Source organism: Schistocerca nitens, chromosome 1 (genome assembly GCF_023898315.1).
Source record: "Schistocerca nitens isolate TAMUIC-IGC-003100 chromosome 1, iqSchNite1.1, whole genome shotgun sequence".
In the NCBI taxonomy this organism is placed as follows: Eukaryota; Metazoa; Arthropoda; class Insecta; order Orthoptera; family Acrididae; genus Schistocerca; species Schistocerca nitens.
Genome location: NC_064614.1, coordinates 758,342,551 through 758,468,566, shown reverse-complemented (window position 1 = coordinate 758,468,566; position 126,016 = coordinate 758,342,551). Strand labels below are relative to the sequence as shown.

At 40.8% G+C, this 126,016-nt stretch overlaps 1 protein-coding gene across 3 annotated transcripts; it reads right to left on the bottom strand.

Annotated features, from left to right (window-relative positions):
* Positions 1–14,824: 14,824 nt before the first annotated feature.
* LOC126260924 (serine--tRNA ligase, cytoplasmic) lies at positions 14,825–80,911 on the bottom strand. Of its 3 annotated transcripts, none has more exons than XM_049958419.1 (12): positions 80,637–80,910; positions 80,246–80,316; positions 67,644–67,913; positions 57,718–57,960; positions 54,183–54,323; positions 52,385–52,540; positions 41,839–42,036; positions 24,391–24,580; positions 24,030–24,127; positions 18,068–18,197; positions 16,123–16,202; positions 14,825–15,025 (listed from the first exon to the last, which is right to left on the bottom strand). In XM_049958419.1, the coding sequence occupies exons 1-11, from the start codon at positions 80,770–80,772 to the stop codon at positions 16,141–16,143; spliced, it is 1,695 nt and encodes a 564-aa protein (XP_049814376.1). In that variant the 5' UTR covers positions 80,773–80,910; the 3' UTR covers positions 14,825–15,025; positions 16,123–16,140. The 3 variants fall into 3 exon arrangements, with proteins under 3 accessions (XP_049814376.1, XP_049814393.1, XP_049814385.1); XM_049958428.1 differs by lacking the exon at positions 14,825–15,025 and adding an exon at positions 15,044–15,869 and having other exon boundaries at positions 80,637–80,911; XM_049958436.1 differs by lacking the exon at positions 67,644–67,913 and having other exon boundaries at positions 80,637–80,908.
* Positions 80,912–126,016: the final 45,105 nt, after the last annotated feature.

Here is a 126,016-nt window from a genome sequence, read left to right as displayed (position 1 = left end):
CTAACAACAACTTACTATATCCAATCTCAAAGGTAACTAATGCTCATGTTTGTTACAGCATGTATTTAAAGCAATTCTGATTTGCATCCTCAGAGTGGTGCTACTAGCGCCACACTCATGCAACTGGCATGAAATCTGATAGAAACATACCTACCTACTTTCATTTATGTTGCACAATTCCTCCTTAGTGTTGGGATTTTTTTTTTCCTCATCACATATATATTTATATGCCATGTACATTTGAAAAATATGTAGCCTATTTCCTTCCAAACATTCATTAGAGTATCATAGAAAAATCTAAAGTAAATTGGTCAAGGACTTTTTGAGAGTTTTGCTGATAACCTTAAACAACATCGCGTCTGTATATAAGGTGGTCAGAAACAGTCTGAAAAACTTGTAAGGGTATTGCATGGGAGGTTGTGCTGAGAAATAATTCTTTTTCTTCTTCTACTCTGAGTCTCTTCAACAAATGTCCTCCATTCTGCCCTCTCCAGCAGTTTTGCACCATCCTGTAACTCTGAAAGATTTTATATCTTCTTCCACATCATCTTCCCACCACTTTCACGGACTTCCTCTGTATCTTCTTCCAGCTGACCTCCATTCAAAAATCATTTTAATTGTTCATCCACTATCCATCCTAAGGACACCTCCAAGCCAGGCTATTCTCCTCCTTTGTATTGTTCTTAAAATGACAGCACCTTGTATGAGATACTACAGCTCAGTGTTTGTTCTTGATCTCCAGAAACCATCGTCATCCTGAACTTCCCCATAGCTTCTAGATAGAACCCTGAGTTCAAATATTCTGAGCTGCCACTTACCAGCACTCATTAGTGGTCAGTGTTTCACATCCGTAGGTTGCAAATGGCCTGATCATGATGTTATAAATTTGAAGTTTCAGTTGTCTGTTTAATAACCTAGAAGCCAAAAATTTCTTAAAAATGTGGAAGCATCTATTACCACTTACTTTAGGATGAGCTGTTTTATTTCAGTTGACATGGAACTTGTCCTATTAATACTGCATTCCAGAAATCAAACTTCTGCACATGTTCAAAATTGAAAGCAGCTGCTGATAGTTTATCCAACTTATTATTTTCCTTCTTGTATTTATTCTTCATGTATTTAGTCTTCTTTTCATTAAGATAAAGACAGTGTGGCCTCTATCAACTCACAAGTTGTTCTCTCTAGTGAAACTATTCTTCTACAAATAATTGCCACATTATGAGCATATGCTCATACCTGGGCTGACTTTGTGCCACTGTAACCAGATATTTGAAGCATTTGAATAGCTGCTTCAAGTGTGAGATTAAAAAGCGTTCTAGAAAGGGCATCCCTTTGTCTGACTTCTTTACGACTGTTAAAACACTTACTCAGTTCTCCATCCACTCACTCTGCAGCCTTGGAACCAGCCATTGTTGCTTGGATAAGTGAAATATACTTAGATGGTACACCAAGCAGTAGCAAATCATTTAGCATTTCTGCCCCATCAAGACTATGAAAGGTCTGCATAGAGGTTATGAAGCTCAACATTTTACTTATATGCGTTGTCATGTATTTGTCTCAACACAAATATCTGATCTCTTCTTGACCTATTAGGCTGAACTCCTCTCCGATAATCTCCCAGAATCTCTTCTGGATATGGAATTAGCCTGTCATAAATAATACTAGAGAGAATCGTTTAGGTTACACTAAGCTGGGTAATTTCTCAGTAATTTGAACAAAACTTCTCATCTCCTTTTTTATGGACTGGTAAGATTACCCCTGAGGTCCACTCTTCTGGAATTCTTTCCTGACTCCACATCAACTTGATAAGTTTATGGATTTGCTTATGGAAGCCAATTGCCCCACTTTTCAACAGTTTTGCTGTTATTCCATCAGTTCCTTCTGTGCCTCCTCTAATGTGGGTTCTTCTAACTCTGGGTCTGCAGTGTAATAGAGTGGCTGCACCCTCGTGGTAAGATTGCCCTCCAGAATAACCTCGAAGTATTCTCTCCATCTGTCCAGACCATGTTTTTACCTGTGAGAATTGTCCCTCTTTGACGTTACATGCTGTTATTTTCAGTCTGTATTCTGGAGTTCCTTCTTTAACTTTCTTATAAAACTTTCTGCTCTCATTCCTTCAATCATGTTCTTCCATCTTCTCTACCTTTCTCCTTATGGCTTCCCCTTTTTTTTCCTACTACACAACTTTGCTGCCTCTATACTCTTTTCATTACATAATGCCGATTTGATATAGTATTTCGCAATAAGCATTTCAGTTTCGGTTCTCTTTTCGTTTCCACTGCCTGTCTGCATTCTTCATCGTACTAGTGATCGTTTCTAAGTCTTCTTGTTTACCTGAGTATTTCAAGTGCTGTTGACAATAGCATTTTTAATAGAGTTCCATTCTTTGCTGCATGGTTTTCACCACCTTTTGTTTGCTCTTTTCAATCTGTTCTGACTCTTGAATGGTAGAACTATCTTCCAGTTGTTCTATATGCCATTTCCTTACTCTGGTACAATTTCCTTTGGCAGCCACAGCAAGTTTCTGCCTCATTTTGGCTCCTATTAGATAATGGCCAAAGCCTGAATTAGCTCCTTGGAAAGTGCACACATTTTCCATATCAGATGCCTACCTATTCGATACCAGTATATGGTCTGTTTGGTTTGCTTCATTTGTTCCTGGTAGTTTCTATGTCTCTTTGTAGATTTTTTTTTCTTTTTTGGGAAACAGGGACTTACTGCCTTTAATCTGTTTTCAGAAGCAAATTTGGCAACCCTCATGCCATTATTACTAGTGTCATCGTGCCAACTTTCCTTACCAAACACTCTTCTGAAAGCCTTTCCTTGCCGAGTTTGGCATTACAGTCAACAAGGACTATTTTGGAGTCATATCCATGTGTTCTATCACAAACCTCCTGTAGCTGACCATAGAAATCATCTGCCATGTCCTCATCTGAGGCTTCTGCTCATATATGTTCATGAAGGACACATTGTGAAATTGCCTTTGATATACAGAGTACATATTCTTACATTATTGGGAATGAAAGTAATGACAGATCTATGCATATCTTTGGAGACTATAAACCCAATTCCGTGCTTCCCTTGTCTTTTATCTTTTCCTGAGTAATACAGGGAGAATTTATGCTTGTGAATCTCACCCCTTCCGTTCCACTTGATTTCCTGAAGTGCACCAACTCCCATTCTATAGCTTAGCATATCTTCCACAATAGTATTCATAGCTCCTATCTGCAGCAGTACTCGCACGTTCCACATTTCAAATTTAAGCATCAACATACCTGTATTGCTGTTCCTTGGACAATTAATCTTCGTAAGAGCAGTTTGGTATTTCTTATTAAATCAATGATAGGTTTTTTACGAGGGATGTGTGTCGAGCCTATGCTCAACCCCCAACATGAAGGACAAGGCTTTCATTTCAGGGTTAGCTCCCCTGGAAGGGTTTACAACCTAGTCTGTAGAACCCTGCCCTACCCTATGGTGCAGGACACGCTTAATCTGGCTCTTTCGCTGGGGCCTATCAGCTTGGGTGACCCTGTCAGCAGCTACACTACCACCGGTGTACCCCCAGCTTCTTCAGAGTTCAGAAGCCTCCCCACTTAGCACATAAGGTGCCTTTGAACAGGTGGTACCTCTGGGGAAGGTGATAATAACTGCTAAGAGAAAAATTCAATACGTTGCACCGTTTCTGCGTTATTTAGCCAATCAGGTCACTGTGCACCCAAATTCAAGCAATTGGACATGCTAAAATATGGTAATGCATACACATCTGTTGATCGGTGAGTTACCATTTGTTGAAATGCTCATTACAAGTTAAAATATGCCTTTTTCAGAGGCAACAAACTTAAGTTAAGTGAGGAAATGCTATATTTGTTCAGTTTGAGAAAACCAAATGGAGTACACTTTTGGCAACAGCACCTCTGGAAGGCCACTTGGATTTGTGTGTGTGATGACTTGATTGGCTAACTTCACAGCTAAATAACTCAGAAACGGGGCAACATGTCAATTTTTTTCTTAGCAATTATTTCTCAGCACAACCTCCCCAGCAACACCAGTACAAGCTTTTCATACTGTTTCAACCCACTCTGTATAGTAATATACGAGGGCTATTCAGAAAGTAGGGAACGTATCTATCTGACGGTGCTAGGCGCATGCTGCTCATGTATATTTTGGTATGTGTGTGCTTGGCACCCAAGTCGGCATCCATCCGTGACAGCGGGAATATCTCTGCATGTCTAGTTTTTTCGATATTAAAATTTGAAATGTGCGCTGCAATCGAAAATCTCGCCAGTTGCGAGGTGTGGTCTGTGATATGGTTTTTGTTGGCAAAAAATCTAAAACCTATAGAAATTTATTGTGAACTGTGCGAAGTGCATGGAAACAACGTAATGAGTGAATGTTCTGTCAGGAAATGGTGCATTCGGTTTAAGAATGGTCGAACCAACATTCATGATGAAGAGAAGAGTGGGCACCTGAGCATTGTGACTGACAATCTTGTCACTGCAGTTGACAAAATGATTCGTAAAAACAGTTGCTTCACAATAACGGAGCTTTCGCTTTCTTTTCCACAAGTTTTACGGACTTTGTTGTTGAAATTGTCACTCAGTAGCTAGGCAACCACAAATTTTGTGCACAATGGGCGCCCAAAATGCTTACAGAGCACCATAAAGAACAGCGAATGGGGACAACATTGACATTTCTGGAGGCCTACCACAAACATGGTGATTCATTACTGGATTGAATCATAACTGGTGACAATATTTGGGTGAAATATGTCAACTGCGAGACAAAATTACAGTCCATGGAGTGGGGGCACACAAGGTTACCCCCAAAAACCAAGGAAATGTTTGCAAACCAGGTCAGCAAGGAAGTTGATGGCAACACTGTTTTGGGACAGGTAAGGTTTGCTTCTTATTGATTTTTTCGAACATGAAGCAACCATAAATTCTGCCCGGTACTGTCAAACTTTGCACAGCCTTAGAAGAGAAGTTTAAAACAAACGCCAAGGAAAGCTGACATCCAAAGTTTTGTTTTTGCACGACAATGCCTGACTTCACATGGCAAACAGCACTAAAGAAAGAACTCCTTAATTAATACAAATGGGAAATTTTCCCTCATCTGCCCTACAGCACCGATCTTGCACCATGCGACTTCCACTTGTTTCCCAAGATGAACAACTGGCTTGCAACGCAGCACTTTGACGACGACGCGGAACTCCAGGCGGACGTGACTCACTGGCTGAAGTCTCACGCAGCAGAATTTTACGACAAAGGTATTTCAAAGATTGTCCACCACTATGGTAAGTGCCTCAATGTGTTTGGTGACTATGTGGAAAAGTATGTCAGTCACTCTTTCAGATGTATATAACAAAATGTATTTCTTGTACTTAGTTTTTTTAATGCCAAAACATTCCCTACTTTCTGAATAGGGCTCATAGATTATAGCGCATATTCCTGCACAAACACTCTTACAACTGACTATGGCTTGAGGAACATTTTTAGGTTGATGTCTTAGACATCAAATTCACCTGATCTGACTGCACCTGGATGCCAGCTCCGCATTCTCGATTTATGAGAAATATGTAAACAGGTAATGTCAAATACCTCTGCAAACCTGGAAGAATTCACTTACCATGATGTTCCATCGACAACCCTAATTTTCCATTTAAAGTGCACTGTAAATTGTAACAGTAGTAGGCTCATACACCTAGTTGGATTTTTTCCATACATATGGATATATTGTCATTGATTGTGAATGTACACTATGTGATCAAAAGTATGCGGACGCCCTCAAAAACATATGTTTTTCATAGTAAGTGCATTGTGCTGCCACCTACCACCAAGTACTCCGTATCAGTGACCTCAGTAGTCATTAAGACATTGTGAGAGAGCGGAATGGGGTGCTGCGTGGAACTCACGGACTTCAAACGTGGGGGCTGCTCACTAAATTCCGAAATCCAATCTTCACCGAAGATGTAGAGCATATATTATTACCACCAACTTTCAAATCGCGTAATGATCATCATTCAAAGATAAGGGAAATAAGAGCTCATACTGAGGCTTTCAGACAGTCGTTTTTCCCTCGCATGATCCGCAAGTGGAACAGAGGGGGGGAAATATGACTTTGGTGCGAATTGTGCCTTCCGCCACAGACCGCTTGGTGGCTAGCGGAGTATATATGTAGATGCAGATGTAGGTGATTGGGTGTCATATGTATGTACGCGAGATTTCCACACTCCTAAACATCCCTGCGTCCACTGTTTCTGTTGTGATAATGAAGTGGAAATGTGAAGGGACACGTACAGCACAAAAGCTTACAGGTCGACCTCGTCTGTTGACTGACAAGAGACCGCCGACAGTTGAAGAGAGTCGTAATATGAAATAGGCAGACATCTATCCAGACCATCACACAAGAATTCCAAACTGCATCAGGATCCACTGCAAGTACTATGACAGTTAGGCGGGAGGTGAGGAAACTTGGATTTCATGGAAGAGCAGCTGCTCTTTAGCCACACATCATGCCAGTAAATGCCAAACGATGCCTCGCTTGGTGTAAGGAGCATAACCATTGGACGACTGAACAGTGAAAAAACATTGTATGGAATGATGAATCACGGTACACAATGTGGTGATCCGATGGCAGGGTGTGGGTATAGCGAATGCCCGGTGAACGTCATCTGCCAGTGTGTGTAGTGCCAATAGTAAAATTCGGAGGCAGTGATGTTACGATGTGGTCATGTTTTTCATGGAGGGGGCTTGCACCCCTTGCTGTTGTTCAGGGCAGTATCACAGCACAGGCCTACACTGATGTTTTAAGCACCTTCTCGCTTCCCACTGTTGAAGAGCAATTCGGGGATGGCGACTGATCATTCAACACGATCGAGCACCTGTTCGTAATGCACGACCTGTGGTGAAGTGGTTGCACGACAATAACATACCTGTAATGGACTGGCCTGCACAGAGTCCTGACCTGAATCCTATACAACACCTTTGGTATGTTTAGAAATGCCAACTTTGTGCCAGGCCTCACCGACCGATATCAATACCTCTCTTCAGTGCAGCACTCCATGAAGGATGGACCGCTATTCCCCAATAAACCTTCCAGCACCTGATTGAATGTATGCCTGCGAGAGTGGAAGCTGTCATCGAGGCTAAGGGTGGGCCAACACCATATTGAATTCCAGCATTACCGATAGAGGGCGCCATGAACTTCTGTCATTTTCAGCCAGGTGTCAGGATGCTTTTGATCACATAGTGTAGCTCATAACTGTAATCATTCTTATGATGATACCTCAGAATCATATTTAGAAAGAACACGAAGCACATTTGGTATTGGTGGTAAACCAACCTTAATACTGCAGTGTGCGAGTGATCTTATATGTAGTTACATTGTAAGTTCTCTGCCACATAACTCAGTGTGTGTTGTGAGGAAAACGCCAGTCGATTGTACAGTGCTTAAAGAAGTTTCTCCTGCAGACCAGTGCAGTAGTGCTCAGATGATTTTACTTTAAAACCACTGTAGAACTTATTCGTCTGCATGCTCAGTCTCCTGGCAATATTAAGTCTGCATTATAGTGTAAGTTGTAAAAGCAGACCTTTGCTATCATAAGCATTTGAGGCCTTGGTCAGCAAGACTTGCCAGGCAAACGTTCTTGTTGAATGAAATGACACTTCACAGTGGTATCTAGGAAGAACTGTACATTATGGAACATGAAGCAAACTTCGCATTGGTGATAAATTGTTGCAGCCAACACATCTAGAACCTTGTACTGCCGAGTGTGAGCATTTTTATATGGAGTTACTTAGCATGTTCCCTACCACATAGCTCTCTCTATGTCGCACAAAAAGCATCAGGTGGTCATGCAGCACTTAAAGTGTGTGTCCTCCAGACCAATACACTACTGCTTTCTTGATTTTACTTAAAATATAGGGACTCAAGGACTGTTTGATGATGTTAAAACTTCAACAATACGCTTGCATTGTGAATGAGAGATCGGGGTGAGCTATTGTCACGTTCTGTTCTCTTCGTAATGTTAGTACAATACGAGCAGCATACTGTTATGTTCAAGTCCGCAGCTCGTGGTCGTGTGGTAGCGTTCTCGCTTCCTGCGCCCGGGTTCGATTCCCGGCGGGGTCAGGGATTTTCTCTGCCTCGTGATGACTGGGTGTTGTGTGATGTCCTTGGGTTAGTTAGGTTTAAGTAGTTCTAAGTTCTAGGGGACTGATGACCATAGATGTTAAGTCCCATAGTGCTCAGAGCCATTTGAACCATTTTTTTGTTATGTTCAAACCTGAATCGCTGCTGCCCTGCAAATGTCTATTTTCGTCAAGGAATTTGCTTCCTTTGCACTGATCAGTGAAGTGACATTAAACTTGAGCTGTTATGAATGACAAGATGACAGCTTACCATAGGCATTGGTTAAAACCAAAAGCACAATCTAAGAACATGTATGTTGTGTACCGTATCATTCTAGAAGCTTCTGGATAATTGAGAAGTATATCACCAGGTAGATATGTAAACATAAGGTGTTGCTCAATATTTGAAATAGCATGAAATATATCAAACCTTTATGACTATGATCGTAAAAACCTTTCACAGATACAGTTGAATCTTTCTTTGACTTTGTAAGACCTACAGGAGAAGCGGATGGAATGGTTCTCGGAAAATGACAGATACTGTAAAGAAAAATGAAATAGAAGACGCTAGAACAATCACTTCTAGACGTTGGTTTGGAGTGACAACAGATGTTGAATCAAAATCAGAGACACCTTGAAGGATCATAACAGTTATGTGTAGCTCATACGAAAGTGTAACGGTATAGACCAGGTATGACACAAAAATTCCCTTTTTTAAATGCAAAGTTCATTGAGTTCAAGACAATCTTCACTGATTTCAACATAAAACTGATGTGAAAATTCGATGACTTGCTGTATGCACGATACTGAATATATCCAACTTTGCTGGATAATAGAATTATCACTCGTTGCTGACCAGTTATGATCACGAAACCCTTCTGCAAACTGACTGGCAAAGTGCACTCAGTCATGATAAGGTATCTGGGTGGTAACTTTGGCACCTACCTAGCTACACAGACCATCCGCCTTTGGAAGTGAGCAGTCTGAGCAGTGCCAACTGGTGGGAGCTGTCCGTGTACTACTCAACCATGATATTATATTGCACTTGGACTCCAATGACTTATTTGAAATATGTTGTGATGTTACAGTAAACAAGTACAGTTGTGATTAAAGTAAATGCGTCGTGCTGTGAATGCTTTCAGGACACTTGTGCCTATACTGTCAAGTGGTTCTGCATGTCCACATGAAAAATGATGATAGAAACTCATTATAAGCCAACTGAAGTGCCCTCACTACCAGGTGCAATAATATTGTAATCAAAAGTGTTTACTAATGGGTCTACTGCCTATCAGCTGCTAGATGGGTCTCTGCTGTGTAGCTGGTGATAGTGGTATTAATCTACTGACTGTGGGTGCTTGAATATTGTCCATAGCATTATTGATAACGTTTGTGTTGAAATACTATGCACATGATAATTTTAACCCATTACTGTTGTAAATTATGTTTTTTTATTTCATTATATATTTTTTCGATGTTTAATTGAGAGTTATGATCTGAACTGTAAGTAAATAAAAATGTGTGTTTTTTTTTAAATGTGTTTGATATATGCCTGATGTATATATAAGTTCACATTTTGGATGGCTCTGTCATAGCTGACTATGGCCAAACCAGGTTACTGTTTCATTTTTTTTCCCTGCCCCCAGTATCCATCCATCCAACCAGCCATTTGTCAAACCCACACACAATTTTTCTTTTAGATGGAATTTACAAACCTGGATCCATAAAAAGATGCAATCCATGTACCATAAAATTTAGAATTCAAGAATAACTTGAAACTGTTAGACGAGGGTGCATTCATTAATGATGCAGATTATGTGTCTAGCATGAGCGGCCACATCAGCAGAAATAACAATGACAGTGCATGCAACGCCGTCAAAGTAAGTCAATTCAACCCCTGTACCACATGTTATGGGGATGGTACCATATCTTCCAACATGTTTTATGGAGGAAAGCATACCGCAAGAAGAAAATGGATTTATTTTCACAACTCACTTAGAAGTGCCGTACCTAACAGCTGGAATGACAAGCAAAAGATTAAATTCATTGCAGAATTTGTGCAGGGAGACTGCTTTATGGGTGATCAATGCATAGGAAAACCATCTAAATTTATGGTGAGTTCAAGAAGGTATTTTCGGCCAAAAAAAGAAGTATTCAATCCTGCTACATTCAAAGTAAACAAGGAAACCAGAGCGATTATTTTGAAGAATGCATGAACAAGACGAAATATTGGAATAAGGTCCGCCTCCATAGCGTAGCGGTAGCATTACCGCTTACAACGCAGGGGACCCGGGTTCAATTCCCGGCAGGGGACTGGGTGTTGTGTGTCCATCATCACTTTCATCATCATTGACGTGCAAGTCGCCGAAGTGGCGTTAACTAAAGAGGACTTGCAATATGGCGGCCGAACTCCTCCGAATGGGGCCTCCCGGCCAACAATGCCTTATGATCATTTCATTTCACGGGAATAAGGAAGTGGCTCCCACTGATGTCTTAAAAATATTAAAGTTAAAACTACCCCCTAACATCAGGGAAAAATTAGTGACCACACATGATCACAGTGTAGACAAGTTCTTGTCTGCAATCTGTATGATTGATTTGCTGGGAAGAAGATTGGCACAACACCGAAAACAAGTCATGCATCAAATGGTAACAATTGCAGGCACATAACGATAATTGCAATGCACGAAGCTCAAGAAGACAAAACAATGGGAGCTGGGAAAAATCCTTCCACCGCTCTCAAAAACCAGCCACAAAGGAGTAGGCCCTTCATCATCCAGTACCACCCCGCACTGGAACAACTGAACCATATCATTCGCCAGGGATTTGATTACCTATCATTATGTCCTGAAATGAGGGACATCATACCTGAGATACTTCTCACCCCTCCTGAAGTCCTCGTCCATCCCTATGCCACTCCCTATCCCAACCCCTTGCCACAACGATCATATCCCTGTGGAAGATCCAGGTACAAAACTGTCCAATCCAACCACCCAGAACTTCTTATTCCAGTCCTGTCATAGGTTTATCCTACCACATCAGGGGCCGGGCCACCTGCGAAAGCAGCCATATCATTTACCAGCTCTGCTGCAATGATTGCATAGCTTTTTATATTGGTACGATTACCAACCAGCTGCCCATCAGCATGAACAGCCATCGCCTACCTGTGCCAAGACAAAGTAGATTACCCTGTGGCACAACATGCCGCTGAATATAACACACTTGATTTCAATGGCTGCTTCACTATCTGGGCTATCTGGATCCTTCCTCCCACCACCAGGCTTTTCTGAACTGTGCAAATGGGAGTTATCCTTACAACACATTCTCTGCTCCCGTAATCACCCCGACCTCAATATACGGTAACCCATTGTCCCCATACCCCCCCACCTAACAGTTTCCAACCCCTCTGTCGTATCATCTCCTCCACAATCTCATCTCCCACCCTGTTTAGTTGCAGCCATCTACCAAAGCATCCGCCTGTCTTTCCCGCTCCTCTCCTTTTTTACCCAACTCCCTGCCCCACAACCTCCTGACACTGCGCCTATTGGCAGTCTAGTCCCTGCACACTCCACAGGACAGCATTCATTCATCCCTCTCCCCACCCATACACTACTATCCCTTCCCCTTCCCCACCCCCTTCAGATTGCTGCTTGCATCCCACATGATGTTGCATTATGGCCCTAGATGCTGGAGTTGGAGGTCATGCGTGCGTGAGATATGGTTGTGTGTGTGTGTGTGTGTGTGTGTGTGTGTGTGTGTGTGTGTTGGCAGCAGTGGGAATCAAACCCAGGCCAACTAATCACTACTCAGTGCAGCTAACCACTTGCCCACTGAGCTACTACTGCAATCATCCCTTAAAAAACTCCACACGCCCTACACTTTCGCTATACATAACATACAGTTTCAAAGAAAAATGCTGATCTGGTGCTGTGAGCAATGTAACACTCTTATTGCCGAAAGGGATGACGTCACATCAGAGCACGTGCAGCTGAAAACAGACAACTGCATCCCTTCTCTGAATTGATCATAGCGTACTGACAGTTATTACAACACTCGACACTGGTTTCTATTTACCTCAGAAAGAGTGCTACAAAAGCATACCAGCAAGCATTTGAAGAGAAATGGAAATGGTGCAGTTTTAATGCATATTTACAGTGTGCTGCAGCACATTAGCACATGATAACTGGCCACCACTGTAAATATACATATCTAATTTTATATTTTTTTGAAGAATAGTGGGAGAGTTATTTTTGTATGACTTGTTTTTTGATAACTTAAATCTCTTGCAGCTGCTTCCAAGTGTATTTATACAGATTCACAGCATTCCTTGTGTCACAGCAGTGGAGTATTGCTTCACATTAAACAACTGGAAAGCTTAAAATTCTAGATGGCTCAAATACAAAATTGCGAACTTCAGTGATCAGCAGCACTCAGATCAGCAACATATAATCACTGACAATTCAGAGTGTGCTGTTTGACAATGAAACATGCAACACACCTTTCTATAATTGTCACTGATTTGAGGTTAATTTTTTGAAACTTTGAACTTCAGAAAAATAAGCTCTCTTTATGCTTTGAAGAGCACTTACTGATACAGACTAAACTATCCAGTTGGTTAGTGCTCTTAACATATTATAAGGAAGTACATAAACTATTTGAACATTTCATCAAGGTTGTGAGAAATGGGTTTCACATGTCACTCCCAAATCAAAACAATAATCAGAAGAACAGCAGCAACAAGATTGTCTCTGTTCAAAGTGAAAGGCAGACATTCAATGCAACACAGTGGTTACTGTGTAGTTTTACATGAACACTACTGTGTTATCATTACCCCAGTACTACTGACTTATGAGGGGCATTCAACAAGTAATGCAATATATCTTTTTTTTGTCAGTCAATTTCAGTTGAAGAAATTTGGAATCTATTGTGGGACATTGTGGAATATTCTCACTTCAGTGCCTGTAGTTTCATGAAGTTCTAATAGGTGGCAACACTACAGGAGCAGGAACAGCGCCTGTAACAGATGTGCTTTCCTAGCAGTGAGCTGTCACTGTGTTTCACTGGCAGAATACCATAGCAATGCAGATTTTTGTGGTGTCACCGCCAGACACCACACTTGCTAGGTGGTAGCTTTAAATCGGCCGCGGTCCATTAGTACATGTCGGACCCGCGTGTCGCCACTGTCAGTGATCACAGACCGAGCGCCACCACACGGCAGGTCTCGAGAGATTTACGAGCACTCGCCCCAGTTGTACGGACGACTTCGGTAGCGATGCACACTGACGAAGCCTTGCTCATTTGCAGAGCAGATAGTTAGAATAGCCTTCAGCTGAGTCAATGGCTACGACCTAGCAAGGCGCCATTAGCCTTACATAGCAATTGATACTTATCGTATAAAGCATGTCTCATCAAGAACGATGTATACAACAAGGATGGATTAAAGTTAAGTATTCCAGAAGCTACGTACTTTTCTTTATAGCATTCATTACGTATCCTGTTTCAGACCTCACGCCATCCTTCGTGTGTTTATAGCGTGCATTGCGGTCCCCTAAAATCACACTGTGTCGGCACTTCTGTCGACACATCAATTTTAACAGGCACTTGCAAAATATCTGCAGAGATCTGGTAGTGGACAAAAGCATAGTGAATCATTGGGCAAGGCGTCTGTCATCATCGCAACAATAATGCATAAACCTGTCGATCACACACCTACTGGCTGGTCACACACAGCTGTGACTCCTGCAGCTTGTTCACTGCCACAAAAATGCAAATGAACTCCCCTTCTTCCTTGATGATTCAAGGACCCACACAAGTCAGCACACCTGAGAGGAGCTCACAAAACTTCATTTGACTGTTCTTCCTCATCCACCCTACAGCCCAGATCTTGCACCTTTAGATTTCCATCTGTTTGGCCCAATGAAGAATGCATTCCAACGGACAGAGTATGTGGATTACAGAGAGGTTATTGATGCACCAAGATGTTGGCTCTGACGTCGACCAGTAGAGTGGTACCATGATGGCATACAGGCCCTCCTAGTAAGATAGCATTGCATTAAACAGAGAATATGCTGAAAAACAGGTTTTTGTAGACGAAAAGTGGTATATTGGAATCCTGAACAAAACCAAAGAAATGTGTTGTATTACTTATTGAGCACCCCTCATATTTCCTTTAGATGAAGTACGCCAACTTAAATCTTTTGTTATGAGCAGCTTTTCCCCCTTTTCATTCAGGTCTCCAAGATCTAATATTGTACACTTTTGCCACACATTTGTTTCTCATAGTCAGATCATGTGAACTGTTCTGTTTAAGTTAATGCCTTCACCTTGATTTCTTCCACAGCTTCACTTTCCACATTTAACTACCTTCATTTTTCTTAAAGTTTGTTGTTCAAATTTAATTTCTACTGGACATAATCAATTTTGCCATCATTTCTTCTTCCTACATCATTATTGGCATGTCATATGTTCATATCCCATAACAGATTTAACATAAACTGAATAGATGCTAGGGGTCAATTTTTTCCTGTAGTCACACCAGATCAAGTCTCCACCATAAATTCTAGAGTTTTTTTTCAAGCTCGCCTCACATGTCACACACTTCACCCATCTAAGCAACCAATTTTACTGTACATGAACTACTGGTCTGCCCCATTCTCAAATACCACAGTAAAGGAAACATCCATACTTTGGTGAGAGATTTTTTTAAAAATCATTTCAATTTATTTTCATCATACAAATCAGTCATCATGGGAGTTATGATAAAATATGACAGTCTCTTTATTGATGGCAAATTGTACTAGATCAGCTATGCAATAGAATGATGTGCTTTCCAGATCACCGGTGTTGCACTGAGATGAGAAGCTGATAATCTTTTTTCCAGTTCACACCAACTTTATATTCTGAAAATGAAAAAGTTCAGATACCTCATACAGCATTCATACAAAATTATTTTGTCTATAAGGTAAGCTCTGCAACAGCACTAACAAGGAGACTGAAAAGTTCCTGGCTTCGACATCTTCCACTTGGAATTGAAAAAGGAATTTGGCACCATACAGAAGTTTAATATCTTGTCATATTATGTAACTGAAATATCACACTTTTCTTATTTTTACAACTATTTTTAATTTAAGGAAGAATGTGAAATGGTCAGCGCTCAAAGTTTCACATCTGTAGAGTTACGGGGCATCATCAAGTATATGACGGACAAGTATACGGAGGGCATTCGCACTATGATGCCACAAACATTATGGGAGAACTGTCCATTTTATATCACTGTCATAACCTGGACATTCCACTACTTTAGTTGAATTCCGTAGATTTAGCTATAAAGGATGCTGTCCATATTCTGAGACTTGGGGAGCAGGGTATATCTGCCAAAAAGGTAGCTGAGATACTGGACATTTCCCAGGAAGGAAGTGATTCAATTATTAAAAATGTCCTAGACATGAGGAAGCTCGCAGTGATGTGGGTCCTGAAATGTTTGAACAGCAGGCAAAATGAGGCATAAATCGAGGCAACCAAAGCTGTTATGGCCCATTTTTATGCTATAAAGGATTTTGTAGCTAGATTAGTGGCCGAGGATGGAAACTGGCTCCACACTCATGATCCCTGCACTGAGGAACCATGAAACAAACAGCATCACACAGTTCCTATGACCACGGAAGTTCCTCGCCCAGAAATTGCCCGGATTTTAGTGTCCATTTTCTGGGGCAGAGACAGTATACCGTTGGTGGAACAGAAGAGCTGAAACAATGATCAAACAAGTGCATCAATCTGAGGGGGGGTTAGGGGTACATTGAATAAATGCGTACATTCAAAATTCTGACTATTCTTCTTCTACAAAGCTAGGAACTTTTCAGTTCTCCCTCATTTATGAAAATATTAAGTTACAATAACAGCACATGTTACAAAAGTGCAAGATAGATTCAGGAGAACATTAAACAACTCTAAAACAAAATATTTTTATGCTTGAAGACGAATCACGAAAACATTTTACCTAAACTGCTCAACCATGCTAGGATTCCTTCGCGGGAACTGCTGGCGCCTTTTTCACGAATGGAATCAGTTCTTGATATTCTGAAAAGTAACAATTGTTGGAACTCATGATATGAATTAAAAGAAATTATGACACAAATTTATGTACCTAAAGGACCTCAAATTAATTGTCTGCTTACAGATAAACAGTTTACACTGAAAATTAAATATGATCCTGCAGAATAATCATAATCAAATACATGCATAAACCTGATTGTTTATGAAATACAAACATTTATTAACTATAAAGCAAACACGTAAGATCATCATGCCATAGAATTTCAAACTACATTTTCTTCAAATAAAATATTACCATTACTGATCACACATGAATATTAAGTGGATATAATGGAAGAACTTTTAGGCATTCATGAAACAGAGACAGAAATTTCAGTGGCATAATAGTAACAATAAATGTCTTTCTTCACTGACATGCCCCTCAAGTTTATCTGTTGTATTACATACACTCATGCGAACGCAGCTCTCACACACATGACCAATGCCTCTGGTTGCCAAGGCCAGACTGTGAACAGCTGTACATGATGAGAAGCAGTCTGGATGGTGGGGGTAAGTGGGAGGCTGGGGCAGGGTGGAAGAGGGATAACAGGGTAGGAGTGGGACATTAATGAGCTGCTTGTGGGAGCATACAATAACAAAGTGGAGAGAGGGTAGAGCAGCTGGGTGCAGCCAGGAGCTTAGACAGAGGGCAGGGGGATGTGGATGGAGGGGTGGAGGGTGGGGTGGGGAAGGGGAGGGGGGGGAGCGAAAAAGGAGAGAAGTAAGGAGACTATGGGCGTGCTGGTGGAATAGAGGGATGTATATTGCTGGAGTGGGAACAGGGAAGGGGATAGGTGGGTGATGGACAATGACTAATGAAGGTTGAGGCCAAGAGGGTTACAGGAACGTAAGATATATTTATTAAAGGGAAAGTTTCCACCTTCACAGTTCCAAAAAGCTGGTGTTGGTAGGAAGGATCCATATGGCACAGGCTGTGAAGCAATCATTAAATGAAGAACATAGTGTTGGGCAGCATGCTCAGCAACTGGGTGATCCAGCTGTTTCCAGGCTACAGTTTGTCGGTGACCATTCATGAAGAGAGAAAGCTTCTTGGTTATCATGACTATGTAGAACATAGCACAATGGTTGCAGCTTAGCTTGTAGATCACAAGACTGGTTTTCACAAGCAGCTCTGTCTTTGATAGGACAGGTGGTGCTTTTAACTGGACTGGAATATGTGGTGGTGGTGATTGTGGTAAGATGTATGAGACAGGTCTTGCATCAAAGTTTATTACTGGGATATGAGCCATGAGGCAAAGGGCTGGGAGCTGAGGTTGTATAGGGATGGACGAGGATATCATGTAGGTTCCGTGGGCAGCAGAATACCACTTTGGGAGGGGTATAGTAGGTAAGATATTCCTCATTTCATGGCACACCAAGAGGCAGTCGAAACCCTGATGGAGAACGTGATTCAGTTTCTCCAGTCCTGGGTGAGAACAATGCCCTCATGACTAAGTACCAATCAGAACTAGTACAACAGCGCTATTCTGCCACCCACCGAACCTACACAATATCCCCGTCCATCCTAAAATGGTACATCCTATGCATCTAGCTCTAACTAACATTCCATGTTCAAAGTCTGTCAAATCCTGTCATGCGGCCATAATCGCGTCGGAAACCTGTTCACATGCACCACCTGAGTCCAAATGACAGCTCCACAAATGCACTGTCTTATATACTTTGTGTACATGATACTACCATCATTTGTACATGAGCATATGGTCATACCATTACTTTTGTCACTTCACCTTATTGAGCGTGGTCAGATATAACAGTTGTGGAATCTTTACATATAACACATACCGCAGGAAACATCACATTCAAATGAGCAGCAACTGCAAAACAATTACCTGGAGGCATGTAAGGCTTCAGTGCAGCAGGAACTTTAATGCCATCATCTGTCTGGTGGACTTCCAACAAGGCACAAATGACTCTAGTAGTAGCACACATTGTTGCATTAAGCATGTGTACAAATGGAATCTGCAAAAAGTATGCCAAATGATCAAGTGAAATAGCAATGACAGCGAATCTGACTACATTACAGGGATTTCAAGTAGTATTACACCAACACTTGCGAGCTTAGTCTCAAACAAACCACAGACAAGTGATGGTAAAAATATGACTGGTGTTCATTTAGTAAGTGACCATCATAATTGTGATTTACAGACCGTGGAAATTTTCCTGACATCATTTCAGTATGCACCATATATGTGATAGTGATAAGCTACACAAAGTGCAAGATTCTGCAGCATTATTTATAAGGTGGACTGAGGAGACAGTGGGCAATTTGTAAAAGTTATTATCTCCAGTGTAAGAAACGTTTAAGAATACTTCTGTCACTTTGGAAGCTGGAAAAATGTGATCAATAATAATAATAATAATAATAATAATAATAATAATAATAATAATAATAATCACTGCTACATCGACGCTGTGTTTAATAGCCTGCTAAGGTTACTGCAGTTCACAAACCTTTCTGACTAACAAATATTAGCTCAAATCTGAAGTCACAATAACTGGCACATATGGATGAAAATATAAACAAAATGTAAACCCACGACCTGTGCATGTAAAAGTTTCCTTTGCTTCAATTAAATATGAACATTGTGAGATATAAATCTGGTTTAGTTCAAAAATACTAATGCAGTTACCATATTCACCAGAATACTACACTATGTGATTACTATTTGTTCTCTTCACAAACATATGTAAGACTGATGTTCAGAGCCCTCACTGGGATGAATTATGTGCTGGGTGACCAACCAGGGTGTATACGTAGATAAGGAAAAAAAATTCTGAATTTTTCCCGGTTATAAGTACATTTCCCCCCGGGTGAAAATACACTTTTTCCGTGTTAAGTGACAGTATACTTTCCTCGGAACTTTAGAAGTTATCAGTCCTTTGAATGGCTATGGTTTTATACACCAGCTTAGAATGTCTAGGCACTTTAGAAAATGAAACTCAGGGGGGAAACAAACACATTTTGGAAAGATCTTTGATGTGCAGCAACATGTACGCTGCATATTTTCAAATGCAAATCCCACCAAACACCACATATTACTTTCTGAAGCACTGAAACCGAGATTGCAAATGTGTGTTTGTAAGCCAGGCACAGCGCATGTCATGTGATCTCACCAGCCGATGACAGCGGACATTCAGAGCATAGGGTACATGATGATGTAAGCCAACAGCAACATCACTGTCAAGTAGCGTGAACACACAAATAGAAAATTTAATGTTTTAAATTAATATACATAGTGTTGCTATAAGAAAAGCAAAATCTTCACATATAATATTGGTCTCGAAGATCTGTGGGGATGTAGAACCACTAGCTCACCCCCCAATGATATCACTACCATACCGCAGCGAGAACATCTGTATCTTTGCCAGATCAGTTCCCTGTAGTATGCACTCTATGCTACACGCATTGTGTATATGCTGCGAAAATAAAAGTATTCATAGTAAGTGTTGGGAGTGCAAGTGATTATTTATCGTCGTAATTACCAAGCCCGCTCTCCACTACCTATAGAATAATAACCTGCCAGAGAAGCTAAGCATTCACATATAATGTTGATCTTTTCTGCACTTGTTACACTTTAAGATACGTCAAACAAATTTGTCAGTAAAATATTTACTAATGAGCTAAATGTCTGATCTTCTGGGCTTGAAATTCTTCTAAATGACTCATCCTTGAAGAGTTGATTTTTAATTGAGAGTCAAACGATCTGTGATTTAAGAAATTCATCGCACATTCTTGCACATGGTTCATCTTGCACAAAAGGAAATTTACTTTGAAAGTAAAGCCTAGTTTATACAACAACACTAGGTTGCAGGCAACTGCGCTACCAGTCACTGCGCACACGAATCACGCGTTTGCCCAACTAGGTGAAACTACACACTCTCGGCTTGTTCCAACTTTGGTGACACTAGTTGCAAGAGTTTGAGATTGGGTGTGTTCATGTTTCTCACATGTTTTATTACATTATGTCATGAAAGAAACAAGACATCAGAGGATACTCCAAGAGCATCAGAATTTCGTGAACCATAATAAAATGCATAATTTGGCTTATAGTGCACCTTCGCTTGTCCGATTACCAATGAAGTAGGAACCAACCTGATATTAAGCTTTTCAGTGTGGTTTTTGGAATGTAAATTTTCTTGGAGTACCAGTACTGTATTATCTCATGTTTGGTTCTTTATTATGGCATAATGCCATATGTGCTAGAAGATGAAAACATGCACTTGAAATGCAGCGAACAGCTAAAACTAGCCAATAGTGTGGAATTAAACACTTCGTTTCAAATAAATTGACTGTCTCAGCGGAAAAGATTAATAAAAGCCAAATTTCTATAGCAAACCGACAAAAATAACTTCATTGTTCTGCAAGGTGATTAATGCTTAACAATCAGGAAGGTGGTAATAAAATGAGATCTGAAACTAATAACATTTTAGCCCTCAGTAATTATGTGAATGTATTTTAATTCACTTGATAGCTCGCTGTCACAGAAATCCGTTTTGTTTTCAGTTGATGTAAGAGCAGTGAACAAAGAGGAAACACCAGAATCACTAAACGTAAACAAGGGACATGTGGACACCTCCCCACTACAACTCAGACTGCTCTGCGCGTCTGCCCAATATCTACAATACTTTCAACCCCCCCCCCCCCCCAAGCGTTTGAGATGAATGCCAAACTTTTTTCAAAAAATGTTCATTTTGTAGTGTACACCTTTCCGAACAGTCTTAAACATAAAACATATGTTCGAGGAAATGTAAGACATGTTATTTGGTCTTAAGTGTGCCGAAGTGCAGTGCCACGCCTCTTCACACAGCGTTCTTCTATCGCACATCATTGTATTTCGTTCCGTGGAATTCAAACGTGTATATTTTGTAATCGATACCATCAAACTGTGTTCACAACAGTGGCAATTAAAATGTCCTGTGGTGCCTCTCCTACCCCCACTTGGTCAGTCTGACATCCTGCCCCTCTTAAAGAAAAACTTTTAGTTAATACTGGATGGGATTATTTGTTACCAGGAGAACGAGAAATCTTCAGAAAATTTGCACTCTTTATTAGCTAATAACTTGTTGTTTTGTGTGACATAACATTAAGTATAGGCTACACAAAACAATAAAGAGACAAGTAAGACAGTACACATTTCTTCAATTCTTACATCCTAGCATTTTTTTCTCTCTACTCTTGCTATAGCTTTACATGGCTTGCTTTCCTTTCTGTGAAAGAATCTATTAGCTCATCAAAGTTTGTCAAACATTTTGCTACATGAAGAACCGAAATATTGTAGTATAATAGTGAAAAAGCTGTTAATACAAATAGTAGCCAAGACTGATATGATTTCTTGATCTGATTACATCTATTTTGTCACGGTCTGCTAGATGAAACGAAATAGGCCTGTCTAATATTGCAGCAGTTGTAACACACATAAAATAAATGAGACTGTTTTGGCACAAAGTACGTGGTCGAGCTATTTAGACACACTCTTACGTCCTCCTATTTCGTGCACAATGGCCAGTATTACAATCAGACAGACAGCGTAGCAATGGGTAGCCCGTTGGCTCCAGCTGTTGCAAACCTCTTCATGGAGAATTTTGAGGATATTGCCATAGATACTGCACGATCGAAGCCGAAGTGTTTCTTTTGATACGTTGACGACACGTTCGTCATTTGGCCACACGGACGCGAGAAACGAGACGAGTTTTTGGAACACCTCAATGGCATCAACAGTAATATTCAGTTGACCATGGAGGTGGAAAAAGATAATGAACTGAACTTCCTTGATGTCCTTGTCCACCATAAGGGTGCCTTGGCCACAGCGTCTACAGAAAACCCACCCACACAGACCTGTACCTGCACGTCACCAGCCATCATCATCCAGCACAGAAGCGCACATTATTACAAACATTGGTTCATCGTGAAAGAGTAATATCAGACGACGATAACCTGCTCCATGAACTGAGCCACCTATGCAAGGTTTTCAGGAATAACGGCAACAGCGCCCATCAAGTGAAAGAAGTGATTTCTGGGAAATATCAGAATAAGACCACCGATGAAGAGCAGGAAAAGAAATGAGAGATGCAGCTTATCGTACTCCAGACCATAAGGTCTGGGGTTGCACTAGTGTGTCTTGGACAAATGCACTCTACAAGACAGCATTCACCAGGTCTACGTCGTACACGCAAACGACCATCACTTGCGAGCATGGAGAGAGTGCTTTCACCGCTGAAGACCATAGCGCCTCATTCCATCTTCCAACTGATCCTCTGATGGCACCAGTCGAGTTGTGCATGTCAATGCTGTGGCATGGTGAGAGTGGAAGATGGGCTAGAGGTGTGCGTGCCTGTAATCCCACTACTAATAACCTATTCACAACAGTTCGCGTTGACTCATCTGGACTCACAAGCCCTCTTATCTGTGCTGTGGTAGTTGTGATACCCTTACAATATGACAATCCTGGTGGGCGTTAATCTTGCGTGGACATTAAGAACATTAAGACAAGGTGTGAGAATGTCCACGTGACCATTGATACCAGAATCATTGTACATCTGACGCAGCACGTTCGTCTTATGTGGCAATTCTCTGAAAGGATCATCCCGTCACTTGAAAGGCCACTACTTTACCCTTTTAAACTTACTCAGTTGACTGTACAAAGCATGAGTGCGTCTGTGTGGCACGATTGCCTGCTTGCTTCACACGCTTGCACCACACTAAGGCTTCTGGCTGTGAGCATTCCCTGTTAAAGGGTAGACATAGATGGTGCTCTAGTTATTATGCCACAACACTATCTGTTGGTGGACGGCACTGAAATCATCATCAGTACCTCTACTATCCCTCAGGAGGCATATACATCATAGGATCAACATCAATGTTATCTTTCCAGGTGTACGAACTTCCTCTGCCCTCAGCATGGCATGCAGAGAGCACATCTGTAGCAGTGAAAGGGATAGTAAAATTTCAAATACCAAATAGGGTTCACTTTGATTTACATGGCTAACAGTAAGTCAGTTCCAGAGCACTGCATTCATATGAATGGAAAACGAATATTTTGATCTTATATTAAGAATATAAGAAAACTGTACCAAATAAAGGATTAAAGAGTAGTTTCAAGTACAAAATAATAGCAAAGGGCATCAGTTATCTTCGTTGATCAATATTTTCACTTATATGATACTAGGAAGATTCATACAAAGAAATGTAGGCATTCAATTGTGTGAAATGACATTTACTGATAATGCCAGAAAATATGAAAAGATTGGCAAACTACCCAATAACAATGAGATTCAATTCCCTGCTCTACCAAAGACAGAAAGAAAAGAAACCACTAAGAGAGTATACTTCCAAATACCGTGAAAGTTTGATTGAAAATAGCAGAAAATGATTATGCAGCATCCATATATTTGTGTTCATTTTAAATTTTTTTAAGTAAGTCGAACATGAGCACTAGATTACAACAATGAAAACCACGATAAAAGAATGGCAAGAACTTACCGAAGGCAAAATTGCAGTAGTAAGCTGCTGAGAGGCGCTACAATGAATGCCAACAGCTCTATGTACAAAACTTATCAGAAACAAGATACTGAAAAAATGAGACGTGTAATTGAAGGAATAAGAAACAATGAGATCTGAGCACTCCAGCAAGCACAGAGACAAGGCACAATGGATAAACAACCTTAAAATTGTTTTAAAATTTATGGGTGCAGAAAAAAGTTTAGCTCATGTTTGGTCTGCAGTACTCTAATATGAAACAGTTACAAATAGTCAGGAACAGTTTATTTAAAGCATCACAAATGGAAACTTACAGCAGTGTTCATCTTTTTTGTTTTACCATATCGAACAAGCAACCTTCTTGCCTGGTAATCAAGGCAATTGCTGCATGAGACAAGTTCACGGAAGGCACCTGGGACAAGATGAGGAAATTTATTACATATATTTCCACAACAATTGCGTTTTTTAAATATAATACTGACAATGAACATGTGAGGATATGTAAATAATTTATTTCTAATTGTAGATGGTAAGCAACTTTCAAAATGAGTTGAAGACACAATTCATATTAACTATCTATCTAAATAAGTGATTTATTGATCCATGGTAATAGTAAATAAGAACATATTCATTATCAGGTTGCTGCTCATTTTGATACATTGAGAAATATCTCACCAGAACCAGGGAACCAAGCTTCAATATCCCATTTCTTGGCAGCTGCATGGTTCAAAGCACCAGACACGATATTTACTACTCTATATGGAATTTCGAGTTTTTTGCAGAACTCCTCAGCATTTCCTAACATTTCTTCCATCATTTCCCATGATTTATTGTCGTAAGGAGAAGTGAGGCAAAATTGCTCTACCTGTAAAAATAAGCTCATATAATACAGTGAAATATTAATTTAATTTCAGATAATCACTAACAATAACTGGTAACTGCATTATTCATCATTACAAAAAAAAACTTCGGTTTCAATTAAGCTGCTAATACAATACATACATGCGTATAAAATCAACAGATTTCTATTTGAAAAGGAATACGCTGCAGTTCGTTAAAAAATACAAGTCAATGACTGATCAGATTTATCACTGTGAACCTCAATATGTTGATTTTCAGTGCTTACAAGGGAACCTCCCCATCGCACCCCCCTCAGATTTAGTTATAATTTGCCACAGTGGATAGGCCTTGAAGAACTGAACACAGATCAATTGAGAAAACAGGAAGAAGTTGTATGGAACTATGAAAAAATAAGCAAAATATACAAACTGAGTAGTCCATGCGCAAGATAGGCAACATCAAGCATAGTGTCAGCTCGGGAGCGCCGTGGTCCCGTGGTTAGCGTGCGCAGCTGAAGAACAAGAGGTCCTTGGTTCGAGCCTTCCCTCAAGTGAAAAGTTTAATTTTTATTTTCATACAATTATCAAAGTTCAGGCACTCACACATAATCAACTTCGCTCTCCAAAATTCCAGGACATGTTCAGATTTGCTTGGACATATGCAGCATTTGACAGTCTACATAAGGAAAAATTTGAAAATGTTAAAAACATATGTTTTGACAGAGCACAGGGAAAACTGTGCGACTGCGAAACTGTTGCATTCATTTGTTGCTGTTTATGTGACAAACTCTTATGTTTTCATTACTTTTTTGGGAGTGATTATCACATCCACAAGAAAAGCTAAATTGAGCAAGGTAGAAGAATCTTTTTACCCATTCACCAAGTGTACAAGTTAGGTGGGTCGACAACATATTCCTGTCATGTGACGGACATGCCGTCACCTGTGTCGTATAGAATATATCAGACGTGTTTTCCTGTTGAGGAATCGGTTGACCTATGACCTTGCAATGAAATGTTTTCGGTTCCCGTTGGAGAGGCATGTCCTTTCGTCTACTAATCGCACGGTTTTGCGGTGAGGTCGCAAAACACAGACCCTAAACTTACAGTGAACAGAGACGTCAATGAACGAACAGGCAGATCATAACTTTGCGAAAATAAAGAAAGAAAATTTTTCACTCGAGGGAAGACTTGAACCAAGGACCTCTTGTTCTTCAGCTGCTCACACTAACCACGGGACCATGGCGCTACCGAGCTGACACTATGCTTTATGTTGCCTATCTTGCGCATGGACTACTCAGTTTGTATATTTTGCCTATTTTTTTCATAGTTCCACACAACTTCTTCCTGTTTTCTCGATTGATCTGTGTTCAGTTTTTCAAGGCCTATCCACTGTGCCAGCTTATAACTAATTCTGAGGGGGGTGCGATGGGGAGGTTCCCTTGTTAGTGACAGACACACAATGACCACATGTCACACATACTGACCATTGTTACTGTACCACTACACACCTAAGGTAACACCCATTTTGTTGCCTTATAATCTAATCTACTATTTAACTTAGTTGTAAATAAATGCTTAAAAAATTGTACAGTTAGAAAAAAATCATTTTAATATTTTCTTTATGAGTGACATACAGTGTACTACTTCATCACAAAGGGGTTATAACAGAGGATTATTTATGCACACTTGTATTTGATTAATGTGCTACCTGCATTATACATCTCATTCTTTTTTAAGTTTCTTATTTTATTGTATGGAATATTTGCTACGTTAATATAAAATTGGTGACAAAAGAGTAAAAACATGATTCCATATACTGTGTGTATTTGTATAAATTTCTGTTGTGATTGTATGTAATGTATGTCGCAAAAAGATCTGTGTATTTTACACAATATTATGGTCCAGTTAGACACATTAATAATATCTGTAAGATTTTGCAACAGCAGAAGATGAACTTGTTAAAACAAGAGACTGTGGGTAGCCATGCAGGTGTGTGAATGTGTCAGTCGAATGGTATGCTCTAATTCTGGGAACGTTAATATGGATGAGAGGGAATATGAAGTCAAGACTTAATATGAGCTGGGAACTATTTTGGATGACGTGGAAGAGGAGAACTGACACGTGTTTTTCTGAACAGGGTTGATTTTGGAGGGCCATTCACAAGTTTTGTTTGCAACGAAAGATTGAATAAATGTGCACGTTTCATAACAATAAACTTGAAGTGGATAGGTACACTGTATCCAGATATACAAGTTTCACCTAACATTCAAACCTAAAAATCCCATTCTGACATTTCTATGCCTACAAAAGCCTCAAATATATTGAAAGAGGACTAAGTATCATCTTTACAGCAATGATCTTCAAAAATGATATTTTCAAATAATTAACTTAAAATCTAGCAAAAGGGTGTATGTATTTGTTGTCAACAGCCGTCTTCGGCTGTCCATCACAAGACACAGGTACTATGCAGCATTAGCGAGCAGTCACCCATCACAGACACAATATGATGGTACGTCTTTGCAGTTCCATCACTTTTCTGGAACCAGCAGTCTCAACAAGCAATAACATGAGTGCTATGCATTTTATCAGATTTAAACTTGACACTTTAACAGCTAGTCACCGTCTTTTGATTGTAGAATTAATCAAAATATCCTCAAACAATGGAAGCTCCAGGTAGCAGTATCAACAATGTAGGAAAAGATAGATTGCTAGTTACTGTAAAAAAGACATGTCAAATTGCAGGAATGGTATGTGTGTGTGTGTGTGTGTGTGTGTGTGTGTGTGTGTGTGTGCGCGCGCGCACGCGCGCATTTTACTGACAACTGACAAAGGCTGTGGCCAAAAGCTTTATGTGAGTGTCTTTTAACTGTGTCTGCCAGCAACTTGAAACGTCTTCTTTATGGTCAGTAGCAATCTGTCTTTTCCTACATTGATAAAGTATCGTCGTTCAGATAAAAGAGGAATCTTTATTTTTGAAGCCGAACATAGCAAATTACTTTAGCTTCACTATATCATGTCATACAACTGCAATTCGCACATTGCTTTACAGTTTGAATACTTCACATTTTTTTGGATTAGAGTTTCCTTAAATTCTTTCTTGCAGGACATCCTATGATACCACACTACCCTGTGCGTGGGTGGCAACTCTGAAATCTTCAATACAAATCCCATTCTTGATTGCAGATTACGATTCTATGGCAAAATCTACATATATTTTGTCTGAAGCATTTTCTTCATTTCACCACAGATCACTCTGTAATTGGAGGAATAGAAATGGGTACACAATAATAATTTACAACACACTACTCAAAGGCTCTTGAATATCCAAAGGCTTGTCGAGACTCCACCTCCATGCTGCGAGGGAGGACAGGCTAGTATTTCACAACTTCGAATTGGAAACCCCATTCACAATGTTGTATTCTTCCAATATACAGAACAGAGAATTACTCGACGTGCCACTATGGCTGTGGCTCGGAGCAAACTACTCTGCTTTTACAATCAGAGTAAGTGTTCAAACTTAGTACTGCCAACTTCACCACACTTTGTGATCTGCTTTTCAAATGACCGTACACAGGACGCGAGCATATCTGCAGGAATGTCAACACAAGTGTTTCTTATGTGGTCTACCATGTCTTCACAGCCTGCTGCCACTTGCTAGCAAACCTTGTCTTTTAAATATCCCCACAAAAAGAAATCCGGCAACGTCAAATCTGGAGACGTAGCAGGTCAGTGAACAGGGACACCTCTGCTGATCCACAGACCAATGTAAACACAGTCTAATACCTCTCGCACTTCAATTGCATGATGTGCTGGGCAACATGATGTATGTTGTCAAACATATAGGGTAACATCCTACAGCAGTACTGGTAGTTTCTGTACCAAAAATGTTTGGTATTCGAGTCCATTCAACATGCCGGTGATAAAATATCGACCAATGAATTTGTTCCCCATGAAGCCACACCATATGTTAACCGACCACAGACATTGATAGTCAACTTGCCTTAATCAGTGGGGATTGTCTATACTCCAGTAATGCATGTTATGCTTGTTACTGCTACCATGGTTTGTGAATGAAGACTCATCGAGAAATTGTACCTCGGCAAGGAACGTGGGGGTCATTAGCATTTGTTGATGAGCACAATCACAAAATACTATCTGGTTGTGTAAATCGGCGCCATGAAGTTCTTGATGCAGTGACATGTGGTATGGATGATACTTAGGACGATGCAGTATTGTGACAATACTACCTCTGGACACACCGGAATTGTGGTGTAAGCCGAGCGCTTGTATGTTGATTGTGATGCACTGCCACTAGTACAGTTATTTCATTAGCTTCTCCTGTAACATGTTTGCTTTGTTTCCTTTTGACAGTCTGTAAGCTGCCATCAGCCACAAAGGCACTGTAAAGACCTTTAAAAGAAAGAACGAGAGTGAGTTTTCCCCGGAAAACGCTCGGCATACAAAGCAACATCAGCCTCAACATTTCTCCTACATTCTCCGTAAGTCAGGATCATTTCAATTCTTTCTTCTGTGGTTGCAACATTCATCGTCCACTTACACGTCTGTTCTCCAAATGATAGGTAGGTATGCAGGCAATAAAAACTGCACAAGTATTGTAATGTTTAGAGCTGCTATCTGTTCTATGACTGTATGATATGGGAGCTCTGGTTACAGTAGACTGCCTGTTATGATACACTGTAGTCTGCTATATGGCCATGGTTGCACGTCAAGTAGTCCCCTGTTTGGAGAAATACGTTTCAGATAGGGTTCCAACTAGAGTTATGAAATACTGGCCTGTTCTACCCTCACAGCATGGAGGTGGGGTCTCATGTGCGATTGGATATTGAAGGGACACTGAGTAGCATGTTGTAAATTACAGTTGTGTACCCATTCCTATTCCTCTGATTACAATGCCATCTTTGGTGCCCAAGCTCCTTCATTCATTTCCAGTATTCTTTTCTCTTTTGGGTCCACATCTTCCTTGTCTTCCGTTTCTTCTTCCCCTCAAAACCTATGGGTATCAGTAGTTTCTTCCTTAAGTTTTATAACACTCCCAGATATCTCTAGGAGAAATTTCCAATTCTTGTAGATCTCACTGTGAATGATACTCCTTTGGTTTTCTTACCTTGAAAGTAGGTTACTATCCTTGTGGTTGTGGTATCTTCTGTATTCACTGTTGTTTTTATGGGACCATTTTTCTTTAAATCTCTCTTTGGCCTCAAGTTCCTCCACTAGAGCTTTTTTGTTCACTGTAAGAGTCTGTGTTGCATATAGGGCCTCCAATCCAGTAAGGGCGCAATAGTGCCTAATTTTGCATTTAAAGATGTCAGTCTAATTATTATCGATGCCTTTAACTGGTTGGTAGGCCATTCCCATTTTGTTAATGCATGAAAAAATCTCCAACAGGTTAGTCTCTATCCACTCACCTATGTATTTAAACTTTTCTATTTGTTTCTTTTTTCTTAGTCCAACCTCCAGTTCTCTTGGCACTGATTTTGTGTTTGTGCTTTCTCAAAGGAGATTTGGAGCCCAGCCTTCACTGCCTGCATTTACAGTTAGCCAAGCTGTTTTGCTGCCATATATATTGAGTCTGAAAAGACCATGTGCAAAGGTTAGACAGTTAATGGTAAGATTCATATACCTGTAGCCTAGCCTTACCCCATTTTCTACCCGTGAATTGCTCATTCCTTCCTGAAACTGACGAATTTCTCCACGAATTCCCTGTTCCCAAGTTTCAGATATGAAAAGATGGACTTCAGACTCATAGTCTGCACAGCATGTGATTGCCCCTTCCTAAAACCTCCTCAGTAGTCCCTCAATTGTATATGGATTTGTTATTCTGCCCTATTCTGTAGAGATTTTGAGAGAATCTTGTAAGAAATTAGCAGGAGAGAGATGTCACAGTAGTTGTTCACATTTGCTCTGCCCCTTTCCTAGGAAATGGATGCATTACGGCAGAAATCCATCCACTTGGAAGTCTTTGACTGTCCCATATGTCTTGAATAATTGCAACACGATTATTGACTGACATCGCCCCTGCATACTTCCACAGTTCACCAATTATCAGACCTTCACCCAAAGTTCTGCTGTTCTTCACTGCTTAGATGATCTTCCTGATTTCTTCCTTTATCAATGGAGACAAATTTAAGTGGATGTTTGGATTGTTTTCACAAACAAATGCACTCTCTGGAACCTCACAGTTGATTAGACGTTCAAAATAACTTGCTAGAATCTGGCAATAATAACTTTGTCACTGTTGCAATCTTCAAACTGTAGGCTCGGAGGTTCGAGTTTGTTGAAACTGTGCTTGAAGCTTTTATTGATGTTCCATGTGTTATTTTCCTGTCAGTCTTGCTCAATCAGTATCAGTTGATTCTTATCAAATACACACTTCACCTTGTATATCATTTTTGATGCAGATTTCCCATGTTTAGAAACATGAGCATTTTTCTGGACTTTCCATTTCTACCATGCAACTTGTCTCAGCTGACTGCTACATCACACCCATTATCCCACCAACTAATCTTTCTTAATTTCGTGAATAGGGCAGTCTCCTTAATTGCTCTAACTGGAGCCTTTATAGTTGCTCCCAATTTTCCAGATTTAAAATTTCCATGGGCAAATTCTTGGTTCCTCTGTAGCTTGTCCCTGTTAAACTTACTTTTTCTGGGAGTGACTTCTGTGGTATTTCTTATAATTAGTTTTACTTTGATCTTTGAAAGGTAGTGATCTAAGGATAGCCTGGCATTTCTCATAACTTTTACATTCTGGATCTCTTTTGCTCCTTCTGCACGATGTCAACATGATCAATTTGGATTCACAAAGATAGCAGTTTGGAGATGTCCTGGTCTTCTGTTTTCTGGGGAGCTGTTTGAAAGCAACTGACTTTAGAACCAGACTGAACAGTCTGCATAACTTCACTAGCCTCTCTCGAATGTGACTGGTTCACCTGTGAACTGGATAGCTGGCAATAATATTTTGACATTTTCTTTAATCGTCAGCTGGGCATTAAATTACTCAAGCAGAAGGATAATGTGTTTGTCAACTACCTTTCAGATGTTATCTTTTAGCACCTCCCAGAATGAGTCTGTTCCTTCCTGGTCCTTTTTATTTGCCTGATTGGCGCATTTATGTTCACCATTGTGCTAACTCTATCTGCACACCAAAATGGAAGTAATCAAACAAAAATCTTCCACTGACAACAAATCCATTGCCTAAGTGTGGAATAATTTTTACTTTACTAGTTTTGGCTTTAAAGACTCTATAATGTTGTGACTTGAAGCAAAGTTCATCCATGAATCTTGTTCCCCAAACTGCTGTGATCCAGTTTGTCAGTCATAAGAGTTTGTTTTGAATGTAGCAAAAAAGTTAAAGTATTTGTGCCTGATCTTTCTCAGTCTCCGATACTTTCAAGCATGTCGGTGCATATTCCCAACAATCCAAAAACCTGCTTGTGTCATTCAAGGGGGTGGTAGTAGCTACTGCAAAACTGCCCTCCATGTTTGAAAAAGCTGAATAACTGCAGGTGGAGACTGGTGACGTTTCACACAGACCAAGATGCTGCAAAGATTGTAAGCCTTGGCAAAAGCCTGATGTTTGGCTTTGGCTGGTGTGTTAAGTCTGCGAGGGTTCTTTTATTTCACTCAAGTCCACCAGCAAGCCATTGGGGACTTTTCTAGTATTACCTCTCACCTTGCTATGCCAGTTAGTAGGTTATTGTCATTATTAATTTTCATGTTTTGTGAACTGAGAGAAAGGGGAGGGAGGGAGGGAGGGAGGGAGGGAGGGAGGGAGGGAGGGAGGGAGGGAGGGGTAGGGGGAGAGGGAGGAGTAGGGAGGAGTAGGGAGGGAGAGATTTCCAGTGTAACAAGAGGCCAGAAATTACATCTCATGCGATAATAATGTGGCCCGCAGAGTCCTATGGAGAAAGTTGAACAAACACATGTGCATTTTCCACAGCTAGAGGTTAATTGTTACCACCACTGTCTTAATCTCATTGACATGTAGATTATATTCCTGGAACTGTGATTTCCATACCGTAGACAGTTCAGTCACCAAAACTTTTCTTAATGATCTTCGTTATACACTGAAGTGTCAAATGCCTGGTATGGGCATGCATATTCAAATACAGACATATGTAAACAGGCGGAATATGGCACTGTGGTTGGCAATGCCTATATACGAAGACAAGTATCTGGCGCAGATGTTAGATTGGTTACTGCAGCTACAATGGCACGTTATCAAGATTTAAGTGAGTTTGAATGTGTGTTATAGTTGGCGCACAAGCGATTGGACACAGCATCTGAGGTAGTGATGAAGTGGGGATTTTCTCGTATGACAATTTCACAAGTGTACCGTGAATATCAGGAAACCAGTAAAACATCAAATCTCCGACATCACAGCGGCTAGAAAAAGATCCTGCAAGAATGGGACCAACAATGACTGAAGAGAATCATTCAACGTGACAGAAGTGCAACCCTTCCGCAAATTGCAGCGGACTTTAATGCTGGGCCATCAACAATTGTCAGCATGCAAACCATTCAATGAAACATCATCAATATGGGCTTTCAGAGCCAAAGGTCCCCTCGCGTACCCTTGACAACTGCATGACACAATGTTTTACACGATCAAGAGCCCGTTTCGTCTGGTGACCGTGTCGAGAAGAAGGCGCGCCAACATCCAGCTTCTGCAACAGCGACAGCTTCAAACCTTCAATCAGCCAACAAGGAAGACTGGAAGCACGTAGTTTTAGAACTGTATGGCAGACCTCAGCTTTTCAAACTTTTAAAATTGTTGCATCACAAAATTACAGCTACTTAGCATGAACCTTTGTTGCTCATTGCCCCAATTGCATTGCCAAGCAGGGTCCCTTCCTTTTCCGAAATGAGCCCGAGTGTCGTTGAAATTCAAACGCCAGCATCATTCGATTTCACTGCTTTAATTTCAAAGTTCAGTTAAGGTATTCATAGCTGGCTACAATATTTAGATTGCACAAGCACAAATTAAGAGTGTGAGTTTTGTTACCGTATTTTAGTTACCTGTGACTGCAGCTCAGCTTGGTACGTACTAAATTTTACTATTGTTAATTGTTCAGAATCATTTAATTCAACTTCAAAGTTAAATCTCTTATTTCTAAATTGCGTAGATTCAAGCAGCTTTTGAAATGATTGTTGAGGTAGTCCAAGACTAACTGTATTTTACTGAATTGCAATGTGCTTCAGAAAGAAAGCTCACTATTAACATCAGTCACTAAATTAGCTTTTGATTTTCCGGTTTTATTAATTCTTTTGCTAAATTAAGTCAGAGTGTAGCGAAATTTATTACTTTTGACAAACTTTCAGTTTTCACACTACACGTGTCAACCTTCAGTTGCCACGCTTCTAGTGCTAATTATATGTGTAATAACCTTTCTTTTTCAGTTACTGTAGTAATTGTCCTTAGGACTGGCGACCGTAATTTCCCCCAAATCTCAAATATCTAATTAGCGCTAGTTAATTGTTAATGTAACGGCCGCACATTTACTTTCTTTATTAACTTTACCCCTTTTCAAAATTAATTTCCACCAGTTTCATTTGCAATTTTCCTTTCATTTAGATGTAACCCTTTCCTCCCTCTTTACCAACAAATTAACTTCGGTGACGACTGCTTTTCCCAAATTTCATTAGGTACACGCGGTTTAATTTTTCACTGTCATTAAGGTCGATAAGTGATGGGGAGGTTACACGTGGCGACCTGGTGACAGGACAATCTTCGGATTTGAGGTTGTTCTGGACACGAATTTTGCATTGTGCAAATCTCGTAACAAAGTACTGGTTACGAAATGGTTGATATGTCAGCGAGAATATTAGTGTGAGGAATCTTAATTAGATTTGAGATTTGGCATGTATATTGAAAATTATTAAAATGAGTGAAGGCAACAATTAACAAAATTTGGTAGACTTGGATACGGAGCAATCGGTCGAACCGTGGGAAACGCGCACCGCGGTACCCATTGTTCAAAGGCAGGCGGCTAGCATGAAAGACCTGACTGCCGAAACGCAACAAAGAGCAGAAATGGAATTCCAAACTTGAGAAAATGTTTCGGAATCGGAAGTGAAAATCAAATCTGAATCCCTTGATGACGAATACGGGGGGACAATTAAAGAGGAAGCCGCTACGGAAGTAAAACCGGTAGTTTCCAGGAATTTAACTGATTTATTGAATGTTTTGATTAACGAAATCAAGAGTCAATCGGCAGAAATTAAAGCTCTGTCTGCCAAGCAAGAAGATCAGGCTGCCAAGCAAGAAGCTCAGGCTGCCAAGCAAGAAGCTCAGTTTGAAAAAATTGAACGGAAGCTAGATAATCAGAACAAAGCTATTAACGTTGTTAACAACAATGTTGGAGTTGTTAACACAAAAGTTGATAAAATCAAAGAAGATATTGTTGTAATTAATACCGAAATCGGTAATCTTAAACAGAAAATGATAGGCGTTCAGGCGGAAATTGCGAGCATAAATACTCGTTTTTATTCCGAAGTTAGCAGAATCGATAAAAGTGTAGGAGAAGCAGTTGCTCCGATCATCGAGAATAAGGTGACGGAACAAATTCAATTAGTGAAAAAAAGAGGATCAAAAGAAGATGGAAACTTTAGAGGCTTTAGTATCCGAAGTAGATACCAAAGCGACGAAGCAGGCTAATACCTGCGAAGAAAAAAAAAGGGAAGTAGAAACGCTTGCGACAACCACTTGCCAAGTAATTACGAGAGTGTCGGAATTAGAAAAGAAACTTGACGAATTAACAGAGCTATGTGACAACCTGTGCACATAGTTCGGAATTGTTGACGAAAGAGTAGCGGTTTGACCCCTTGAAAAAAGGCGGTATACACGCGACGGATTTCATTAAAAATTGTGAAAGAGTTTTACCCAGATCATGGACTAATGAGAGAAAAATTAATGCGGTTATTGATGTGCTGGCTGGTGATGCCAAGCGTTGGGGCTTAAACCTCAACATTACGAACCTGACTTTTGAAGAGTTTAAAAATTTGTTTCTGGCTGAATACTGGTCAGAGCAAAAACAGCAAAGTGTCTGGCGCGAATTTGTCGTTTCGAGGCCTTTCGATGCGAATTCGTGCGGCTCGATGAAGGAGTTTTGTGAGGGCTGGATCCGCAAGTTGGAATATTTGCGTGATCGCCGCACGGAATCCGAAATAGTCTGGGAACTCTACAAGAAGTTTCCAGATGATACAAAACGCTGCGTAGGAAGCAATTACAAGACAATCAATGATTTCCTGGAAAGAGTTGAGGACGAGGACAATTGGCGCAATAATCGCGACAGTGGTAGACGCCGTGGTAACAACAACGGGAACCACAACAACGATAACCATGGGAACAATGCATACCGCAACCATGGCAGCAATAACAATATTGGTTCGGGCCGTAATGACAATCGGTACAATGCAAATAATAACAGGAATGACGGAAACCAGTATCATACTAGTGTGATACGGGCTTTGCAGAATAGTAATAACGCCAGAGGGTGTGATCAGCCACCTCAGCAGCATCCGGGGAGCGTATCTGCTGGGACGAGACAGGGAAACCATTAGCCGCACCGGTGAGGGGCCGACCGGGCGTGGAGAAATTTTGGAGGCCCAATAACAGGAGAAAACCCAGGTGTCGTCGTTATGAAAATTCCGCATGGAATAATCAACGGCGGGAGAGTGTGCCAGTGTTAGGAGAAAGGAGTGCACCCACAAGTAGTAGATCAGCTGTAGACACGGCAGTAGAAAATACATTCACTGTCAGTGAGAACAATTTAAGTAGTGTTCCGGAAATCGATTATAAAGTGGAAGCTGTAACACCCACAGCGGAACTGGAGATTGAGTTAAAGAATGAGTTGCAAGTGTTGAGAGAAGATCAGATGTCGGATAAAACGTCCGTCATCGAGCGAGGGGATGCAGAGAAGGATGAGATCTGGTTAAGGCAGTTCGGTCGCTTATACGACGAACTAAGAGATTATAAGGGTCTGTATGGGAGAAGTGTTTATGGGGAGCGCGTGCAGGATTTGCTGCGTCTCGTCCCGCAGGAAGATAGTGTTTGTGAAGTGATAGAAAGTTCTGGCCCTAGCCGGCAGACTTTACCGAAAGTTATAGTGGTAGAAGTAGCCGACCCATCCGACGCAAACCTCCAGTTTAAACATTGCGAGAGTATTAAGGAGAAAGATTACGAAAATTTTAGTTATAGCCGGACACGATTGGTAGAAAAGCACATAGATTACAGCGTGTATGAGGTTAGAGCTGACATTATACGGTCAGACGATAGCAGTGTGGGTTGCGCAGATCTAGAGGAAGTAATTGCAGATACTACTGGGCACATTCCGCCAGGTAGATTGGCAGATGAGATCAATCTGACCAAAGAGGAATCAACAAAGGTGACAATTAATGAATTGATAGCAAAGCAACACTCACTAGTTGACGAGTTACAGGAGAAGGTTTCGGTATTGGAGGCAAAGCTACAGACTAAGCCTCAGGACAAACATGTTGAAATTAAAACTGTATGTGAACAGAGGCTGAAAAGGCCGCCAGATAAGCCGGATTTAGGATCAAAGCCGGATTTTTTTTCTGGAATGACCTGGATATAGACGAGGATTTACTGTTGCAAAATAAAGAAACAGTCGAGGACAAGTGTAGACAGATAGTAGTGTCTGTTAATATGCACGACCTACAACGAAACGTGTTGATTGACACCGGTGCAGAATTGAGTGCTGTATCTGGGAAAATATTTGAGTTACTGAAAGACAGACCTGGCGTCGTAGTTATGCCAGTAACAGGAATGAAAATTATCGGTGCTACTGGGAAGGCCAGTAAACCGGTCACAAAACAGATTATTGTCAACTTCGAGATATGTGGGGCACGATTTGAACAATAGTTTGTCGTCGTGCCAGACTTAACTACGGAAGTAGTTATCGGGTTAGATAGGTTATTAAAGTACTGTGCAGTGATTAATTGCGAAAGCAAAACTTTGACATGTACGTCACAAGCTAAAGCAATAGTAGTTAGTTTTGACGAGGCAGGAGACGGTGTGCATAGGCAATACTAGCCTATACACATTGTTAACTGGCCGGATGACACTGACATAGGAATGAATTTGAACTGCCGTAACGTGAGGAATCTCGGCATTGACAAAAGTGTAGAAAGTGAATTGGAAGAGATAATCAAATTCCCTCCACGGATTGACATTAGTATTGGTGTGAAAAAAGATCATTTGCGAGAAGTAATGAAGCTAATAGCCGATGCTCGCATACGTCGTCATGACGCTAAAGCGCGTTTTGCTAAGTTTGCAATCGGAGACTTAATACTTGTAAAAGCTCATGAGAAATCGAGCGAGATAGACAATGAAATCTCTAAATTTGTTTATAATGGACCATATAAAGTCATTGGTATACCTCACACAAATGCTTATTGCTTAGAGTATCCAAGCTCTGGAAAACTATTAGGTATACGGAACATTGTAGACTTGAAATTGTACCAACCTAGGATTGATTAATACCACAGAATGGGTAATTTGTACAGTATGTAAATATAGAGTGTAAGATTTAAACGATTTGCTATGCTTTTGCCTGACCAAGAGGACATTAAAGAAGTTGTAATTAATAAGTAATTAATTTTTACTAAATGATTTAAGAGAAACTGATTATTAATCTACTGAAAAATCCAAGCTGCTAGTTTAAGTTTTCAGCTGAGTCACAGTAGATTAAGGAATGGAAATATGATTTTGTAACAAGCTGTAAGATTTCATGAATATGTGTTTTACTAGTCATTGCCGATCTACTTAGACGATGTTTTAAGTTTCAGGCTTGTACATGTGTGATGATGGACAGTGTTGAGTTATCCACTGTGATAGTGTTAATGGACTCCTTGAGATTACTCGGGAGTGAGTTTTTCCGAAAGAATTCAGTGAAACGGACGTTCTGGAAATGCCGTTACAAGGGCGAGTGAGATCAAGCGTGCCACACAGGCGGGCGCAACAATACTGGCGAGGTGGAGTCGCGGTTGGCTCTTGTGCCGCTGTCGGAATTCTTTGTACTTGCGGGTACGGAAGGCCGAGTTGTTTTTCTTCCCGGACAGCCTATGTGAAAGAATTCTGTTGTCAATATTTATGTTTTTTGTCGATCTGCTGTATATTATTTTCTTGTTTAGTGTTAAGTGGACTCTCATGACGAGAATATTAATTATGAAAAGGTTATATAAAATGTGTATTCTATGTAATTAATTATTAATTTGCGTATTTTGATCTACCTGTTTTATGACCATGTACTCTGATTAAGTTTGTAAATAGTATTCCATTTCTTGATACCGTTAAGAATTTTGATTTTTTGGATAGCTAAAACATTTTCTATGTTTTCTATGAAATTTAATATGTTGTCAACTGTGTTTTATTTTGTGCAAGATGACAGAGTAGAATAAGATTAGGAGTGTCTCCACTCAATTATTATGGTCTAAAAATTGGTTATGGTTAATTAGCCTAATGCTAAATTTTCTTGATGTTTTGAGCATATGCATTTCCGCTGTTTTTTTTTTTTTCCTTTTTGGGACATTTTCTGAGTCTGTTTAGGTTACTCGAACATCCTCAGACAATGTGGGGCATGTGTAACGCCGGAAATGCATATCCTCCTATTTCCATCTATTGTACTATAATTCTTTTTCCTTGTTTTGTTACCTCAAGATATGACATTTCTGTGTCTTTATATATTGTAATTGTTTTACTATTTGTATATATATATTTATGCATTTATGTCGATGTATAATTGGTTGTTTTGTAAATATTATTTGTATTTTTACGCTGGGTCTTGCCTAGGGAAAACTATGCTATCGAACGAATACGTCGATAGGTCGTGTGGAGAACCAGAGTGTTTAGGATCTTTGGTAGTGTTAACTCTGTCGCGTGGAGCGCGGGCAGAGAGAGAGTCTGGCTGGAGTAGCGAGTGGAGGAGGTGTGTTGTGTGAAGCTCCTGCGAGTTGCCGCCCTTTCGGGGTTTGGCAGCATGTAACTGCGCTCCACTTGCGCTGATAGTTTCTGACATGGTGTCGCGGACGGGAAGCATTAGCTGGTGCACATCAAGAGCCCGTTTCGTCTGGTGACTGTGTCGAGAAGAAGGCGCGCCAACATCCAGCTTCTGTAACAGCGACGGCCGACAATGAGTGACTGTCGCCACCTCCTCGATCGACGGCTTCAAACCTTCAATCAGCCAACAAGGAAGACTGGAAGCACGTAAAGTTTTAGAACTGTATGGCAGACCTCAGCTTTTCAAACTTTTAAAATTGTTGCATCACAAAATTACAGCTACTTAGCATGAACCTTTGTTGCTCATTGCCCCAATTGCATTGCCAAGCAGGGTCCCTTCCTTTTCCGAAATGAGCCCGAGTGTCGTTGAAATTCAAACGCCAGCATCATTCGATTTCACTGCTTTAATTTCAAAGTTCAGTTAAGGTATTCATAGCTGGCTACAATATTTAGATTGCACAAGCACAAATTAAGAGTGCGAGTTTTGTTACCGTATTTTAGTTACCTGTGACTGCAGCTCAGCTTGGTACGTACTAAATTTTACTATTGTTAATTGTTCAGAATCATTTAATTCAACTTCAAAGTTAAATCTCTTATTTCTAAATTGCGTAGATTCAAGTAGCTTTTGAAATGATTGTTGAGGTAGTCCAAGACTAACCGTATTTTACTTAATTTCGATGTGCTTCAGAAAGAAAGCTCACTATTAACATCAGTCACTAAATTAGCTTTTGATTTTCCGGTTTTATTAATTCTTTTGCTAAATTAAGTCAGAGTGTAGCGAAATTTATTACTTCTGACAAACTTTCAGTTTTCACACTACACGTGTCAACCTTCAGTTGCCACGCTTCTAGTGCTAATTATATGTGTAATAACCTTTCTTTTTCAGTTACTGTAGTAATTGTCCTTAGGACTGGCGACCGTATTTTCCCCAAATCTCAAATATCTAATTAGCGCTAGGTAATTGTTAATGTAACGGCCGCACATTTACTTTCTTTATTAACTTTACCCCTTTTCAAAATTAATTTCCACCAGTTTCATTTGCAATTTTCCTTTCATTTAGATGTAACCCTTTCCTCCCTCTTTACCAACAAATTAACTTTGGTGACGACTGCTTTTCCCAAATTTCATTAGGTACACACGGTTTAATTTTTCACTGTCATTAAGGTCGATAAGTGAGGGGGAGGTTACAAACCTCGTAACTCCATGGACTCTGCATGCCAGCAGGGTACTGTTCAAGGTGGTGGAGGCTCTGTAATGGTGTGGGGCATTTGCAGTTGGAGTGACATGGGAACCCTGATACGTCTTGAAATGACTGACAGGTGACACGTATGTAAGCCTCCTCTCTATCACCTGCATCCATTCATGCCCACTATGCATTCTGAAGTACTTGGCCAGTTCCAGCAGGACAATGCAACACCTCACACATCCAGAATTGCTACAGAGTGGCTCCAGAAACACTCTTCTGAGTTTGAACACTTCTGCTGCCCATCAGACTCCTCAGGTATGAATATTATTAAGCATGTCTTGGATGCCTTGCAACATGGTGTTCAGAAGAGATCTCCACCCCCCCCCCCCCCCTTGTACTCTTACGGATTTATGGACAGCCCTGGAGGATTCACGGTGTCAATTCCCTCCAGCACTAGTTCAGACATTAGTCGAGTCCATGTAACATCATCTTGCGGCACTTCTGTGTGCTCGCAGAGGACCTACACGATATTAGACAGGTGTAGCAGTTTCTTCGGCTCCTCATTGTGTAAATCATAACAGTGATGAACAGCATCGGGGACAATGCTCTGTCTTGCTGAACTCTACTCTTGGTCTGAAACGATAAAGATTGTCCCTCTCCAACTACTTCACTTCTAGTACAGTCCTCATATAGTATCTGGATTTTCCTACCCAGTCCTTTAGATATATTCCTTTTCCTCAAGCACATCCAGATCATCTCCCCTGCAACACTATCATACATGCAACTAACAGGTTCTTGCATTTCTCCCAGTATTTTTGCATCAGTATGCAGGCATTGAAAAATTAGAGCACCTGTTGATCTGTTACTTCTGACAACAAACTGCTCCTCCTCCAGATGTGGTTCTATGATCATCCTCAATTTTCCCTGTATGATCACCTCTATAATTCATAGCATGATGATTAAAAATGGTCAGAGAACCATAGCTGGAATAACAGATTGCATACCTTTAACAATTGTGGTATTACATTTCACATATTAACTCTCAAAGCATTTGCTCACCTTCTCAAACTGGTGCACCCTGAAGATACCACGCGTGTCCCTCCCATGAGCTCCAACCTCCTGCCGAAAGCAAGTAGACAGGCCTGCATAGCGTATGGGCAGCTCCTGTTCACCAATCCATTCATCCCGATGGAAAGCAGCAATGGGTTGCTCTGATGTTGCTATCAAGTATTTCTCATCTGAACCCTTTCCTGTCACCTGTAATTGAAGTAAAGTAAGTTTATTGTGATTAATACTTCCTCAGCCGCAAATATATGGTAGCTTATCTTATGTTCACAGTTTCCAAACACAGTGCAACGTAAATAGATGCACTATGTCACAGGATACTCTATTCCTTAGTATCTTTATGAATAGTTTTGGAAGCCATCCACAGAACAAAATATTTGCTGTATCACTAAGTGTTGCATAAAATAAATACTCAAATTTTCAAAAGTGTAAGAATTTCATGTGATTTATTGGTATATTAAGATCAAAATAACATGTCACATAATGGGGAAATAAACTAGTTTTATAGCTGCAGTTTTTAACTATAAAGAACTATAAGTTTGTCTGACCTGCTTGCACATCATAATATACAGTTTGTTATCTTAGAAGACAAGGAGGTATGGCAGACACAGATCAATTACACATGGTTGTTGGTCAGGTTAAGGCAAATGCCAGTCTGGTTCCTACACTCCAAACAGTTGCAATATGGTGACACACACAACACAGTTTACACCACTCCCAGACAGATGGCACAAAGAACATTTTTTTTTTTTCCTTTGGATTATCTGATGACTGTTGTGGCAAGAGGGGATCCAGTGACAAAACTAAAAACAAATACATAATTACCAAACCATGGAGCAGGACCATTCCACGTCAAAGGGACCGATATTAAAAAGTGTCCCCACTCGACCATCTCCAAATCTAATGAAATTTGGTGTGAAGGTTCTACATGGTCTTTGATAGTTATACACCAAATTTCATTTCTGTACCTTCAGTGGTTGAATTCTTAAGGGATTTTAAAGAGAGGCTACTCACCTCTGCATCACGTACAAAGGTGCAAATGTGCCAACTTTGCTAGGCTTTTTTAAAAGTTCTAGCAAACATTTTGGTCATTTGCTTCAATATACACTCCTGGAAATGGAAAAAAGAACACATTGACACCGGTGTGTCAGACCCACCATACTTGCTCCGGACACTGCGAGAGGGCTGTACAAGCAATGATCACACGCACGGCACAGCGGACACACCAGGAACCGCGGTGTTGGCCGTCGAATGGCGCTAGCTGCGCAGCATTTGTGCACCGCCGCCGTCAGTGTCGGCCAGTTTGCCGTGGCATACGGAGCTCCATCGCAGTCTTTAACACTGGTAGCATGCCGCGACAGCGTGGACGTAAACCGTATGTGCAGTTGACGGACTTTGAGCGAGGGCGTATAGTGGGCATGCGGGAGGCCGGGTGGACGTACCGCCGAATTGCTCAACACGTGGGGCGTGACGTCTCCACAGTACATCGACGTTGTCGCCAGTGGTCGGCGGAAGGTGCACGTGCCCGTCGACCTGGCACCGGACCGCAGCGACGCACGGATGCACGCCAAGACCGTAGGATCCTACGCAGTGCCGTAGGGGACCGCACCGCCACTTCCCAGCAAATTAGGGACACTGTTGCTCCTGGGGTATTGGCGAGGACCATTCGCAACCGTCTCCATGAAGCTGGGCTACGGTCCCGCACACCGTTAGGCCGTCTTCCGCTCACGCCCCAACATCGTGCAGCCCGCCTCCAGTGGTGTCGCGACAGGCGTGAATGGAGGGACGAATGGAGACGTGTCGTCTTCAGCGATGAGAGTCGCTTCTGCCTTGGTGCCAATGATGGTCGTATGCGTGTTTGGCGCGTGCAGGTGAGCGCCACAATCAGGACTGCATACGACCGAGGCACACAGGGCCAACACCCGGCATCATGGTGTGGGGAGCGATCTCCTACACTGGCCGTACACCACTGGTGATCGTCGAGGGGACACTGAATAGTGCACGGTACATCCAAACCGTCATCGAACCCATCGTTCTACCATTCCTAGACCGGCAAGGGAACTTGCTGTTCCAACAGGACATTGCACGTCCGCATGTATCCCGTGCCACCCAACGTGCTCTAGAAGGTGTACGTCAACTACCGTGGCCAGCAAGATCTCCGGATCTGTCCCCCATTGAGCATGTTTGGGACTGGATGAAGCGTCGTCTCACGCGGTCTGCACGTCCAGCACGAACGCTGGTCCAACTGAGGCGCCAGGTGGAAATGGCATGGCAAGGCGTTCCACAGGACTACATCCAGCATCTCTACGATCGTCTCCATGGGAGAATAGCAGCCTGCATTGCTGCGAAAGGTGGATATACACTGTACTAGTGCCGACATTATGCATGCTCTGTTGCCTGTGTCTATGTGCCTGTGGTTCTGTCAGTGTGATCATGTGATGTATCTGACCCCAGGAATGTGTCAATAAAGTTTCCCCTTCCTGGGACAATGAATTCACGGTGTTCTTATTTCAATTTCCAGGAGTGTACATAGACCTCTTTTTATGCTGAATCACACCATGACAAAAATTAAGGATTTAGCCATACCTAAATAAAGATACATGCCTCTAAAGTGGATAAAAAATTCGTCGCGCTATTCTGAGAACTATGGTTTGACCAACCACTGCTTCTTTTTGTGTGAGCCGCCCAAATTTGTTCATACCAGAATGCCTTGTTGACGACAAAATTTCAATTCCTGCCGAATTTCTGCAACCCATTTGGTAAAGAAAAAATAACCAAGAAGGTTGAGACCAGTAAACACTGCAATGGTTCATAGGTTGAAGTTACTGACTAATAAAGTTTTTAAACCTGGTCTGAAAATTTGTACCAAATGTTGACATCAAATGCCCAAAAAGAATCATCCCGTCAGGATAAGCAAGAATCACCAACCACTGAAGCCATGGGTGTTGTTGATACTTGCTTTGCTGCTAACACTTCATTATCATCACTTGGAGAATCACTACTAAATCTTCAGGATCAGCGAAAGGGATTCAGTGGGATACATAAAGTGCAAGTGAACAAGGCAGTATTACTAAGGTAATTGCCACAGCTACTGGTGTGAGCCAAGTAGTTACTGCTCAGATACAAATGGAAGTGTGCCATAAATGTAAAAATCTTAATTGAACAACTTAAGATTAAACTTCAGATTTCAAGCAATAGCAGTAAAGTTCAAACTTTGACCCTGGCCCGAAATAGCTGCACTACTGAAAAAAATGGCTAAAGAATTTGCTGTTTCAACTAAGGTGCCGAAGAATGCTAAGAAACTAAAGATGGAAGATGGGATTTCAGCAAAACCTGCAAACTGAAAAGGGGGAAAGCTTATTGATGAAATAAAACAAAATGTCCTCACTTTCTTTGAAGATGATGAGTTTTCTTGCTTATGCCCGGGCAAAAAGGATTGTGTTGCAGTAAGAATAAATGGCGAAAGAGTCACAAGGAGAAATGCCTGCTCCTTTATAACCTTAAAGAACTGTTCACTGCTTATTGTAAGCAATATGGAAATGAACCAAGTTTATCAAAAGTTTGTGCGCTCAGGCTGAAATGGTGTAGCACAGCTGATGCTTCTGGATCACATTCAGTAAATGTATGTGCAATTCATCAAAATGTCAAATTAATGTTGGCTTCAGCAATATCCATTCAAGATGACTACAAAGATTTGATGAAAAAAACTGTGTGCAGTTTGGAATCAAAAAATTGTATGCTCAAACATTGTGAGGAATGTCCAGGAAAAAATGTGACTAGAGGCTTTTGTTGAAGGCTCTTTTAAAGACTATGACCCTGACGAAACAATGGAATACAAGCAATGGATCCATGCTGTCAGAGACACATTGAAGACTTGCCCGAGATTTCATGGAGGCATTGATTTTGAAAATTATCAGTTTAAGAAGCCATCACTTTGTGTCAGAACACCAAAGTTTATATCTTAAGCAGCTAAAAAGAAATCTTGCAGAAAATGAATTAATTATATTGATAGATTTTGCTGAGAGTTGTTCATTTGTTGTTCAGGATACTGTGCAAGGATTCCATTGGGAGAATAGTCAGGTCACATTTCATCCATCTGATGTCTATCTTGATGGCAAAGAATGTCAGAGTATTAGCATTTGTATGGTCAGCAATTGTTCTGTCATAATACCATTGCTGTCCATGCCTTTCAAATAAAGTTGATAGCATATTTAAAGACAAAGACTGAAAACATTAAGAATATTTACTGCTTTGGTGAAGATTCACCTGCTCAATATAAAAATTTCAGAAGTTCCATCAATTTTTGCCTGCATGAAAAGGATTTTGGCATCGCTGCCAAATGGAATTTTTTTGGAACAAGCCACGGTAAATTGCCTTGTGATGGCATTGGGGGAACAGCAAAGGACTTGCAGCCTGTGCTAGTGTGCAAAGGGCCTTAAACAGCCAAATATGATTTATTCAAATTCTGTGATGATAGTATTCCAGGTGTAAAGCTTTTTTATGTATCAAAAGAAGAAATTGAAGAAATCCACCCACATCAATAAAAAAGGTTTACAATGGGACATACAGTATCTGGAACAAGAGAAAATCAATTAATTGTAATCAGCTCAGAGTAAGCATAGTTTCCAATGATGCTACAGCATTCACAGTTAACACCTTCGAAGCAGATGAAGAAATTCCAGCAGACTCAATCCCAAGTTTACAACCAGGACAGTATGTTACTTGTATGGATGGTAATTTTTGGTGGGTTGGAAACGTGAAGTTTCACGTGAACAACAAGACATCCTCATCAGCTTTATGCACTCACACAGTCATGCTCGTTCCTTCCACTGGCTGACTGCTAAAGATACCTGCTAGATTCCTGAGCAACACATCTTCATGGCTTTAGAAGCCCCATCAACATCATCACGAGGAAGACAACACAGTTATCCACAATCTGTTATTGACAAAATTGTAGAAGTGCTTAATGAAAAATGGAACTGACTCTTTAGTATTTTTGTTCTGCAAATTTGCTGTGTTTTGTACTACACTTGCTTTTATGTCATATGTTAAATTAATGTTTGAAACTGACTTATACACTTATTAATTATGGGACTCAATGGGCAAAATATTTGACCCTAGAAAATAAACGAGCTTTCTTTGAAAGCTTAAAGCATGCTTTTTCCAGCTGTGGCAAGAAAAAGAGGATTGAAGAAGACACAGCTGAGATATTTCCCCCAAAAAATACCTTAAAATTTGCAAGTAGAAAATTTTGGTCAACTTTGCAGATGCATATACTTTCATCTGGGCATCCAGTGCTAATTAAATTTGATTGATATATAGACATCATAGGTAGGAATAGCCATATGAAGTTTTGGCGTGATTGGCTCACACAAAAAGTAGCAGTGGTCGTCAAACCACAGCTCTCAGAATAGCGCAATGAATTTTTTAGCCACTTTAGAGGCTTGTATCTATATTTAGGTATCGCTAAATCCCTAATTTTTGCTATGGTGTGATTCAGCATAAAAAGTGGTCTACGTATATTAAAGCAAATAACCAAATGTTTGCTAGAACTTGTAAAAAAAGCCTAGCAAAGTTGGCACATTTGCGCCTTCATACATGATCTACATCTACATTTATACTCCACAAGCCACCAAACAGTGTGTGGCGGAGGGCACTTTACGTGCCACTGTCATTACCTTCCTTTCCTGTTTCAGTCACGTATGGTTCGTGGGAAGAACGACTGCCGGAAAGCCTCCGTGCGCGCTCGAATCTCTCTGATTTTACATTCGTGATCTCCTCGGGAGGTATAAGTAGGGGGAAGCAATATATTCGATACCTCATCCAGAAACGCACCCTCTCGAAACCTGGACAGCAAGCTACACCGCAATGCAGAGCACCTCTCTTGCAGAGTCTGCCACTTGAGTTTGCTAAACATCTCCGTAACACTATCACGCTTACCAAATAACCTTGTGATGAAACGCGCCGCTCTTCTTTGGATCTTCTCTATCTTCTCTGTCAACCGACCTGGTACGGATCCCACACTGATGAGCAATACGCAAGTATAGGTCGAACGAGTGTTTTGTAAGCCACCTCCTTTGTTGATGGACTACATTTTCTAAGGACTCTCCCAATGAATCTCAACCTGGTACCCGCCTTACCAACAATTAATTTTATGTGATCATTCCACTTCAAATCGTTCCGCACGCATACTCCCAGATATTTTACAGAAGTAACTGCTACCAGTGTTTGTTCCGCTATCATATAATCATACAATAAAGGATCCTTCTTTCTATGTATTCGCAATACATTACATTTGTCTATGTTAAGGGTCAGTTGCCACTCCCTGCACCAAGTGCCTATCTGCTGCAGATCTTCCTGCATTTCGCTGCAATTTTATAATGCTGCAACATCTCTGTATACTACAGCATCATCCGCGAAAAGCCGCATGGGACTTCTGACACTACCTACTAGGTCATTTATATATATTGTGAAAAGCAATGGTCCCATAACACTCCCCTGTGGCACGCCAGAGGTTACATTAACATCTGTAGATGTCTCTCCATTGAGAACAACATGCTGTGTTCTGTTAGCTAAAAACAATTCAATCCAGCCACACAGCTGGTCTGATATTCCGTAGGCTATTACTTTGTTTATTGGGCGATAGTGCGGAACTGTATCGAACGCCTTCCGGAAGTCAAGGAAAATGACATCTACTTGGAAGCCTATATCTAATATTTTCTGGGTCTCATGAATAAATAAAGCGAGTTTGGTCTCACATGATAGCTGTTTCTGGAATCCATGTTGATTCCTACAGAGTAGATTCTGGGTTTCCAGAAATGACATGATACGCGAGCAAAAAACATGTTCTAAAATTCTACAACAGATCGACGTCAGAGATATAGGCCTATCGTTTTGCCCATCTGCTCGACGACCCTTCTTGAAAACTGGGACTACCTGTGCTCTTTTCCAATCATTTGGAACCTTCCGTTCCTCTAGAGACTTGCGGTACACTGCTGTTAGAAGAGGGCAAGTTATTTCGCGTACTGTGTGTAAAATCGAATTGGTATCCCGTCAGGTCCAGTGGACTTTCCTCTGTTGAGCGATTCCAGTTGCTTTTCTATTCCTTGGACACTTATTCCGATGTCAGCCATTTTTTCGTTCATGCGAGGATTTAGAGAAGGAACTGCAGTGCGGTCTTCCTCTGTGAAACAGCTTTGGAAAAAGGTGTTTAGTATTTCAGCTTTACGCGTGTCATCCTCTGTTTCAATGCCATCATCATTCCAGAGTGTCTGGATATACTGTTTCGATCCACTTACTGATTTAACATAAGACCAGAACTTCCTAGGATTTCCTGTCAAGTCGGTACATAGAATTTTACTTTCGAATTCACTGAACGTTTCACGCATAGCCCTCCTTAAGCTAACTTTGACATCGTTTAACTTCTGTTTGTCTGAGAGGTTTTGGCTGCAGTAGTTTCCTAACTTTGTTGTTGTACCACGGTGGGTTTTTCCCGTCCCTCACAGTTTTACTCGGCACGTACCTGTCTAAAACACATTTTACGATTGCCTTGAACTTTTTCCATAAACACTCAACATTGTCAGTGTCGGAACAGGAATTTTCGTTTTGATCTGTTAGGTAGTCTGAAATCTGCCTCCTATTACTCTTGCTAAACAGATAAACCTTCCTCCCTTGTTTTTATATTCCTATTTACTTCCATATTCAGGGATGCTGCAATGCCCTTATGATCACTGATTCCCTGTTCTGCGCTTACAGAGTCGAAATGTTCTGGTCTGTTTGTTATCAGTAGGTCCAAGATTTTATCTCTACGAGTTGGTTCTCTGTTTAATTGCTCGAGGTAATTTTTGGATAGTGCACTCAGTATAATGTCACTAGATGCTCTGTCCCTACCACCCATCCTAAACATCTGAGTGTCCCAGTCTATATATGGTAAATTGAAATCTCCACCTAAGACTATAACATGCTGAGGAAATTTATGTGAAATGTATTCCAGATTTTCTCTCAGTTGTTCTGCCACTAATGCTGCTGAGTCGGGAGGTCGGTAAAAGGAGCCAATTATTAACCCAGCTCGGTTGTTGAGTATAACCTCCACCCATAATAATTCACAGGAACTATCCACTTCTATTCCACTACAGGATAAACTACTACTAACAGCGACAAACACGCCACCACCAGTTGCATGCAATCTATCTTTTCTAAACACCGTCTGTGCCTTTGTAAAAATTTCGGCAGGATTTATGTCTGGCTTCAACCAGCTTTCCGTACCTATAACGATTTCAGTTTCAGTGCTTTCTATCAGCACTTGAAGTTCCGGTACTTTACCAACGCAGCTTCGACAGTTTACAATTACAATACCGATTGCTGCTTGGTGCCCACATGTCCTGACACCCCTTTGAGGCTGTTGCCCTTTCTGTACTTGCCCGAGGCCATATAACCTAAAAACCACCCAGTCCATGCCACACAACCCCTGCTACCTGTGTAGCCGCCTGCTGTGTGTAGTGGACTCTTGACCTATCCAGCAGAACCCGAAACCCCACCACCCTATGGCGCAAGTCAAGGAATCTGCAGCCCACACGGTCGAAGAACCGTCTCAGCCTCTGATTCAGACCCTCCACTCAGCTCTGTACCAAAGGTCCACAGTCAGTCCTGTCGACAATGCTGCAGATGGTGAGCTCTGCTTTCATCCCGCTAGCGAGACCGGCAGTCTTCACCAAATCAGATAGCCGCCGGAAGACAGAGAGGATATCCTCTGATCCATAGCGACACACATCATTGGTGCCGACATGAGCGACCACCTGCAGATGGGTGCGCCCTGTACGCTTCATGGCATCCGGAAGGACCCTTTCCACATCTGGAATGACTCCCCCCGGTATGCACATTGGTTTTCTTCCCCTCCCTTGCAGCCATATCCCTAAGGGGCCCCATTACGCGTCTGACGTTGGAGCTTCTAACTACCAGTAAGCCCACCCTCTGCAACCGCCTGGATCTTGCAGACTGAGGGGCAACCTCTGGAACAGGACAAGCAGCCAAGTCCGGCCGAAGATCAGTATCAGCCGGAGACAGAGCCTGAAACCGGTTTGTCAGACAAACTGGAGAGGCCTTCCATTCAGCCCTCAGGAATGTCTTTCGCCCCCTGCCACACCACGAGACGACCTCCCACTCCACCACGGGCGAGGGGTCAGCCTCAATGTGGGCATTATCTCGGGCACCCACAGCCGTAGTCTGATCGGGGGATGCGTGGGATGGGCTGGCCGTCCACGACAAACCCCCGTCCGGACCCCGACAGTGATGCCCATTGGCTACAGCCTCAAGCTGTGTGACCAAAGCCAAACACTGCCTGAAGCTGGGAGCGAAGGGATGCCAACTCAGTCCGCATCCAAACACAGCAGTCGCAGTCCCTATCCATGCTAAATACTGTTGTGCAAAGAACGTCTGAACTAATCTAGAGAGAGCACAAATAATTCAACACAACATTTAAATGGTTATTAAAATACAAGGTTGCCTAGTACATGCAGTAATTCTGCTACTTGCGCACTGCTGACACACTGCTTGGCAGCAGAAGGAGACTATGCGATTTTACACTATTCAGGTACTAAAATGCAATGCTACAACTCTCAAATACTACAATACGCCCGAAATTTATGAATTAAACTATGCAAGTACCCAAAAACACGCAAAGAAATTAAGAATTAAAGTATGTAACAAATAAGTGACCTAAGAGTATACGACTTGCTGCTGGCAGCTGCTTATCCAACGGTGGCAGGGAGGTGAGTAGCCTCTCTTTAAAATCCCCTAAGAATCCAACCACGGAAGTTACTGAACTGAAATTTGGTACATAACCATCAAAGACCATGTAGAACCTTCACACCAAATTTGATTAGATTTGGAGAGGGTCGAGTGGGGACCCCTGATCCCCTGATCCCCTTGATGTGGAATGAACCAGTAGCACAAAAGTGATTTTCAAGATACTCATAGGAAAAAGAACTATTATAAGATTATGAATCCTGCAAGGATCACAAAAATTTGTCACACTCAAGGAGTTACTTTTGCATCATGTGGTAAAACTGCCTTGTCCACATGTTCATGGGTAACACACACACACACACACACACACACACACACACCTGCCTATGTTTGTAACTGACTGTACGAACACATTCTCATTCAGCTTTCCGTGGAGAACCTTGATCACATCATCCTAATATCAGTGTTTCATTCTTCTTGGGGACTTATTAGAATACTTAATGCATTGTTTTTTGGGACAATGTAATTTAAGAACTCTTTCTGGTATGTTCTATCCATTTCCAGCACACTGACAAAGAGGCTGTTTCATAGGCATTTAATAATCATTTTACCTCAAAAAGTTCAGGACCTGACAGGATCTTCTCTACATATATATGTTAGCCATGCATGACAAAGGAGAAAAAACTATTTTTTGTATCTTTGTAGCATATGTTTACAATTAAGTTGGCATATTCCAGCTGGTACAATGACAAAACAACTACTTATAATGAGTCAATACTTTCTTAGCAATGCATACCTTGTAGAGTTCTTCATCAAATTGCGAAAGTTGGGCTACCTGCTCCATAACCTCTTTCCGCATGAAGAATGGAGTGTACAATGGTTTATAGCCACGGCTGTACAACATGTGGAGTGATAACTGCACCAGACCATGCTGCATGAATACTGCTGGCCCCTGTAAAAAAGCTTTGCTGCTTAGTCACAATATTCCTCTTAATGAAATAAAAAACACCATAAAATTCTGTCTATATTTAAAGCATGCCTAGATCAGAATAACAATCTGATTAACAGTTTATTGTTCACCAGGTAATAGAAAATCAAAGTACAAGCTTTGGTACACATTCTACATGAGCTACAAGTTACAGAACAGAGCACAGCTCCAGCATTCAAAATGTAATCAACACAAGCATGGCAATGACCAGTGATTAAAATACCGATGTATTATGCCAATTGAAAAAAAGAAAAAAGAAAAAAAAAGGATGGGTACCCATAACATATCTCGTCATAAATAAAACTTTATAATACATGGTTGGTTGCTGTACATCAAGTAATGACGTATAATAGTGTAATTACGATATTTTAGTGCCTGTGTTGTTAAGAAGAACAACGCAATATTTTTTCAGATACACACACATGCCCAAAGTAACTGTCACTGCGGCAACTACAGCCGTTATGAAATACATGAAATGTATTCATAGTTGTGGTGGGGGACAATGAAAATTTGTGCTGGACCAGAACTCGAATCCACATTTCCTGCTTTATGTGAGTGGTCTCCTTAACCACCTTGACTACCCATGCACAACCCACAGCCAGACCCAAATTTCCGTATGTCATTGTTCCTACATCACAACCTGTACTTACGTAATTCCAGTACAGGGTGGACATCTTAACTGAGAGTCGTTGGCTGGTATTAGTGGATAAATATGATATTTCGAAACTGAGTGTCGTGATGACTTTGAAAATCAATACTGGGGGTTGCAAATTGATCTGTCCCCCCCCCCCCCACAATCCCATTTGTGCAGGACCTTTACATGAGTTCCGACTGTTCTTGAATGTACATGGATTAAATTTATAGTAAAGACAATTTTTTTCCCCCTCTCAATGGGCAGAAAGAAATGTAGTAACCCAGAGTACAGGCACTGCACCATCCAATACTGGGTTACGTTGATTTAGTTAGATGGCTGCCTCGGCACTTCACAGCAGCCGGCAAACAGTGGGCACTGGTGGCTGCCAAGTCAAGTCTGCTGACCCACAATAAAATGACCCTCAATGGCTTCACAAGAAAGAAAGTAATGATAGAACCAAACATCATGATCACTAATGAAGCAAAGTCTCTATGCCTGTCGACTGAATTTCTGTCCAAATTCTCAATGCCACTACTAACTTCCTTTACATTTACTCCAACAAAGTATAACAATAAAATGATGTTTGGATCTATATAAAAAAAGGGTCTGAAGAATGTGTTGGGGGTTACTGGACATTCTCTGTGTGTCACCTCCGAGATCCTCTGCCTGGAGGACTGCTGCTAACTGCAAGCTGACTGCTCACTGCCACACCTGTGCCTGGAGCCACCAATCTACAAAGCCACTTCCTCAGCTACTGGGCGTAGGCTATGCTGACAATTCCTGACACTCAAGCTGATCTTGATTCCCCATAGTACATGTAACCCTATACCATCGCCATCCCAACAATAAAAAGCATCTCAAAACAGAAAACAGTACTCATTACTCACTAAGAAACAGATTTTGTGGGTATTACATCTGCCAGTGTATTCTGTTACATGACCTGTTTAAACCTGAAGCCAAGTCAGTGTATACCTTGAGAAAATACGCTCTTCCGCCAGAGACTGTAACTCCTCTTTCACCATCCATTCCATCAATCATGTAGATTAGGTCAACATGAGACAACTTCTTGCGGTCAGTACAATTCCCAACAACTTTATCGACTGGATTCTCATCCTTGAAGGAAACAAAATATATATATATATATAATTCATTAATATACCAAATTTTAAATCTATTTTAAACATATTCCAAAATGCTTTATTTACTGATCAATACTGGCAGTTAATTAAACATTTTTAGTACTTCAGATGAAATCAAAATAAGGGAAATTTACAAACTCTGATAACACAAAAACATTGTGAGGTACATTAATTACAGATGGAAGGGGTACCTTGTGGTGTTGCCAAAAGCTTCCTCCAACCACAAAAAGGGAAAGGCAATTCAAAATGATGAAGCTATTTTTGGGAGAAAGCAATCACATAGCTAACTTGTAGTAGTCATTGGTGCTCATGTTTACTAATGGCAGACAACATAGTGCGCTTGTGCACGGTACACCGCAAATGTTGGAATGCACCACCACGTCAAACTGGTAGCAGCCAGAAAACACAAACTGCCTGCAATGTGTGGATACTTCTTTTTCTGTTTTTGGTTATGTCTCACAATGACAGGTTTCATTCATGATATAGTGGAGATGCTGAGTCGCAGACAGGCACAACAAAAAGATTCTCACAATTAAAGCTTTTGTCAACAATTGAACACACACACACACACACACACACACACACACACACACACACACACACACACACAGGCACACTCGTTTGCAAATGCAACTCGCACAAACAAGTATAGTCTCAGGCAACTGAAACCACACTGCGAGCAGCAACACCAGTGCATGATAAGAGTGGCAACTGAGTGGGGGTAATGAGTAGGCTAGGGCGGGGAGGGCGAGGGATAGTACGGTGGGGGTGGCGGACACTGAAGTGCTGCATGTTAGACAGAGGGAAGGGGAGAAGTACGGAGGGGGGGAAGTAGCTGAAAATGACAGAAATAAAAAGATTAGGTGTGATGGTGGAATGAGGGCTGTGTAGTGTAGGAATGGCAACAGGGAAGGGACTGGATGGGTGAGGACAACAACTAATGAAGGTTGAGGCCAGGAGGGTTACGGAAGCGTAGGATGTATTGCAGAGAAAGTTCCCACCGGCGCAATTCAGAAAAGCTGGTGTTGGTGGGAAGGATCCAAATGGCACATGCTGTGAAGCAGTCATTGAAATGAAGGATATCATGTTTGGCAGCATGTTCAGCAACATGGTGGCCCATTTGTTTCTTGGCCGCAGTTTGTCGGTGGCCAATCATGAGGACAGACAGCTTGCTGGTTGCCATTCCTACATGCAGCAGAGAAGTTGCAGCTTAGCTTGTAGATTACATGGCTGGTTTCACATGTAGCCCTGCCTTTGTTGGGATAGGTGGTGTTAGTGATCAGACTGGAGTAGGTGGTGGTGGGAAGATGTATGGGACAGGTTTTGCATTTAGGTCTATTGTGAGAATCTTTTTGTTGTGCCTATCTGACACTCAGCACCTCCGCTACATGGTGAGTAGCAACTTTCCTTTCATAATACTCTTACATTCCATCCTAGAAAAACCATTGTCTGTTTTTCATTCATGTCACACACGGTGAAATAGTTATTAATGAATTTGTTTTAATTATGGGATATTTACTGGCTTCAACAGAAATGTGGGGGCTAGTTATCTGCTTTGACGCATGACATAGCTGTACTGTAGTGTGTGATGTCATGGCTGCTGGCATATTTGAAATGGATTGTGTCTGAAGAAGGCATTTTGTAGTATTTGTGGCACTCCTTGGTGTTGAATTTCAACATTTCAGATTTGCTTTTGTGTACTGTCAGTGTGTGATAGGACTGATGTAGTGGTGATTGTTAGGTATTTTATACTACTTGTGTGCTTTGTAGTGGAATTGTGGGTTTGGAGCTTTGTTAGTAGTTGTGTTGGTAGTTATTGGCTACAGATTTATTTTCAGGTTTCATGGTGTTAGTTCACTGTGTTGTTAACAATTGAAGATCTAGGTTTTCCTTTTTATTTGTTTTGATGAGGAAATTCACTAGTATATTGTTGTATGTGCAGTGGCTGGTGATTTGGCAACAAAGATAAAGATCCTCCAATTGTATGGACTTGTGGTTGTGAAGATCAAGTGCAGAGTTTGGGAGAAATTTACGAAGTTAATCAAAGTTGCGTCTTTGTGCCAGTCTAGATTTACATTTTGGCTGGTAAACACCTTACACATTTTCTTTTTATATTTTGGTAAGAAGTACGGTGTGTGTGTGTGTAACTTACACAAAGGACTGTTTTGTTCCTACAATGAAACTGATGTTAACGAAATTTTTTGATGAATTTTCATGATGTGTTATCAGCCACAGTTAACAATGACTGATCAAGACTGACAGGTTTTGTGGATATAATTCTAGCTATTTTGTTCAAGTTAGATTTTTGTTAATAGTTAGAGAAGCAAGTTTGAACAAGCTGTGGTTTCTTCATATCCTGAACTTAATTATATCTATATAAGTGAAGTGAAGTGAAGTTTTCTATACTAGTCTTTGGATCAAGTTGTGGTTTGGGGTATTAGGAAATTTGCCTGAGTTACACAGATGAATTTTTGATACTAGCTTTTGGAGAACTATATTGTGGACTTCATTTGAGCTATCTAGCTCAAGCGAAGCTTTCGACACCAGCTTCTCGAGCAAGTTGTGGGATCATGGTCTTCATTTGATGTTTATTTCATTTCTCCATGCCAAAAACCATTGAATCCCCACAGCTGTCCCACTAGTTTCATGTTGTTCTTAAAATTATTTCGGTTTACATTCTGTAATGGGATTGTTTTTGTCTGTTCACATCTTATGTGTGACATCATTGCAGCCATACTGCACAAGGCCAAAATGGCAGTGTCCACTATTTGATCCACGTCAAAGCAGTCACCTGGTATCAAACACTTCACTCATTCTCTTGGCTGTACTGAAAGACACACACACAGTTGGGTTGGAAGGAGATAAATTTATTTGCTATTTATTTGCTATAAGCATAGCAAATGGTGTTAACAAGTTGAAAAAATTATTACATCTGATGTTTACTAAGGGTCATCCACCTAAGCATTAATTTATGGGTTGCTGCCATCTATCTGTCACAGCAAAAAACATATTTCGCCCAACAATACAATCTGCATGCACTCGACCATGAGTATTTCAAAGCTGTTGTCACACCTGAAACAAAGTTACTACTTTACTTCAATCAAAAGATGATCATCTCATTATCACCAGCTTCTAGTCTATAATTTTAATTCTTATGATCACTCACAGCGGAATTACCACGACATTCTTCAGGATAAGTTTGTGGAAGGCCCTCACCAACTTTTATTACAATTTGCATTAAATGCATTACAATTTGATTTGAAAGACAATATGAAGTGAATGAGTAAATACATTCTGAACTACACTCATATACAAAGCCTCTGAAAAAGTCTATGATTTCATCAAATAATTTTATCTTTTACACTCACCTCATCGTTGCTAATGTGTACTGAGCTGTGTAGAATGTTGCCAACCTCCCTTAATGCTGCATTTCTCTTCATTTCAGTGGACTGGATTTCGTCCTGCTTTTCTTGGATTTTCTTTTCATAAATCTCACGCAGACTTTTAAGCTGAGTAACAGTCAAATTTCTAGCACCATCTATAGTGATACTGTTCAGACCATCAATAATTTCCTGTGGCAGGTCACAATTATCACCTTGATTCTCACGTGCCTGAAACAAAACAAATGAACATGGTAGCACATGATTCTGTAACGTTTAAGTATGTGGAGGGAGGGAGGGGGAGGACTAGAGGAGCGGGGGGGGGGGGGCGGGGGGGGGGGGGGAGAGGCAGAGGAGGCTGTGAATGGACATAAAAAACCTTCAGTGGTAGAGAAACGAAACCTTAACATGGAGGAATAACCTTCAGGAATTTCAAAGTATACAAAAGCATGGATGACACTATATAAACCAAGGGTCTTGAAACACACTGAAGATATACTGGATGGACAAAATTAACTAATGTTAGTTGCATCACCCCGTAGTTGAGATTTTGGAATAATGGACACACATTATGCTATAAAAATTTGTGGTAGGAGCTTTGATTGCAGACACCATGGAAGGGCAGAGGAAGAAAATTATGTCTACTGAAGACAGGAAGGAACATCAGAGTGGAGTATGAAAGTAAAACAACAACAGGTTGAAACTTGAAGACAGGCAACGATCAAATAATATGCTGCAGATTTCATGTCATGAGGATGATGTTATTGTGAATGCAAAGCTTGCAACAACAAAATTTTAGTTTTCAATTAATAACAAATCACATATTAGACAACATTTTCACTGTTGCACAGCAACACATTGCTGCCTGTGCAAAGCAATTTCATTCATTTTTTTAAGTGATGAATCTGGAATTACATTTCAATGTCAATTCTACAAGAATTTCAACATGGGCTGAGAAGGGCGGGTTTCCATAATACAATTTTATTATGGAAAAGAAATTTCAGAAAAACAGGTTCAGCTCTAGAGTGAAAGTCAACTGTTCATCCATTATTATTCAGAACACCAGAAAACATTAGTGAGTAACACATGCTGCGGAGGTTTGTCAGTGTCAGCCAGCTCATACACACTTCTGCTATTGCAGTATAAGGCAAATACTTGACATATTTACACTGTCATTCATACAAAATGACTTTACTCCAGCAACTAAACATTTGAAATTTCACAAATGCATAATATTTTCAGACACTGGGTTGAATTCTCGTGATGGGTGACAAAGCTTGTTCCCATTTAGCTGTTTATGCTAACAATCAAACTTTCAGTGTTGTATATCCACAAAAAAATTATTTTTTGAAAATATAATAAAGTGTATAGATAAAAAAATCTACTCACCAAGCAGTAGCTGGAGAACACACATGTGGGAGGTGTTTAACTCTGCAAGCTGTCATAGCCAGTGGCTCCTCCTCCTGGCAAAAGAGTTCAAGGGGAATGAGGAGTGATGAAGGATGAAGGAAAAGGATTGGTGAGATTTAGGATAATAAGTCTGCCCTGACCCGAAGTTCTGGGTAACTTTTCCAAACCCTACCCCTTTTCCTAAACCTCACCAGTCCTTTTCTTTCAGCCCTCTTCCTTTGTCTTCAACTCTTCTGATGGAAGAAGAAGCCACTGGCTCCAGAAGCTTTGCAAACTTTAATACCTTTTACATGTGTGTTTTCCTGCTGTCGCTTGGTGAGTAGATTTTTTACCTACGCAATTGTATTATAAACTTCCACTGTTGGTTAGATAAAACCTTGAATGTAAATATGAAGATCTTCACAGTGACAGTATGGAGTTGGGGGAAGTATGTGATTGGCCCATATTTCTCTGAGGTGAATGTTGAATAAACAATTATGGTGACTGCAGAATGTCATCCACCACTGCTTGAAAATTTCCTGGTATCTGAACTAAGATGACACCAAAATAGCAATCAAATGTGATTCCAACAATATGGAGAAACAATTCACACTGACAGCATTGTTATGAATTCCTTGACGGTTAAATTCCCTGGCCACATAAATTCTCAAACAGTGACATTGCTTGGTATGTGGATTCCTCAGACGAGAGAGCATGTAATTCTTTTTGTATAAATACCTTAAATTTAGCATTTCACACATACTGAACAAACTTGAAGGTACCACCTCCCCAGAAATCTCTACCATACCAAAACAAGTGTTAGGATGTGTTTATGACAGCTTGGGAAGACTACATCACGGGTGCACAGTGAGATACTATCACTATTTAGATTATGTCATTTTCAAAATGTAATACTTTGTTTTATATTCTTATTTTTATCGCTCTTTAATGGTACATGAACCTCAAGAAGTCGTAGCAATAAACATGTGACAAATTTGTGTAATAAAAGAGGCATCATAAATTAAAATTGTTGGATCTTTCGCTGGACCCTATGTTACTGAAAATCATAATGAATATTCTTCAGCTTTGTGAGAATCTTACAAGCAATATAATTTTATTTTATGACGAACAGTGCAAATATTCTGCCAACAGATTGTGATTATGTCGGACTCTGAGCTGGATCCAACCTCCGGGGACTGTTAGTCCCGTAGCATCATTCGAGGGCTTTGTGCTGCTTGGAAGGAAGAAACGAGCCTTGACAAGTCGAAGCTTTGAGTTGCAACATGAGGAATGTTGAGCAGAGAGCACTGTCTGGGGAGGATCTCTAAATCTGAGGCTGAGTATGGCACATGTTTCTAACTTTGCATAACTGTTATATGAACATATCATATAGTTTATTCATTTAATATTATACTGCCATTTTCTTAATCTCTTACTGAAAGGACAGCTATGGCCAGTGTAAAATTACCAAGAAAACTCTGCTACAACATTTTTTTTTAACTAAGATTCTTCCATTCTAAGAGATGCACTAAATCTTTGTGCCTTTTCCAATGTCATTTATATGCCTTCTGCACTACTCATAAAACTACAGAAAACTACATTACTAAAAATCTAAAAGATTACAGTAATGATATTAGATCTACGTAAAACCTCAAACATTGCATAATGTAGCAGATACATGAGAACTTAAATTACAACAAAGGATTCTGTAATAAACAGGATAAGGGAAAAGCAACACACAGAACATTATTAGAGAGTCAGACTTTCTCTGCAGGTTACTTCTGCAACAGAGACCACCAACGAATAGCACAAGACCTTAAACAAACACATTACTCTTCCTTTTACACTGAATAGCTGAAGTACCTCTTCATATTCTGTACTGTGGTTAATGTTAGAAATGTCTGACTCTTACCTGACTCTCCACTCCACCTTAAACATGTTTTACAACTACTGTCTGCACTGTCAAGGAAATCAATCACACTTGAAGAAAGCCCAGTAAATTGTGGTGTACCACAACTTTAACTTATAAGGAGACAGCATAAATAGCAAGTTGTATTTTAACTGTCTTAATTGATTTCTGTTAGTTTCTGATATGAACTATGTAAACTGCAAACATCGTCTTACAGAATGTATGCTTGTGCACTCCAATTTTTGTGACTCCTCACTTACAGACTTGACTTTGTCAGTCTTGCTCAGCATTATATATCCATCCTTTTTAAAATAAAAAATTCACTCAACTATCACAGCCTCGTATTTCACTTACTCTCTCATTAATTAGTTTGAGTTTGTTTCATACAGTATCATTTCAGCATTCCCCCCCCCCCTTCCTCCCCACATGATCACTTGTCTGCTATTCCTCCTACTTTCTACAAATACCAATAGTAGCCTCCTTCCAATAACATTGTTGTTGTGATCTGCAATCTGAAGACTGGTTTGATGCAGCTCTATATAACACACTATCCTGAGCATGCCTCTTCATCTCTGAATAATACTGCAACATACATCATTCTGAATCTGCTAAGTTTATTCATCTCTTGGTCTCCCTCTACATCCCCCCCCCCCCCACACACACACACACTTCTCTCAAATACTAAATTGGTGATCCCCTGATACCCTTTCGAATGATCCATTCTTTGGTCAAACTGTACCACATATTTCTTGTCTTCCCAATTCTATTCAGTACTTCCCCCCCCCCCCCTAATTCTATTCAGTACTTCCCCATTAGTTGCTTGATCAGCCCATCTAATCTTCAGCATTCTTCTGTAGCACCACATCTCAAAAACTTCTATTCTTTTTTATCTAAAATGTTTATTGTCCATGTTTCACTTCTGCACATGGCTGCACTCCAGAAAAATACTTTCAGAAAAGACTTCCTAACACTCAAATTTATATTTGATGTTGACAGATTTCTCCTCTTCAGAAATTTTTTCTTGCCATTTCCACTCTACATTTTATATCCTCTGTACTTCTGCCATCATCAGTTATTTTGCTGCCCACATAACAAAACTCATCTACTACTTTAAGTGCCTCATTTCCTAATCTAATTCCCTCAATGTCAGCTGATTTGACTACATTCCATTATCCTTATTTTGCTTTTGTTACTGTTCATCTTATATCCTATTTTCAAAACACTGTCCATTCTGTTCAACTGCTCTTCCAAGTCCTTTGCTGTGTCTAACAGAATCATAATGTCATCAGCAAGCCTCAAAGTTTTTATTTCTTCTTCCTTAATTTTAATTCCTACTCCAAATTTTCCTTTGGTTTCCTTTATTGTTTGTTCAATGTACAGACTGAATAACATCAAAGATAGGCTACAACCCTGTCTCACTCCCTTCTCAACCACTGCTTTCCTTTCATGCCCCTCGATTCTTATTACTGCCATCTGGTTTCATCCAAGTTGTAAATAGCCTTTTGCTCCTTGTATTTTACCATTGTTACCTTCAGACTTTCAAAGAGAGTATTCCAGTCAGAATTGTCAAACACTTTCTCTAAGTCCACGAGTGCTCTAAATGCAGGTGAGCCTTTCAAACAATGGCAAATCCAGGACCGAACGTAACAATATTATGAAAAGGACAGTTGCTGCTATCATATAGCGAGATGCTGAGTTGCACATAGGTACAACAAAAAGACTGTCACAAAATATGGCCAAAAAGACCTCTGTCAAAAATAGACCACACACACACACACACACACACACACACACACATGCGCGCGCGACCACATTCTGTCGCAGCTGAAGCCACACTAGTCATCAGCATCATAGTGTGCCACTAGTGTGGCTTCAGCTACCACAGATACTGGTAATGGGTGTGAGTTGCACTTGTTTGTGTGTGTGTGTGTGTGTGTGTGTGTGTGTGTGAATACCTCACATAATAATAGCAGCTGAGTATGTTGGTATCAGGTCTTATCATCACTGTATTTTTCTAAAGTTTCTCAAGTACAAGTCTTGCTGTTTATTAATATACTTAACCAAAATGTCTGTGCATCCTTTAATTTAAAGATTTATGCCAGTACCATTTCAGCAGTATATATATATTTTGCCGATATTTTCTTACAATATTGTTATTCAGTACATCTATTTTCTTCAGAGGATGTATCGATGGACATCAATTCTCTGTCTATACTAAATTTAGGTTCCCCTCATATTTACACTGTATCCAGAATTTCTGTCAGAGACAACTTTAAAGTGGCATATTTTGTATATTCGTATTCTGTTTAGCTACGAATTTAAACAGAATATATCATTTTTGTTTGTTTGCAGGAACATGTCTGCAGTTCTGATAAACATTGAAATTCCCAAGCCACGGCACAGAAGCATGCTGCTAGAGAAGCCAAAACAAAATGGTGCACAGTCCAATGATAAAGCAAAGTATGAGGTCTGTTCAAAGAATTTCAGAACATGTATAATTTCACGCTGGTGGTGTGTTGGAGCTAAATGCTGTTGGCATACCTGCACAAGCCTGTGTTTAATGTGTAACTGCTGAAAGTTTCACTGTTGTAAGTTTGTTAGATATATTTCAGTGCTGTATTGAGCAGAATGTTGTGTTGCACAGTTTGTGAATTTTGAGGTGGCAGAGTTAGAAGAGCAACACATCTGCATTAAATTTTGCACAGAACACCAGAAAACATTTACAGACACACACCAAATGGTTCAGGAAGCCTCAAGTGACGAACACTTAAGCTGTACTCGGTGTTAGAAATGGTTCACGAGGTTTAAAAATGGCCAGACAGAAGTTAAAGATGACCCTGGTACATGATGCCCTATGACACCCACCAACGATGCTCTTGTCAGGAACATCAATGAAACTGTGCATGCCAATCAAAGACTGACTGTCCAAGAGATTTCAAAAGAATGTAATGTTTCAGTTGGATCATATTATGAAATCCTGACACAGAATCTTGGAATGGAAGTTCGTCCTACAGTTTATGAACCAAAGTCAGAAAGACCTTGCCTTGCAATCTGTGAAGATATTTTGGATTGTGCAAATGAGAATGAAATGTTTCTTAAGGAAACCATAACTGGTGATGAGACATGGGTCGATATGTTGAGACCAATGAGTTGGGAGAGGTTCTCAAAGACCAAAAAATGCTCATCAGGTAGGGTCAAATGTCAACACCATGCCAATAGTTTTCTTTGACTTTCAAGAATTAGTTCAACATGAATTCATGGCACAGGAACAAACTGTTAACAACTATCAGGATGTGCTGCAATGCCTGCGTGAAATGTGAGAAGGAAACGGCGTGCAATGTGGTGAGACAATTCATGGTTCTTGCTTCACGATACAGCACCCGCACACAAAAAACAAAATCACTGTGCTGCCTTAACCTCTGTATTTTCTAGACCTGGCCCCTGTGAAATTTATCTCATTTCCAAAGTTGAAAACCCTGTTGAAAGACTGAAAATTAGAAATGATATATGAGATAAAAGAAAATACGCAGACAGCACGTTTCGCACGATTCAGCAAGGAGCACACCAAGAGTGCTTCCGGAAATGGAAACGTCATTGGGGGCAGTGTATCGATTGTGGAGAGAGTATTTTAAAGAAGACCAAGCAAGATCAGTTAAATATAAGTGTAGAAAAATTTTGTGGACAAACTTCCAGAATTTTTTGAACAGAGCTTGTACAGGATTGTAATTCATTTTCTACATTTGAAGGAACAATGCCGCAATAACCCATGCTAAGTTGGTGGAGGTGTAAAGCAGTAAAGCGCCATTTGGTGGTAAAGCACCATCAAATGGCACAGTAGTTAGGTGGTGCAGACACTTACAATGTTGTCACACAAGTCTAAATGATGACGAACGAAGTGGCAGACCATCTCTCTGTGAAGAACCGGTCACTATAAGAGAAGTGGAGACCTAGTGTTCGAAGAATGCTGTACCAGTATCAAAGCGCAAGTGGGAAAAAAATAAAACTCTGTCGCTGATTGGTTTTCAATATCTTGCATGATATTTTCAACTTGACACAGGTCCTGGGTTCTGCGACTGCTCACACCCAATCAAAAAGCCAAACAAACCAAGGCGACAGAGCACATGCCGCAGCTGTGAGAGGCCAATTCAGATGATCTTTTTAACTATCACCATAGATAAGTGCTAGGTGTATTACTACAAGTAAAGCAAGTAGTGGAATGTGGATTCATCACCTCCGAAAAAAGTAAACTACCAGCCATCGTAGTACAAAGTTGAAGCTGAGTGCTTCTTGGAACTGCCACTGTGCAATGCTAACAGATTGTGTGTAGGGGGCAACTGATCATAGGAGCATACTACTAAAATCTCCTGAAGAGATTATGGGAGGCTGTGAAGTCGAAGTGTCAAGGAAAGGTTTCCCAGGTGACTGCTCCACCACAACAATGCAGCACATTCTGCAAAGGACACAATCACACATGCTGATTCCTTGAGTTACCAAAGTTTGCCTCACTTCCCCATTTTCTCCTGACATCCCTACTACCTCTGTCCTTGACTGGGGGGAAAAAAAAGAAATTTACAGTTGTTAGGCTTTCCAGAATGAAGGAGTTGACTTTCAGGGTTGAATGTTTCCTTACGAGTCAAGATGCAGACTTCTACTACACAGTTTCCTGGTTGCAGCTTGATTTACTTGAGGTGATAATTAAAACTGGAAAATTACTTCATTTTGTGGCCACATTCGGTGTTATTTTTTTTTCAAAATTCAGTAATATTTTTTATGAATTTCGGTTTTTTGCCAGGTTTTGTGTTTTTTTCCTAATTCAGTGTCATTATTAATGAAATTCTGTGTTGTTATTTCTGAAATTTGCATTATTTTAGCCAAATTTACATTATTTTTTGCTAAAGTTGGTGTTATTTTTGGCTAAATTATGTCTATTGCAAAATTTAGTGGTTTTTCCAGATCCGATATAATTTTTTCCTAAATTCAGAGTTACAGTTTTTGCTAAATTCAGTGTTGTTCTTTGCCATACTTGGTGGTGTTTTTCCAAATTTGACATTGTTTTTCCTATATTCTGTGATTTTTTCCCAAATTCTGTGCTGCTTTAGCATAATTCAATGGGAGCTTTTATTTCAAATTTTAGAATTATCTTTTGCCAAATTAGGAGTTATTTTTTGCAAAATGCAGCATTTTTTCCAGATTTGATATTACTCTGCTACATTCAGTGTGTTTTTGTCAGATTCAGTGCTGTTTGTGAAGCAGTGAATGAACTGTCATTTTAAGATTATACATGTATCTTACCCTTGAGTTGATTAGGAGTCAAAATGCAGCTGTAACGTCCAATAACGGTCAGTTACAAATATAAGTAAACTGCTGTCCTCATAATTATAAGATTTTTATGTGGCAAAATTACTAACTTCACAGTATCTCTTACAAATCACAGATTTTACGTTATTTCACAAAAAACTGCTAAATCTGCATTATTTATGTTATCAATTTCACTAAATTTTTCTGTCCCTACTTATGTGATTACACCTTCTACTACTTTTGTACGTTAGACTTTGTTTAGTTAACAGTCTTCTGACTGGTTTCATGCAGCCCACCTCGAATTCCTCTCCTGTGCCAATCTTTTCATCTCCGAGTAGCACTTGCAACCTATGGCCTCAATTATTTTCTGGATATATCCCAATTTCTGTCTTCTTCAACCACCTACAGCTTCCTCTAGTACCAAGGAAGTTATTCCCTGACATCTTAACAGATGTCCTATTACCCCGACCCTTCTCTTTTTCATTGTTTTCATATATTCCTTTCCTTGATGATCCTATGGAGGACCTCCTCATTTCTTACTTTAACTATGAACAACAAACTGACGTCAGTAACCAGATGCAGTGATTTATAATACAATATAGATCACTGTAACTGTATACTCATGTAAATTTGTTTTTTATACTCTGATTTTACTGTCACAATAGATCTGGTCAAGAAATGTGTTTTCAAATATTATTAGCTATTAGCACACTCAAGCTACTGAGTAAAATAGACATCTTGGAATTATGTTAAAAAGTGTCCAGGCAGGCAGTAGCTTTGGGTCACGAGTGAGAGAGAGAGAGAGAGAGAGAGAGAGAGAGAGAGAGAGGGGGGGGGGGGGAGGGGCTCATACAGGCATGCGCACATGAATGCACAAACTGCATAAAAAACCTAAGCAATTTTCCATTTTTCCAATATGCTTGTCCACTGTTCAGCATTTTCTTTATTTGGTGGATAGTGGACTAGAGGTTGCAAAAGCAATAAAATAAATGAGGAATCAATAGCTTTCATAAATTTCAGCACTGTAGCAGAACTACCTAACAATTTACTTTACTCAGGATGTCTTATCATGTCCACGTCATTTTTGTTTCTACAAGCAGAGCTATGTGCATCATACATGAGAAGAAAAATCCCTAAAACTAGTACAAAAACAGCATACTTTTTCCGAGAGACTGAACAGCTTTGCTTTGAACACACATCTCTCCTATATTCCGGCACATCTCATACATGCAAATCACCAAGATTTTACTAACCTAATACAGTTCAAAAACCAGACGTGCAAAGAACACATGAATGCAAAGCAAAAACATTTGCTCACCTCTCTGGTTGGAAAAGCCTTACAAGCATCACCAAAGCTTGCTATATGATGATACCATCGTTGAAGATGAGGAAAGGAATCTGGAGGAGGAGAAGTAAAGGTTTTAAAAACGTATACATCATCCTGTGTTGGTATAAAACTGTAGATGTAGCTCCATTCTGACAGAATGTCATTTAGGGAGCCAAGCCCTGAGTTGCACATTTGCTGTAATTTTACTTTTTTTTCTATACTTGCATTTTTAGCATCTCCTCCTTTTACTACTCCACCTTTCTGAAATGAAAGTTCCTGTATCACATTTTAAGCAGCTTAGTATATCACCACAATATTGTAATTTTTTTGTCCAAGATAGCACTCAATGAAAACTTACAAATCAACTAAATAAAGCACATCACAAAATGCGTTAAAAATGAACAAAAGGGGAGTTAAACTGTGTTGGCAATAAATTTAAAGAAAAGGAAAAGTAATTGCTGCTGAAACAAGGACAAAACCAAAAAGAGGTGTCCATATGGGAAAAATGAGCCAAGTGCAGAAGTCACACGAGAAAGGATAAAATGCAAAATACTGTGGACAGTCAACAAGACAAAAGAAAAGGAAACGAAAACAGGAACCATAAGACGAGGAATAAAATGACATAGATATTTAATTTTTCATTCTTTCCTATATTTGTTAGATTTTTAGCAACTACATCAATGCAGGAACACACATGCATAGTTAAAATTTTATGCTGAACAAGGATTTGATCTCGAAACCTCGGTTTATTGGGATACACCTTCATTGACTGAGCTATGCATACAACTCATGACCCATCCTTACAGCTTCAATTCTGCCAGAATCTCTGTCTTACTTGCCAAATTGTGAGAATGGACTGCAAAATGTGCCTGGATAATTCACTCCATAGAGCACTACCTTTGACAGACAAATTTCTATTTTCAAGTTCCAGTCTGGCACAAACATTTAATCTCATAGCAGTTTTCAACAAAGCACACACGCACTGCTACAGTGGGAAATACTCATTGTGCATATCTGTATGAGCTTCTAATCTCTTAGGAACATTTTCACACAAATAACGATCTAATGCTAGCTGCACGTATGTATGATAGGTTAAGAAAGCATGCCAGTTGGGGCTTGAATCCAGTTCATTGCCTTTCAAACTGCACAATCAAATTATGTTCACATTTCAGTACCTTTTCATCACTGCAATCTGCCAATACTTTTTCCCCACCCAAAATTGCAATGACGCACTCTTCAACAGTGTATATACCACTATGACCAGAAAACTTAAGAAATAATTCTGATGTTCCAGACAACTTGAAAGGAGGCAAAAAATCAAAACGAGAATTGGTACCTGGAATGTTAGAACTCTGCTACAAGCAGGAAAACTAGAAAACCTTAAAAGAGAGATGGAAAAGAATCATATGGACCTCATAGGAGTTGCTGAGGTAAGATGGAATGGATGTGGAGGGTTACAGTCAGATGAATATGTATTGTACTACTCAGGAGGAGAAGCAAAAGGTATGAACGGAGCAGGAATGATTATGACAAAGGAATTGGCTAAATGTGTGGAATATGTGGACTTTGCAAATGACCTGGTTTTTGGTGTAAGGCTGAAAGGAGCACAAAAAGATTTACTGATTGTCCAGGTGTATATGCCAACTTCAGAACATGGTGACCAAATTGTAGAGGTAACGTACAATGTAATAGTGAGAATAGTGGACAAAAATTTAAAAAAATGCTGCAAATAGTAATGGGAGACTGGAACGCCATTGTGGGAAAAGGGAAAGAGGGAAACAGTAGGCAGTCATGGTCTTGGAAAGAGAAATGATAGAGATGAACGGCTAAATGACTTCTGCAGGGAAAGGCAGCTGATAGTGGCAAACATATTGTTCAAGAACCACAAGAGGAGGCTCTACACTAGGAAATCACCATGGGATAAATACAGGAACCAAATCGATTTTATGCTTGTAGAAGAAAAATACAGGAATGGAATCAAGAAGGTGCACACATTACCAGGTGCAGATATTAATAGCGACCACAACTTACTTACGGCATAAATAGAAATAAGAATGAAAAAACTGAAGAAGGTGACCATGATGAAGAAGTGGGATGTAGAGGAGATAAGATCCAACAAAGAACAAATTACAGAGAAGCTGTCACGTGAGTTTCTAAACACATTACAAGACAAAGAACCACCTGATAATGCCAACGAGTACTGGAATATGCTGAAAGAAGGAATCATTAAAGCAGTACAGCAAAATATGGGACATGTAAAAGGGAAAAGGGCAAAAAACATGGGTCACACAAGAAATGATTTCCAAGATGGAGGAGAGAAGAAAATTTTAAAACAAGAACACTGAAGATGCAATAAAGATGTACCTAAAGTTAAATAATGAATTGCAAAGAGAAACAGAGCAGGCTAGGAAAAAATGGCTAAAAGAGGAATGTGATGCAACTGAAGAACTGGAGAGGAAGGGAAGATACGACTTACTATACAATCATGGTAAAGACTATGACATGGGATCCAAACTGAGCAGGAAGTGCTACTATGGAAATTTTGAGTAAAGACGAAGAAGTAGTGTACGAAGATCGTGATAATGTCCTCCAGAGATGGGAAGAATATCTAAAAGAGCTATATGACACACATCTCAGGCAAAGTGGTAGGTACAGAAACAGGAGAAATATTAAAATGCTTGAACCAAGATGGAATAAGAGAAATATTGAGGTTATGTAATAAAACATATGACAGCGGTGAATGGCCTGAGGACTTTCTGACAACAGTAATGATTCCATTACCAAAAAAACAAGGAACCAAGAAATGCAGTGAGCACAGAACAATCAGCCTCATTTCACTTGCAGCCAAAGTGATGTTAAGAATAATTAATAAGAGACTTGAAAAAGTAATGGAGGAGAATCTTGGCAAGGAGCAGTTTGGCTTTAGATGGAATACGGGCACCAGAGATGCAATAGGGCTCCTACAAATCTTGGAAGAAAGGTTTACTGAAAAAGGGAGAGACCTATATATGTGCTTCATCGATCTAGAAAAGGTATTTGTCAATGTAGTTTGGGACAAGCTGGAAACTATAATGAGGGAAAAGAGAGTGGACTGGAAAACCAGAAGACTTGTAAACTCATTATATCTTCATAAAAAGAAGCCTCAATTGAAGTGAGAGGAGAAGGTACAAACTGGATCAGACTAGGAAAAGGAGTAAGACAAGGATGCTGTCTATTACCTACCTTCTTCAACCTCTACTTGGAAAATATGACTGACCAATGCTCATTAGATGACAAAGGAGTAGAAATTGGAGGAAGAAAAGTAGAGTGTTTGAGGTTTGCTGATGAGATGGTCCTTCTAGCCACAGGGGAAAAAAAATTACAGGATTTAGTGGACACCATTGAAACTTGTGGAAAAAATTATGGAATGAAAATTAACACACAGAAAGCAAAAGTATTGGCACTAGGAGGAAATAAAGAAATAAAAATTATGCTGAATGGAGAAGTATTAAACAGGCTCAAAATTTTAAGTATCTTGGAAGCAGGATAGACACCAACTGGAAGTGCACCACAGAAATTAAAACAAGGATAACAATGGCAAAAGAGGCATTTTATAAGAAAAGGAGAATTTTCTGCAGCACTCTGGACAGAGAACTCAAACTCAGGAGGAGACTCATAAAATGTCTTGCATGGAGTGTTCTTCTGTATGGTGCTGAAACATGGACTTTGAGGAAGAAAGACTGGAGGCTTTTGAGATGTGGACATGGCAGAGGATGGAAACAAAATAAGTTGGAGGGACAGAGTAAAAAATGAAGAGGTACTGAGAAGAGTGGGAGAGAAAAGACAGTTACTAGATGTAATAAAAAGAAGAAAAAGAAATTGGGTTGGGCATATATTAAGAAAGAATGACAGACTGATAAAAACAGTTTTAGAAGGTTATGTTGAAGAAAGGAAGCGAGGAAGGAAGAGATTTCAGATACTGGATGACGTGATGAACAGTAAAACATACAGCAGCCTTAAGAACGAAGCAATGGATTGCAGAAAATGGAGAGGCAAAGGACCTGCTAATATAGCAGAAAACTGATGATGATGATGATGATGATGATGATGATACTGCTAGAAACTAGTCTTTACTTTTCCTGTGACTAAAAGGGAATAATCTTGACATTATGTTAGTGGTAATCTAAAATCAACTGCTACTCTACAATCTTAATTTCCAACAACAAAAGACTTGCAACAAATATCTGGGAGAAGATAGTGTGCACTGAGGTGACAGAAGTCATGTTCTAATATTATTTCGGACCTCCTTTTGCCCAGCATAATTCAGCAACCCAACATAGCATGGACTCAACAAGTTGTTGAAAGTCTCCTGCAGAAATACTCAGCCGTACTGCCTCTATAGCCTTCCATAATTGCGAAGGTGTCGCCAGTGCAAGATTTTGTGCACAAACTGACCTCTGAATTAAGTCCTTTAAATGTTCGATGGGATTCATGTCAGGCTATCTGGTTGGCCAAATCATTACCTCGAACTGTCCACAATGTTCTCCAAACCAGTCATGAACAACTGTGGCCTGGGACATGTTGCATTGTCATCCATAGCATGAAGTCCATGAATGGCTGCAAATGGTTTCCAGGTAGCTGAACATAACCACTTCCAGTCAATGATCAGATCATTTGGACCACAGGAGCTAGTCTGTTCAAGTAAACACAGCCCATACCAATATGGAGCCACCATCATCAGCTTGGAAAGTGCTTTGTTGACAAATTGGATCCATAGTCTCGTGGGGCCTGCACCACACTTGAACAATAAAATGGTTCAAATGGCTCTGAGCACTATGGGACTCAACTGCTGAGGTCATTAGTCCCCTAGAACTTAGAACTAGTTAAACCTAACTAACCTAAGGACATCACAAACATCCATGCCCGAGGCAGGATTCGAACCTGTGACCGTAGCGGTCTTGCGGTTCCAGACTGCAGCGCCTTTAACCGCACGGCCACTTCGGCCGGCACTTGAACAATACCATCAGCTATTACCAACTGATATCCTTGGCACACACTGGATATTTGAATACTGAATTCTCTGATAATTTCCGAAATGGATGTCCCATATGTCTAGCCCCAACTACCATTCCACGTCCAAAGTCTGTTAATTACCATTGTGCAGTCACGTCGGAAACCTTTCCACATGAATCACCTGATTACAAATGACAGATCAGTCAATGCACTGCCGTTTTATACCTTGTGTTTTAAAACTTCTCTCACCACTGAGGAGCTGGAGATATGATTTCAGGCATGTGAAACTTGCCTTGAACTACTCTCATAATTAAAAGCAAAAATGAATGCTGCTGTTTTCTACAGGCGCCCATATATTGTTATGATCTTCATGTTTACCATTCCTTTCCTTCAACACTTCAATTTTAATAGCTACTGATTATCAACAATTGGGTTCACGTAACCTGCAGCCAGCGAAACACTAGCTGCCCTTCCTGGAGGCTCTATATTAATATCTTATAAGAGTATTACCTCTGAAACATGGCATTACAATGAAAATACTTTTCTATAATTATTCAGAATGAGTTTGCAATGTTAAGTCATATAACTTACCAAAATCATCTAATAATGCCTTTCTAAGAGACTGAAGCTGCTAATACTATTGTTTATGGGACCTATAGCTTGAAAACTACAATACAAGAATCTTTGTGTATTGTTTAGTTTTCTCATAACTTTGTGGTAGAACAATAGTTAACAATTGTTACAATATTTGGAATCATGAATACACCATAGTTATGCTGCTTTTGTCTATTTTCATTTTGCAATATATTCACTCTGTGAAATAACTAAATGATTGAGTACATGAATGGCAGGAGTATAATTCTGAAGAGGAGAGATGCACAAATGGTTTATTTTCACTATTACAGGTTTATTTCTGAACAAACAGCAATGGTGAAATGCTTCGTTAGACTGATATGCTTGTATTTGTGACATGTCGAGTCACTGCTAGTGTAGAGACCGACCATTAAAGTCTGATGGGTGCTACAAAATGTGTCCCAGTGCTCGATTGATTTTCAAATAATGAGATTGTAGAGCCTCTGTGCAAGGCTGTCCACTTTCATTTACTTCAAATGACCATTCTCATTTATAACTACTCACTGACAAGAAATCCTAATTCAACCTTATCAATCAATGCAGTTTTGTCTGTAGAGAGGGTAGAATAGGAAGCACTTATACAAATTTAATGCGCAATATAGCTGCATCATTGATCATGTGGACCAAAATCCTACATGGTGGAAATGCTTACTTACTGTCAACTGCAATGCCTTTCTGACAATAGTACAAGACAGGTATGATGTGTCTTTCACAGTTTGGTATAACACGAGGATTTGTCATTAACGATTATTTGCTTTTTACTGCAGACAATGTTGGTCACCACAGACCTCGTTAAGTGGTTGATATGATGTCCTGATTGTAGCCTACATTGATATTCTGTGTATATACTTGACTGACCAAGCTCCCAGTCCTTGCAGTCACAAAAGTGAACAATATTGGCAATACAGTTCAATCCCATATCACGCTGCACAATAAATCAGCTGTTAAACTAATGAATGGAATATTCGAGAGTAATTTTCAAACATGCAAATTTGTAGTAACTAACAAACAGCCTCGCCACTTCCACAGGAATCTGAATTTTTGTCAAATAACCTTTATTGCCTGTAAGAGCAATCCTCCTCATGCAGTTGCATGTATTCTGAATTAAATTATTTTCCTAACATGCCCACTGCACCAACAAAATCTGAGCAAGAATCGCCATGGCCAAAGCTGCTTTCAACAAGAAGAGGACTCTGCTGACCAGCAAGTTGAGTTTGGCATTGAGGAAAAAACTGATAAAGTGCTACATTTGGAGCATTGCACTGTATGGAGCAGAGACTTGGACCATGAGAAAGAAGGAGAAAAAATACTTAGAGAGCTTTGAAATGTGGGGCTGGAGGAGAATGGAAAAGATCAAGTGGACAGATCGCATAAAAAATGACGATATGCTGCGAAGAGTAGGAGAGAAGTATTCTGCGTACAATTCTTCAGAGAAAGGCCAACTGGACTGGACATGTACTTAGACACAAGGGACTCATACATGATGTCATCGAAGGGAAACTCAGAGGAAGACATGAAAGATGGAAGGAGATACAACAGACCGAAGGAAGAAGCTGAAGACAGGGAACAGTGGAATCAGAAATTCTCCGTACGAAGACATGGACCTGCCACTAGGCAGAATACTACATAATAATAATAATAATAATAATAATATGTTTACAGCAGCACTAGTTTAAAGAAATATAACAAAAGAATTACTTTTAAACTTTTTGTTTGGTTACTTCTAATTTAATTTTCAACTGTACTAGTGTATCAACGATAATTAAATTTTCGGCTGTTACCATCTTACATCAAACATTCTTCAAGCAAGGAATAAAACTGCTGGACGTATGTGTGGTAGAAAAGGGAATTTTGGGGGAAAAACTGGGGAGTTTTTATGCAGCTTGGGGTAATTTTCAGACAGCATATTGCGAATGATCATACAACATAAATTTGATGTATTTCAAGCAAAAAGTGTCAAGTTGCAAAAAATGCCACAAGTGAAATCAAGTAAAGTAAATCCTACTCATAGGACCAGCTGATAGGAGCGACAGCAAAAGTGAATGAATCTCCCAATGTATCAGAAGTGCTGCCACGAAATATGGACTAAAAGAGGACTTGTTTTATTCTCACTTCAAAGGACAAGAGGACAGTCAACCAAAGTTTGTGGTATCACCTGCCTGCCGTGACCTGTGATGTAAATGTATGTTGTATGACGTCATGGTGGTGCAGGCAATTCGAACTGGACCTTGCCAAGTTGAGCTATGTAGTGACGCTCTGTAATGTGCAAAGTTTATGTTTCTAAGTTGTTTGTCAGGTATGTTAGCAATTCATTTGATTGACATGGTGAGTGCTGTGTGTGAGCATAATATGAAAGAGTTTGTGGCAGTGCGTTATTTTGATATTGGCAGTTGTGACAAATGGATTTGTTTTCATGTTTGGAATTATTAAGGCTGTATGATGCATATGGTCAGATACTTACATTCTGTTTCTTGCTAGTTACAGATATGATAACTATGTTCACCAGTAGGTCCTTGCATATGGCTATAGCGAACAATATGTTGACAGCCATTAATTTTCAGCAGTTATTTGGTCTCACTGCCAACTACATGAAATGAGATTGAACTAAGTGGCTGCATCTTGGACCACATACAAGTGTATGTGGCATTGTTGATGGGTTAACATATGGCTGTCTATCCAGAACGGGTTACTGATTTGAGCTTTCTAGGCTGGCCATTCGAAAGATTATGTTACTGATATTTTATTATTGTCCATCTACTGAGTTTTGTTCTCACAAGCCAGACATAAGCAACCATCCGGTGTTAGATTGGTTTTTGTTTTGTCAGGAAGAGTGTTCAAAATTTTATGAACTGTAGGGGAAAGTGTAGAGGTGGGGAGGTTGTTGAAACCAATGACTCTGCACTTGGAAAACAAAAGTTTGGGAAGGGGAATCATCTTATGGGTAATCAGACGTTTTCTGGGTGGTGGAGAGAGGGACAAAAAATTGGGTTTAACTGAGGATTATACAACTCTTGCGTCAGGTTAATTTTTTTCATATAAAGGTTCAGGGAATAGTGGGTATCAGCATTTAATAGCGAGATACAGTGTTGAAATTCAGGACTATCATACTGGGGCTTGTACAATAACATAGATAGGTATTGAGGGTTATGAAATCTGTAACAGGGAGGGGGAAGAGATGCTTTTCATCTGCACTCTCATTTTAGATGAGTATGGCAGGAGGAAGAGTGTCCCAGATAATTTTTGTCCTTAATGTTGTTACGTGAATAGTCTTTGGGGTGTGGGTTTTGTTGATGTTTGGGCAGTTGGGGAGGGGGGGGGGGGGGGAGCACCTAGTAAAGTTACATTTTCGATTTTAGCTATGTGAGCCTGTTTCGATTTAGTCATACTGCTGACTTTGCTTTAGTTATAATAATCAAGTGAAATGCTAGATAAGCCTACCAGATTTGTAGACGTGTGTACGGTTTTGATGACTTTGCGCTACAGTGTGTAGATCAGGTGAAATTCTCACACCATGTGTTGGTGTTACGTCCGGGTTCGTGCACTTCACTTAAGCAATATAGGTCAAGTGAAATTTCCGCCACAGAGTTTTGGGTTTGTGTGTGAGATCATGGTACCATGGACTTACTTAGAGTTACATAGGTCAAGCGGAATTCTTGATACTACTGTTAGCTTTTTCAGGTTCTTTGCAGTTTTCTTGACTGCTGAGGATGTAATTTGCTTGATTTTAGCATCAGTATTTGTTTTCATGTCTATATTATTAGGATTGTCATACATTTAGTTTGTCCTCCCCATAACCCCCTAATTCATGCGGGTTGCCAGCCCATTGATCATGGTCACTAAAATGTATGGTTAGCTATGGGTTGAGGTAGCAAAAGAAATGAAAGACACTATAAAAACGTATGTGACTGAGCACAATACTCATATTCCTTTTAGCAGTAACAGACCAGAAGAATGGCATGATTTGACAGTGAGTACAGAGTCCTTACAGCAAACTAGAAGGTGTGTGTCAAATGATCCATTCATAATTTACAGCTTTTACCATCTGGTGAAAGACACAATGAAGTGACTTGGTGTAAAAGATGTCCAAAATGTTTTAACAATCCTGATTAAACCCGTTTCTGTCTAGATCCATCTGAAATTAAAGAAAGATATGATGGAAGAAGATTTCTTAAGTGGTTAGGAATGTGGAAGTGTTTGCAAAAACCTTCCAATTCCTGGAGCAATCAGGACAGTCTTCCTGGCAGATTAAAACTGTGTACCGGACCGAGACTCGAACTCGGGACCTTTGCCTTTCACGGGCAAATGCTCTACCACTGATCTACTCATGCACGACTCACGACCTGTCCCCACAGCTTCAATTTTGCCAGTACCTCGTCTCCTACCTCCCAAACTTCACACAAGCTCTTCTGCGAAGCTTGCAGAATGACACACAGTTTTAATCTGCAAGAAGTTTCATATCAGCACTCACCCCAATGCAGAGTGAAAATGTCATTCAGGACAGAGTTGGCTGAATCGTTGCATGTGAAATCCACTGAGGATGATGAACAGCACCACAGTAATGTCAGAAAGTATAACAAGATATTGAAGTTTAAAAATGAGAAACTGATGTTCCAAAATACTATTTCTGTTTTTAAAAGTTCATATCTTTTAAAGCTCAGTGTTTTGTAATTCTGTGATAAATACCACAATATACACCATGTGATCAAAAGTATCCAGACATCTGGACCCTGAAAATGACTTACAAGTCTGTGGCGCCCACCATAACACCAACGCCTCCGAATTTTACTGTTGGCACTACACATGCTGGCAGATGACATTCACCGGACATCTGCCATACACACACCCTGCCATCAGATCGCCTCATTGTGTACCGTGATCCGTCGTTCCACACAACGTTTTTTCACTATTCAATCGTCCAATGATTATGCTCCTTACACCAAGCGAAGCATCGTTTGGCATTTTCTGGCGTGATGTGTGGCTTATGAGCAGCAGCTTAACCATTAAATCCAAGTTTTCTCATCTCACACCTAACTGTCATAGTACTTGCAGTGGATCCTGATGCAGTTTGGGATTCTTGTGCGACAGTCTGGATAGACGTGTGCCTATTACACATTATGACCCTCTCCAGCTGTCGGTGGTCTCTGTCAGTCAACAGAGGAGGCCAGCCTGTACGCTTTTGTGCTGAACGTGTCCCTTCACATTTCCACTTCACTATCACATCAGAAACAGTGAACCTAGGGATGTTTAGGAGCGTGGAAATCTCGCATACACTAATATGACACCCAATCACTTGACCATGTTTGAAGTCTGTGAGTTCCACGGAGCACTGCATTCTGCTCTCTCACGATGTCAAATGACTACTGAGGTCGCTGATAGGGAGTACCTGCTCACCCCAGTTATGTAGTGAACCCTCTTGCATTTTTTTGCAGTTCATGTACACTATACACACATAATGTGCATCAAAATATGTTTCCTGAATTGACCTTGAAGTTTTAACAATATGGACGGGATAGACTGCTACATACCACATACAGGAGGCGGTGAATCCCACACAGACACATTGAAAGAGTACTAGAGCTTTTGGACAAAGTCCTTCCTCAGAAGGAGAACTATCACATACTCACATGACAACAACTCACTCACACATGGTTACTGTCTCCATGCACTACGGCAAGACTCCAAACAATTGGCAGTCAGGCCTGAGAACTTGGAGAAGGTAGTCGTGTGTTTGTGGGTTGTCTGACAGTTCTACTTCTAAGAAATAAATATTTCTGATTTTTCTTTACACTGTACCTGTCTACAACTTAATGCCTCCTCTATGTGGTGAATAGCAGTCTATTCTTTCCATATTATTGTTACTCCACTGTAGAGCTTCCACTGTTAGATTTTACCTTGTAGTTTTGGTTTTTATGATGAAAAGTACATTTAGATACAAACATAAAAATTAGGCTACACTATGGGTTACTCTATTGCCACAACCACTATCTGGCATCCATATTTGTTGGCTTTGCCAACTCGCAACAAGATTGTCATCTTTCAACTTAACCTGGACACTGGGCTTTGCTATAGAACAGCCTTTCACCACAACCATGGCTGCAATAGATTTTATTTTATTTTTCTTATTTGTTAGGAGGGGGTGTCCAGTACCCCACCTAGCCTCAATTTGTAGTGAAAGGTGCTATGTAAAACATTCAAATCACCTGATAATGACTTTGCAAAATGTCCAAACAATCTGTAAAACAACCAAGCAGGAAAAATTCAATTAAAGAAAACTATAAGAGCACTGTACACTTATTATAAATTGACCAAGTGAGTGGAACTGTTAAGACATTGGTTCCATTTACAGGATAAATTCTCATATTCCAAAGAGGCCTCCTGATGCAGGTTTTCCTAACTTATTTCAGGCAAATGTTGGGATAACTTGTTCAACAAGGCCATGGCAGACCACCTGTAACCTCCTTGTGACTTTTGTTTTTGCTTTTACTAATCTTTAAAATCCAGACCATGAAATGCTCCTTGGATGAATAAAGCTCCATACTTTTACTGTAGGAACCACACTCAACCTATATAAACACTATGCACTCACAACAGAATATTCTGGTGTAATTGAAACAGCATGTCTAACACTAGTTTACTTGGCACAGCTTACAGAAGAAAAATGACTGTAGGGGTTGTCATGATAAATATCGCTGAAATTCATCTCTCACTATCTCTCTAAATAAAGGTTTCTATCTTCATCAGCATAACTTGTTTTTTTATCTTTCTGCATAGATAGACTAAGGCATGTTGCAAAACTTCTTGCCTCTTTCCAGCTGAAATAATTATGTTTCTGACAATTCACACAGTAAACAAAACGCTCCATTATTTCCAGTGGTCTAAATCAAAAACAGTGGTGACGAATGTATAAGGCCGACATGGAGACAGTATACTTGTAGTTACATTTAACAAATTTTCTCTGTATTATTTACCTTCATTTTCTCGCCTATTACTTTGTTGCACAGATTTTTCTGTTTATTCAGGTTATCCAACTGATGACGCACTGAAAAAAATGGGGAAAATGTTTATTAACAAAATTAGGCACTCTAAGGACACGGAAATGGGGAGTACTTTGCAGTTTTAATGCTACACAAAATGACTGCTCTTTACCACCAACTAAACACGAGTATGTATTGGGGAAATGTTTCTCGCAAAGAAGCGAGACCCGTATGTTAGGGAACATTATTGATAAAAGGCCGTTTTTGGCTATTTAACACATGGTCATACAGTTACCGCAACCACATTGATTTCAACGACAGTTACGGTGAGTGCACAAGCAACATAGTTCTAAATGTTCTACAGTATTAAACATATCGCACTTACACTGTCTCCATTCTGTATCTTTCTTTACAACTTCATCAACAAGCCCGACGTCTTTAAATCTGTTCGCTTGATTTTTTTTAATTTTCTCGACATCGCCGCCTTTTTCAGGCCTGAAAAGATCTAAATCTAACACCATTATTCGTATTTAATAAATTACTGTGAAATAAATAACCTAGACAGATCCGTCAACAATCACAAAAATTACGTCAACTGACACGAAAACACCATGCGGCAAGTTAGTCAACACAGATTCAAGCCACGCAGCTTGCAGCTCCAAGCACCGGCGTGCTCAAAGATAACACACGACATGGTACGTACTACGTATAGAAATCAGAAATCACTGGCTGCAGGGAATTTGGTTTCCTACTTTTTTTGGACCAAATGACAGCATTATAGTATATCGATTTCAAATAATTATGAAGTTGTCAGTTGTATTCAATAACAGCAGGAAAATTGTAAGCTATAGAGGCGTGGTGGCTAATAGGTGTGCAGACGCCGAGGGGGAGAGGGCATAATTTTTGTGGGTGCTTGGCGGACCTATTTCAGATATTTATTTCACAATAATTCATTAAATACTAAAATATGGTTTGAGAATTAACCAGGAGAGGTACGTGGTTTCTCCTCCTCCTCTATTCCTATCTTCTGCCAACAATATAAGATTTTACTCCGGCTAGCGACTGTAAATACACGCCCATGTCAGAGCGCTATTTATACAGTGTTATTTCGTACGAGTAGCATCATAAAGAAATTACTTCTACCGAACAGACGTGTCTATCGCTAACATTAATTATGTAACAGCAATGGACTTGGTTCGCGCAGCAGCTGCATACACAGCTCACTTAAGTTCAACAATGGATTTATTGCTACTACTTCGCTACGATATTGCAGGATCTCAAAGGTTGACAAGCGGGTGCTGAAGCAAACACAGTATTTGACAGGAGTTTACCTAGTTGTACCAGTTGACTGGAGCGGGACTAACAAGGGAACATAACTAAACGATCTTGATGAAACTTGATGGGCATGTAGAGGGATCAAAATAATGCAATCGCTTTATTTCGTTTTTACCCAGTTTCACTTTAAAGGGCTAAAACATACCCTGAAAGAAAATTTGAAGTATTAGATTTAGAGGAAATATCTTCAAAATCATGATATATAAAAAATGTGTTTCATATGAAAATTGAAATGTAATTAACGTTCTTGATAACAGTATAATCAGCTTTTGTAATAATTTGAAATTTTGCAGAATATAACGTCATTCATTAATTTTGAAAAATAAACAGATTTGTTATAAGATAAATTAAAGAAGCTTTCACACCACATTCATCCATATGTATTAAAGCTCATTTCTGAAATATGATTTTCGGAAAATAATCTGCACACAATGCACTGTCAGAGTATTTTCTACACACCCAACTGAAATACCTAAATATTCATTACTATTCCAATTATTTATTTTACTTATTTTTGTTTTGTGTTTTAAATTGTTATTTTTATACTATATATTAACGTTTTTATTTTCTTCAGTTTACCATTTCATATATGTTTCTTTTGTTAGTTAAAATAATGAGTCACTTATTATTATGATACAAAATCAATATAACAATGCAATATGCAAAGAAATACTTAAAACATGCTGATTTTTATGCCATGCACATAAACGAAAGGAAATTTTTTCACATAATAGACACGACAGAGAATACAGTGTAAAACAGAACTCAACAGAAATCTTAAATTGCAGTGGGTGATCCTCTGAATATTCTGATTTCTACAAGGCATATTTCAGTACACTGCAAAACCTTGGTGAAGAGAAATAATTATGTACTAGTGACTGCAGCTTGATTATATTGTTTATCAAGTGGATATTGATATCTCAGTCATTCATCAGAACTAGAGCAGAAAATCTTTTCACAAAGTTCTTCCAACTTCGAAGGACGTATATGACCCTTTGGTTGTACCTGTGCTATCGAGCCTTTTGGGATCAATCACCAAATGAATAAGTTCCTTGACCCCAGGTATGACGCTCAAAATCTCAAAATGGTTTTTCCACACTGAGTACCCCCCCCCCTACCTCACTGCTTTGTAGTTTAAAAAATTATTAATGGAGAGTCTTTGAAGCCCCAAATGTTTTTGTCATAGCATAGAAGTCCCGCAAACCAACATCTGATCTGGTTAAAAGGTATTTGAAAGAATTTTCCTTTCACTGTCCGGTAGAAAAATCTATATTATTGTTAGATGGTTGTGGTGGTCAGTGTGAAAGAACCATTTTGAGTATCATATACGAGGACAAGGAATTTGGTCACATGGTGACCCCAAAGGACTCACTGGGAAAGGTAAATTCGTTGGCAGTATAAGTCCTTCAAGGTTGGGAGGTCTTTTTGAGAAGATTTTCTGGTCTTGTTCTGCTGGATGATTATGATGACAATCTCCACTTGATAAATAATATAACCAAGCTGCAATAACTAGTAAATTATTAGTTCTCTTCACTCAGGTTCTGCAGTATAGGCTCACCTGCTGCAGTTTGAGAATCCTACTAAATTCTATTTAATATTGTGTTGTTTGTCATGAGTATCATGTGAAGAAATTTCCCTCATTCTATATGCATAATGTTAAAACGTTATGTCTTAAGCATTTCTTTACTGATTGTCATTGTGCATTGATTTTTTATCATGATAAAGAGTTACTCATTATTTTCAACTAAAACATACACATTGGTGAAACAGTAAATTAAAAAACAAAATAAAAAGGTTAGTGCAAAGTAACAATTTCAAAAATAAAAGAAAAATAAGTAAAATAAATAATCATAATGATAATGAATGTTTCAATCTTTTAACTCAGTGTGTTGAAAATACTCCAACAGCACACTGTGTACAGCGTATTTCTCAACAATGGTATTTCAGAAATCAGCTTTATTAGACACGGATGTACATGGTGTGAAAGCTTCTATAATTTAAGCTGTGACAAAAATTTTCTTTTCTCAATATTTATTGATGATGCAATGGTATTTTGTAAAATTTGAAATTACTACAAAAATTGATTACACAGTTTTCTAGAACATTAAATACATTTACATCTACATTTATACTCTGCAAGCCACCCAATGATGTGTGGCGGAGAGAACTTTATGTTACATGAAACATATTTATATGTGTCGGTTTCACAGATGTTCCTTCTAAATATAATATACCAAATTATCTTTTGGGTTGTGTTTTACCTCTAAAAAGTAAAATTAGACAAAAACGAAAAAATACATATTTCATTACTTTGACCCCATTATATATATGTCAAGTATCACCAAGAACGTTTACTTACAGATTAAATGATAATTTGTAAGTTAAACTGTTTAAAAGCATTTGACAGCGCAATAAGCAAATGGAAACTGATCTCACATAGCTAATTTCCAAAGCTCCATACCCATTAAGCTACAAATACGAGTTTAGAGAAATGAAACAAGCTGCATATTTTTTAGCCTGAGCCATTTCCTAAAATGAAATACTGATTTATGAACAGAGGTGTTCCACAGCATCATTCATCTCAGTAAAAAGACAGCAGTTTCTGATTGACATTCTTTTCTCATGACCATTTTATTATGATGGAAAAACTTAAGGGGGCTACAGTGTTTACTTTTAATTTATATTTCTTTATTTTAGAAATACGAGCATTAATTTTGTTTTTATGTTATTCGCTATTAATATTTCGATTCGTGATGGGCTCGTAATAGAAAGGTAGATTGCATCAAAAGTGCTCTGTCAATGATGGGGTTGATATCGATGTGAAAGGTCTTTAATAAAGGAAAAGGCGAATGAAAAGGCATAGTGCGTTTGTACATAGTACTCAAAAGTTGACGTATGGCACTTCTCATAGCAATGCCTCATGAAACTGCAGACAAACTAAAATAGAAATTGCACTGATGTTGCACCTGCTTCTGCACGAGATCTAATTTGACAGTGCTTACAGTACCCTGCGTATACTGAAAGGTATTTATTTCGAGATTCAAATACGCACAATGCATTGTCAGTGGAGAGTAACAAATAATTCACAGTCGTGACAGCCATAGTGTTCTTTTTTAAAAGTGCCTTTCTTGCTATTTCCTTGGAATTAATAACAGAATTTTCGTTTCAGGTAATTGTATTTTACACAAAGAGCTTTTGGGCCTGACAGGTAAATACCAACATATCTTGTTTACCAGTTTCCTCCTGCACAATTATAAAGTGACCTTGGCTCCATATGATACGTTCAGTTGCGTGCAACATAAGAGATAACCTTTACTTTAACGATTGTGTATGAAAAGAATCAATATAGAAAATTAAGTTATATAGTTTTTTAGGAGTGTAAAATTATAAGAATTTGAGATGGAAGCTTTTTATTGAAGAACTTCCAAGTTACCTAATATTTTGTTACATGCAACAACAGACGTTTTAGGTGAAAATGTGGTAATGTCCAACTGCTTATTCTGGCAAAAAATATAGTCGATTATAAACACAAAGATGTATGCTGATATTAGATGATCCTATAAGTGTACTGACGAGCTCTAAAAAGCAAAATAGAACAATAATATGTATGCCCATAATTACAGGCATTATGAAAGAAGTCAATAAAAATCAGCAAGAAAGAATAGTAATGAGTTTTTGTGGATTCCAGAACACAGTGCCATTTTTCTAATGATACAGCAGGCAGCTTAGCCATTGAACAATGAATCTGGGCGAAACTTCTTAGCTTAATCAATGAAAGAGCCCAAACTGACTGACAGTGTCAATGGGATTGGACTAAGATCTCAAAGAGAGTTCATTATGGCTGGCTGAACCTATACTGACTTCAGATTATGCCCATTATCAAAATCTGAATACCTTTACTTCTAGACATACCGGCCATAGCCTCATAACACATCCACTCTCACTACATGTCACTTCTCACTTCCTCTATATAGATAGTAGTTCAGTTTACATTTGCTTGCACATTGCCTCTCAATGTTTTTGTAAGCCCCACTTAACAAAGGCTGTTACATAACATGCTTAGTTTTGCTAAGTTTGTAGTACACTGCTCTGATCTGCATCAAAATGTCGCCTTCCTTTGATGTCTGATTGTGTCTTGAAGTTACCCTACTCTTACATTTCTGATGGGAACAAAAATTATTCACAGTTAATTAATGGCATATGAATTTGCAAGTAAACTTTCCCAGGCAATGGTTAGATCTCGATCTGAACATAATGAAATACTATATTTATATACTATACTTATGTGTTATAACTGCAAAATTTAGAAATATTTGCACAGTCCAGACAAATGCCAAACATCATAGTTAACATGTGCTGTCCTGTGTAGTGGCTTTAACACTTTTCCCTTTAACTGACATCTTCCACATCATTACGAAGTGTTGTATTCATGATCTATGGAACAAGTACTAATCTAATCTAATCTAATCTAAAAACCCTCTAGAAAATATGATACTCCAGGATTCCCAGTACTCTTGATGCTACAGGCAATTCTGTCTCCACAATGTCATGCATACTAATTGTGGTTATTCGATGTTGTTCTGTAAATACCTACATCTCCTTCTTTATACTTCCATTTTATTTTCTTCTAGATATTCCTTTTGTTTTCATAACTCTTTTAAGTTTCTGATTTCCTTACTCCTGCAACATATTTCTTATTCGCTTTCCTTGTGTTGCTTTGCGCTTCTCATCTCTTCTTTATTATACACTGCTCCTTCTTACTTTTTCCCTATCTCAGCTTTGAGGTATTACTAGTAACATTCCATGAAGACTCTTTTCAGATTCTTGGTAATTATAGCAACCTTCCACAGTTTTAACATCTCATGAATCTGCTTATTCCAATAGATATCTTGTGAGTAAGTCAGTTTTCTTCCTCTGCTTTCATGATCTATCAAAGGCGAAAGGAGGCAGTTTTGCATATACTACATGATAACTGCTTAATCTGTCTATACACAAAGATCAGCTGTGGTAACACACTTCGTTACTAGCCTTGCGAATTCCCTTTTATCTTAATCGAAATACGTCGTCTTTCTTTTAACAGGACCTTACACACATCTTAAGAGTATTTGGTGGATACTGCTCTGTCATAACTCCGATTTCAGAGATATCTTCCTGAAAGTCCCAGTATATATTACATTGTGCATTTCTTGCTCCATGTGACCACACCACTGATTCAGTCTCCTAAGGTATCTTCTAAAGCCTTGCCCCTCATTTTTATAGTGTCTGTGACAGATCTGTACATGGATTTGGACCTCCTCCCTAACACTTGCGACAGTTTTCTGCCGTTCTTCGGGTTCTCCTTCTAGATGCAGCGTTTCTACATTGTTTGTACTATCTGAGCTAATATACAGCCCACCTTCTTTTGGAACTGATTTTCTTGCTTGCAAAAATGCCATCTTGTGGACTGTACAAGCTCTATGGCCTGCTCATAAGCCTTTGCTGACTTTTTTTTTTAGCTCATGATGGATTTCCTTTCTCTCCAAATGATATTATTCTATTTCTGCTGTGCTTCACTGATATCCTCTGTTCGTTTGCCAATACCACAGTCTTTGTCTCCAATAACTTGTACATTTATTTATTTAGCGTATGGCAGTGCGTATCATTTTATGCTTCTTACAAATGTTTAAACAAATATATACATAAAGTATAAAACATACAGATAATGGGCAACACAATTAAATACAAACATCAAGATTATATATGGTCAATACAATTAAATACAAACATTAAGATTACTTATAAAGTCTTTTGCAGCGTCTGTTGCCATCAGAAAATCACTGAACTTGCCACTGTATGCTCTTCAGTCGCACTCTTGGACAATGTGGCAGATGGTCTGTCTGTTGGCTCTGCAGGCACAGTTGGCAGTTGGTGGTTTTCCCCATTTGTAAAGAGTATCTGACATCTTCCGTGATTTGTGTGTATTCTGTTAAGGGATAACCATATTTTACACAGTAATTCATATCCGGATGGTCTCTCAGTGATTCAGCGGAGGGCTTGACAATGCTCAAGGCACACCTCTCGCCATTGTTGCCTCCAGGTCTTTATTGCATTAAAGTTTATGCTCTGCAATTCCTTGGCTGTTTCTTTCCAGGTCAGGCATGTCACAGTGTATAGGGAGCTTGGTGTTGTCAGTTATCTTCCTATATTTGCAGAGAAGAGCATTCTTCCGGCGTAGGTCTGCAGGTGGTATGTGGCTCAGAATTGGTAGCCATTGTGTTGGGGTTGATATCATAGTTTCGCTGACAATTCACGTCATGCTATTCAGTTGCACATCGATTTTTTTTATGTGGACACTGTTCATCTAGACTGGAGCGCAGTACTCGTCGCCAAGTAGACCTGTCTGAGTGCCGACATGTGTAGTGTGTTATCCAAGGAGCCCCAAGTAGTGCCACACAGCTTCTGGAGAATATTATTCCTCGTATTTAGTTTGATTGCAGTATTTTCCAGAGGTCGTTTATAAGTGAGCACTCTGTCTAAAGTGACTGCAAGGTACTTTGGATGCTCATTAGATCAGACTTCCCCCGAGACGATCGTTAAGTTGTTTGCTTGCTAATTTATTATTGAGATGGAAACATGTAGTTTCGGTTTTTGTAGGATTTGGCATACGAAAGTATGTACTTAATATCTCCAAGTCAGATGTCAGGGATGTTTCCATGATCTCAAAGTTCTTGTGTTGAGTTGCCAAGACCCAATCATCTGTGTACCCAAAGTTCCTGGAATATGTGGATGGCGTATCGGCAATATATAAGCTGAACAGTAATGGAGCCAACACGGCGACCTGTGGTAGGCCGTTGTTCAGGGTTCTTTGGACACTTATCTGTTCTCCTGTTACAACTTGGAATGTTCTAGCAGCAAGGATGGCATCTATAAGTCTGGTAGTTCTCAAGCAAGGGATTATTTGAATGAATTTGTACAATAGGCCATGTTTCCTGACAGTGTCGTAGGCAGCAGACAGATCTACGAAAACAGCTGATGTTTTTAATTTCCTTTGGTACCCAGCCTCTACGTACAGAGTTAGTGACATAACCTGGTCTGTACAGCTGCTTGCAGGGTGAGACCCGGCTTACTCCATGGGAACTGACTCCAGAATTTTGGTGGCAATGTGGTTATAGAGAAGTCTTTCCAGGAGTTCATAGACAGAGCTCAATAATGCGACTGGGCAGTAGCTCTTTGGTTCGTTACTCAGCTTCCCTGGGTTTAAGAGAGCTAAAAATTTTGATCATTTCATTTGCTGAGGGACTATGCCATGTGTTATAATATCGGTAAAGAAATCTGATAACCATCTTTTCGCATATTTTGCACACTTCAGAAGAAACTCCAGATGGACTCCATCAAGTCCAGGTGCTTTTCCTGATCTTATGTCATTGAGAGCGCTCGTTATGTCTTCTGCTGAGAATGGACAGGAAAATTTCGTTTGGTCATCGCAGGGAGATTTTAATGCTGTGAGCGCATGCTTAATCTGAGGGGTGTGAGCTCTATCTCGCAGAGTTTTAGAAGTTGATACTATATAGGAAGCAATCTTGTTTGGATGTATTGGTGTTTCTTTGTGCACGCGCTTATTGTCGTCATTTAGTTTTCTTAAAAGGTACCATGCTTTTCTACTAGACATTTTGAAGTCTAGTTCTTGAACGGTTTCCATCCATCATATTCGTCGAGCCACATCAAGATTGTGTAGTAGGTCATCAGCAATTTCCTGGTGTTTGTTGTTGAGGAATGCCTGGTATTAATTTTCACATTCTGTGTTCCATCCTGATATAATTGTTTACAGTGCCCTCTAGGTATTTCCTTTTTCGTGGAGCTTATGTCCACTCCAACAAACCTCTTGTAGTTTTTTAGTTTAGGAGGCATCCAACCTAGGCACTTATCCAGGTTGTTAGAAAAAAAATTCCCAGTTTGCTTTCTGGAAATTCCCCTGCAGGCGAGGAAAGGAAGTACCCAGGGGAATAGTAATACCAATTTCTATTAGAGCTGGTCGATGTTGGCTGTGTGGGAAGTCTGGTAGAATATTACGAGTGATTCTCAGTGGTATGTTTTCCTTGTCTGTGGTCACGAAGCAAAGGTCAGGATTTTATTCTCATCTCCATGCTGCCAAGTAGAAGGAATCTCTATCCTTTACGTCAAATACGAGGTACATATTGTTTTCAGCAGCCTAGTTTCAAGTGCCTCACCACTATCATCGTTCTCTTTGTATTCCCATTGGGTGTGATGACTGTTGTAGTCGCCTACATAGACAGATGGATGTTGCAGAAGTGATAGGATTGTGGTGGCCATGAGACTGCAGGAGGTTTGTATAACCACTTTGTATGATGTTGTTATTGGTAGATGTTGAATTCAACTGCACATTTTCGATATTGGATCTCACATAAGTTGCCACATCATAAGTATGGTCGTATGTGGCACCAACTAAGTCATAACCGTATATTTTATCTGTTTTCTTAGTTGTTCCTCGTTCTCCGTGTGTGTTTCCTGAATGGCAGCGACACCAATGTCGTTACCGATTAGAGCCTTTTGCAGGACATCACTCTTTGCCCTGCTTATTCCTTATATATGTGGCTGGCAGATCCTGAGGCAAGCTCCAAGTTTTCTTGTCAGCTGGCCATGAGAATGACCAATGGGTTTCGTCTGTGCCATTTCGATTAGGATGTGCTATTAAATAGCCAGGAGATCAATATGATTTTCTAGCTGCCAGTTAGCGCTAGTTCATTTAGTTCACGTCTATAATTAGACGCTATCCGGTAGTGCACGAGTAGTATTCTACTATGGATGTGAACTAGCCTTACATATCATCATGCTTCTGTCACATATCATTCTGTCACATACAGCAAGCCGTCTAGATGCTCAATGACATTTGAGACTGGAAAAGGTCTGTCCAGTCAGCTAACATGGAGATGGCTCGGTCAGGAAATAATCAAACAAAGGCAAGACTTGAATAACAACAATCTTGAATTGCTTGTTTGAGCCAGAATTGGACTGCAAGATCTCATGGAGGGAGACACATGGCGAAGTATGAGTGCAAGCAGAGCCAGAGTGAATACTACTAGTACAGGCCCTGGGCTTGACCTACACAGACATCCCTCTTGGACTGCTGTCTGTATTGAACTCTCCCACAGGTTACACCACATCTGCCTTTATACTGTGCAGCAGGCCGCTCTGCCCCTTCCACGTTGGTGCACCTGGACACTGCCCAATTGGGTCTCGAGTATAACCACATATGGTCACCACGAACGATCTGCCCTCCTCTCAGCTCGACACGTGAGTTCCTGTGATACCTCGTGAGTCTACACAACAATTTCGGCCAATGCCCTAAAGAACGCTCTTCACCGAGCGAGGTGGCGCAGTGGTTAGACACTGGACTCGCAGTCGGGAGGACGACGGTTCAATCCCGCGTCCGGCCATCCTGATTTAGGTTTTCCGTGATTTCCCTAAATCGCTCCAGGCAAATGCCGGGTTGGTTCCTTTCAAAGGGCACGGCCGACTTCCTTCCCTATCCGATGAGACCGATGACCTCGCTGTCTGGTCTCCTTCCCCAAAACAACCAACCAACCAACGCCCTTCATGTGGCGACTCCTTTGTATCCTGAGTACTTTCTACAAAACGTATTCGTTCGGGGTGCTGTTCCGTTATCTTTCAGGCGCTGCATTTTTTAAAATATGCGACGATTCTGAAAATTTTTCTTCATCCTAACGGCTTATATTTTTTCCTACCACATGCTTCTTTTTGTTCCTGTAAGTAGTCCATAACATCTTCCCATCCAAGAATATCCAACTCTTCACACCTCTTTGGCATTTCTAATGTTTATTTTAGCTCATGAGTAATCAAATCATTCATTTTGCTTCTCTGAATCTATCACAAATTGCACAAACAAGGGTGTATCCAGCGAGAGACAATGGAGGGCACCTTATCACTCATTACCTCGGAAAAAATCGTTTCTTCAACCAAACTCGAATTATGGCCTGCCAAATAGACAGACAAATCGACTCATTATCAGTTTGAAGAAAGCTGGAACATGTAATGAATACTGACTAATAGGAAGTGTATGCAAAATATTTGTCACGAAATCGCAAAACAATCTCGTTATTCATAGCCGTCCCCAATCCCCCAGCTCAGACCCTAGCAATGCTCTTATTGAAACAAGCTTCACAAAATGTACGAAACTGATGACGGCGATCTTAGGCAACTAAACAAAGAATATCTAACATAGTCTCTGCACTCAGAAAGAAAATCACTACCTACCTGCATGTCACTTCTCTCTTACTGTTCATCGTCAGTTCCATGCTGTATCTCTTTATTTGGCTCAGGACACATGCCATTTCAAGGAGATCCTTCGCCACTGGCAGAACTGTCAAAGCTGCACACCCCCACCCTCTTCCTGCAATAAGCTTTCTGCAGTTTTTTCTGTGCAGATGTAGGAAATTTTATAGTTTTTCAAGTAGGAAGAACTCACAAATTGCGAATTTTGTAATTTTATAAATAGACAGAACGCATAAATTGCAATTATCGTTCCCCATCAGCTGTAGACTATTTCATAACAAATGAAAACTTGTGTAGGACCATGACTGAAACCTGGGTTTCCCACCTGTCATGAACAGTCACCTTAAACCTTAACAACATCGGCTACCTGAGGACGCTTCCAGGACCGGCCCAAATCTCAATTTGTCTTAGTGTCTACTCTCCTTTGTGCTCACACTATATTACAGTGCTTCCTGTACTGGGTGAACACTCTGTGCTCGTCATTGTCTTGCTGTGGCATGAAAGAACGCAGTGCAGTGTCTGAGACACTGCACTGACGATCAGCGGCTGCATTCAACTCAGAATTAACTTGCAAACTGTGATTATATTTCTTCATCAGCTGCAGGGTATTTCAGAACAAATGAAAATTTGAGCCAGACCGTGATTCGAACCTGGATTTCCCGCTAGTTACGAGTGGTCGTCTTAACCATTTTGGTTACTCAAGCACACTTCCAAGAGTCGCCGAAATCACCATTTGTCTTGATGCCTACTCTCTTTTGTGCTTGCACTGTGTTACCGTGATTCCTGCACAAGGATGGTGCTTGCCGCACTGTACAGCTGTCATGGTATTTGGGAGGCGCAATAACTGCTGCCGCCTTCGACTGGAACCTGTAGGAAGTAACTCACATCTCTAGCCTTCCTCGGTATAAGGGCAATGCTATACACCATCACCACATCTTTCAGAGCTGCTGAGAGATTATCTGAGCACAACCCCTTCGACCACAACGAGAGTGCCCTGGTGATTCGCAGTTTCAATCTTGGTCAGCCTCACCTGTTTGGCAGACTACACCATTCTCCTCTGGGGCCTGTCACCTGCACAGCACTCTGATTACTTGAGCTGCACGCCAAGAGTGATGACCACTTAAGTTCACTGAGATAGCATCAGCAACTTCTGAGGCCACTACGCAGCCCTACCGCTGGACTGGATGCCAACACAGAACAGAATATATGAGTGTGAACTTTAATGAATAAATTCCTGTTCCGCTAATGTTGACTCATTAGCGCCCAGTGTGATGACTGGCCTGTCATACTTTATCATCTTGATAACAGTAGAGGTCTCATCCCAGGCCACTATAAAATTGGCACCAGAAGTGTTTACCTCGGCTGCTGCAGCAGAACCACGTCTGCAATATCATCAATCATTATTACCATCGACTGGACTTCCTTCCATTCCCGCACAATGAAGTGGGTTGAGTGAGCATTTTTCTGTTGGCCTTTCTGATATTTTTCTCTTTGTGACCATGTCAAAGTGCAAGGAGGTTAGTTCCACTCTTAGAGTGTCTTTTCTGATACTGCAGGAACCTTCATACTTATTGTTTAGAGGTAAATCCAGAAAAATGTATTAATCGCCAGTGAGGTGCGAATTTTGTAATTTATTGGGCCATGAGATGCCATGCACTAAGTCAGTACCAGTTATTTGTGACATTTGTAGAAGGTTTGAACATTTGGCACAGGGCTGTTCAGAATTACGTTGGCTTATGATCAGACATAGGAATTAATTTGTTATATTGTTGTGTTTAACGTAAGTGTATTTTTCCTATACAGACAGAAAATAAAGTAATTCTATAAAGGCTCCATTTTAACAGATTGTGGTACGGAAGAGTGAAAATGTGGAAATTGTAAAAAATTCAATAACAATCGAGATACGATATGGTCAGCCATGATAACATGCATAAATTTAATATAATCAGAGTGGATAATTGGTTATAACGCTATGTTCTGTATGTCGATAGCTCTAATTATTAAACCTGGAAATCAACCATGCCAAACAGCGATACTTACACTTCTACTGTGCGCTACATGTAGGTTGTATGGCTGTCTATTCATTGAAAGTAAACCACTTCGGTATACAATAGCTTTCCAGAAACTTTTTTACAGTGTTAAGACTATGAAAAACGCTAGTGACCATGAATATGAAGATGCACAGAACCATTATACATCACTATAGGGTCTGACTACATTGCTGGCAGAGATATAGAACAAAGTATACCTCCCTGATACGTCAGGGAGGCAGTGTGCATTGGGCAGACTTAGATTGTTACCTATTAAAGGCACATGTTGTTGAAGACCGTAGTTTTAATGGCTTATTCGCTAATGGCAGGATGTAATACCTCGATACTAGACAGTAAGGATCTGTAATAGTTTATAAAACTATTGATCTAAAGTGAGTAGGATACTAGCTCATATGGAGTTGATCATGGTGTCTTTTCTGGTTATGACTACTAAAATTCGAATGCGTAAGGGTTGTATTGTTATCTGGAAGACAATAGTTTTAATGGATTAATTGGTAATGGTAGGATACAATACCATGCACCAGCATTTCACTTAAAAAACGGCTGCCAGGACCTACAATGATTTGCCAATGGCAGAAGGATGTGGCTGTTTATTCACGTAACTGTTTTGTCAGCCAAGATAATTGTGTGGGAAACATATTTTTTGTTTGCAGTTGCTATGTCTATTAACGCACGATCCTTCCCAGAGGTTATTGTTGGTGTGTTAAGAAAATGGAAAAAGATCTAGTGACAGTAATTCTGATAAAATAAAGGTGAGTCCTGGGTTGTCTTGCTGGTAACGATGTACAGCAAATTATACCTTCCTGATAAGTAAAGGAGGAATTGTTTGACAACATACGTAAACCATTATCTGTTAAACTATTTGTATATGTTGTGTAAGATCGTTCTGCAACTTGTCTGCTGGGGAAGTAATACTAGATTAGTGTTGTTGATCATGACTTCTTTTTAATGTTATGACTGCTAATTAGAATACATTGTTGTGGATGTGTGCATGTTGTCGACGACTGTAGTTTTAAAGGATTATTCGGTAATGGCAGGTTGTAATACTTCGGTACTCCACAAACAGGATCTGTAATAGTTTATAAAACTATGTATTGTATGCCTATAGTTTTAACATGGGAATCGAGCACACAAAAAACAGCGATACTTGGAGCTGTTTTGTGGCCAATCTGATGTTGGAATTTAGAGTTACTTCGCCAGGTGATGAAATAATTTCTTCTGCCCATAAAACTGGCTTCATTATGCTCTTGCAGCTATGGCTGGCAGAGAAATCGTCATTCCAGATGTGTTATGGTTCCACTATGCAGTGAAAATGTCATTATGATATTGTACAAATAAATAAATACTTCTGACTGGCCTTCAAATCTATAAATTTTTTCACATGAAAAACATGTATAGTGTTCTTGTGGTGTGTTACAAAAAAATATGGGATTTGATCGACAGTCTGAACACACTTACTAACTTGAGTTAATAGATATGGGCTACAATTATCGTGAGAACTTCTTTCAAATAAGTCTGTTTCACTGACAGTCCAGTGCTTGCAAGCAGTGGTTCAAGATATGTTCGGGTGCATTTTGTTAGTGCAGGTTGCCTACATCAGGGGCAGGTATGCAATCAGGGTAAATCCTATTGTTCTCCATTGACTGACATGTCATTAACCTATTGTTCTCCTTTGATTGACAGGTTCTTAACCTATTATTCTGCTAAAAGGATCCTTCCTTTTGATTGGCAGGTCCTTAACCTGTTGTTCTCCGCCCTCTACTCTTCCCCCCACTCCTCAGGAAACCTCCCCTCTTGCTGCTACAGGTACACTTTCAGGTGTGAGTTATTGGAATAGCCCCTCTCACTCTTATCAATTTGATTGACTACTTAATTAAATTGATCAATTAATTAACCACCTCCAGCAAACCCCCTCCCCTTCCACCCTCTTTCTCAGAAACTGGTGGGAAAAAGCCTCAGTCTATCGGCCATTTGGGAGGGACTTTGATTGCAGTGTATGGGATACTGTTTAAACAATTTAGACGATGCACAAAATATTGTTTAATTATTTATAGCAGTGTATGGAATATAGTTTATTTATTTAGTTAAAGATTTTGTCAGGAAATAGATTGCAGTGTATGGAATATTGTTTCAACAATTTAGACAATTTGTGGAATATTGTTTATTTAAACAATTTAGGGGATTCAAGGCAGTGTATGAAATATAGTTTATTTATTTATTTAAAGAATTTTCAGGAAATCAATCACCACCCCCACCCACCCATCCCCGACACCCCTCCCTCGTCCCCTCCCCTATCTGGAAACCGGTGACTCTGTGGTGGAGAGGAAGGATCTCATGAAGGGAAATTCAAGGTATATTGTTCATTTATACAAAAAAAAGTCAGCTTGCAAGGGTCGGATTCCTTTTGCTCATCATTCTACGCTTTTTGGAATGGTGCAGGTCTTGTAAAAAGTAATTAAATCGATCGCCCTTCTATTCATTCCGGTTGCACAAGGAATACCGTCATGCAACACACATCACACATACATTAAAAATGGATTGCGAAGCACGCAGCATCCACTGTCTCCTGTCTACTGGACGACACACACTGCCAGCAGTTGGGATGCACCAGCAACTGTGCAAAGTGACGACGCAGCTGTCAGCTTCTGAACCACGCACAGGTGTCAGTTCGGGGCCTGCAAGGATGAGGCGGGGGCATCCCTTTCATACATGACACCTGAGAAATACCTGTCGAAATACGTGTTCACCTAGCCACCATTGCTGGCACGATGACGCAGAGCAGCAGGTCCAGCACTGAGAGAGATGTAACAGGACAGCCCGTCCATTACTTTCAGCCCCATCTCTGAAATAGTAAGGTGCTGCAGAAATAGTTAATCATTGGTTTTGTTGTAGGTTTCGTGATGTCTCAGCTTGTCTGAATGGAAATTTCTCTCCTAAAGAACCTGTTTACGAAAATAGCCCAAAATAACACCGAATGCATTCCTCCTGATAGTCCTAGCGAAACAGTCCATCCATCACGTGTATTGTCCTTCTTTCGACATCTCTCTCAGAAATGGTGTAAACGTCCTCACCGCTAAAAGCCTTCATCATGCCTGGGCACGCTCGCGAAAACAACCGTTAATCATAAAATTATTCTTGTTGTCCGGAAAGAGAGCACTGTCTAAGCACAGAGGGGAAAATCAGAACACTTACACAAACAGAACTCTCAGAACTTTCTGTAGATACCTTGCCCCCATCTTGTTCAAAAAGGTCTGTACAGACTCCTATGTCCCAGCACAAAGGATTTCTTGTGAATGATGGAGCATTCCGACTGGCTCTTACTGAATTTAGCCGCCAAACTGCTGCTGCTGCTGGTGCGGGATCACTGCCTGCCATTGTTTTCTGAAGACGAGACTTTCAGCGGTCAAACTATTTTGTACAGATCCCCATATTGCACTGACAGTTAAACGCCACAAAATTGGTCAACAGATCATCAAACCGACCTACTTGCTTGCTGCTGTGCTTTCCACAGCCATCTTCAGACTCACAAGAATATTGGGAACCAGGCACATATTTATCAGTGTAACTAAAATTAAATATTAGGATTGCTGCTCCAGTCTGACACGAAGCAATGTACTGGAAATGTCTCCTCTTGATGGTTGAGGTTCTGGAACGAATCTCAATATCTTTAGCGCACATAATTTTCCACATAAAAAAACATATTTCATTCACCTTATGGCTATCGTGCTGAATCTATACCTCCCTCACGATAGGACACACAGCCATTTTCTCTGGACGTTCTGGAACATAAGCCACAGTAACTTCACATAGCAACATATACTTCAGAGAAACAGTGCAGTTATCGTTTTCATGTGTACAGCAAATGAAAAAATTATGCCATGCCCACATTTACAACAGCTACATGTCTCGATTCTCTTCATTTCTAGGAAATTATGTGACGTTTAAGTTTTCCAGTCAACACTAGTGGGAGGTGCTGCATCCTGTCAAGACTCTCTTAAACAAGTTTTACGAAGTACAGGCGTCCAGCACTATGTGATAATCAACAACTCCCCCGTGGTCAAAAGGGTTGGAAAGATATCACCAATACAGATTGGTGTACTATAATCAACTCTGCGCCAGCCGTTGTGACCAAGCGGTTCTAGTTGCTTCAGTCTGGAACATGCGACTGCTGTGGTCACAGGTTCTAATCCTGCCACGGGCATGGAAGTGCGTGATGTCCTTAGGTTAGTTAGGTTTAAGTGGTTCTAAGTTTAGGGGACTGATGACCTCAGATGTTAAGTCACATAGTCTTTTGAGCCATTTGAACCATTTTTTTAATCAAATCTGCTTTGCCACTGAGGACGGAAGCTTGAATATTATAGGGTGAATCCTATCTTCAAACCGGAAATATATCACTGAATAGAGTGTCGATGTAGTAAACAGACAGTCATACAGAAAACGGAGCAAACGCACTGAAAACGTGGAATATGTGGGTGGAGGCGACAGGACGCAATCGAGTACAGTGCTATATTATGTCTCCTGATCAGAAACATAGTGCTTTTGTGCTAGGTGTTGGCATCTGTACTACATTTACAGGCAATTTTAGAACATGGAACGAGAGGTTACCTCATGATCGCATGGGTAGAAGTGACATTAAATATCGACAGAATTGCGAGAAATGACGGAAAATACGTATAAACTGAGGGAAAATACACTGAAATGAGGGGAAATTGAGGAAGTACTTGAGTGTCTTCTGGTTGGCGCGGGACAATTCTTGTACATGGGAACAAGCATCCAACAGCAAGAGGAATCCGAGAAAACGTCGACTTGGAAGCGAAGGGAACCAGGGAAAAAGTCACTTTTTTCCGTCGAGGTAGCATTCTACTGTATGTTTGTTGAGGTATCAGTGATGCATGCAAGTTGACTACTGCAGTTGACGCTTTTCAGGAAAACAGAGAACCATGTGCCTGTAAATTTAGATGCATCTGCATTAATGGATATCAGAGAGTGATGGAGTGATTGATTGTGATGGAGCTATAACGAGGTATGATTGAATGGCAGACCGATGAGGCATTCTAGAGTTGGAGATGTGGCTGCAGGTCATTTGACCATTTTTTCCGCTTTTCTGTCAGCATGCATCACTCGTGTGACATAGCCTACGTTCAGCTTGTATACAACCACTTATTCTGTATGTGACTTAGAGCACTGTCTACTTGTGATCAATAACAGCAAACCTCTCAGTCATTAGAGGACTTCTATATCATGTGTGATGAAATGTGACTATCCTGTTTTGACACATTCCTCTAAACGAACGAAGATTTATGCCTGTAGCATCTTGGGTATAGAAACGAAACTTCAGTTTCATAACTAAAATGATTCTAAGTTAGTGGTAGGCGTCTGTGAGACACTGCAATCCCCATGTATACATATGCTAGACAGATGTGCTGTCTGCAGAGTTAGTGGCAGCATGACGTGTAATTTCACATGTTGGATGCCTCTGCTATGCGTTTATCTGTTTCCTTAAAAGAGGTATTGTCCGTTATTAACGATTATTTTATGTAAGGCAATGGCCTTGCTGCAGTGGATACACCGATTCCCGTGAGATCACCGAAGTTAAGCGCTGTTGAGCGTGGCTGGCACTTGGATGGGTGACCATCCAGCCGCCATGCGCTGTTGCTATTTTTCGGGGTGCACTCAGCCTCATGATGCCAATTGAGGAGCTACTCGACCGAATAGTAGTGGTTTCGGTCAAGAATACCACCATAACGACCCGGAGAGTGGTGTGCTGACCCCACGCCCCTCCTATCCGCATCCTCCTCTGAGGATGACACGGCGGTCGGATGGTCCCGGTAGACCACTCTTGGCCTGAAGACGGAGTGCTTTATTTTATATAAGACTGAGGTGGGCATAGTATAATTTCCGAACCTTGACCGGATGTGAACAGTGGACGCTATACATCTCTGGAAAGCTATATTGCGCATGTATCACACAGAGCTGATGTTTTAAGACCATAGTTTTTTTTCATTTTACAGTTTTTTATCATAGCTTATCGTAGAGTAACCTGCAAGAAGGATGTGTGTCATGTGCTGGCAATATATTTCTTACATTGGGATATTAACAGCACTGCTTTCCACACAACTGATAGGTCATAAACTGAAGTGCTCTAACATTATAGCCTGTTTTAAGTGTAGAACCGTGTAGCCTTAGGATGGTATGTGTTTATGTCCTCTCTTACCAATACCCTCCTGGTAGTGTTCCCAGACACTAGAACAATACTTTAAAATTGATAGCATAGTTGATTTACGTAAAATGCTTCAAACTCCACTTGTCTGGGGCTCCATCATGCATAAAAACCACCTGTTTCTTGTTCTTCTTAACTGTCTGCTATTACAACACTTTGAAATCTGTTACTATACACTGATAAGGGGTGCTAACCTTCATGAGATGGACGCATCTGAAGAAATCTTGTGCACTTGGATGGGCGAGGACTCAGCAAGCTCCATTTATTCACAAGATGCAGAACACAGTGGTCTGCTTCTGGTCAGCTGCAGATTAAATCCGTAGCGGTGCTGCAGGGCGGGTTGATCAAAGAAAGTGCGGGGGGTCTTTCAGTCTCTAATTTTATCCTAAGACTGCGAGAATGCCCTGTGACTCCTACCTGCATAGAGATAGAGCGTAAATTATGCACTGTGCTCGATGTGCTAGAAATATGTAGAGTGCTGTCTGGTACACTTTGATGATGTATATGTTCGAGAATTAACAGTGAATGGATGTACTGTGCAGTATCTATGATACTCACAAAGTAGAGAAGGGGCAGTTTAGCAATGATACTGAAATTGGGAAATGCGCTGTCGCATCATTGGTTGGTGCTGAAATTACTGTAAAATTACTAAAATTGTTTGCACTATTAACTGTCATGCTTATTATTACAGTACACCGACAGTGTCTTTTCCATCCCATCTGTCCACTGGTATGCTGTTAGTAACCACATAATGATTAACTGACAACGCTTGTTTGAGTTGGAGAAAGAGTTTTGTTGGAAGGCAACACCTTCTGTGGATGACTAGCACCAAAACAGTGATCGCATACGTGACTGCAATATGAGGAATGAGTCGATATGGAACGCAAAGCCATCATCTATTCCGTCACTGTAATATATGAGTTTTAATGCATAGGTCGTCAGCCACCTTCAGACAGAAGTTTGGAAACACTCCACAACGCTGTCAAACTCTTCCAGTTTCCTTATGTTGTATCTGTCTTTTATTTAAAATCATCCAATGTGTGTGGTGTGTTATGGTAGCAGCAGTAGCAACATGATTTACAGTATGCGACATCTAGTTTTCTGTGAGAAGCAATGTATCAGAATGTGTTAATGTCAGTTTAGAACCTGACACAGACCTCGAAGTCGTGGAGGAAAAAACATAATGTATGACAGTGCACAAAGCGTGTTACATCAGAAGAAACAATGTTTCAAACAACGCATTGTCACAAGGAGCGTCTCTTGCGGCTTCTAGTATAGTTTGTTGGATATGGTCATCCTCCTACAGCACAGACGATGCAACTTTACGCTGGTCTGTGCAATGGATCAATGCCTGTATATTCAATAGGATCGTCACATGTGCTCGATGCCAGCATGAAGACGGTGTTTGTTTTCGACATATGGGAGGAGATATATGTGGTGAAAATTTTATCGAGTTTTCTATTGGATGAAGTTAGTGGATCTTTTATAGTTCGTAATTTTTCTCTGATGGATGGTACTGAATAATGATGATAGCATGTTGGGGTGATAGATGTGAATGGGTCCTGAGGGATGCGGATCTGTTTCGGACAGCAGTACCTGTATGTAGTTTGGGGACTTAGGAGCAGGCTTCATTTGGCGCTGACCTGACACATCATACACTGTTGGCGGAGCTATAACAACATGTTCCCATTTCCACAAAATGGTCAAAACACAGTCCTATTGCACTAACTCAAGTCACTCTGTTTCTTCACAGGTTGCAGAAGGTGGTAGATACGGCTCTCTCCAACTTCTGCTCAGTTCCAGCTTAAATTGGAACGATCACATGAGCAAAGCTACAGAAATGGCAGCAGTTGAAAGAGGCATAGGAACTATCTAAAATTTTACTACAGTAGACAGGTTCGAAAAAGGTGACTCGTGTCGAGATATGAGAGTGCCAGACATATGATTCACTAGTGGCTGTAATCATTAAAGGACTTCTCTATCGGATACAACTTAGGTATGTGGTTGAATGGAAATACTTGATTCCAAATCATAGGCATCACTTCTACTGGAAAGCATAGCACTAGAGATCTGAAAAATTAGTGTACATTTATTATGACCTCAATCAGTGCACTATTTACTGTTTGCGATCCTTCTCAATCAACCACTGCCTATAACTCAGAGGATATAACACCTAACCTCTGACGTGGCATCAAGACAGAATGCGTTACAAATGCTGGAGAAATATCGAGCGGCGGATTCAGGGAGTTGCAAGTACCAGTTTCATACCACGTTCCTTAGCTGAATCACTTTCTAAATTCGGTAATTTTATTGCGAGGTTGCACCGTTGGCGACGTGTAACCGCACTGTTGGTCTGATAGTATACACTCCGACGATCGCTGACTATACTCAGCGTTGCGGTATTTGTTGGGAAAAACCACTTCATTTGGAGGTAATGCCATACATCGATTTATAAAGCCAGTATGGCTTTTAACATGGATACTTGCAAGCACCTGTCGATTGTGATAGTAATATGGTCATGTTTTTTTAACATCTGGCGGTTTGTAAGACGATTACGTTTCTCTTTCTCAGACATCGTGGTACCACTCACTGATTTTCGGCCAGTTTTATTTCATACAACCAGCAATCAGTTATTCGTGAAGTATTATACTTAGTAGTAGGGGATGTGTGATAAGTTCGCATTGAGCTTCAGGCTTATAAAGTATGTGTTTGTGTTCCGACATGCGCAAAGGAAATAACTATGTCCAGTCCTAAGGAATGTATGGATTTGATGTGGAATACTGTGATAGCAAAGGGAAGAGTATGTCATGTCATAAGAATGGTACAGATATTTCTATTTCCAGAGCCACAGCCGTCAGCAGGGGGTATTTCTGATATTTCACTCATTGTCGAATGTCGTTCAACTGAGACCACAATCGTAACATTTAATTGTGAGTACAGGGATGAAACACATATGTGAGCGATTTCTTAGGAGGATTGATTCTACCTGTGCATGATCGGCCTTCAGCGCCAGTGACCTGTGCGGAGGTGATTCACATTTCCCATTAATGGTAGGAGCTGTCAGAATGGAGAGGCCTGTTGGAGCGTAGGAATGTAGATGAATTAACGATAGTCCTCTAGATTACTGAATAGCGAACTAATACTTAATACGTGTTGGGTAGATTTCATGAGCACGTGGAAATTTGAGATTGAATATGGAGGTGCATTTGCAATGGACCGTTATTCCCTCCCATGTAAATTGTTCGGTTGACTGCTTCTACACATTTCGCAATCGTAACATTTAATTGTAAGTATAGCAATCAAATATGTATGTTTCCTAGGATGATTCTGTCTGTGGGTGCGTGGCGCGCAGCTATGGCGGTGACCTGTGGCGGGAATAATTCACGTTTCCAGCTAACAGTAGGAGCTGTCTGAATGGAGAGGCCTGTTGGGATGCAGGAATGTAGCTGCCTTAAACATGGCGTCCTCTAGACGGCCGAATAGCGGACTAATACTTAGTATGTGTTGGATAGCTTTCGTGATTGCGTGAAAATTTGAGAAGATTCAGCATGGACGTGTGTTTGCGCTGGACCATTATTCCCCCTCTTGTAAATTGTTCGATTGACTGCTTCGTCAAATTTCCCGTCTTTATTTAGTTGAGAGAACATCGATTGTGGTGTGTGTTGAGTGCATATAGCAAGTGAAAGACAGGTGGAAGACCCGTTTGCTGGTTCTCTAGACATGAGATACACCTTAGTTGACTTTGTAAATTATAAGAATGATTTGGAATATGTACATCACTGACATCGGTATTCGCGAGTGGAAATATCAGTTTCCTCTAGTTGTTCTTTTTTTTCACGTTCTCACATAAAGATCTTCGCAGATGGGATAAGTTTCTAGTTACTCAGTGGTTTACAGCACGCTACACCTCACTAAGGTTTTGGGTTTCTAGAGAAATAATTTCCAGTCTATATCTTCAGAATATTACTGTGCAAGTGATACTACTGCTATGCAAGCGATATTGGTGTATGCTTGATATCGAGAAGTATCACGTAAATGGTATGATATTCCAGCAAACCAAGCAAGTAGGTCTGGGCCCTTGTGCCAAGGGGAACTGACCCTGATTTTATACAACAGTTCGGAGAGTGACTTCAGTATGCTGAGGGCGCTCTGATCACACATCAGGAGCAGATGACTTCTAACCATCAGCCGTGGTGGATGACTGTCTGATCTTGCGGAAAAATATCTAGTGCTGCAAGGAATGTACCTGTGGTGCATTTGCTTATGCTGTCTGTCTTCGCAGAATATGTAAGAGTGTCTGGCGGCCGATTGCTATATGCATGACGCAAAAGGGTGCGAATTTGTATGGCACAGGATACGAGTTGTATGTTTACAATATCGACACAGTATGCAGTGATAAATTGTCGGTTTGGAGATCGGTTTCATGCTGTAATATTCAAGCTTCCATCCTCAGTGTTATATACAGTACACTGACCCGTATAGGTGATATCTTTCCAACACTTTCAAACACGGGCGAGTTGTTGATTATCACATAGTGCCAGACGCCGTTGGTTAGTAACACTTGTTTAAGAGAGTCTTGACAGGACGCAGCATCTCCCACAAGTGCTGACTGGAAAACTTAAACCTCAAATAATTTCCTAGAACTGAAGAGAATCGAGACATGTTGCTAGTGTGAATGTGGGATTGCCATAATTTTTTCACATGCTGTACACATGAAAACGATAACACTGCACTGTTTCTCTGAAGTATATGTCGCAGTGTAAAGTTACTGTGGCTTATGTTCCAGCACGTCAAGAGAAAATGACTTTGTATCCTATCGTGAGGGAGGTATCGATTCAGCACATCCATAGCAGTAAGGGGAATGAAATATGTTTTTTTAAGTGGATAATTGTATGCGCTATAGATATTGAGATTCGTTCCAGAGTCACGACCATGAAGAGGAGACATATCCAGTACACTGCTTCGTGTCAGACTGCAGCAGCAATTCTAAATCCTACACTGATAAATATGTGCCTGGTTCCCAATATTCTAGTGAGGCTGAAGATGGCTGTGGAAAGCACAGCAACAAGAAAGTAGGTCAGTTTGATGATCTGTAGACCAATTTTGTGGTGTTTAACTGTCAGTGCAATATGCCGATCTGTACAAAATAGTTTTGCCGCTGAAAGTCTCGTCTGCAGAAAACAATGGCAGATGGTGCTCCCACACTGGCAGCAGCAGCAGTTTGGTGGCTAAATTCAGTAAGAGCCAGTCAGAATGCTCCGTCATTCACAAGAAATCTTTTGTGCTGGGACATAGCAGCCTCTACAGACGGTTTTGAACAAGATGGGGGCAAGGTATCTACAGAAAGTTCTGTGAGTTCTCTTCATATAATTGTTCTGATTTTCCCCTCTGTGCTTAGACAGTGCTCTCTTTCAAGACAACAAAAAACTTCTACGATTAATGGTGTTTTCGCGAGCATGCACAGACATGATGAAGGCTCCTAGCAGTGAGAACGTTTACCATTTCTGAGACATATGTCGAAAGCAGGACATTACATGTGATGGATGGCCTGTCTTATTAGGACCATTAGGAGGCATACATTCAGCGTCATTCTGGGCTATTTTTGTATACAGGTTCTGTTAGGACAGGAATTTCCATTCAGAAAAGCTGAGACGTCACGAAAACTACACCAAAACTGATGGTTAACTATTTCTGCAGCACTTTACTATTTCCGAGAATGGACTGAAAGTAATGGACGGACTGTCCCGTTACATCTCTCTCAGTGCTTGACTCACAGCTCTGTGTTAACGCGCCAGCAACGGTGCCTAGGTGAACATGTATTTCGATAGGTATTTCTCAGGAGTCATGTATGAAAAGGATGCCGCCGCCTCATCTTTGCAGGACCCGAACTGATACTTGCGCTTGGTTCAGAAGCTGACGGCCGCTTCGTCACTTCGCAGGGCCGCTAGTGCTTCCTGACTTCTGGCAACATGTGCAGTCCAGTGGACAGGGGATGGTTGATGGTGCGTGCTTCGCGATCGACTTTTACCTGTGTGTACGTGTAAAGTGTGTTGCATGATGGTATTCCTTTCACAATCAGAACGAAAAGAAGTGTGATTGATTTAATTATATCTTACAAGTCCTGCATCTTTCCAAACAGCATAGAATGATGAGCATGAGGAATCCAACTCCTTGCAAACTGATTTTATTTGTATAAATGAACAATATAGCCTTGAATTTCCCTTCATGAGATCCTTCCTCTCCACCACAGGACCACCAATTTCCAGGTAGGGGAGGGGGCAAGGGGGGTCGGCTCTGGCTCTGAGCACTATGGGACTCAACTGCTGTGGTTATCAGTCCCCTAGAACTTAGAACTACTTAAACCTAACTAACCTAAGGACATCACACACATCCATGCCCGAGGCAGGATTCGAACCTGCGACCGTAGCAGTCGCACGGCTCCGGACTGCGCGCCTAGAACCGCGAGACCACCGTGGCCGGCAAGGGGGGTCGGAGATGGGTGGGTGGGGTGGTGATCAATTTCCTCAAAATACTTTAAATAAATAAATAATCTATATTCCATAAACTGCCTTGAATTCCCTAATTTGTTTAAATAAACAGTATTCCACAAATTGTCTAATTTGTTTAAACAATATCCCATACATTGCAATCTATTTCCTGACAAATTCTTTAACTAAATAAATGAACTATATTCCATACACTGCCATAAATAATTAAACAATATTTTGTAGATTGTCTAAATTGTTTAACAGTATTCCATGCACTGCAATCAAATTCCCTCCAAATGGCCGATCAAGAAGAGGTTCCCATGGGGAGGATAATTAATTGATCAATTTAATTAAGTAGTCAATCAAACTGATAAGAGTGAGGGGCCTATTTCAATAACTCACACCTGAAAGTGTATCTGTAGCAGTGAGGAGGGGATGTTTCCTAAGGAGGGGGGGGGGGGGGAGGAGTAGGGGGCAGGGAACATTAGGTTAAGGACCTGTCAATCAAAAGGAAGGATCCTTTTAACAGAGCAATAGGTTAGGGACCTGTCAATCAAAGGAGAACAATTGGTGGTCCCTGAGTGCATACCTGGCCCTGATGTAGGCAACCCCCACTAACAAAATGCACCAGTACATAGCTTGTCCCACTACTGTTGCATATATATAAATCTGAAAAAATGTTAGACACAGGTTCATTGTGTGTGTTTTTTTTAATGCTTGTCTGAACTCTAGGTTCCTTATAAGAGGATCACACAATCATGATAGCTCGATTCCTCAGACATATACACAGTATGGTTCCTTGTGCCACTCACAAAAACAGGAGTAGGGATGATCACATCTATCGATCTCTAATTTCTTTTATCTTGCGGGAAAATCTATACTGGCTACCAATGTCACTTCTCAATTGTGTCTTTTGCGAAAAGGGTATTGTCTCCTTTCAGTTGTGCTAATATTAACGTGGTATCGCTGCACGATCGATACCACACAGAGTGGCTTCGTCGTCGAAGACCCTGAAGTGGCAGCACAAGTGCAACTGCCATCCACCAGCATTTCTGGTGCAATGGGCCCCGTCCAACCTCGAGCGGTGCCATGCCTACATTCACGACTCCTTTGTAGCAGCATCACGAGGGCGCGCGACTCGACCATATATATATATGGTGATTCAAAAAAAACCTTTACAAACTTTCATGACGCATCAGAGGGAGTTGGGTTGTTTGGGGGAGGAGACCAGACAGCGAGGTCATCGGTCTCATCGGATTAGGGAAGGACAGGGAAGGAAGTCGGCCGTGCCCTTTCAAAGAAACCATCCGTACATTTGCCTGGAGCGATTTAGGGAAACACGGAAAACCTAAATCAGGATTTCGGGACGCGGGATTGAACCGTCGTCCTCCCGAATGCGAGTCCAGTGTGGACGCATCAGGAATATGACAAGGTTCGGTAATCACATAAGAATTGGGAGTTGCAAAGACCATTTGGGGCTACTAAATAGCGTTGCAATTATTTAGGCACATGCTACAAATGGACGCCCACGACAGTAGATGCTCAAAGTTTTATCGAGATGCATCGAGCCGCGCCTGATACCGACGCTGCATTGAACAATGCATTCTCTCAAAGGTACCTGCTGTACGTCGAGGACTTCCTGCTGTCGCAATAACCCTGTCCACCAGATCCTCTGGCAATGTAACAGGTGCTTCATAGACATGGCCTTTGAGATATCCCCACAGAAAAAAATCGATTGACTGGCAGATCGAATGATCGTGGTGGCCATGTGACTAGCCCATCCTGACCAATCCAGCAGTCGGGAAAGGTTGCCTGCAGATGCGCCCTCACTTATCTGCTGAAATGCACAGGGGTTCCGTCGTGCTGAAATCGAATGCCTCTACGAACAGGCATGGGAACATCATTAAGCATGTCCGGCAAAACCTCTTACGGAAATATGAGATACGTGCGACCATCAAGTCGGCCCAGATGAATGTACAGTCCAATTAAGCAGTCTCTGACAATGCTGGCACACATGTAACTGTAGCGCCCTCTCGTGGGGTTTGCGACCCCAGTTCCTATGTGATTACTGATCCTTGTTGTATACCTGATGTGCCATGTCAGTTTGTAAACGTTTTTTGAATCGCCCTGTAGAGGCGAGTTCTGCAGCAGCAATTCCAGTTACTCACGTCACACCCCACTTGCTATTTGGGGAAACGTCAACTAGGACAGTAAGCTTTGCGGAACTTTTAACTTCCCAGGCGCGACAGAACTATTATTAAGAGACTTACAATTGTGACCCGCGAACGCCGTCAGTAGAAAATGGTTCAAATGGCTCTAAGCACGATGGGACTTAAATCTGAGGTCATCAGTCCCCTTGACTTAGAACTAGAACCTGCGACCGTAGCAGCAGCGCGGTTCCAGACTGAAGCGCCTAGAACCGCTCGGCGCCGGCCGCGGTGGTCTAGCGGTTCTAGGCGCTCAGTCCGGAACCGCGCGACTGCTACGGTCGCTGGTTCGAATCCTGCCTCGGGCATGGATGTGTGTGATGTCCTTAGGTTAGTTAGGTTTAAGTAGTTCTAAGTTCTAGGGGACTGATGAGTACAGATGTTAAGTCCCATAGTGCTCAGAGCCATTTGAACCATTTTTTAGAACCGCTCGGCCACAAAGACCGGCCCGTCAGTAGACAAAGGACTTCGTACTGCACTACGTGCAAGTCTTCAGTATATAAGCTGAGTGCTCTCAGTACAACTATTTTACATTGACGTTTATTTATAAATTCCATGTGTGATTTATGCTTCAGTTCCCGTGCACCTTTCTGAACAGAAATGTATTTTTTACGCCTGTCTACCACCACATCTAACATTATGTTATACTATGCTACCACTCAGACACATATCATTTGGCGCCGACGTTAAGCGCCCTGACGTCTGGCGACGACGAAACAGAAGATTTAGAAGGTGGCGTTTAATTTAAGTAGTAAATATTTGTTGGTTTCAGATTCAGCCGTTGCCCACCGGTATTTAAGTGTATTAACGTGCTGTTGTTTACAGCATTCTGGCAGGAGACTTCTTCTGTTGTGTATACTGTATTTTGTTGTGCAGTGCTCAGATTTCGCATATGCTTACGGTTAGTCACTGCTTGTGCCTTTACTTCTATTTGTGTACGTCATGGCCACGTCAGAAAAGTCACCAACAAAAATCTCTCAGTTTCAGGCACAATAAATTCAACAACTCATGGACGTTATGAAAAGACTCTTGGAGCTGCAATCATACACAACGGCATCGCTTCCTGTTACCTAAGCTCCGCCGTAGCAATCTACATCCGCCTGTGCGCCAAGTTCTGGAAATTCAGTGCTCAACTGGAAGACTGGACTGAGTATTTTGCACAGCTGCAGGAGCACTTTTCAGCGTATCACATACAAGGTACGGAGCGGCTTGCTTATTTTCTATCAAGTGTCGATGCTGAAACTTGTAGTAGCTTAAGAAAGCATTTTGACGAACAGATTCATGCAGCAGCTGCGAGGTTTAAATTTATTAGATTGCGTATTAAGCCAGAACAAACTAACAAACAATGGGTCGGAGATTTGAGAGGCTTAACAAGATAGTACAAGTTTAAATGTGAGTGTGACAAACATTATAGTGAAGAAATGTTGCGCGATGCAATTACCGAAAATGTGTCCAACAGTCGTCTTAGAGATCAGATTCTCAGATACCCAGATCCTATTCTCAAGCAGGTTCCTGATTTGTTTGATCACCAAAACACACTAGATAGTGCAGTGTTGGGGTTCGACTCGCCACACATTTCCGTTGTTCAGGCTAGTGGCAGTACTAAACAGGCCGGGAGCGCAGGTTACGCGCCGCGGCATAGTGCGAATCGAACCAGCCTGGCCTAGCCCGTGCGACACGGCGGCCGTAGTGAACACTTGCCTCGCGCTAAGCGAGCAGTAAACGAAGTTAAGTCATGTCCTCAATGCTTCAAGGCACATAAGCAGCAAACTTGTCCCTGCAGGGAGGCACAATGCTTTACATGGTGCAAATATCTGTTCGCATGCAAAAGCAATTTCAAAACAAATCAAGTGTTCATTCATTCAAAACGCAAGATAACAGTGTGAATGTAATTGTGTCAAAACCAGTTTCTGAGGCGAGTAGTGTTAATTCTAAGTCAGTTTCCAAGTCAGTGGTGAAGTCAGTCACGAAGTCACAGAATCTGTCTTTAATCCAGAGAAAAGCAAACAAGTTATTCGTCTCTTTGAACTTTTGTCATCAAGATGTGTGTTTGAAAATAATCATGGCAGCATCATTCACTCTATTAAACAGGAGTACGTACGAACGATTAGGTCAGCCAAAACTTTCAAAATCACGAACCGTGCTATCTATCTACAGTGGGGGTGATATTCTGATTCTTAGCGTGCGTAGTTTCCCTGCCACTTTTAGAAAGTAACAAGAACAGTGTCATTTGTGGTGCTGCGCACAAAAGACGGCCAAATATTTTTGGCATGGACGCCTTTGGCGTGCTTGGTTTGCAAATTCAGGACAATGTTCTGTCTTTCAACACATTCGCACCTAATAACAGTGTATCTAAACCGTGCAATGGGTTTCAGGATCTCTTTCAAGACTTGTTAGGCATGGTCAATGATTTTGAAGCTCATATTACACTGAAAGTAAATGAACAGTCGGAATTCTTTCGGACATGGCCAGTACCACACGTTATTTGGGACAAAGTGGCAAAAGATTTGCAACAGTGGCAAGAACAAGGTGTAGTGGAACGAGTCAATCACAATAAACCACTGGGCTTCGTCTTCAGTCGTAATAATCAAGCTGGATGGCAGGTTTATTTGTGCAGATTTTAAGTCCACTGTGAACCTATTTTGATTCCCACTCATTGTACAGACTAGGTACTGGCAGATATCTTTCAAAGATGGCTTTGAAAGATGCCTATTTGCTGATTCCCTTAGACAAGAAGTCATACCAGTGTTTTGTCATAAACACGCACATGGGTCTATCCGGATTTCTGCATTTATCTTTCGGTAGTGCTTCAGCGCCCGCCTTTTTTTCAACAGTACCTGGATCAGCAAACGGCCAGGTTTATTCCTAATGCTGTTCAGATCGCCGCTCCCTTGCATCGCCTCCTTCCATTAATGTGGTAAAAAGAATTTGTGTCAGACTTCAATAAGCTGAAAGATGCATTACTAACAATAAGTGACACATGCCAGCAGTAGGATGAGGAGGGTATCATCCCACATTGCAGATTGTATACATTTAGGAGAAAGCATATGTGCAGGGGCAAATTTGATGATTTATGACCCCTTCCCCCTCCCCTTAACTTATTGTTACGCTAACTGATTTATGAGCCTCTGAGGGTTGTTTTATGACCCTCTGAGGACAATCCATCTTCCTGAGAGCCGGCCGGGGTGGCCGAGCGGTTCTAGGCGCTACACTTTGGAACCGCGCGACCGCTACGGTCGCAGGTTCGAATCCTGCCTCGGGCATGGATGTTTGTGATGTCCTTAGGTTAGTTAGGTTTAAGTAGTTCTAAGTTCTAGGGGACTGATGACCTCAGAAGTTAAGTCCCATAGTGCTCAGAGCCATTTGAACCATTTGACCCATCTTCCTGAGAAAACCCACTCCCTTCCTCCTTACCGATACAAGCACACTGTTTAATTGGCTAATTACGTAAACTGATCAATTAATTACCCTCCCACTCCTTGGAAATCCCCCAGCCCTCCCTTCCCTTCGCCCACTCTCCCTCCCCTCCCCCATTTGGAAAATGGCGGGAAACAGGCTCAGCTGTAGTGGAAAGGAAGAATCTCATGATATGAAATTGAAGTCAATGCCAATTACATTGCAGAGAATATACTGTTTATTTATAAAATTCAGTTTTCTGGTGTTGGATCTCTTTATTTGGCAGGAAAAGCTCACTACATGTTCTAATTATGTAGTTACACAGCTGCAGATTGGAGATGTTGTCTTGTTGGAAAATTTTCGTATGTCCTCACCTTGACATACAGGGATCGACTGAGCTAGTGCACAGTGTCACCACCAGAGGATTTCCCACCCCTCATCCATCGCTCTCTCCCTCTCCAACCCCCCTAAAAAAATTGGCAGGAGAAAGACTCAATCTGTGCTGGGGAGGAAGGATCTCACGACACAAAATTCAAATTAATGCCAATAATATATTGATGCATACTCTTTATTAAATCAGTTTGCAGGAGATAAGGCTCCCCACTTAGGTAGAGCTCATGTCAGCACCACCCTATCCCCACTTCCCATGATGTAACAATTGTTAGCACTGAGAAATGGAATGAAGTGCGGCATAGTAGCCGCTGTTTTGTGTCTTCAGCCCGTGGATCTGTCGTCCAGGCGCCGCCACTGAGGTCAAAACCCACCCAATGTCCTAATTACAGATCACGATACTAAATGCAATCGACCACAGAAAGAACGTCAGCCTCTTTTGATCTCGCAGCCCCAAAAAATCATCATGTGGTGGCAGTCTGTTGATCAGGAAATTCCAGACTCGCTTCGTGTCTCTGCCTCTGTCAACCAATGTCTCCAAACGCGCACGCGAAGGTTTTCATCTCTCCTCAGAACACTGTACTCCTGTTGACTAATGCTGGAAACAAAGCGAAGGATGACGCAATTTCGATATCAAAAATAGAGTGAAATAGACCATTTGCACCAACCATCAAATTAATTGTTTAACAATTTACACGAGTCAAATAGATCGCTTAAAACATTTTCCACAACCTTACAATGATACTTCTTTCAATAAAAATATATTTTCAACGTTTGAGAATCAGATACAAACATTTTGCAAATCAGACAATTAAATTTCTGCAAGAAATAACTCTACTGCTAAATATATCTGAGGTCTAGTATGCATGAACGCTTGACAAGCGCAGAAACATATCGACATTTAAACACAAATCTCCCAGTATTTGCACAACTGCCATACCAGACACTCAGGGATGGGAGAGAGTATCATTGTGGCTGCCCAGCCATCAACCGATCAATTTAAATGAGGGAGAGTAACTGTCCAGCGAAACATTCGCCATATTGAATCTTCTCACGCAACACATGTCCACTTCTGTCGCTGCCCTACAAGCATACTGGCTAGTTCACTATTTACCTACCCAGAGGATGCTGCGAAAGCCGCCACTGGGACTTGTCCTCGTGGCTGCGGGCAAGAGGTGACTAGCCGGTAGTAGGAATCTTTTCTTTGTACTCGCCGGTCGCCGGAGGCTAAGCTAGCCCGACTTCCAGTCAACCGAAGCCTCGTGGCCACTCATGCCACCAGCACTGCAAGACAAGCAGGCGCCAATTGGACATATAGTTCTAATAGGAATTTCACCACAGCATAGACTCTCTCCAGTTTAAAAAATCCACTTTACCCAATCCGAGACAGAGATGTTATTGATCTTACACATCGAATTTCTCACACGAAATGTATATTCCCCCCTTTTATACGAGTTACGAGGTGGAATCCAAAATTTTCGGTACCGGTGCTGCCATCTGGAAAGTAGGAGTAGTAGATCTTTGCACCGCTAGGTTGCCAGAGCTGCATATCTGATGAGTTAGTGTGCGGATTAGCATTCAGATGGGAAGACGTGTTGCATATATACAGTGATTTCCGTAATACTGTGGCGATTTTACGATGGATCCGCGAACAGAACAGCACGTGTGTATCACATTCTGTGCGAATCTCGGGAAAAGTGCTCTAGAGACCCTTGCAATGATTCAACAAGTGTTTGGGGGATGGAGCATGAGCCGTACGCATGTGTTTGAGTGGCATGCTCGGTTCAGGGCTGACTGTACAGACATCGAAGATCATGCTCACACTGGAAGGCCCGTTTCCAAACTTCAACAATTGATTCGTGCAGATCGACGTCGAACCATTCAAAACCTTGCAGATGAAGTGGGTATTAGTTATGGCACATGTCAACGATTGTTGATTGATGAATTGGGCATGCATCGTGTCGCTGCAAAATTTGTGCCAAGGATCTTGACTGCCGATCAGAAGGCACAGCGTGTTGAAGTGTGCACGGACCATCTTCAGACCACATCTGATGATCCAACCTTCTTGTCACGGGTTATCACCAGCGACGAGAGATGGATTTACAGTTATGACCCAGAGACAAAGCAACAATCGTCCCAGTGGAACAGTCCAGACTCTCCAAGACCCAAAAAAGCGGGACAGGTGAAGAGAAAAGTAAAGAGCATGATCATCATTTTCTTTGATACCAAGGGAATTGTGTGTGAGCTGTGGATGCACTCCTCAGATGAATGAGTGCATGTAATACAGCTATTAAAAATCCCCCTGTCTGGCACCAACATCTCGCTAATTGAAATGGTTCAAATGGCTCTGAGCACTATGGGACTCAACTGCTGTGGTCATTAGTCCCATAGAACTTAGAACTACTTAAACCTAACTAACCTAAGGACATCACACACATCCATGCCCGAGGCAGGATTCGAACCTGCGACCGTAGCAGTCGCACGGTTCCGGACTGCGCGCCTAGAACCGCGAGACCACCGCGGCCGGCTCGCTAATTGAACACTGACTGCTCCACAAGCACTGATATCACAGCCTCTTGTGGTGGTAACACCGAATTAAGTTGCTACTGCTGTAGGTAGATAATAAATTTCAACTAATTTAAACAAATTTATACAAAATTAAACATATTTGTAGAAATTTAAACAATTTATATTCGAATTGAATGACATCATGAGCAGCCTCTAGTGGGAGCAACACCGTACTAACTCCCCTCAGCTGCAGGAGTAAGCTCTTAGAGCAAAATTTCCTCCAAAATTCGAAATTCCCGCCCATTTTCCAAGAGGATGACATGCCAGGACCCCATGGCGAACACACTTGATGGTGGTACTGCCTCTAATTGTTTAAATAAAGACTGAAAATAAAGACTTATGTCCAGCACAGGCTTAGTCGTTTCCCCGCCAGTTCCTAGGAAGAGGTGGCGGTTGGGTGACTTAGGTTAGTGGAGGTAGCTCAAGTGCCCTTTCTTTCCCGCCATTCTCTTAGGTTATTAGAGATAGCCCAATTGACCTACCTTCCCTCCATAATTCGAAATTCCCGCCAGAGGGGCGTGGCACTTTCCCACCAATAGCCGCCATCTTGGATAACAGTACTCGCGTCATCAGCTGACGTCACGGCTGCCATATTGGATGACGTCAATCGCATCATCAGCTGACATCATGTGATGTCACATACTCGCATTGTCAGCTGACGTCACGGCCACAATCTTGGATGACGTCAGTGGGGTGACGCCGGCCTTTTTCCACTACTCACACTCAGTGCGAGCAATTACTTAATGGTATCAGCACCCCCATGGCTGTATGATGACACAAACTAACGTAATTTTCGATCTATATTGGCGTCTGACTAACAATTTTTTAAAGATGAAGCCTGAATTTGATTTGATGAAAGTATACACCATCTATGATAGATGTCAGTATTATTCTTTAATTATCATCAAAAAAATGGCTCTGAGCACTATGGGACTTAACATCTGTGGTCATCAGTCCCCTAGAACTTAGAACTACTTAAACCTAACTAACCTAAGGACATCACACACATCCATGCCCGAGGCAGGATTCGAACCTGCGACCGTAGCAGTCGCGCAGTTCCGGACTGAGCGCCTAGAACCGCGAGACCACCGCGGCTGGCAATTATCATCACTTTTTATTGTATGTGTGCAGTATGGGTAGCACAAGTGAAGATATGATTTGCACACAGTTTAGAAGGAATACAGTGATGATTCTGCATAACACAAGCCGTTGGTGGGTTTCCGGCATCAACTAGTTCATGAAATTCACATAAACTACATCCGGAGGGTAGTTCCCAGCAGAATGGATGGTAACCTCGAAGATAGGAGAAATGAGGATTTGGAAGGTCTTATGGGAGCAAACTGCTGAGGTCATCAGTCCCTAAGTTTACATACTACTTAATCTAACTTAAACTAACTTATGCTAAGGACGACACTCACACACCATGGCCAAGGGAGGACTTGAACCTCCAACGGAGGAAGCCACGTGAACTGTGACAAGACACCTTAGACCACACAGCTACCCTGTGTGGCCGTTACTTGATGGTTTGATATGTTTCCCAACTGAGCACTGAGACACAAGCTGACACCATCACGCACACTGCACCAGACAGCACCAGTGTTAGAAGCTGTAATAATATTTCACAAAGGAATGCATGTAACTACGTTTGAATCGTAAACTTCCCTCTACACGAAGAACAACGCTCTATTTGTTAGTAACTCTCCAACCTAATCGCAAATCTGGTTTCATATTCCATGTTCTATTCATATGATGAGAGTGCGAAACTGAGTTGGACACAGTATCGATACAGGCACGTGTATGTAACGTCATCCAGGAACCCGTAGAAAGATTGTGATGACAGTGTGGAATCGAAAAGAGTATCAACATAGACACATCTATCCAATGTCCACAGTATAAACATAGACACACATACCAAACGTCACACCATCCACACCAACTGCCACAAAGTCCAGCATCACAGCCAAAGCTATTTCGCCATATGTATACTAGAGAAAGAACTTTTTATACTTAAACAGTAGGGGACTTAAAGAGAGCGTAACATCCATCAATGTGCTGACGCAAGGCTGCTGCGATTGTGGCACAGACGTCCTCTGCTCGAGACACAATCAGATGGCATTCAATGCATAAGATACTTCTGCACCATCCAACGACCGAAATATACACTGAATTCAGGGCCGGCGCAAGGCACGTGCGAAACGTGCGGCCGCACGGGGCGGCACTTTCCGAGGGGCGGCAAATCCGCCCCCCCCTCCCATTTTTTTAAGTATAAACTCAACATTCATGCCCAAAAGGGGATTCGTTACCAAACCTCGGAGGGAGCGGCTTCGGGAACTGTGGCATGGCGCCTCGACTACCTGCCGGCCGCCCCTATTGAACAAGGGGAGGGAGGAGGAATAATTTCTCCCTCGCCACTGTGGCAGCACCGTCGTGTTTACGCCGGAGGAACAGAGAGGGGAAGCAGTCTGGCGTACACGCCAGTATTCGTATGAGTGGAGCGCTGCCAACCTGTTATCCGCCATGCGTTTACTCACAACTAATTTTGCAGAAGACGAAATCTAATTTGGAAATTCGAATGCAATGTTCGATACTGCGATTACATGTTAAGCATGAAGCAATTTTGCTAAGCCCTTCAATGGCAGTTTCTGAGTGTTTTATTCTTCCCTCATTATGGAAAAAAGAAATGGTTTAACATCACTACAGTCAAACATGTCCATCACCTACAATGGCTAGAAGTATTCTGAATGGATAAATACGCTGCGAGTAATTACAAGGGATAAAGACATTGCTAATAAGCCTGGCATATTTTTGAAAATTTTTGCTATCTGTTTCTGAGTGATAGTCGGACGTTTTTGTTTTTGAGCCATGAAACACCTGTCTCCGCCTGCATGAACAACAATTAAACTCTGACAAGCAGTTTTGTTTGACAATACTACTCGCACACTAGATGTAAGCACGTATTAAAAGCTTTGAGACTGGCCACTCAGTGGCTGAAACCTAGGTAGATCTGAAAAGTAAAAACAAAAATGGCGATTGATTGCTGACATTTCCTACAGATTTGTTTAAATAAAATTCCACAAACGTTTCGTAAAAAACAGACTGGGTGGGGGCGGCAATTTAGCAGGCCGCACGGGGCGGCACTTGGGCTTGCGCCGGCCCTGACTGAATTCACAGTCCAGTGCCGTGACTATCATTCTGAGAAAGCTGTACTGCAGGTAACTGTTATGATCTTCGCAGAGTGTCTCGAGTTTCGTTCGGTGTGTGTTGATGAACTCTACGACTGATCATACCAGTCCTCTCAATGCCAGTTTTCCTTCAAGTATAAGTCATCTTCCAGCAAATCTAAGTCCTCCATCCACTGCTACTATACTTCACAAAGTGAAAAAATGGTTCAAGTTATCCACTATATATCAAACGAATTTTCATTAAATATATAGCCATACCATCAGCTATAAAACTAATAAAATGAAAGCGAATTCCTTGACATGAATCAATGTGTGGAAGACAGCAGCATTTGACATCCGAATTTAAAACAGTATGCGGCACTAAAGTCATGAACAAGAACAGAACAGAGTACTAGATCACCACAATCTCTCTCTCCCTCACCATAACCATCAAGCAAATTGATGGAGAGACATATGTAGAGCTGACAGAACCTCACCAAAACTATAGGTGTTTTTTGCTGTACATAGGACATCCAACATATGTAACGGATTTCTTATTGCACTGTCTTCTCGGTGCAAATGTGCTGTGATGATTTAACACCATCCAACAGTCAGGTCCACATGTCAAAGAAAAGTCAATAGAGAAATACTGCATCGGTCTGTAGGACACTGCGTTAGTCGCTAGACATACAAAACTTTCGTCATCCCTCCTATAAACGGAAAGCGACTGTGTACTGACGCAAATTTAAGCTATTCCCCCATATAAATTAGAAGTGTTTTACGTTGTACATAGAACATCCACCATCCTCAGTGGGTTTCTTATGGTATGCCGTCTGTGGTTTAACGTAATGTACACCAGTGAGCCATTGACCTCAATGTCACTGTAAGGACGATGACCATAAGTAATTTAAGCATACACTTCACGAGAGTATGTAGATCTGTGGTATTATCTCCTGTCTGGCTCTTTTGAGAGACACATTTCGTTTTCGAAGAGAATCACCAACAAAGTTATGCTGTGAGTAGCATTAGAATCATTGACGTATCTTTGAAATCTCCATAAGTTTAGATGATATAACTTAATCTCAAATACAAAGGCCTTTCAAACATGCTGTGGTTTTTAACATTGTCTAAAATAAACTGCCAGCTTTTTGCAGTTCGTTACCAGTCATTTATACAAAAGAGACTGTTATCAATACACTAATTACTAGCTAACATGAAGCCCAAGGTGTATCAAGAAAATCCCACATACGTCTGGAGGAGATGCAAATTGATTTTCAATTTTGCGTCTGAAACAAGGAATTTTACTTTGAAACTGGTTTTCCAACAGTTTGTATTCAGTCAAAAGCAATTGTGATCCACGTTGTAAGGTTTTAGTTTGTAGCTTGGCAGAAGTGACGTGAAACTCCTGTACTTCAAGTGTTGCAAATAGTTCTCGACATGGCAGAGTAGCCCTTTTGATTTGGACTGCGAATGTCCTACACCTCAAGGTATATTAACGACTGATAAATACATTTAACGTTTCCAGGGCATTTATAAATCAGTTCCGATGAATTGTAAGGGTGCTTATGCAGGAAAATGTGCTATCATAGTTCATACCGATGTGTGGATCACTGTGGCTCAGCCAGTAGAGTACCGGAGGCTGTAGTAGTAATAGTAGTACTAGATTCAATAGATTCGAACAGTAAGCCCCATGACGAATTCATAAATGTGGATTCATACTGCAGATTGCAACAGCTGTGCAGCAGATTCATAACCATGGATTCTCAGCTAGCTGTACCGCTGTGACCCACACACTCTTTTGATGGGTGACAGTATTGTTTTATATTATTTTCGCTGTAGGTAGCCTTGGTGTGATATAAATTTGATATCGATGTAGATGGAACATTAAACGCGAGCATCGCTCTTATAAACAGAACGTGATTTATGTCCAGCCTGGCACTGCATTTTTAAGTGAATCTCACATAAACGTTTACGTTGTCCACAGGGTATCTAACATTCCTAGCAGTTTCTGTCCACCACTCGTCCCGAGCGTCCAGACTTAATCTCCATGATACACACAATTGTTTCCAGACTTTGACTTTCCATTATCTCCTACATCACCACCATATCATAGTGAGGTGTTACTCTCTGCAACGTTAAATGTGTTATTATAGGATTGCCATCAGATCAAGAGTATTGTTTAATTTAGGACAGGTATTATGCAATGCCACACTTAGAACGAGTGAACTGACTGCTATAAATAGCCCTATAGGTCTATACAAGACTGAGCACTTTCTTGCAGGCAAGCTTCTTCCCATTGATTCTGTACTTCGCCCAAGTGATCTATTTTCACCAGAATGACAATATGACATTTAAGGTTTTTGAATTTCCTGCCAATTTACACTTAGGGCAACAACTCTATTTACGCAGTGATGCCATAGGAGTGTGGGGAGGGAAACTCTGTAACACAAGGGGAAAGTATTTGAATTTCCCATCACTTTTTCAATTTCCCGAAGTTTTACACAGAGCAACTGGACTACATCAGAGTGGCGGGGCGAGGGAAATCTGGCAACAGCACATGGCATCATTGATCATGTCATCAACGGTGTTATTGGATATCTAGTAACAATGTATTTGGTGCCCATTCTCTCCATGTGTACCTACTGACAAATACCAATATGTGCAGATAAGTGTTCCCCCTTCTTACATGAGGCGTAACATGATCTTCTCATAAACAACAGTATTATATCTCTGCCAGTACCAGTGAAGCGAAACACAGTGTAGGCCCAGAACAGTAATCGTGGATGCGCTCGAAAGTATCCAACGATCTATTTTTGTGCCATATTCGAAAGCATTCATCAAACAATACATAAAGGGCGTAACTTGCAATACTTCCACATCTAAAAGTGCTTTACAGACCATTAAAATGAAACAGCCAATCACAAGGTATCCCCAGCGTGCTAGAAAGTATACAAAAATTCCGACTTTTTTTACATCTTTAAAAAGTATTTATACAGAAAATTATGTACAGAGTGTAAATTGCAGTATTTCTACATCTACACTACTGGCCATTAAAATTGCTATACCACGAAGATGACGTGCTACAGACGCAAAATGTAACCGACAGGAAGAAGATGCTGTGATATACAAATCATTAGCTTTTCAGAGCATTCACACAAGGTTGGCGCCAGTGTGGACACCTACAACGTGCTGACATGAGGAAAATTTCCAACCGATATCTCATATACAAACAGCAGTTGACGGGCGATGCCTGGTGAAACGCTGTTGTGATGCCTCGTGTAAGGAGGAGAAATGCGTACCATCACGTTTCCGACTTTGATAAAGGTCGGATTGAAGCTTATCGCGATTGCGGTTTATCGTGTCGCGACATTGCTGCTCGCGTTGGTCGAGATCCAATGACTGTTAGCAGAATATGGAATCAGTGAGTTCAGTAGGGTAATACGGAACGCCGTGCTGGATCCCAACGGCCTCGTATCACTAGCAGTCGAAATGACAGGCATCATATCCGCATGGCTGTAACGGATCGTGCAGCCACGTCATGATCCCTGAGTCAACAGATGGGGACGTTTGCAAGACAACAACCATCTGCACGAACAGTTCGACGATGTTAGCAGCAGCATGGACTATCAGCTCGGAGACCATGGCTGAGGTTACCCTTGATGCTGCATCACAGACAGGAGCGCCTGCGATGGTATACTCAACGACAAACCTGGGTGCACGAATGGCAAAATGTCATTGTTTCGGATGAATCCAGGTTCTGTTTACGGCATCATGATGGTCGCATCCGTGTTTGGCTACATCGCGGTGAACGCACATTGGAAGCATGTATTCGTCATCGCCATACTGACGTATCACCCGGCGTGATGGTATGGGGTGCCATTGGTTACACGTCTCGGTCACCTCTTGTTCGCATTGACGTTACATTTCAGATGTGTTACGAACCGTGGCTCTACCCTTCATTCGATCCCTGCGAAACCCTACATTTCAGCAGGATAATGCACGACCGCATGTTGCAGGTCCTGTACGGGCCTTTCTGGATACAGAAAATGTTCGACTGCTGCCCTGGCCAGCACATTCTCCAGATCACTCACCAATTGAAAACGTCTGGTCAATGGTTGCCGAGCAACTGGCTCGCCACAATACGCCAGTCACAACTCTTGATCGGGAGGACGACGGTTCAATCCCGCGTCCGGCCATCCTGATTTAGGTTTTCCGTGATATCCCTAAATCGCTCCAGGCAAATGCCGGGATGGTTCCTCTGAAAGGGCACGGCCGACTTCCTTCCCTAATCCGATGAGACCGATGACCTCGCTGTTTGGTCTCTTCCCCCAAAAACCAACCAACCAACAACTCTTGATGAACTGTGGTATCGTGTCGAAGCTGCATGAGCAGCTGTACCTGTACACGCTATCTAAGCTCTGTTTGACTCAATGCCCAGGCGTATGAAGGCCGTTATTACGGCCAGAGGTGGTTGTTCTGGGTACTGATTTCTAAGGATCTATGCACCCAAATTGCGTGAAAATGTAATCAAATGTCAGTTCTAGTATAATATATTTGTCCAATGAATACCCGTTTATCATCTGCATTTCTTCTTCGTGTAGCAATTTTAATGGTCAGTAGTGTAAAATGTCAGAAAGCACACACACACATATACATGCACGCACAATCTTTATCTCATGAACTTTAACGTTAAGAAGTGCTAATCCTCTACCATACGTGGTGTAAGGCACAACAGAGGCTCAAATTAAATATCGTCCACATCTAAATTGTCACATGATACTAATCAAGTGTCACAATGTTAATTCAACGTCTAAAATGTCTGCAAAAAATATCACCAATACAAAACATGCAGTGTTTATGTTAACGCTCACAAGATTATTTTCCACACATGCCTACACACACACACACATCTGTCAAATTGCTACATAGAATATGATAGTGAACTCTCAAATGAAGTGCTCCAATGACTCAGTGCAACAGACAATTGACATTTTCATCTGAGGCCTAAATGAGGTGATTTAACAAAACTAACCTTACCAAGCTTGAAACCGCAGGAAACACATGTTGGCTAAAACATGGTGCTAAGCAGGCAAGTACACAAACAGGTAGCCTGAATTACTGCCAGCCACTGGAAAAAATGTACATTTTTAGGCCTACACTTGGTGTAAGGCGCAATGCACCATGAAAATGAAATATTTCCCATTTAAAACGTTGCATAATGCTTTCAAGATGATAAAATAGCAAATCCATGTGTAAAATACGTAAAAAGTGTTGGCGCTGCAATCTGAGGTTACGTTATTGATGGTTCACAGAACAAACTATCATTACTAGACATTTTTACAAGTTCTTCACCAACTTCTGACATTACAGGACACCATTTCAGGGGAGATCATGTTCTATACTAGGAAAATATAACTGACGATACTGCTGTTATTACAAATAATTCAGGCCTCCTCAAGGTTACATACAATAACAACTTTGGAGGAAGGCTGCATTATTTACAATTGGAAAAATGGTGCCATGGCTCTCACAAACATTTACAGAATACTTGCCTATTGCCCACAATTAGCTACTAAATAAAACCAAAAGCTAATCAAAATATGTGGTGAAAAATGACTCACACACATAACTAAGCCAAAAGAAAAATTAACTGATCAAGCATTATTTTTGGAAGGAAGAAGGTGTTTTGATGAGATTTTTCTTGTGATTTAATACTTCCCCTTCACTCACCTCGCTTCAGCAACTGCTGACAGGTGGATATGCTTTCATTTTGCTTTGGTTCGTCCGACAGCACAGATCTAGAATCGTTTGTTTAGGTATGTGTAAAGTTAGCGTCATGCCAAAGTTAATGGCCTTAGTCTTCAACTATGTAAATAAATGCTTTGTAAATTGACAAAATGCGATTAAACCGTGGGGTGGAAATATTATTGTAGCATTCTTATAACAGTGTTTGTATTAGCACTATCATTAAGTAATGAACGTTCTGCACAGTAGCACCATGTTTGGCTATGAAATTAACTAGCATACCTTCAAAACAAATGTAATATAGTTATAGCATCAGTGACCTATCAGAACTTTGATGGACTCTGAAAATAAATCTGAGCTATCGAGACAAAAACATTACTTTCCAATATATCTTCAGTGTGTTGTAGATAAAACAAAAACTTAGAAAAGTGCTCTTCGGAATGCAATATATATGTTGCTGTGTCTACAGTTTTCATATATTTCGATGTTACGTGCAATTTAAGGCAAGTTGGCATGGCATCTCAAATACTTGTGTTAGACTTCTGTACAGAGCCAGAAAAATGGTCAAAAAGTTTTCAAAATTCATGTTACTCATTCGAAAGTGATTTTCGAACGAAACTTCGTCCTCGTCAGGTAACTCCCTTATTAATGCATTTGATGCCCCAAAGCGATTCCTAGGGGATGGCCCTTTCCATATCCAACATCTGTAGGTCCATCGTTTCTTTGTAAATTTCACTATAAGCATTCCAGCTAAAAGCAGCACAATCCCCAAATTTCATTTTTCACCATCTTGAAAGTTGCATTTTCAAATCAGGCAAGTGGAAACACTAACGTGCATGTAAGGGTAGTGGTGCGGGGAAGCACATGTAAGAAATTCATGCCTGCAGAAACCTTGCTATACACAAGAGAACTTCTGCTAGGTTTACACTCTACACTACACGACCAAAAACAGTGCTGGAACAACACAGAGATGAAATATTTCCAACAAGATAATGGTGGAGAGTGCGAGTGACTAAAAATCAGATGTACAGTTGGCACTCAGTTGAAATCGGAAAGCAGTCTGTGCTGGTGTAAGCTATCACCTGCACGCCAAGGGGCAAAGAGGCTGCGAGAAGATCGATAGTAAGCACCGGAGCAAGTGGGCCCGTCAGGAGAGAGGTTAAAGACACACTCGCAACAAACGCTCCATCAACGCCCTCTCGACCGCCAGTATTTAGATCGCCGCCGCAGACCTGAGGGCCCAGTCAGCTCCAGTCAGTTATTTAGTGAGTCGATGAGTCGAGTCATCAGTTGCAGCCCAATGTGAGTGGCAGTCGCTGTTAGCTCAGTCTCTAGCTCACTCAGTACCTAGTGACCAGAGTAGTGTACATAGTGGGACTTGAACTCCGCCAGCAGTGAGGTTAACGTGGACTATTAAGGAAGAGCTTGTACCACAACAACTAGCTTAAAGGGGGTAGGTCGTCAAACGGGCCGACTTGGAGCAGGAGAGGCACCACAGGACATTTTAATTTCCACTGTCTATACTTTTACAAGTAAATTCATAAAACTTTATCAGCATGACCAGGAAGGATTCGGGATTCACACTCGTAGCAGCGGAAGTTCAAAAACATAATAAAATAATTTGTTTTACATGTGAAATTTTATCATTTTTTCACTTACTATTGGCTGCATTTGCTGCTGTAGGTACACTTTTCTCCATAAGTAAGAGAGACTGTTCGATGAATTTTGCACAGCATACAAACCATACTTACAGGTCTCTGAAACTCTAGAATCTATTTAATTTATGAAAAAATGAATGAGCTGTTACGTTTTAAACTTTATGTTTAGAAAAAAATCAAGTTTTGTAGTTAATTATCACAATTTTTACCACAGTTTTTAATAGACTTGGAAAATTCTAAAGTTTCATACACCTGT

What these genes read in the sequence shown, in the direction of transcription:
- LOC126260924 (XM_049958428.1), bottom strand. Translation starts at nt 80,772, where the DNA reads ATGGTGTTAGATTTAGATCTTTTCAGGCCTGAAAAAGGCGGCGATGTC. An exon ending in TAATAGGCGAGAAAATGAAG is followed by an intron (nt 67,914 to 80,245) that starts GTAAATAATACA and finishes CTTTCATTTCAG; the next exon opens with AAAGGTGGAGTAGTAAAAGG. An exon ending in TTGATGAAGAACTCTACAAG is followed by an intron (nt 42,037 to 52,384) that starts GTATGCATTGCT and finishes CTTCAATTACAG; the next exon opens with GTGACAGGAAAGGGTTCAGA.